This window comes from Bubalus bubalis, chromosome 12 (assembly GCF_019923935.1).
Source record: "Bubalus bubalis isolate 160015118507 breed Murrah chromosome 12, NDDB_SH_1, whole genome shotgun sequence".
NCBI classification, from domain to species: domain Eukaryota; kingdom Metazoa; phylum Chordata; class Mammalia; order Artiodactyla; family Bovidae; genus Bubalus; species Bubalus bubalis.
Genome location: NC_059168.1, coordinates 90,085,875 through 90,230,053, shown reverse-complemented (window position 1 = coordinate 90,230,053; position 144,179 = coordinate 90,085,875). Strand labels below are relative to the sequence as shown.

At 44.5% G+C, this 144,179-nt stretch overlaps 1 long non-coding RNA gene and 1 other non-coding gene across 4 annotated transcripts; one reads left to right on the top strand and one right to left on the bottom strand.

The window, feature by feature from the left end:
• Nucleotides 1-45,620: 45,620 nt before the first annotated feature.
• Nucleotides 45,621-129,633, top strand: LOC102408807. 3 transcript variants are annotated; one of them, XR_006543595.2, is made up of 6 exons: nt 45,621-46,138; nt 99,496-99,830; nt 101,733-101,818; nt 104,252-104,317; nt 122,263-122,388; nt 127,669-129,633. It is a non-coding gene; the product is annotated as an uncharacterized LOC102408807 (long non-coding RNA). The 3 variants fall into 3 exon arrangements; XR_006543596.2 differs by lacking the exons at nt 104,252-104,317; nt 127,669-129,633 and adding an exon at nt 125,334-125,620; XR_003102408.3 differs by lacking the exons at nt 99,496-99,830; nt 101,733-101,818; nt 104,252-104,317; nt 127,669-129,633 and adding an exon at nt 125,334-125,620 and having other exon boundaries at nt 45,625-46,138.
• Nucleotides 129,634-132,215: 2,582 nt separating this feature from the next.
• Nucleotides 132,216-132,287, bottom strand: TRNAY-GUA. Its single transcript has one exon. It is a non-coding gene; the product is annotated as a tRNA-Tyr (tRNA).
• Nucleotides 132,288-144,179: the final 11,892 nt, after the last annotated feature.

Sequence of the window (144,179 nt, the reverse complement as noted above, 5' to 3'; positions counted from 1 at the left end):
TGTGACCTCAATGGATTTAAATTTCTGGTTCATAGAGTAGTCTTTGCTTCTGTGATTTCTAACCTCAGGTCCGTTATCCTCACCTCTACCTGGAGGAGGTTGGACTACAGGCTCTAGAGGTCATTTGGGCTACAACATTTTATCATCCTTCAAATCCTTTTCCTGTCATTGGTCTGTTTGGAAGAAACATGTTGGGAGGAGTAGGATATTTAAGACATTCCCATCTGCTCAGCCTACACACTGAAGAGATTTACCTGTCATCCTTTAGGGTTGCTCTTTCTTAGATCTGCTGAAGAGTGAGCCATGGGACACAACACCCCCTCCGCCCCACAGTGCCCACGATCCCATGTGTAGCCACTGAACAGCTGTCAGAGTTCAGAGTGAGAGTTCCAGTACAGATTCTTTTTTTCCCTTTGGCCACATTCTGTGCTGCTTTTTGGATTAGTCTCTGGACCTGGCTGTTCCCATGAAAGCCAACTAGCTCACCCACATCTAAGAGGCAAGAATTCTCTCGCAGTAACATTTCTACAACTTGGGGTTGTACTGAAGTCAGTCGGAACCTTGTACCCATCTTACAAGTGGGAAGTTATGGTGTATCTCACTAAGTAGACTCAGTAATACTTAGGAATACATTTTATTAAAACTATTTAAGGCCTGTGCAAATATAAGCCCAAAATATTGTGGAGAGAAAACAGAAAATGTCTAAATATGTAGAGGTAGAAACATTAAAAGCTATAAATATGTCATAAATAAAATAAATAAAAAATAAAATAAAAGCTTATAAATATAAGGTAATAAATGAAATATTAAAAACTATTAAGACTACGGAGATCAAACCAGTCAATCCTAAAGGAAATCAGTCCTGAATATTCATTGGAAGGACTGATGCTAAAGCTGAAACTCCAATACTTTGGCCACCTGATGCTAAGAACTAGCTCATTGGAAAAGACGCTGATGCTGGGAAAGATTGAAGGCAGGAGGAGAAGGGGATGACAGAGGATGAGATGGTTGGATGGCATCACTGACTCTATGGACATAAGTTTGAGCAAGCTCCAGAAGTTAGTGATGGACAGGGAAGCCTGGCATGCTGCAGTCCATGGGATTGCAAAGAATCAGACATAACTGAGCGACTGAACTGAACTGGCTAAAGTATCTATTTTCTCCAAACTTTCTATAGCTTCAATATGATCCTATAAAATTCTATGCATGCTGTTTTTGAAGCAATTGTTGGGCTGTTTTAAAAACTGATATGGAAATTGAAAATCTGAAAAATATCCAAAATATTATGAGAGTTGAAAATATGATCTAAAGACTTGTGTCATGGGCATAAAATGGGGAGGCTAAAACTCTAAGAATTCTAGCAAAAACCATAGAAGAAAAATCCTGCAATTCTGAGGTAAGAAAAGAATTCTTAGAGAGGATCAACAAAGCACAAATCAGTAAAATATATGCATTTATGTTCCTCAAAGATAAAAACTTCTACTCTTTAAAAAGTTCACAATTAAGAAAAGAAAAAGTCATTGACTGTGAGAAAACATTCTCAGTCTCCATGACTGGAGGCTTCTTATCTAAATCATGTAAATAATTTGTACAACTCAATACTAAGGGGAAAAAACCTTGATTATACATACATTTATCTTATTAGTTTATCTTTTTGTTTTTATTTTCTACTTCTATATAACAAAGTACCACAAATTTAGCAGCTTAAAATTTACTATCTCACGATTTCCACAGATTAGGAATACAGGCAGTGCTTAGCTTGGGGCCACTGCTAATAAGGCTCTCATCACCGTGTCACCCAGGGCTGAGGTCTCACCTGAAGCTATGGCTCCACTTCCAAGTTCACCTGCTTGTTTCCAGGGATAGATTTCCTTGCAAGAGTGGCACTCAGAGCAACTTGTTTTTTGAGGCCAGCAATGTCTCATTCTAGAACCTTTTACAAAAGGTTCACCAGATTAGGTTAGACCCACCCAGGAAATCTCCCTGTTAATTAATTAAAGGCAACTGATGAGATGTTTTAATCACTGCTGCCAATTGCTGCACCTTGACGCTCTAGTCATGGGAATGACACCCATCACTCACAGGTCCTGACTGCACTCAGAGGAACGGATTACAAGAGCAGGTATGCTAAGGAGGCAGGGAATCTGGGGGGCAGACTTAAGAATCCTATACATCATACTTTGCATATAACCCAATAATTCCACTGTGAAGTGTTCCCCAGATCAGTAAAACATACGTTCACAAGAAGACTGTTAAGGATATGCTCATACCAACCTTATTCATAATAATTCAAAACTGAAATAAACCAGTCCACCAGCAGTTTAATAGACAATCTGTAGTTTAGTCACGACTCACTAATGTAAGGAGGAAAAAAAATGATACATGCTACAACCATTGATGGCTCAGTGGTTAAAAATATCTGCCTACCAAGCAGGAGACTCATGTTCAATCCCTGGGTTGGGAAGATCCCCTGGAAAAGGGAATGGCAACCCATTCCAGTATTCCTGCCAGGACAATCCCATGGACATAGGAGCCTGGCAGGCTACCGTCCATGGGGTTGCACAGAGTCAGACAGGACTGAATCGACTGAACAGCAGCAGCAACAACAACACAGATATGTCTCTAAAATCTATTGTGTGAAAAAAGTCAGGAATTAGAGTTCATATATTATGGTTCCATTAATATGAAATTCTAAAACAGGCAAAATCAAAATCTACTCTAATCAGGAGAGTGATAGAAATCTGATCCCTGCTTTTATAAGGAAAGGGAGGGCTGACTGCAAAGGAGCAAGATGGAACTTCCGGAGTGATGGAAATGTTTTATGTTTTGTTTTTTTTTTTGGAGAGATCACAAATGTACATGTATGCGTTTGTCAAAACTCGTCAAACTATACACTCAAACATGTGCCTACTATGTAAATTATGCAAACTATATCTCAATAAAGTTGATTTTTTAAAAAAGAATGTTTCTATCAAAACCAAGCAAAAACAAACTCCAGAGGCCAGATTATCTCAGAACACATTTGGAGATACTTCTCTGCTTGCATATAGTGTCACGTTCACGCTGAAATCCTGGCTGCCTAGTTTAGTTACTCAGTCATGCCTGACTGTTTTGTGACCTCATGGACTTTAGCCCCCCAGGCTCCTCTCCCATGTAATTTCCCAGGCAAGACTACTGGAGTGGGTCACCATTTCCTACTCCAGGACATTTTCGTGACCCAGGGATTGAACCTGCATCTTTTGCATTGGTGGGCGGATTCTTCACCACTGAGCCACCAGGGAAGCACCCTGTATGGAAATATCCCTGCCCTTAAACGCGCCTGCCAGCCAGTTAGGGGCCAGCATCTGGCATCTGTGATTGGCTTCATTTGTCTTGCAGTTTGTGGATCTTCTAGTATCTCCACAATTGGTTCATTTTCTGCCTGAAGCCTTTGTGCATCAATGTAGTCTTTTCTTTAGCAGAACAAAGAATAAGTTGAAAGAGAACATAGTTTCTAACATTTGCAGCAAAGTTGATCACGATGGTATTAGCAAAGGGTTTTTCTTACAGGACTTCTTATTTTATACACCCACAGAGCAACATATTTCACAACATTTATCTCCTTTACAAAAAGCAGTTCCAAAAATACACTATGTGAATAGTCAAAATTGTACTCTGCCACTTTGTCAAGGGAAAGGAGAGTTTGTCTTCACCAAGCATTGTTGATCCAGTTGACTAGCAACCAGGCATGGGGAAGAAGGACTGTGAGGTGATGGGCTGTATCCTGCTTGAATGATTGTAGATACTGGGGCTGCGGCAGGACCAGTGCACGGGGGAGGGGCTTGGGGGGTTCTCTGGTTCTTCTACAGGAAGCTTGGAGGCCCACGGGCATGTCATGTACTTCTTGGCACCTAGTGGAGATTCAGTAGATGAATGAATGTATATTGGATATATATTAATATTATATACAGTTATATATATAATACATATCCATTTTATGTGTGTTTGTGTGTGCTCAGTTGTGTCTGACTCTGTGACCCCATGGACTGTGGCCCACCAGGTTCCTCTGTCCATGAGATTTCCCAGGCAAGAATACTGGAATGGGTTACCATTTCCTACTCCAATATATAATATATACATGTATCAGTTCAGTTCAGTCAGTCAGTCGTGTCCGACTCTTTGCAGCCCCATGGATTGCAGAACGCCAGGCCTCCCTGTCCATCACTAACTCCTGGAGTTTACTCAAACTCATGTCCATTGAGCTGGTGGTGCCATCCAACCATCTCATCCTCTGTTGTCTCCTTCTCCATTCACCTTCAATCTTTCCCAGCATCAGGGTCTTTTCAAATGAGTCAGTTCTTCACATCAGGTGGCCAAAGTATTGGAGTTTCAGCTTCAACATCAGTCCTTCCAATGAATATTCAGGACTGAGTTCCTTTAAGATGGACTGGTTAAGTCCAGGTTCGATGCAGGATATAGGGAGCTTGGGGCTGGTGCACTAGGATGACCCAGAGGGATGGTACGGGGAGGGAGGTGGGAGAGGGGTTCAGGATTGGGAACACGTGTACACCTGTGGTGGATTCATGTTGATGTATGGCAAAACCAATACAATATTGTAAAGTAAAAACATAAATAAAAAAATAAAAATAAAGCTAAAAAAAAAGATGGACTGGTTAAATATATAATAACATATATGTCCATTTTTTTCAAACAAAAATGCCCAATATATAGTCAAGGCTAATTAAATAATACTTGAAAACATGTTATACTTATCTCAGATTTTAAATAATTGTGAATTATGAACTATAAGACATTATAAAGAAATGTCTTCAATTCATATAAAAGAGCTTGTGAAGATATCAAGACAGTTATTAAAAGCATGTTTAAATGAGATCTCAAAAAATGTCACCATTTCATTCTTATGACATCGTAGAATACTGGCCAAACTGGTAATTTTGCACAGGAGCAAATACGGCCAGAATGTTGCTAACTCTCTGTGTTTTGAAACAAAACCCCTAACTGTGTAGCTAGCAGTCCCTGGGGGTACTCAATGGACTTGCACCTGTTGTCCAGCTGCTCACAGACCAGAAGGGAGTGCCTAGTATTTGGTGATTTCAATGTGTCCTGTACAATAAGGTCATAGGATGCACAGAGCCTGTAGGAAGAGAGGCAGGACACCAGCAGAGGAAGCGGTGTGGTGTTAACAGAAGCTGGGTTCTGGGATTCCTGCAGACAGCTCTGTAACTGAGACATGAGAGAGGAGATACGTGATTCGGGGAATGAAAAGTGCAAGAAAAAGACAGAAGAGTGAGAAGGGGCAGATCAGCGAACAGGTGAGTGCAGCTGGAGGAGAAGAGCGAGAGAGATGACCTTGGCCAACTCACCAAGGGCCGCATTTGCAGACTTAACACCCCTGACCTCTGAGTTGCAGGCTTCAAATCAATGACATTGCGATAATGGCTTTATCACTGTGAATTTCAAACCTTACCATATGCTCAGGGATGTTTAAAAGTATGTCAGCAACGCACTAAGCTATGCACTTAGGATGCAAGTCATAAAGACAGTCATTGACAGAGGATCATGGATTAGCCAAAGGAAGTGACATGTGTGAAATGGATAAAGTACACTCTTTCAGAATTGTCAAAAAGTAAGCACCTTCCTGAAACACTTATATAGCAAATCCCAAAATATTTCATCCAGTGCTAAAAAATGGAACTCCAAACAACAAACAAAACCCTTGTCTTTTTTCACAATTCTGTAATGCAAAGTGTAAGTCATGTTTTACCCATAATTTCTTCTTGAATGCTCAATTTTCAAAAGCAATCAGAGTGAGTCAGATCCAAGGGTCTGTATTTCACCAACTTACAGAGTATTAAATTTACTGTTTGGTGGGGTAGAGCCATAAATTTGAGAGGATTGCATATGGAGCATGTAAAAGGTATTCTACTGTGTGGGCTTCAATACACTTACTTATTTTGTCCTAGCCAAAAAAAGAAAACCCTGCTGTGAATGTTAAATAGTGTTCTATTACTTAAAAAGCCTTTGGGTACAATTCAAGACCTTGACTTCACAAATATTAGGGATGGGACATTTTTAGTGCACATTCTTATTAAGGCTGTTTAGTTCTAATGAGTATGAAATGCAGTGGTAATCACACTCATTTCCAGTTCTTTGTTCTTTTTTTAATTGAAAAGAACAAAACTTTAACAACCATTTACACATGTCCTTTTAGGCACATGACAAATATTCATTCAAAACTGACAAAAATAAATCCAAAGGTCTCTACAACAAAGTGCTTGGCTGTTAATTATGAATGGTTAGAGTAAATTTAGGGGCTTCCCAGATGGCTCAGTGGTAAAGCATCCACCTGCCAATGCAGGAGAGACTGGAGATGCGGGTTCAATCCCTGTGTCAGGAAGATCCTCTGGAGGAGGAAATGGCAACCCGACCCATTATTCTTGCCTGGGAAATCCCATAGACAGAGGAGCTCCAAGGTCTAGTGTCCATGGGGTTGCGAAGAGTGGGACATGACTGAGCAACTGAGCATGCATGCAGAGTAAATTTTCCACAGAATATTTTGGGAGATTGAAAGCTAGACAATGTTTCCCTCTCTTCCATGTTACACAAGAAGAATTTAAAAGACTACAGCAAAATGCACAAGAACAAAACGTCCTTAACTCATGTGTCACTTGATAGGTGTTTGTGATAACCCCTGATGGAAGTTATCCCACTCCAAAACACAATTCCAAGTAGTTCTGACTTCTATTTTCATTCAAAAATGATCATGGAAGTTGAGACATTACCTGGAAACAGATTATCAAATGTAGAGCTTGAGTTCTTCAGAATAACTATAAAACTCTTTCTACATGTTTTAGTATTTCCTTCCTCAAGGTCCCTGCCCTGTGCACCACTCCTTTAAGAGACCTTCCCAAACATCTCCTAATTCCTTTCGAACACCTGTGGACAATACTTTTGTATAAGAGATTCACTTAGCTTCAGGACCTGTAGAATTGCCTTCTGCATGTAGCTGTAATAAAAGTGTATAGTAGGAATCTTAGACCTTAAAGGACCTTTTTGTGCATTAATTTCCAACTTCCAACTTAATGCCATTATCTCCTTCAATTTAAGTACTCTTGGACAATTCTCAGTGGCAGAAAACAACACACTGCTTCAAAAACAGTCATTGCTGGATAATCTCAACTACCAAAATTCTTCCTTAAAATAGGAAGCTATCAACATTATTGACCAAACATATCAAAATTAGCACAGGTTGTTACTATGTGTTTAGACTCATCTTTATTGACTGAATTTATTTCAATGGGTGTTTACTTGTTTCATAATTCAATTAACTGGAATAGCTGCAATAAGACTTCCTTATATTGCTTGAAAGATGAATATGCTAAGATGAGCTCTTTGGGGCTAGAGAACACAAGCTTCATGTGTCAACTTTGTCAATATGTAACAACTTTGGGATCTGGCTCCTGGCCAGTGCCCAGAATGACCTGCTCCTTTTAATGGAACCCAAGGTTGCTTTTGTGTCTGGGCAGCTGGGTTGTACCATTGACTTGTGTAGAGTTATTTGTAATGAAATATTGAGTTATTTATGCTCTGTCATCCTCTGTAACTTGGACAGTGCCAGTTTCACCAACTTTAGTTCATTGTTTCTAGCTCATCACAACATCAGTAGCAAAGTGATTATTATTAACTGTTTCTTGTGTGGTAAGAAGAGTTCTGAGACTTTGATTTGCACTATTTCAATTAATTCTCAGAGCAGCAGTGTCTGGCACACCAGTAGTAATTTGAAGCAAACTGCTTGAATCTTCGGAATACAAGAATTGTATCTGACTGTCTATGTTATCACCTTCTACTGGCAGTGGGTACTTAGAAAACTCACTTTCACTGGGTGGGTCTCACTTGCCTGAACAATAAAACGAGTACTGTAATGGCTCCCTGAAATTATAGATAATATTCTAGAGGGTTAGAAATGACTACCAGAAAATCAAGAATGAAGAGATGCTTAAATTTCTGAAAAGTTGCTTTAGGAAAGTACGTAGTACCTTGCTACTTAGAGTGTGGTTTGAGGCCAGCAGCACTACCTGGGAACTCAGTGGACATTCGAATTCTCAGGCCCTGACCCAGACCCAGACCCAGATCTACTGAATCAGAATCTGCAATGTCACAAGACTCTCAGGTCATTCCTAAGCACGAGCAGCTCTGCAAGTGGGGTGGATTGTGGGGGTAGAGCTGCATGGAGAGGGCAGGGCTGCTGTGTAAGCCCTGGCTTCATACACAGCAGCTGTTTGCACAAGTCATTTTGGCCTTTTCATGAGAAAAAAAAAGAAAGGAAAAGAAAAACACTACTACCTCAAGTTGCAGTTTAAAATAAACTAGATTAAATATACGTAGGTGATCAACGCTCTACCTAGAATTTCACTGATATCTTTTACATATTTGTTGAATCCAAACATGGGTATTTTAAAACCATGCTTTCTCTTCTCTGATTTTAAAAATAATACCTCTTCATTGCAGAAAACTGGCAAAATGCATTTTTATGTGCAGTTTTTATTTCCGTTTAAAGCTGTAAAAGACAACTAAAATGTTTATGGGTATTCTGTCAAATTAAGTAGCAGTTGTAACAACAAAAAAAAAACCCAAAACACTTGCACTGCACTTTAGGAAATCAGATTCTATTTTCTTAAAGCAATTCTATGATAACAAGAACAGTACATGCAGTGTGTTTTGCATAATAAGCTTCATAAGGGGTAGAGACAAGCTGAGCAAGCCTGGAGTTGCGGATCTGGGAGAGGCAAGTACGGATCCAGAGGTGTCATTGAATAGATGGGTGATGTCAGGCACGGCGCTCATGTCTCCTGAACTGCAGTTTCTTCACCTTGAAGTCTGTTGTGGAGAAGATTTAGTTGAGAGGAGAGGCTCAGCTCAGGGGCCAACATGGAGTATGCTCTTCATAAATGATGATGATCTCTGTGCTAGGGTGTGAAGACACTCCGTTTCTGACAGCCCATTCAAAGAGAAACTTGGAACAAGTTTTCATATCTATGTGGGATTCCAGATACACAACGTAACCAAGGCAGGAAGGATAGGAGAGAGGGCTGAGAATTCTCCTTGTGATGGAATTTGACATTGCAAAGGCGACACTTCTCCTGTCAAAGCAGTGTAAAGCGCAGCTCTATGATCGAAATGATTATATGAAATCACTTGACTATCTGCAAAATGCCCCTGCCTTTTCAGACTGGGACTGAGCAGAACACAGAGGACAGTCTAGGAGGACCAAGGTGTGTTTGTCAGGAGTTTATTAAAAGGATGGGTTGCCAATCACATTTCTAGTTGGTCTTTAAATCTCTTTTCATGTTTTCTGGTCACTGGGACCTTTTCAGGTGAGTCATTGGGTGAGTAATAGTTCATTATTTGTGACACAGTGAATAAGAATTTATAGAAGATGTGGGTTCAATCCCTGTGTCGGGAAGATCCCCTGGAGAAGGGAATGACTACCCACTCCAGTATTCTTGCCTGGGAGATCCCACGGACAGAAGAGCCTGGCGGGCTACAATCCATGAGGTTGCAAAGAATAGGGCATGATGGAGCACTCAGCACTCAAGATCATAATGGGGATGTAAGGTAGCATAACTGATAGAATCTGGTTGAGAACCCAGCAGGTAAGAATTGTGTGGAAGATGACAAGCTTTGCCGCAGAGAAAAAGTCTGAACTGAGCTCAAGAAGAATCATTCCAGAGGAGCTACAAGAAGCAGCTCACTTTCATTTTTGTCCTGCAATGTGTGGCTGCAAAATGCAGTTGGGGTGCAGGGAAGATGGACACTGTGCTGAGGTGTGACGATCCTGCCCAAGGAGCCCAGTGTCCGGAAGAGCATTTCTGAGCCCAGCCTGCTGACCGAGTTACCACACTTACATGTGTGGTGGGCTCAGTGTGTGTGATTGGTTCCAGCTTCCTGCCGATGTACAAGGATTAGAACCAGTTCCACTCAGATGTCTCCTTCATTCTTCTTCTCACTCTTGTCATAAGAGTTCTTCTGCTTTTAATGGAAAATGGAAAAAAATGCAGTGTAAAAAATGATTCACAGAGTAAAGGCTGAAGCAATTTTCTACCGAGTTTTGAAGAGAAATTTGCGGACATAGACCACTTCCTAAATGCACGTGTTGATATGGAATATGCTTTCTAACCATGCCGTCTTTGAATGGGTCAACATAGTTGTGACTCTATAATTGGTTCATATGCACTGAAATGGGCTTCCCTGGTGGCTCAGACTGTAAAGAATTCACCTCTAATTCAGAAGACTGGGGTTCAATCCCTGGGTGGGGAAGATCCCCTGGAGGAGGGCATGGCAGCCCTCCAGTATTTTGTCTGGAGAATCCCATGGACAGAGGAACCTGGTGGGTTACAGTCCATGGGGTCACAAAGAGTCGGACAAGACTGAGCAACTAACACTATGCATTGAGATGCTGTTTGGTTCGGGTCACTCTTGGGGAATCCCATGAGAAGGAGCATAGAGCAGCAGCAGCAGGGAACCTGCCCCGGGAACACTGGACACCAGGAGAGAACACCATGCAGACGTGTACACAGTTACATAAAATCAACATTTAACACGACAAGGGATGGGCCTCGAGGCAGCAGGGACTTCAGGCTGCTTGGATGGTTAGAGGGAGGTGGGGCTTCCGGGGGAGGAACATGGTACCCCAGAGGAATCCAGAGTCTCTGCAGGTCCTCTTCTGAAAGGTAGACAGATTCCAAGTGTGCAGAGAGGAGAAGGAAGGGGAGACCCATGAACCACAGCTGTAGAAACTGCTAGGTTTTGTCCTGGAAACATGTATTTTTAAATTATTTTTCTGTAAGTCTCTCTCTGTGTTACTATATATAAAGTGTAAAAAAAAAAAACAAACCTGTTAGAACTGAATTACAAAATAATTTTCTATAACTAATTTTAAGTTGGATACATGCACACCAATGTTCATTGCGGCACTGTTTACAATAGCCAAGACATGGAAGCAACTGAAATGTCCATTGGTCATACAATGGATGATTACTCAGCTATGAAAAAGAATGAAATAATGTCATTTGCAAAAACACGGATGGACCTGGAGATTATCATATTAAGTGGTAAGTCAGACAGAGAAAGACAAATATCATATGATATCGCTTATGCATAGAATCTTAAAAAAAAGACACAAATGAACTTATTTGCAAAAGAGAAACAAACTCACAGATTAAGAGAATGAATTCATGGTTACCAGTGAGGGGAGGGATAGAGTAAGAGCTTGAGATTGACAGTAACATGTGTACACAGTACTATATTTAAAATAAAATGCCTTTCCATGAAATAAAGAAAAAAAAAGTTTGGAGTAAATAGATTCGATCAGATCAGATCAGTCGCTCAGTCGTGTCCGACTCTTTGAGACCCCATGAATTGCAGCACGCCAGGCCTCCCTGTCCATCACCAACTCCTGGAGTTCACTCAGACTCACGTCCATCGAGTCAGTGATGCCATCCAGCCATCTCATCCTCTGTCGTCCCCTTCTCCTCCTGCCCCCAATCCCTCCCAGCATCAGAGTCTTTTCCAATGAGTCAACTCTTTGCATGAGGTGGCCAAAGTACTAAAGTTTCAGCTTTAGCATCATTCCTTCCAAAGAAATCCCAGGGCTGATCTCCTTCAGAATGGACTGGTTGGATCTCCTTGCAGTCCAAGGGACTCTCAAGAGTCTTCTCCAACACCACAGTTCAAAAGCATCAATTCTTCAGTGCTCAGCCTTCTTCACAGTCCAACTCTCACACACATACATGACCACAGGAAAAACCATAGCCTTGACTAGACAGACCTTTGTTGGCAAAGTAATGTCTCTGCTTTTGAATATGCTATCTAGGTTGGTCATAACTTTCCTTCCAAGGAGTAAGCGTCTTTTAATTTCATGGCTGCAGTCACCATCTGCAGTGATTTTGGAGCCCAGAAAAATAAGGTCTGACACTATTGCCACTGTTTCCCCATCTATTTCCCATGAAGTGAAGGGACCGGATGCCATGATCTTCGTTTTCTGAATGTTGAGCTTTAAGCCAACTTTTTCACTCTCCTGTTTCACTTTCATCAAGAGGCTTTTGAGTTCCTCTTCACTTTCTGCCATAAGGGTGATGTTATCTGCATATCTGAGGTTATTGATATTTCTCCCGGCAATCTTGATTCCAGCTTGTGTTTCTTCCAGTCCAGCATTTCTCATCATGTACTCTGCATATAAGTTAAATAAGCAGGGTGACAATATACAGCCTTGATGTACTCCTTTTCCTATTTGGAACCAGTCTGTTGTTTCATGTCCAGTTGTAACTGTTGCTTCCTGACCTGCATACAAATTTCTCAAGAGGCAGATCAGGTGGTCTGGTATTCCCATCTCTTTCAGAATTTTCCACAGTTTATTGTGATCCACACAGTCAAAGGCTTTGGCATAGTCAATAAAGCAGAAATAGATGCCTTTCTGGAATTCTTTTGCTTTTTCCATGATCCAGCGGATGTTGGCAATTTGATCTCTGGTTCCTCTGCCTTTTCTAAAACCAGCTTGAACATCAGGAAGTTCACGGTTCACATATTGCTGAAGCCTGGCTTGGAGAATTTTGAGCATTACTTTACTAGCGTGTGAGATGATAAATAGGAAATACAAAAAAATGACTTTTCTGGTTGATAGTGTGTGTGTGTGTGTGTTTGTGGCCAAAATAAATATTAGCTGACTCAAGTAGACATGTGAAAAATCCTTGGCCAGTCTTAACTCTTTAAAATCAAATATTTACCTCTCTAGAGTTCTCAAAATAAAAGCTTCTGCTTAAAAATTATTGCCAGAAAAACAAATGATTTTTTGCACGACACTGCAACTGGTCTGTGATACTGCCAAATAAATGATCACTAAACAATATTCTGTTTGGAAAATGACTACGGTTGGTCTTATAGCCCAAGAGTTAAAGTTAGTTTTTTTGTAGGTGAGTAATAGTGTGGGACACTCTACAAAAAGAGTGTCAGTAAATCAGGCAATGTTTACTCTGTGGATATGACACACTTCAAAACATTGGTGAAGTTCCTCCACAAAGGTACATACTCGCCTGTAAAATAAACACTCCTTGGAAGGTGCACACTGCACATCCCCTGGCTTGACCACGAGCAGCCCAGCTACCATCTCCAACCTTCACAAATGTTAGTAGAGATTTTGTTGTGGAAAACAAGCTCGATCAACCAGACTCCCCTAAGTTTGAATTTGTAAATTGCTTAAAGAAGTGAGCTTGAGATCATCCTTCTATGGTTAAAGAGTAAGAATGATTTCAGGGTCACTTTTTAAGGCAACTTAATAGACTGAGTTATTTTTATGTGATGTGGGAAACATTTATTTGCAGGTCACTCCAACCTATGGATTTAACCAAGTTCCCTCCAGATCCTCTTAGATACATGGACTTGCAGTCACTTTGAGGATTTTACTGCCAAAGTTTTGTTTTGTATGGTCTTAAAAGTTGCATGTATTTATATTGTTCTCAACTTAGTCTTCTGTGCCCAGTTTCTATGAATCTGGGACGTTTTCTTTGAAGAAAGTTACACTGAAACAGCAGAAATGGATTAGCTCACTCTTCTGGAGGCTACAAGCCTGAAATCATGGTGTTGGCCATGAGCGAAGAATGGTTCCAGGCCAGTTTGCGGACTTGCGGTGTTTGGCTGACAATCTCCTGTATTCCTTGGCTCAGAGATACATCACTCCCACATCTGCCTGCTTCTTCACCTGGTGTTCTCCCGGTGCCCAAAGTCCCCCTTTTTATAGCAACCCAGCCATATTAGATTAGAGCCCACCCTAAAGACCTGATGTTAATTTGATCATCTACAAAAACCTTACTTTCAAATTGGTCCCATCCACTCACTCGCACTGGAAGTTAAAACATCAACTTCTTTTTAGAGGCCACGATTTAACCCATAATACCATAAATCCTCTGGAGAAAGAAATGGCAACCCACTCCAGTATTCCTACCTGGGAAATCCCATGGACAGAGGAGCCTGGTGGGCCACAGTCCATGGAGTCCCAAAGAGTTGAACACAATCAAACAACAACAGAACAGAACCATAGGACCTAGTGATCCCACATCCAGCTATTTTTCCTCAAAAGGCTTTGTGAACATTGTTGTTGTTGTTATTTAGTCACTAAGTCATATCCAACTTTTTGCAACCCCATGAACTGTAGCCTTTCAGGTCCTCTGTCCATGGGATTTTACAGGCAAGAATACTGGCGTGGGTTGCCGTTTCCTACTCCTGGGGATCTTCCTGATCCAGGGATAAAATCCACGTCTCTTGCATCAGCAGGCTGGTTCTTTGCCACTGAGCAACCAGGGAAGCCCTTGTGAAGATTATATGAAATGTATTTATTTTTAATTTTTAAAAAAAATTTTAAGTGTAGTCAACATACGATGATATGTTTAATTTCTGTCAGAGGAGGTACCATGAAGAAAGTGACAACTGATGTCGTCTTAAAAGTTCTGGACAAGTAGATAGAGAGAAAGACAGTCCAGGTGGTGAAAGAGTAAAAGTCAGGTAAAGGAGATGGGGTGCATAGAAATATGTGGAAAACCTATATATCACTGATAGGAGGAGGGAAGCGTGGGCGAGGTGGGCTTTGGGGAAATATCACTGCATCAGGGGATGGTCCAGGAGGCCATCAGCACAGGAGCTCTGTGTTCTGAAGGCAATAAGGAAAGAAGGGATACAACTGGAACAGGAGAACTATGATACTAGTGCTTTTTCAGCAAGTTTATCTTGCATGGGGTGTTGTGCAGTGTGATCAAAAAGGGGAGTATGGCACGGAGGCCACTCAGTGGTTGAAAAAGGGAGAAGATGCCCCCTGACAGGAGCTCCATCTGCCTTCCCTTTGGGAAGGCTGTTTGCTCAACGGGCCTTGTACATATCAGCCCATTTTCCTTTAACACCAGTCCAGCAAAGGGTGTGTCTAAGTGGTCAGAGAGGCTGTTGGTCCCTCTAGTTAGGCTAAAAGAGCAACCATTACCTGATGCTGCCATTTCTTCCTTCTCCCATATGAGAAAACCTCCTGATCATGCAGTGATACTGGAATAATGCAACGATCAGCATTATCTTTGCAGAAAAAGCAGCAGCATTTTTTTCGGAATAAAATCTCTGGCTCACCAGCATTTAAGATAATTCCAATGCCACCATTCTTCCAAGGCTAAATCTTACACCACTGTTACTGCATCATTCTTCTAGGGGAAGGCACCCAAGCATTTAGGGCTATAGCTCAAATTGTGCAGATTCCCAAATAGCCCCTCACAGAAACATCTTTCAAGGTCAATGGCCAGACAAACAATCTCTGTGAGAAAAATCTGAGAATGGCTTGATTGCATAGTAAACTCATAAAATTGGTGATTTAGGGGGGCAAAGTTGAAGGACTTCTAATCCTTTAATTTTATGTCTCTCCTTGAATATGATCATAAAGGTAGACTTGGTATCCTCCTTTCACTAATATATCAGGAGACTAAGAGAGGAAATGGTGGTGGTTTAGTTGCTAAGTCATATCTGACTCATTGTGACCCCATGGACTATAGCCTGCAAGAGTCCTGGAGTGGGTTGCTATTTCCTTCTCCAGGGGATCTTCCCCACTAGAGATTGAAACTGGGTCTCCTGCATTGCAGGTGGACTCTTTACCAACTGAGCCACCAGGGAACCCAATCCCTCACCCAAATATCTCATTCAGTTCAGTTCAGTTCAGTCACTCAGTCGTGTCCGACTGTTTGTGACCCCATGAATTGCAGCACGCCAGGCCTCCCTGTCCATCACCAACTCCCGGAGTCTACCCAAACTCTTGTCCATCGAGTCGGTGATGCCATCCAGCCATCTCATCCTCTGTCGTCCCCTTCTCCTCCTACCCCCAATCCTTCCCAGCAGCAGGGTCTTTTCCAATGAGTCAGCTCTCTGCATGAGGTGGCCAAAGTATTGGATTTTCAGCTTCAACATCAGTCCCTCCAATAAACACCCAGGACTGATCTCCTTTAGGATGGACTAGTTTGGATCTTCTTTCACTCCAAGGGACTCTCAAGAGTCTTCTCCAACACTACAGTTCAAAAGCATCAATTCCTCGGTGCTCAGCTTTCTTCACCGTCCAACTCTCACATCCATACATGACTACTGGAAAAACCATACTTCTTCCCAATAAGTTGCTACCATTGCTTCCCTGTTTCTCCAGTGGAACTGTGTCCTTTAGGACAAGCTCAGTGACTGTGGGGTGAGAACCAGCCTGGAGAAAAGGCTTCAGGTCTCTCCAGATGGCTGGGAGATTGCAGTGTACCAGGCAGACTTCTCACGTATGTAGCTTCAGGAAAGTGGAGGCTCCCTCAGGAAGGCAGCTCCGGATGCCGATCTGTCTCTCATGCACAACAGATGAGTTTGAGAACAATTAAGTCGAATGCACTCACACACCATCTCTGTGAGTTCTCCAGGAAGCATTTTAAGCAGGAAGCAAAATGTTTATTACTATGTAAAGCTCTGAGTTTCCTGGATAAAAAATCTGTTCCCGTATTTATTTATGCCTTAGTTCATATATACCTACGGAGAAGAGCAAAATATTTTAGGCAGGAGCCTCTCTGCAAGGCAGGCTTGTATTTTTAAGGAAGATATTTGAAAGTGGTGATATTTGGTGATCTGAGAACCAAAGGAGTCTGTGGTGGTGGTTTTAGTCACTAAGTTGTGTCCGACACTTTCAGCCCCATGTACTGTACTGTAGTTGTTCTGTCCATGGGATTTCACAGGCAAGAATGCTGGAATGGTTTGCCATTTCCTTCTCCGTGGGATCTTCCTGATCCAGGGATTGAACCTATGTCTCATACACTGCAGTCTCTTCATTGCAGGCAGGTTCTTTACCAACTAAGCCACCAGAGAATCCCTTTTAAAGGAGTCTGTGGCTTAATGAAGAATTCAGCTGAAAGTTAAAGTAAGTAAATAATTCTCCAAGGTCCCAAGATGAATTGCTGGCTGATTTGAAATCTGGTCCTCATCTTTTGATTCCCTGCTTCTATTATCTCCCCAAATTCAGTGGCTCAAGACAATAGCAATTATTTGGGTTTTTTACATTAATTTTTATTGGAATAAAGTTGATTTGCAATGCTGTGTTAGTTTTAGGTATACAGAAAAGTGAATCAGTTAGACGTATACATATATCCACTTTTTTTAAGATTCTTTTCCTGCATAGGTCATTACAGAGCGCTGAGTAGAGCTCCCTGTGCTATATAGTAGCTCCTTGCACTATATGTGCTCAGTTGTATCCAACTCTTTGCAAACCCATGGCCTGCCAGGCTCCTCAGTCCATGGAATTTTCCAGTCCAGAATACTGGAGTGAGTTGCTGTCTCTACTCCAGGGGATCTTGCTGGCCCAGGGATTGAACCTGTGGCTCCTGCGTCTCCTGTGTTAGCAGGAGGGTTCTTTACCAGTAGCACCAAAGGGTTGTGCTGCTGCTGCTGCTAAGTCGCTTCAGTCGTGTCCGACTCTGTGCGACCCCACAGACGGCACCCCACCAGGCTCCCCCGTCCCTGGGGGAATGTAATTATTGTTTTAATTTGCATTTCCTGGTGAGAGATGATGTTGCCTTCTTTTCCTATGCTTGTTTGCAGTCTGTACATCTTCTCTGGTGATTTATCTGCTGAGGTCTTTGGCCCATTTTTCAGGTTGGTTTGTTCCTTTTCTGATGGTTGAGTTTTAAGAGCACTTTGTGCGCTTTAGATAACAGTCTTTTAGTGGATGTGCCTTTTGCAAATATCTGCTCCCAATTGGTGGCTTGTCTTGTAATTCTCTTGATATTGTGTTTTGCAGAACAGAAGCTTTGAATTTTAATGAAGTCCAGCTTATCAATTATTTATTTCAGGGATGGTGCCTTTGGTGTTGCATCTAAAAAAATAATTAACTAATGCCATCTAGGTTTTCTCCTGTGCTATCTTCTATGATTTTATAGTTTTGTGTTTTATATTTGGGTCTGAGATCTAGTTTGACATGATATTTGTGAAGAGTGTAAGGTCTGTGTCTATATTCTTTTTTTTCTTTTGCATTTGAGCACCTAGATGCTCCAGCACTGTGTTGAAAAAACTGTCTTTGCTCCTTTACGTTGCCTTTGTCCATGCATCAAAGATAGTTGACTGTATTAGTGTAAGTCTATTTTTGGACTCTCTATTCATCTCATTGATCTATTTTTTTTTTTGTATCCTTTCACCAATACCAGGCTCTCTTGATTACTATCGCTTTATAGTAAGTCTTGAAGCCAGATAATGTCAGTTTTCCAACTTTCTTCTTCTCCAATATTACCTTGGATATTCTTGGTCATACCTTTCTCTATGGATGAAAGAATATTGCCTCTGAAAACCCATGGGATCTCTCCCATCCCCTCAGTCTATGAGTTTTAAATCCCTTTTACATGATTTTAAAATTTATTTATTTATTTTGATGTGAACAGTTTATAAATTCTTTATTGAATTTATTACAATATTGCTTCTTTTTTTATGTTTTGGTTTTGTAGCATATCTGATCTTAGCTCCCCAACCAGGTATCAGATCTGTACCCTCTGCATTGGAAGACAAAGTCTTAACCACTGGACTGCCAGGGAATTCACCCCTTTTTAGGCTTCTAACAGTGAAAATTGTGTAAATTAGGTTTCTGTCTTAGCCATGCTGTTGTTTTGACCTACATCACTACTGTGAGCTGAGTTGTACAGTTGTTAACACACTCTTGTGCTTGGGCCATTGTTTATATTGCTGTGGTCACTTTACTTACATGTTGAGGCCACAGTACTATAGTGAAAAGTGGAAATGTTATTTGCTCAGTCGTGTCCGACTCTGTGCGACCCCATGAACTGCAGCCTGCCAGGCTCCTCTGTGCATGGAATTTTCCAGGCAAGAATACTGGAGTGGGTTTCCATTCCCTTCTCCAGGGAATCTTCCCAACCCAGGGATGGAACACAGGTCTCCCACATTGCAAGCAGATTCTTTACCATCTGAGCCACCAGGATATACTTATGTAATCCCAGGGATGTTGTTCTTAGTGTAGCTTCAGGAACAACCTCAGGACATACAATGCTTTCAGAGAAAGCCTGTTTCCTGCTGAACCCTGCATAAGAATAATACGTCTTTACCCATGGTGATTTTTGAAATGCGATTCTCTGGGTTAAATGTCCTTTCCGTACATTGTTGTAGTTTTAGGACAAACATAGCATTTAACTTTGATTACACAGGGAGTAGATGTGAATTTAAACTAGTGGAACTCAATTATCAGACTGATTAAACAAGAAATATATGTTGTCTATTTTAATCTGCTTAATTATTGAAACAAGCTTTTCTTTTAAAATTACTCCATTAGTCAAAAGAGCAAAATCAATGCATATTCAATATTAATTATACAATAGATTCAAAGTTGAGTCAGGTTTAGCACAGTCCAATAATGTGGTTTTTGTATTGGTAAATTGAAAGTTCATTTACTGAAAGAGAGTAAGGTGCTTTTGACTGTATTTAGAATCACTATGAAGGCCAAATTCTAAATGTCAAAGCCATCTCAGACTCCAAGGGGTTTGTTTAAGTGTATGCAAGTCTGGGTGGGGGGTGTAATATGACTCTGTTCCCTCTGCTTCTAGAAGAACAACTTTTAAGAGACCCAAAGAATAAATTTCCTAGACTCAATTTATAATTTTAAGATCTAGTCTAATTGGCCACAGCCATATAAATTGAGTCCAGGTAATTTATTCTTTGGGTCTTGACCAAAGAGAGGGCAACACAAGCATGATTTTTCAATGATTTCCATGCCATGAAGTCTGGAAGTAGAATAGAGTTTATATGGGCAAGAAACAATTTTCCATTCTGGATACAATAATTCTCAGTGCATTTGGATTTCACCCTTTCTAATTTGTCAGTTCTCTTATCTTGTGATGAATGGACAGAGAGAAAGAAGATGAAGGTAGTATGCCTTTTAGGATGCTTTGGGATTCTTATATATAAACAGACAGAGGGCTTCCCACCAATTTTTCCCTTTTCCTATCTTCCTCTCCAGGTCTCCTGGGCATATGTTTCTTAGGGTGTCTCTCTCAGATCTAAATCACCAAGTCGTGTATACCTTTCTCTTAAGAGACAGCATACATACTTTAAAAATAAACCCTTAGAAATAAGTAAGATAGACAGTGAACAGCCATTAATCATGTGGTTGGTATTTAGGTCCTTTTTGATGACTCACCGCTCATTTGCCAAACATTTGCTGCTTCCTGAAAACCCTTGTCTTCACACCTTGGTGTCTGCATTCCTTTCTGAGTGCTGCCTGCCTGGCAGACGGCTGTACACGCTTAGCTTCATTTCCTATCTTCAAGCTTCTACATCCAGCTCACATATCACTTATTCTTGCCACCCAATGTCCATTCAAATTTCTTCTGCTAAAACAATAGTCTTTTTTTTTTTTTTTTTTTTTTTTGAGAGAGGTTCTTTTTTCAAGGCTCTTAATCTATGAGGATTGGATGGATCTGAGTTCACCTCCAAGCACTGTGATGGGTGAACGCTGATTGGCCGAATCAAAATAAAACATTCACATTCACCTTAATTTGTTGTTGTTCAGTCACTAAGTCATGCCTGAGTCTTTGTGACCCATGGACTGCAGCACGCCAGGCTTCCCTGTCCTTTACCATCTAACGGAGTTTACACAAACTCATGTCCATTGAGTCGGTGATGCTTTCCAACCATCTCATCCTCTGCTGCCCCCTTTTCCTTTTGTCTTCAATCCTTCCCGGAATCAGGGTCTTATCCAATGAGTCGGCTCTTCGCAACAGGTGGCCAAAGTATTGGAGCTTCAGCTTCAACATCAGTCCTTCCAATGAATATTCGGGTTGATTTCCTTTAGGATTGACTGATCTGATCTCATTGGAGTCCAAGGGACTCTCAAGAGTCTTCTCTAGCACCACAGTTCAAAAGCATAAATTCTTTAGCGCTCAGCCTTCTTTATGGTCCAACTCACACATCCATAGATGACTACTGCAAAAACAAGAGCTTTGACCAATAAGATACAAAAGACTTATGCTGGATCTCCTGAAAACATGCAAGTTAACATTATGCCTGGTGTCCTTGAACCTGGAAAAATGTAGTACTGGAGTTGATGCAGACATCATGCCCTGATACGTGATTTGAAAATGTAGCCCCCTCCCACCTGCTGAATGGACCCAACAGAGAAAAATAAGAGTCTAGTAAAGCCAACTGATCTCCTCAACCCAATCCTCCCTGGAACAAGTATTAGCATCACTACTCCATAGATACTCTCTTATTTTTTTAAGGCAATTTGGGTTGTGTTTTTGGCTGTTTTCCATGGATAACACATTAACTGACATGCTTTGCCAACCATACCAGGCAGAATGGATGGCTCCCTTCTCTGCATCCTCAAAATGCTTTGTTTATAGCACTACTGGATCACTTGTCAAATGGTTTATCGTTAGTTATATGTGTCTCTAAGCCTCTGGAGGGCATTAACTGTGGTTAATTTCTCTTTCCAACTCCCAGCTGCAAGCACAGAGCCTGGCACATGGTGGGGGCTCCATCAGGGTTTGTTCAATTAAATAACAATTTTACTGCTCTTCCTCTGTCAGCTTCAAATTGGCTTCCCTCTCTGTGTTTACAAGCTTCAACTCCCACAGAATGGGAATGTATCAGCACAATGTTTTAATGATTAAAATAATTAAGAGACAATAGAGCTACATTATCTTGACAACCTCCTCAAAAGTTGAACCAAGTTAGACACTGTTAACTGATTACCATCAGAGGGAAACCAAATGTAGGATATTGTCAATTATCTGCCCAAAACTGTCACCATGGTTTTTAAGGCATATTTTTCTGGACTTAGGTTATTTTAATCCTTCCATAGGCATCAGAGATCTTTGAAAAAAATGAAGTATGAGTATCCTATTGATGAAAAGATAACCCTTCAGGGATTTTAGAGGAAAAGAAACAGCAATTCCTGAGAGTGCCTTCCAAAGCCTTATAAAAATGCTACCAGCTGAATTATTATGGTTTTTCTACTTCATTTCGGAAAATCCATGCCTGCCATGTTTGAAACATACCAGCAAATTAGCCATCCAGACAGCACGAGCGCTTCCATTAGACTTCAGATCCTTGCTGAATCTCTCCCTTGCTCCCACACACAGCAAACAGCTGGCTCATGCTTCCCATGTGCATGTAATCAATAGAGCAGACTCGTCATTTTTTCACTCTGGTTGCTCGGCAAAACTATGCAGAGTGAGTTCACTCCCACTGTCCATATATTTATGTTTTATCACAATTTTCACAATATCCTTTCCTCACCTTAAATGAATGGAAAGGTCATAGTAGACTTTTATCTGTTATTTCTTGCCCTGATCACTAAAGCAAACACATGCTGCTTCTGTTTTTCCATAAGATACTGGCACATTTATCATTAATTGGCCTTAAGAGTGTTTTTTTGTGCTGTGCTCAGTCGCTTCCCAACTCTTTGCAACTCTATGGACTGAAGCCCACCACGCTCCTCTGTCCATGAGATTCTCCAGGCAAGAATACTAGAGAGGGTTGCCATGTCCTCTTCCAGTGGATCTTCCTGACCCAGGGATCGAACCTAAGTCTCCTGTGTCTTCTGCATTTCAGGTGGATTCTTTACCGCTGAGCCACCAGGGAAGTCCAGTAGTGCTTTTACCATTAGGTAATGGTTTTTCCAGTGGTCGTGTATGGATGTGAAACTTGGACTGTAAAGAAAGCTGAGCCCCGAAGAATTGATGCTTTTGAACTGTGGTGTTGGAGAAGACTCTTGAGAGTCCCTTGCACTGCAAGGAGATCCAACCAGTCCTTTCTAAAGGAGATCAGTCCTGGGTGTTCTTTGGAAGGAATGATGCTAAAGCTGAAACTCCAATACTATGGCCACCTCATGCGAAGAGTTGACTCATTGGAAAAGACTCTGATGCTGGGAGGGATTGGGGGCAGGAGGAGAAGGGGATGACAGAGGATGAGATGGCTGGATGGCATCACCGACTAGATGGACAAGAGTTTAGGTGAACTCCGGGAGTTGGTGATGGACAGGGGGGCCTGGCGTGCTGCAATTCATGGGGTTGCAAAGAATCAGACACAATTGAGTGACTGAAGTGAACCGACTCAATAATGCTCTTGAATTTCACCTTCAAAGTGTGGTTCCAGGAAGAGGAATAAAGTAACATGGTGGATGCTAGGACAATTGGCTGTTTCTGACTCTGGGTTTATGGTTCTTGGTGATATATGAAAAATCACTTCTCTTTCCTTGACCTCACAGGCTTGTCAAAGAAAAGAAATTGGTATAGGTAGTCTATAAAGTGTTAGTCACTCAGTCTTGTCTGACTCTTTTGCAACCCCATGGACTGTAGCCCACCAGGTTCCTCTGTGCATGGGATTCTCTAGGCAAGAATACTGGAGTGGGTTGCCGTTTCCTTCTCTGGGGAATCTTCCTAACCCAGGGATCAGACCTGCATTTTTTGAGTCTTCAGCATTGACAGGTAGTCTCCTGCATTGAACCACCTGGGAAGACCACACAATAGTGTGTGTGTGTGTGTGTGTGTGTGTGTGTGTGTGAGTTGCTCAGTTGTGTCTGACTCTTTTGCAACCCCATGGACTGTAACCCATCAGATTCCTCTGTCCATGAGATTCTCCAGGCAAGAATACTGGAGTGGGTTGCCATTGCCTTCTCCAGGGGCTTTTTCTGACCCAGGGATGGAACCTGGGGGCTACTGTATTACAGGCCAATTTTTTACTGTCTGAGCCACCAGGGAAGCCCATAAGAATGGTAATAATATTAATATTTTTCTAATACTATATTGATTTTCCCTGAGAAGGTGACTTGCTGATCCATGTGCATGGAATGCAATGAAGGTTATTCACAGAACACTTAGAACATCTTGCTTACATTTGGCAATACACATTTTTTTTTTTCTTTCAAGTTACTCTGCTCAGTTGTTAACTGGGGAACATGGGCTTGCTTAAAGCTCTCTTTCTTGTTTTGGCAATAAAGAACTGCAGTCATGTGCTAGAAGAAACAGAGCTTTCTTTACCATTAAATCACATGGAAGTGTTCTAGTATTCTAATAAATTCTTGGAATGTTAATGAATTTTGAAATATATTAATTTAAGGGTTCTTCTTTCTGTTTGTTGATAATATAACTCAAACTGTCTGATCTAGAGAATTTCTGGTGGCTTGTAGAACTCTACTCAGGCCAGGCCTGCTCCAGAAGGCCTGCCTGGGAGTCCTGAGCCTTGGTTGGACACCTCTTCTCTGTACCTCCCTGGTGCACACCAGCCTTTACACCCCACACGCCATTGTGTTTAGGTCCTTTCAATTATATCCATTTTCTACACATTGAATTCCTTGAAGACAGTATTTTGTGTTCCTCTCTATATGCCTAGGACCCAGCCTAACAGAAAGCACGTTATAAAAATCACAGTCAGTGTATGGAAAGTAGATTTAGATAAAACTTATTAACAAAAATCTTAAATAATATTGATAGACTAACATGCAATGCAAAAAGATTCCCAGAAATGTGTATGGGAAGTAGGAAATGAATTAACCAGGGCTGGGAAGACATAGAAGAAAAGAAATAACATTAGAAAAAGAAAAGTATGAATAAATATGAAAGGAAAGTAATGTGCTTTTTATGATTAAGAACCATGATTAGTTCAATATGGCTCAGGAATGTTAGAAAGTCAGGTTGAGGGGAAATTAGAAGAAGCTTTGAAGATTAGGCTGAGACTTAATGGACACATCGATTGGCCAGGCGGAGATGTTTATGAATATATCCTGTGGGCAATTCAATCCTGCATGTGTGTTGTAAAGATAGAATCTCCCCCAGCCTCGGTTCCTCACATGTGAAGCCAAAAGGTTAGATTCCAAGGTGACCCCTAAGGTCTCTTTATGATCCTTTCTCTATGATCTAAGGCTGGACTGGCTTACTCCACACTGACAGCCCTTTGGAAAGTGTTCACCTCACTGGGTCAGCCTTCTCTAAGCCCAGGGTATCAAGTAAATGCAATTATCACCTTGGCCTGTTCATTTAGCTTTCTTTCCTAACTCTCTTTTTATTTGTTTTCTGTTTTTTCTTGATTTATAATTGACACATAACATGACATCAGTTTCAAGTGTCAACATCAGTTCAGTTCAGTTCAGTCGCTCAGTCGTGTCTGACTTTTTGCGACCCCATGAATCACAGCACGCCAGGCCTCCCTGTCCATCACCAACTCCCGGAGTTCACTCAGACTCACGTCCATCGAGTCAGTGATGCCATCCAGCCATCTCATCCTCTGTCGTCCCCTTCTCCTCCTGCCCCCAATCCCTCCCAGCATCAGAGTCTCTTCCAATGAGTCAACTCTTTGCATGAGGTGGCCAAAGTACTGGAGTTTCAGCTTTAACATCATTCCTTCCAAAGAAATCCCAGGGCTGATCTCCTACAGAATGGACTGGTTGGATCTCCTTGCAGTCCAAGGGACTCTCAAGAGTCTTCTCCAACAACACAGTTGAAAAGCATCAATTCTTCGGTGCTCAGCTTTCTTCACAGTCCAACTCTCACATCCATACATGATGTCAACATAATGTGTCAACATAATGATTTGCTATTTTTGTACACTAAGAAATGGTCACTGCAAAAAGTCTAGTTACTCTTCATCACCATCATATTTACAGATATTTTTTCTCATGAGGAAAACTTTTAAGATGTATTTTCTCAGCAACTTTCAAGTATGAAGTATAGTGTTACTATCTATAGTCAGCATGCTGTACATGACGTCTCCCAGGCTCATGAATTTTATAACTGGATGTTTATACCGTTTGACTCTCTTCAACCATTTTGCCCACCCTCTACCCTTTCCTAAACATCTTGAAGACCATTCGTTAAGTAGCTCATGCTCAGTTGTGTCCAACTCTTTGTGACCCCATGGACTGTAGTCCACCAGACTCTTCTGTCCATGGGATTTCCCAGGTAAGAGTACTGGAGTGAGTTGTCATTTCCTCCTCCAGGAAATCTGGAGAAGAAGATCCAGGGGATCTTCCCAATTCTTTAACTCAGCTCTTTAGAAACATAAGATAATTAGTTCAAGAGAACCAAACACACTTTACTGACCTCAGAGAAGTGCTTTTCTCTGGGCACAGCTCAGTCAGAAACCAGGACCTAGAACCAGAGCTGGGTTGACTTCATATTGAGGAGGATGGATAAATTCTGAAAAGGAGCTGGAAACTGAGGCCAGAACTCCAGAGTATGTGGTGTAGGTATGAGCAAGGAAAGATCTGGAACTCTGAAGTCATTGTGGCCAGGCCCAGAGAGGGTCAAAGTGTTCCGAGGAACCCCAGCAGACTACTGTGGCTGATTAGTTGTGTGTCCATGAGTTTGCATTCCTAACCACTTCCCATGGGTATCTCCACTTGTGTTTCAGAGAAACACAGAGGCCCCAAGTTACTTATAATGGTTTGGAGGCAAACTGACCACGCAGAAGCTCAGATTGGCCAATACAAAGGCACTTTGGCAAATAGTTCAGTGAAATGAATTTATTATTGTATATAGCAAGCAATTGGAGGAGGAAATGGTGACCCTATCCTGTATTCTTGCCTGGGAAATCCCACGGACAGAAGAGCTGGGTGGGCTACTGTCCATATGGTGGCAAAGAGTCAGACACAACTGGGCAACTAAACAACAACAATAGTAAGCAATTTGCATGGTTCTGTGGCAAAATAAAAATGGGACGTGGACCTTTGGATATAAAAAATTTTTGTCTACTATAATCTAGACTCAAAAAAAAAAAAAAAAAAGACTTTATATGTGAGGAGTTCCTCTGACTGCTTCTTTCACAAGATGCTTTGACTCGGTTGTTTATTCACACTTGTGGGATAAAACATGACCCAAAACACATGAAGTTAAGATTTTTGAGCTTACAGAGTTTTATAGGAACAACGAGGATCATAAAACACACCTCTATTTACAGAGCCAGGTTCACACGTTTGTAATCTGTATTGTCACATCAGGCCCATGCTCAGCAGGGTCCCACCATTGGTTCAATGCTCTGGGATCACCACCTTGAAAGTCTCATAATTTTTGAAAAAGGATTCAATATTTTTATTTTGTGCTGCGTTCCTACATATTGTGTAGTGATCCTGTTTGTGTGTGTAGATAAAAAGATGGATAGATAGATGACAGATGATTGACAGATGATGTATAGAAATAGATGATGATAATGATGATGATGATGGTGATACAGAGAAATCTGAGTGAAGAAAATGAATCTCGGGGATGGGGATCTATTTTCTACCATATGTTGAGTTGTTGGACCTTTATTTTTCTGCAGAGTTACTCTTATTCTGCTCATTCACATCCTGTCTAGAGAGAACATTTTCATCCTATTATTAAAAGAGAATTTAAATGCTGTAAAGCACCTAATTTTTATGAGCTGCCCTAAGATTAGTTTGCACGCTTCATTAAATGGAGTCAACATTATTTATGTGGGTATTTTAAAAGAGATTAGAAAGCCACTTTTTCCTGAAAAGGTAGTATATTTGTCAATAACCTTCTCTTGACTTCTGTTTATCATAACTTCATGCCTCAGAACCAGCTAATTCTCAGTGAGAAAGATGCCTCATGAGCTCAAGATCATCCTGGATAAGCAAACTCGGACTTTGGGCTTGAGTTGCAAAGTGACTAAGGGAGACGCATTCTGAAGGCCATTCTGTGACAGCTGAGGATCCTTATATGGAGAAAAAGGGTCACTATGACAAGATGAGTGTATTTTACAAAATAAGTTGCTTGAGATTCTCTAAACCTCAGTGTTAATCCACACCGCATTATTATTTTGATGATTACATATGAGTGGTTTCCTGCCTTCCCATCATTCAGTTATTCTACATTCGGGTTACATAAAAATATATATGGACTTCCCGGATGGCTCAGGGGTAAAGAATCTGCCTGCCAGTGCATAAGATGCAGGAGATGTGGATTTGACTCCTGGGTTGGGAAGATCCCCTGGAGAAGGAAAGAGCAAACCACTCCAGTATTCTTGCCTGGAAAATCCCATGGCCAGAAGAGCCTGGCAGGCTACGTAGTCTGTGGGGTCACAGCATTGGATATGACTGAGCATACATGCAAAAATATATATATGTTTTCTTTCTAGTGAAGGAAAAATCACTGATTCCTGAATTATTAGAGCTGGAAGGTTTATTTGGCATTACTCACTTCATTGTTTTATACTTTTTCAAGTATTTGGTATTAGCTTCAAATACCAAATATTTGAAACAACAATATCCATTAAATCTTGGCTTTAATAAACTAATTTTATGTTTTTCAAAGCAAACATACACACATATGCGTGTGTAACTACTTTTTCCTAAAGTTTATCTATGATGATCTAAAAAATGGTTCATGTTTTTCTCTAAAAATATACAACAAGTTGAACAGAGGTGTAATTCAAACTTCTCCTGGTACACATGAGCCAGCGAAAGCAGAATGAGCTTATTAAAATAAAAACACAGATTATCCCACAACCCAATTAAAAATCAGTCATAGAAATAAATTTCACAATCTTTATTCTGCAATTTCTTACTTCTACCTCTTTGGAAAAGTCACTTAAAATCCTTGAACCTCAGTTTTGTCATATGTGGAACCTGAGTTTAATCAGCATCCTAGCTCATAGGATATTCCAAAGCAGGGAGGAAAGTTCGAGGTGGGGGTGACAGTGACAGATGACATGTGACCTGATCATGACAGTGAATATAATTCTGAGTGACAGAAGAGACCACCACCCAAGGTCACAGAGTCATCATAACACAAGGGTAGTTGACAGAGCATGAACAAAACCCAACTTTCCTAACTCTCCATTCAATGACCTTGGTGCCGAATGAAATAAGCTAATTAGATGGTGAATAAACTTCCCTGAAATCATGCTTCTGTTTCCAAAGCATTGGGTTTTTATATGGCTGATGGTGTTCACAGATCACTGATAACACTTTTTGATGAAAATATATGAGTACAGTATTGTCTAACTGTCACTGGTTCCATAATTCTTTTCTGACATGGTGGCCTCCCTGCAATTTATCTCTGAAGCAAAAGGTAGGATGGTTGGTTCCTTTCTGATTTTTCCTTTCAATCTAACATATGGTTCTGTTTAAATGTGTCCATGTTTGCAACTTACAGTTGACGTTTTTGGCACTCGGAATAGTATCTTGCAATTATACTTAGTTTAGAAAGAAGGGTTTGCTTTAACAGCAGAATGCATGAAATAAAAAAAGTGCAAGTCAAATTTATTGGCTGCTGAGAGTGCTCGAGAATGTAGACGTCTGGTCTGGGGGAACTCAATGGATTTCTGTTCTTGGTACATGCACCCACTTACATGCTCGTGTCCACCCCCATCCTCACAGCCATTACATGAAAGCATCTGAGTGTTGTACAAGGCTAAAGCTTTTTGTGTTAATCTGTCCCATATGGAGTAGGCATTAAACAGACAGCGAATTCACTCAAGGCCTGGGGGTAAGCATGCATTTGTAACACGGGGACACTGTCAAGGGACTTGTGTAGCAAAGAATAAGGAAAAAAAAAATATAGAGAAATGAGCAATAGAGAAATGTGAAAAGTAGTACCTTCTAGGCTACATTCAGCCTGAAAATAATTGTTTTTGAAGACTATGGTGGTTGAGGACATGCACAAACAGCTGAGGGGGCTGTCCTTGGAGGAAGGCTACTCTCCTGCAATTCTGAGCCCAGGAGACACAGATTTTCCCTGTTTCTGGGTCTCCCTGCAGAAATTAGACACAGAAAGAGAATGATTCAGTGAAACCCAATCATATCCCAGCACCAGATGCTAGACATATGGAAATTAATGAAACACAGGAGTTCTGCAAATGTAACAGAAATGCACATGCAGACCCCTTTGTAATTTAAGCAGAACGATTTTATGTTTTAGGTGCTAGCTTTAAGCAAATGAGAGAGAGATTGAGAGATTTTAATGGCTAGAGTATCTGCACCCAAAGCAAGACATGGTCAGGCCAGTTGGTCATGTCTTCTCAGCCGACCCCAGAGATCTGGGATGGCTCCAGGGCAACAGAAGTTTCTGGAGCAAACTAGGAGAGAGAGGCATTTGTATACATGACCTTGGTTCAAAGACAGATTCGCCCCCTCCCCCCAGAAGGGAGGAATGGAAACTTAATACCAAAACACAGCAATTAGATTGGTTTATTTCTATAACGTCTTATGTACATTTTTGCTTGTTTATTAGATTTAAAATAGCTTATTCTAGAATGTGGATCCATTTCTTCTGGGCAATTTTACTCTTTATCTGTCCTCACACAGTTCTCAAAGGACTCTCTCAGGTGATGCAACCCTAACATCTATTAATGGAGACCTCTTACACAGAATGAAGCCATGCAAAGCCTGAAAAGTCATTTACCAAGCAGAATACATGCCCTAGTGAGTTTGTGAAGAGATGGAGTTTGGAGTTGGATGATGTCTAAATTTTCTTTTAGCTCTGAGACTATTATTCAGTGAAAGTTCCCTGGCTTCAAAAAGCCCAGCAAACATGACTCCCTGGACTGTACTTCTACCCTGCTTCCAGGGTACGGAACAGCTCTGTGAGTCATTCAGATCAACATTCTTCTAGTTAATGCAGTTCTGTTCAACAGATACTCAGAATGTGCTATGAGCCCAGTACCGAGGACACAAAGTGAGAAAAACAGGCATAATCTCAGTTCCCATGGAGGTGACAGTTTCGAGGAGCGAATGTCACTCAAAGAACCACAATCAAAAGGACACCCATGAGAGTGCATAGACACAGTTGGAAGGAAAAGAACATGATTTCAGGCACCTCATTACCAAAGAGTCTGAGTCAGACTGGACAATCAGGGAAGGATTCGTGGAGGAGGTGATATTTGAGCCAAAATCTGGAGTAAGAGAATTTAACATGGGAAAGGGGAACATGAGAGATGAAACAGCTAAGCCCAAGGGGAAATTGTGACATTAAAAAAAAAAAAAAAAGCCTAGATAGAGGCCAGTGGTCCAGAGTAGAAAGGTGGAGAGAAGTGATGGACCTTCCCTAGTGCAGGAGCTGCTCACAGACTCAGAGATCAGGTGTTGACCCTAAAGGGTGGAGGAAGACACTGGAGGTTTCTAAGCTGAAGGTTAACAAAATTGGAGTTGAATTTGAAAGCATCAATTTGGCATCCACTTACCCAGAAACAACCAAACCTAAATAGTCTTTGTATCAATAGCCAGGAGATCAAACCAGTCAACCCTAAAGGAAATCAACCCTGAATATTCATTGGAAGGACTGATGCTGAAGCTGAAACTCCAATACTTTGGCCACCTGATGCAAAGAACCAACTCACTGGAAAAGACCCTGATGCTGGGAAAGATTGAAGGCAAAAGGAGAAGAGGATGGCAGTGGGTGAGATACTTAGTATCACCAACTCAATGGATATGAATTTGAGCAGACTCTGGGAGATAGTCAAGGACAGGAAAGCCTGGCATGCTGCAGTCCATGGAGTCACAGAAAGTCAGACATGACTTAGCGACTGAACAACAACTCTCTTTTAAACTATCTTAGTAGATAATTCTCAGAAAATCTCCACTGCTAGGTGCCTGCTCCGTGTATCAGTGGCTGGGCTAATTAGCACATGATATCTTAGACCTAGTGGATACTACATACTGGGGTTTCCTGGCCATTTTGTGCAGAAGAGCCTCTTTGATTTCCTTGAAAAGTTAAAGTCACTGGGAAAAAGCCAGGAGACACAGAGAGGTGTCTGAACAGAGACTGTGTTTGGAGAAGAAATATAATTAACTAACAAGACTGAACAATGGAGTTTTGAGAGATGGGATGTGGGAAGAACAGCCCAGAAAGGAATCAGAAATCCAGTTTCCGATTAGATGGAACACAGAGCCACTTTGCACTTCTGTTTACTTGCTTATAAAATAGGATCTGTTCATTCACACTGCACCTATGCTCTTTCTTATTTTTAAACAATGCAGCCATGCACCAAATCCTGTGCTAAGCTCAAGGGATAAAAAAAAAAAAAAGTGTGAGGCTAGCCTTCAAGTCGGGTTTCCAGGTGGCTCAGTGGTAAAGAATCCACCTGCCAATGCAGGAGATGCTGGAGATTAGGTTCGATCCCTGGGTTGGGAAGATCCCTTGGAGTAGGAAATGGCAACTGGCTCCAGGATTTTATCTGGGAAATCCCAAGGACAGAGGAGCCCAGTGGGTTACCACAGGGGTCCCAAAAGGGTCAGACATGACTGATAGACTGAGCACACACACAGCCTTCAAGTCACTGGTATTCTCCCTGGGGAGGCAAAAATCCAGCATGTATCAAACCCTGACCCCCTTCTAGACCCTGGGCTTGGCGCTTTCACATGCGTTCCATTTTTTTGGTCCTGAGCACAACCAGGTGAGATCAGAGACCTCTTGGCTCCACTCTTACAAATGAGAAAACTGAGACTGAGAGAGAGGGGGGCCCTCGACCCAAGATCTGCAAGCGGCGGAGCCAAATGTCACATGCAGGTCGGTACAATTCCAAGCCCCTCATCCACCCCACCACAACACAGTGTGAGCAAGTCATGAGAGAGCAGACCGAGGAGTGTTTGTGCTGAGGTATGTGGCAGGAATGAGGGCAGCAGGGTGCGGAGATGCTAAGAATAGCCCCTCTGCCGCCGTGCAGGGCTGTCCCCAGGATCACAGGCGCTGATGGACTTGAAAGCGCCCTGGACACTAAAAAGTGCCGTGTAAATAGAACGGATTACTCTCACCCACACAACCGGATCTGCTAAGTGGAGGCTCTGAGTAACTCTCAGGGTGAGGTTGCAGGCTGGGACGGTGGCTATTTCATTCATTCTTTTCCAGGACTTTCTTGGCATTCGAGACACCACCGCAGGGGTGGGTCTGCCAGCCAGCAGTCCCACACTTTTTAAATGGAAGCCAAAACCTGACAGCTGTGTGGGGACATTCCTGGGCGCTGAGTGCTGGAATGACACTTAAGGTTTTTATCTCCAAGCCGAGAGGGAATGGGTTGATCTAGCCTGGAGCGGTCCCAAGGAGCACCCTCTTTCTCTCCCTCCCCTGGGCCTGAGACCCCAGAACTCAGAATCAGAGTCCTCCAGTGGTCAGCAATGCGTGCCCCCCACCCCCACCCCCAGGCCCTCAGCTGTTTCTGGTGGGATTGCCTGGGTTGGGCTGAGTCACGTCTCTACCTTGCTGCTGAGGCGGGGTGGCGGGGCATGCTCAGGAATGGCTTGGGGACAAAGCCTGTTTAAGATTACAGGGGTTTTCCAGGCTGCCCTGGATGGGGGCTGCGTGGATTATAAACAGCTGTGTTCAGTAGCCAGCGAGTGACACCAGGGCTTTGTGACCCGGCTGGAGTCCTTGAGGAGACATCTGTGGCCAGGCTCAGGGCGGAAATTCTCACACTGACAGTCCTGGTGTTGTGGTTAGTGTGGGCACTGCCCGTCTGAATGTGTATTAGTGTGTGTCCCGGGGGAGGGGGGAGGGAGACAGTGGGTGACAGTCTTGCTTTTCCCTTGTCAGGAGAATTACCCTCTCAAGGCAGACTCATATGCCAACTTCTGACATAAGGAATTTTATTTACTTATTTGCTTTTTTTTTTTTTTTTTTTGAGATTTTTGTGACAAGAAGTAGAAAAGCAGAGAGATGGGGACAACTGAAAAAGAGAAAAGGCGGAACCAGAGGGTCAGATGACGAGCATCTCGGTGCTGGGAAGGGAGGAGGAGGTGGAGGCCTTCCTGACTTCCAGCCACGCAGGAAGAGACGTTTCTGAAGAGTATCAGAAAGACTCTGTGGTTTACACAAACATTGTTGTTGTTCAGCTGCTAAGTTGTGTCCAGTTCTTTGCGACCCTGGCAGCACACCAGGCTTCCCTGTCCTTCACTGTCTCCCAGAGTTTGCTCAAGCTCATGTCCACTGTGTTGGTAATGCCATCCAGCCATCTCATCCTCAGTCATCCCCTTCTCCTCCTGCCTTCAATCTTTTCTGGCATCGGGGTCTTTCCAATGAATTGGTTCTTTGCATCAGGTGGTCAAAGTATTGGAGCTTCAGCTTTAGCATCAGTCCTTCCAATGAATATTCAGGGTTGATTTCCTTTAGGGTTGACTGGTTTGATTTCCTTGCTGTCCAAGGGAATCTCAAGAGTCTTCTTGCAGGTGGTGCTAGTGGTAAAGAACCCACCTGCCAATGTAGGAGATGCAAGATACGGGGATTCAATTCCTGGGTCAGGAAGATGCCCTGGAGGAGGTCATAGAAATGCACTCCAATATTCTTGCCTGGAAAATCACATGGACAGAGGAGCCTGGTGGGCTACAGTCCATCGGGTTGCAAAGAGTCGGACACGACTGAAGTAACTTAACATGCAATGAGAGTTTCAGGTTTTCAGGACTCCCATGTGGCACAATACCTACCAGGACTTGAAATACCTTTTCCAAAAAATGAGTCAGTCTAGATAAGCCACCTGAATATTAAATGCCAGATTTCTCTGAAAGAAAACTGCAGAAGTGTCATCCATGAAGGACCACAAATGTGCCTAACTTTGGGCCTGGTATCCACACACATCGTAGTTCCCGTCCACAGAAGCTCTGGCCTTGTGCTGATTTAAGAAAACCATGCAGCACTCTTTCATTCATATTTTTGTGAGGACCGTGGGGTCACAGACAAAAGGTTATTTTCATGTCTGTCTTCAGCACTATTATTTTAAGAAATTAATATCACCCACCTTATCTAGGAATGCTTTTAGGGTCATGACCTGACCCAAACCGTGAATGAACCCCAAACTGAATAGAACCATATTAATTTGCAAAACCAGCCACTGAAACTGAAACCGTGTAGTGATTTTTAGCTGAAATGTACACTGAAACGAAATCTTCTAAAAATGTGACTTGGCTTGATATATTTCGAAAGCTAATGAAGGGATGTAAAAACGTCTCTGACCGATGGGTCATCCAAGCCTTATTTGTAATATGAGTCAAAGCACATGCAGTGTGACTAAAATAATTAAAGAAGAGAAAAACCATGCAGGACCTTTGCCATGACCGAGCCATGGGCTTTCCAGACGGTTCTGCTGGGGAAAGTGAGGGTGGGAGGCAGCCAAGGCTGGGAGGGGAACAGGGACTGAGGGAGCAAGGCTGAGCCTGGGAGTCAGGCTGGGAGGAGAGAAAGTGAAATAGTGAGTGAGGGACCTCTTCCTGGGGAGTTCAATGAACAGACTGAAGCCTTCTCTTAACACTGATGAAAAAGGAACGTGCCAGATGGCAAGTGATCCTCACACTGATGACATAATTGAATTAGAAACTTGCCTTGGTCCATGCCACTTTGGGATACTGCTTTTAGTTTAAAGCACGGCTTTGTGGTGGTAGGTCCAGATTGGGGTTGCAGGGTCAGGGAGGATAAAGAAAGAAAGAAACTAGAAGGACTTCCCTTGTCTCTTGCACGAAGGACTCCCTGAGAAAGCAGCCCCTGAAGGCCCTGATTCCTCTGAGGTCCCTGCCTCCACTCCCAGGCTTCCAGATTCACCGTCATGTCCATCCTGTCTTAGCCTCGCCCATCTGTGGACAGACAAATGACTGTATGAATGACCCAAATACTCTCCTTGCTCTTCTATCCTCCTCTTCGCACCATGCCATGCCAGCCTGAAATGCATTCATTCAGGGTCCTTTTCCTCTGGGTCACAGGCCCTGACTCTCCATCTCCATCTCCATCTCATTCAAATTCCTCCATTCCCTTGCTTGGGTGTTTGTATACTTGGTCTCCCAGTTGTGTCTGACTCTTGAGACCCCATGGAGCCCTCTAGGCTCCTCTGTCCATGGGATTTCCCAGGCAAGAATACTGGAGTGGGTTGCCATTTCCTTCTCCAGGGGACCTTCCCAAACCAGGGATCGAACTCACACCTCTTGTGTCTCATGCCTTGGCAGGCAGATTCTTTACCACTGTGCCACCTGGGAAGCCCTCATTCCCTTGCTTAGCTGCTTTGAAATAATCCCTTTCCTTCAAATACCTTCTACTTGAATTATCATCTTATCTTTCCTTTTACTTTAATAGTTGTATTCACTTCCTAGGGTTGTCTTAACCATGGTTTACAAAGCATTCAGCCTAAAACAGCAGCAATTTATTTTCTTCCAGTTTTGGAAGCTAGAAGCCCCAAACTGAGATGCTTGTAAGGTTGTGCTCTCCTCTTAAATTTTAGAAAAATGGCATGTGTTGAATTCTGTTCCCCCAAATTCACATGCTGAAGTCCTAATGTCCAGTTCCTTGGAATGTGACTTTGTGACTTAATTTGGAAATAGGTTCATTGTAGAGGTAATTAGCTAAGATGAGGTCATACTAGAGTAGGTTGGCCCCACTCCAATCCAACTGGTCTCCTTGTGAAAGGGGGATGAGGGGACACAGCAGAAGCCCAGGGAGAATAGCAAGTGAGGATGAAGCCAGAGAGCAGAGTCATGCATCTAGAGGGAATATGAGACAGTGTCAGCAAATGACCAGTATTGGGAGAGAGGCAGGAACTGACCCTTCTCCTCCCTGAGAACCTTCAGAGGGACCATGGTCCCCCAACATCTTGATTTCAGACTTTCTCCTCCAGAATTGAGATAACAACTGCCCGTTACTGAAGCCATCAGCTGGTAGTACTTTGTCCTGGCTGCCTGAGCAGACAGGGGGAGACCCCTTCCCTGCCTCTCCCAGCTCTGCTGACTGCCAGCCATCCTGAGCACCCCGTGGTTTGCAGCCGCCCCCTCTGAGCCCTGCCTCATCATCACACAGGTTTCTCCTGTAGCTCTGGGTCTACATTTCCCTCCTTTTATGAGTCATCTCAGAGAAGGCAATGGCACCCCACTCTAGTACTCTTGCCTAGAAAATCCCATGGACAAAGGAGCCTGGTAGGCTACAGTCCATGGGATCGCTAAGAGTCGGACATGACTGAGCGACTTCACTTTCACTTTTCACTTCCATGCATTGGAGAAAGAAATGGCAACCCACTCCAGTGTTCTTGCCTGGAGATTCCCAGGGACAGGGGAGCCTGGTAGGCTACCGTCTATGGGGTCACACAGAGTCAGACACGACTGAAGTGACTTAGCATAGCATAGCATAGCATGAGTCATCTTGGCTGAGCGCCACCCTAATGGCTTTGTCTTAGCCTAATTCCATCTGCTAAGACTCTATTTTCAAATCAGATCACATTCACAGGTGCTGAGGGTGAGGACTCTTTCTGGGGGACACAATTCAACCCAGACTCCTTGAATGGGTTAAGCATGCTCCTAGTTCTTCCTCAGAACCTGGTTACTCTTCATCTTTTCAATGCAAAGTGCATCCTGCTGCAGACACCCCGAACTGGGATCGTACCACTTTCCTCTTCATCATCTTAATCTCCGACGTTCTATTTTCTTCGTTTCCCTGACCTTGATGAGATTGCCTCCCAACCACTTTGGGAGCAGACTTCCCACCTTTCTGATTTCCTGGGCCTCCTGTTGTGGGCCTACTCCCCAGGCCTGGCACTCAAAGCACTGGTGATTCAAGCGGTATCCGCCTGCCTCTCCTCCATCCTCCCCTCCTTTGTCCTCCTGCCCCTCCTCCTTCCTCCCTCTCCTCCTCCATCCTCCCTCCCTCTCCTCCATCCTCCCTCCCTCTCCTCCCTCCTCCCTTCTTCTCCTCCCTCCTCCCTCTTCTCCTCCCTCCTCCCTCCCTCTCCTCCGTCCTCCCTCCCCTCCTTCCTCCTTCCTCCCCTTCATTCTCTGTGCACGGAGACCATGTGATTTAGGCACCGACAGTCCTCACACAGAATAAACATGAAGCAGCTCTTGAAGGAAAGAACAAAGACTTGAATGAATGGGACCTTGTGAATTTTCAGAAAGGGAGAATGACACAGCCTCGACTTGTGGTCTCTTTATCCCACCTTGAGAGATGGGACCAGTGAGGCACTCATCATGTTCTGCTTGGTTGCACCCCAAGGTAAAGAAAGGAACAACCGTGGAGTGTTGTGGAGAAAGGAACTGGGGGCTGTGGACACAGGCTGATCACTGCCCCCTCTCCCCAGGACGCGTGGGTGATGTTTCGGGGGGGGCTGGGGTCCAAGAACCTGCCCACCAGTGGCGGCTCTCAGAGTCCTTGTCTGACTGTGAAATGAATGAACATCAAGGATAAATGTCCTCCTTCACAGGGACATGACAGGGACAAATAGAATATTCTTACTTCTCTAGTGGAGACATTTAACTCCTAGCATAAAAGACTAGAAATAAAAACATCATAATGTGGGCAATAAGAAAACATCTTGAATCTGGACAGGAACAAGGGTGAGCTGCACCCACCAGTCAGGAGGGGTTTTGCAACTGCCCTGGGCTCCCCATTCAGTAGACCCCCCCCTCCCAGTGCAGGTGTGAACAGGTATGCTGTCTACTCGGATGGAATTCAAAACCTTCACTTCACATGAAGGACCTTTGAGCCTGAGAGGATTCAAAACAATGTCTTTAAAGTTATATGGAGACAGTCTCATTGTGAGAGCCCTTCTCTGAAACAGGAAAGCGTGGGGACGGTTTTACACGAGGCACCATGCCACCCAGGTCCTTTTGACATTGGCTTGTGCAGTTAAAGAAATGACATGATTTGGGTAATTGAAAATTTGCAAAGACCATGATAGAATAGTAAAAATGAGTAATAATGGGTTGTTTCAATTTCTTCTCATTTCCAATTCAGAGCAGGAAATGAGACAGCACATTAGGTCAATGGTTATGAACTAATTAAGGGGCAAACTAAAAGCAATTTCATTTTTAAATAGCTTATGCATGGAATATGCAATACCTTACAAGTCTGTCCACTTACAGGCTTACAGCTTGGTTTCTAGGGCAGATAGCATGGGTTTCCATGGGTTCTTTCACTTATTAGCTGTGTAACATCGGGCAGTTTACCCCAACTCTTTGGATCTGGATTTGCTCATCTGCACTATATACACCTCACAGACTCTTGTGAAAATGTTACTGTATGGCTCATGTCAGCATCCTTTCTGCAGAGCTGGCTAGAGGATCTGTGTGTGATATTTTTAATCAGCATCTGACTTCAGACTGGGGGAAGCCAGAAAGGAAAACATCTCACTAAAAATTAAAATCAGCTGGTTGGGACCTCACTCCTAGATTCCAGCATTCCTTGCTTTGCCACGTTAAGCTGTTCATTAAACATTCATGGGCACTGTTCATCTCTGAATCTACCTGGTAACCCTGGAGGAAAAAGCACATCCTGTGTCCTTTGAAAGGTTACCCTGAGCTAACGGACATGCTTGGATGCTGGTGGTGGGCAATTGAAGAGCAGGCGATGACGGAATGAGGAATGAGGGAGGCTGGAAAAAAGGCAGGTCAATTCAAGGGCAGGACCTGCCTTCTGAGCCACATCAGCCAGAAGCCTGCCTTGGGCTACTTAGACCCAGAATCTTCTCTCTGTGTTGTCACGCGGGTGGGAAGTGCACCTTGCCCCAGGAGCCCCTGACTGAGATCACAGGAGGGGTGCCTAGAAAGCACACAGGACTTTTCCTGCAGCCTACTTGCAAACTCCACAGTTTCTCAAAAAGACTAGATCAGCAGATTCTATCTTCACAAAGATGACCTCATCAACACAGAAACCATTTGTATCTATAAAAGGCAGAGTAACTGGTAACTACCAAAGTGAAATATTTTTGCTGCCTGTTTGAGGTTTCTTTATGTCTTGTCTTAATGGATTCCAGTAAGAAATGATGGTGAAATAGGGTCCAGAGCGTGTGAGTGGTGACATGCTTTGTGCTCCAATTACTCAACTTAAGATCTTTACAGTTTGCATTGCACAGTGATTCGCACCTCAAAAAGGTCGTTTGCCAGGGCAGTTTCATCTCATTCATGTTAGAGGATCATTTTGCCTTTGAGAGAGAATTGGTGAGAGAGTGACCTGAAATAATATTTGCACCACAGGAGGAGAGTCCCTTTCCAATTTTCAGCAAGGAAACTGACTCAGATCAGGGAAGGAAGTGTGGGGCGGGTCCCAAAGCATGTGTTCTCTGCCATACCCTCCCTGAATGAGCGGCTTTGCATATGGATCCTGGGCGAACAGCCCTGAGAGGTGGTTTTTACAGTGTTTTATTTAATGGATGAGGAAACTGAGATTGACACAGGTTAAGCAATAGGGCAAAGGCTCTAGGATTAGTTGATAGAAGAACTGGCATTTAAACTTCAGTTTTCTAGCTATATATGTGGTTTTGCTTAAATGATACTGAGAGACATATCAATGTAGCCTATTTATAAAAAGTATTCTCATAGGCTAGGCATAATAGCATATCTGACCAAAAAGAGAAAATAATTTCTAAAAGCAGACTGAGGTTGATGACTCTTGTGTCTTGCTGTTACCTGGAGGATGAAAGCACAGATTTTGTATTATGCAGGACTAGGTGCCCTTCTTCATCCTTTGCTTCCATGGCAAAGTCACAGGAATAGAGAAGAGCAGGGGAAGCATGGACCAGGAGAAAGAAGATGGATGCTTTGACCCACTGACTGCGCAGCTTGGTGAAGGTGGCCTGGTTCTGGAGAAGGAGAAGGACCTGGAGAAATAACAACCTCAGATATGCAGTTACACCAGTCTAATGGCAGGAAGTGAAGAGAAACTAGAGTCTCTTGATGAGGGTGAAAGAGGCACCATCAACTGGTGGCAGGAGACTTTTCAGAGGCACACAGTTCACTGGAGCATTGCTTTCTAATACTCTAGAGATGCCACTTTGCTGACAAAGGTCCACATAGTCAAAGCTATGGTTTTACCAGTAGTCATGTATATGGATGCGAGAGTTGGACCATAAAGAAGGTTGAGAGCCAAAGAATTGATGTTTTTGAACTGTGGTTCTGAAGAAGATTCTTGAGAGTCCCTTGGACTGCAAAGAGATCAGACCAGCCCATTCTAAAGGAAATCAACCCTGAATATTCATTGGAAGGCCTAATGAAACTGAAACGCCAATATTTTGGACACCTGATGTGAAGAACTGACTCATGGAACAGATTCTGATGCTGAGAAAGGTTGAAGGCAAAAGGAGAAGTGGGAGTCAGAGGAGGGGCTGGTTAAATAGCATCACCAACTTAACGAACACAACTTTGAGCAAACTCTGGGAGAGAGTGGAAGCCTGGAGTGCTGCAGTGCATGGGACTGCAAAGAGTCAAATGTGACTTAGTGACTGAACACCACCACCACCAAAAGGTTTGTCATAGCTTTCCTTCCAAGGAGCAGCTGCTAAGTCGCTTCAGTCGTGTCCGACCCTGTGCGACCCCAGAGACGGCAGCCCACCCATCCCTGGGGTTCTCCAGGCAAGAACACTGGAGTGGGTTGCCATTTCCTTCTCCAATGCATGAAAATGAAAAGTGAAAGTGAAGTTGCTCAGTCGTGTCCGACTCTTAGTGACCCCAGGGACTGCAGCCTACCAGGCTCCTCCGTCCATGGGATTTTCCAGGCAGGAGCAAGTGTCTCTTAATTTCATGGCTGCAGTCACCATCTGTGGTGATTTTGGAGCCCCACAAAATAACATTTGCCACAGTTTCCATTTTTTTCCCTTCTATTTGCCGTGAAATGATGGGACCAAATGCCATGATCTTAGTTTTTTGAATGCTGAGTTTCACTCCAGCTTTTTCTCCCTCATCAAGAGACTCTTTAGTTCCTCTTCACTTCCTGCCATTAGACTGGTATCATTGCATATCTGAGGTTGTTGATATTTCTCATAGCCACTGTCAACATGCAGAAAGTTATCAAACCCATGTGATACGGCTCAGGTGACTCTGGCTGTGTGACAAATCAGCCCAGAGCTGTGTGTCTTGAAACAATGATCACATCCATTCCACTCACAGACCTGAAACTTGGGTGGGACTTGATGGAGGTAAGGCTCCTTTGCTGCTTGAAGGCTGGCATCATTGAGAAGCTCACCCACTCAGGTCTGGTGACCAATGTGGTCACTGGCTACAGTCTCAGCTAGGTCTTTCGACCAGGACCCCTGCATGGTACCTAGCCAGGTCACCTGAGCTTCACCACAATGTGGTGCCCAGGTTCCCAGGGCAGGGTCTCAAGGTTCAGAGGGCCAAGCAAAGCAGTCCTACTTTTTATGAGCTTGTCTCTTGAGTCACATGGTGTCACCTCTGTCACATTCAATTAGAAGTGAGTTGCTAACTCCAACATGTATTCAAAAGGAGATGAATTGGACTCCACATGTTAGGAGTGGAGTGCCAAAGGACTTAGAAGCATGTCTTTAAAATCATCACAAATATTCCCTCTGTATAAGAGAGGAACACCCACCCTGGAACCCCTTGGTCTTCCTCCTGCCACTAGGATATTCTTACTTTTCTCATTTTGTGTCCTATCTTTTCTAGAATGTTAGCTACATGAGATGATATCAATTTCGCTCAATATCAAATTATGAATATATAGCACACTGTCTAAATATTTTCTGCATAAATAGTATTTTACTGCACTCACTTGTTTACTACATTTTCTTATCCTACCATTGCCTGAAGCCTTGAGCTGTGTTTTATGTAGCTTCATAATCCATTCTCCAGGCATAATAGGGTATAATACAGAGCGAGAACAACAGCTACTTGTGACAGAAATTAATCAGTGCATGGTGACAATTGCCTTTGTTACCTGTGCATATATGTGATATTTGTGTGGAGGTGTTTTTGAAAGTCTTTTTATTTGTCTGCTAGCTTCCATGAGAACAGACATTTATTTTTCCTGCAACTCTTCATTCAAGTCTAGGACAGTATTTAGTACATAGATAACACATTGGCTTCCCTTGTGGCTCAGCTGGCAAAGAATCCCCCTGCAGTGTGGGAGACTGGGGTTCAGTCCCTGGGTTGGGAAGATCCCCTGGAGAATGGAAAGGCTATCGATTACAGTATTCTGGCCTGGAGAATTCCATGGACTGTAAAGTCCATGGGGGTCACAGACACAACTGACTGCCTTTCACTTCACTAACATATAAAGGAGAAAAGGAAAGACATACCCATCTGAATGCAGAGTTCCAAAGAAGAGCAGGAAGAGATAAGAAAGCCTTCCTCAGAGATCAATGCAAAGAAATAGAGGAAAACAATAGAATGGGGAATACCAGAGATCTCTTCAAGAAAATTAGAGATACCAAGGGAATATTTCATGCAAAGATGGGCTCAATAAAGGCCAGAAGTGGTATGGACATAACAGAAGCATAAGATAATAAGAAGAGGTGGCAAGAATACACAGAAGAACTACACAAAAAAGATCTACATGACCCAGATAATCATGATGGTGTGATCACTCACCTAGAGCCAGACATCCTTGAATGCGAAGTCAAGTGGACCTGAGGAAGCATCACTATGAACAAAGCTAGTGGAGGTGATGGAATTCTAGTTGAACTATTTCAAATCTTAAAAGATGATGCTGTGAAAGTGCTTCACTCAATATGCCAGCAAATCTGTAAAACTCAGCAGCGGCCACAGGACTGGAAAAGGTCAGTTTTCATTCCAACCCCAAAGAAAGGCAGTGCCAAAGAATGCTCAAACTACCACACAATTGCACTCATCTCGCACGCTAGCAAAGTCATGCTCAAAATTCTCCAAGCTAGGCTTCAACAGTATGTGAACCGTGAACTTCCAGATGTTCAAGCTTTTTTTTAGAAAAGGCAGAAGAACCAGAGATTAAATTGCCAACATCCACTGGATCATCAAAAAAGCAAGAGAGTTCCAGAAAAACGTCTACTTTTGCTTTATTAACTATGCCAAAGCCTTTGACTGTGTGAATCACAAAAAAAACTGTGGCAAATTCTGAAAGAGATGGGAATACCAGACCACCTGACCTGCCTCCTGATAAATCTGTATACAGGTCAAGAAGCAACAGTTAGAACTGGACATGGAACAACAGACTGGTTCCAAATTGGGAAAGGAGTATGTCAAGGCTGTGTATTGTCATCCTACTTATTTAACTTATATGCAGAGTACATCATGAGAAACGCTGGACTGGAAGAAGCACAAGCTGGACTCAAGATTGCCGGGAGAAATATCAATAATCTCAGGTACTCAGATGACACCACCCTTATGGCTGAAATTGAAGAAGAACTAAAGAGCCTCTTGATGGAAGTGAGAGAGGAGAGTGAAAAAGTTGGCTGAAGACTCAACATTCAGAAAACGAAGATCGTGGCATCTGTTCCCATCACTTCATGGCAAATAGATGGGGAAACAATGGAAACAGTGAGACACTTTATTTTTGGGGAGTTCCAAAATCACTGCAGATGGTGACTGCAGCCATGAAATTAAAAGATGCTTGCTCCCTGGAAGAAAAGCTATGACCAACCTAGACAGCATGTTAAAAAACAGAGACATTTCTTTACCAATAAAGGTCCATCTAGTTAAAGCTATGGTTTTTCCAGTAGTCATGTATGGCTGTGAGAGTTGGACCATAAAGAAAGCGGAGCTCTGAAGAATCGATGCCTTCAAATTGTGGTGCTGGAGAAGACTCTTGAGAGTCCACTGGATAGCAAGAAGATCAAATGACTCCATCCTAAAGGACATCAACCCTGAATATTCATTGGAAGGACAGATGCTGAAGCTCCAATACTTTGGCCACCTGATGCGAAGAGCTGACTCATTTGAAAAGACCCTGATGCTGGGAATGATTGAAGGTGAGAGGAGAAGGGGATGGCAGAGGATGAGATGGTTGGATGGCATCACTGACGGGAAGGACATGAGTTTGAACAGGCTCCGGGAGATGATGAAGGACAGGGAGGCCTGGTGTGCTGGAGTGCATGGGGTCACAAAGAGTAGGAAGTGACTTTATAACTGAATAACCATAAAGATAGCTGGGGAAGAGCCGGGTTGACTGTGGCGAAGAGTAATAAAGACAGGTCACAATGACATGGAGTGTGTCCTGTTCATGGTGGTTTTGCATGCGTCAGCTCATTCAGTTCATACAGCACCTGGATCAGCCCAGCGTCAGGCAGTGCTTTCCTGTCTTGTAGACGAGGACGCCGATGCATCTACGTCTTCCAAGATCTGGCGGAGTCACAGAGCTCAGAAGGGTGAGTGACTTGAAATCTGTAAGTCTTCAGTAACTCCAGTGATTGCCCATCTGTTGGCCATGCTGCCTTGAAAGCTACAAGAAGATGGCTTTTAAGGAAAGATATTATAAGGGTGACGCTGAAGGGACTTTGGCAACCCACTAGCCTAAGTGCTTGCAAGCCTGTGTGCACAGTGCCGCCCGAGAACCACGTCACCGGCATGAATCTGCACAGTTCAGGGACTATTAGAACTGGCAGTGGGACCCAGGTCCCCCTGGTCTCAGGTCTATGCCCCTCTTCTGTGTCTCTCACGTTCCTCCAATAACATAATCCCTATTCTAATGTGCATTATTAATTTCCTATGTGGTTTCACTTTAAAAAATACCATGTCTCCCCACTCAACCATATCCTCTCCATATGGAGTTTAAACTCACATAAATCAAATGAGAACATGACATGCAGGAACGAAGGAATGACTGCTGGATTTTTTTTTTTAAGATTAAAATGACTTCGATGAATAGGTATTTATGGGAAAACACTAGAATCTTGATACATACCTTAATGCTGAAAACATATTTTATTGGCTTCATAAATAAAGGGGAGGAACTTTAACAGAAGCCTTGGAATTAATCGTGGCTGAACACGATGATTTCTTGGCTGGCATCTTTTGCAGGGGATGGGTTGGGAACCCCTGCATGGCTGGAGCCCTGGCAGAGAGCAGACAGGGCGTCAGAGCAGTGGCATCACAGGAGCCTGCATCTTGGAGACACGTGAGGGCTCAGAGCTTGGGGACGAGACAGTTAATGCCTCCCCGTGCGAGCGAGTTATATCACACAGCGCCAGTGCGAGGTCAGCAGTCTGGCTGGAGCCCGAACGGGGCTGAGTGTGCCAAGCGATGCCAGGCACCCAGGCAGCCCTGGAGAGGGTTTCCACATCTAGGTTTTGTTCCGCAGCTTGGAAGAGGCTTTGACGATCGCTTGGAGAAGGGAAATATGAAGCTTCATCCGTGATTCCCAGACCAGCCACTTTGGAGCACGGACCTCTCCCAGCTGGAGCCCACTGCTGCTGGGACAAAGGGAGCCCTGGCTGAGACCCAGCTCAGGTGAGACTGGCCGCGGGCTTTGAGGTCCTGTCTCTGCCGTGTTAGGAGAGCGGAAGTCAGTCTGCTGGGACTGGATGCTGCCATCAGGCAGATTGATGGCTGAATGCTGTTGCCTTTTCTCTAATTCCTTTTTAAGAAGCGTGAGCTAGTCCGACGATGCATTTTGGTCAGAAAGCCACCTCTAAGATTGGGGAGCTGGTTTCCTAGAGAATCCAGCAGCTGGGGGATTCTGGCTCAGGCTCTCAGAGGCATCAGCAGCAGACCAGAGTTGGATTAGCTCGTCCCCAGAGGCGATTTCTCCACGGCGCCCCCAGATTAATACTGGGATGGTGGCGACGCAATATGCCAGGGGACCTGGGGTGCTGACTTCTAACTCAGAACCCGTCCTGGGGTTACCAGGGAGCTACGTGGTCTCGGGAAAGATCAGGTAACCACTTGGAATTTCAGTTCTTCACTGAAAAACGTGATTAAATATTTGCTGCGACAGGTTTGAGCTCCTTGGGGTCAGAATTGTGTCCTGCTTACCTTTGTGTCCTGAGTCCTTGGCACAGAATCTGGTGAGCAGAGTGTCTAAAAATTACACACCAGCTATCACAGTGGTTTAAAACAGAAAACAGCAACAAAATATGGGTGTGAACCTGGAAAGGCCATGGAGCCTAGGTTATCATCGCAGGGAATCCAGTTAGCCGTTCAGATCCTTTGCAGAACAAAGGAACAGAGCAAAATCATGTGTGGTGATGTTGCCATGAATTCAGATCTGATCAGCTATGGGGCTAGTGTGGGCGCCCGGTTGGTTCCCCGGCCCAGGTGGCCTGTGCTTTGGGTGAAGTGAGATCCCGGTGACAGATCTCAGGGACAGAAAGATGTAAGAGTGAGCCTGGGACTTTGGGGGCCAGTCTGCATGAAGCCTAACTACAAATGCCCAAAAAGTCCAATGACCTCGAGCCATACTCACGTTGGTGTCAGTCTCCAAGATGTCTGACCCACTGGGTGGGGCCTGTCATTGGGAAGCCCCGTGGCAAACCGGGTTCATAATTGGACAAATACCTGCTTTCGATCGCCAGAAAAGCCCTCCAAATGGCACCTCTAGCTGAACTCTTGAAAAGGCAGGTATGACTGTTCCTTTCTTGGTTGACACTGTCAAGCCTCCTCTCTGCCTTTAGGGCTGTGTTCAGTCTTCCTCTTGTGACCACCAGGCTGATTCCAGCCTCCGAGACCTGTCTCCTGCTCCCCTGTGCCCTCTGGTCTCGTTTCCGGACTCTCTGCTCCACGCGGAGCCTGCTGTGTGCTCATGTTTTCCTGCTGGCTCTCTGGTGCTCTTGTCATCACATCTGTTTCTGCGGGACCCTCTGTCTGTAGCTGGCAGCCTGTACCACTTGTATTCTTTGCTTAAGACCAAGCTTAGCTGCGGCTTCCTCCAACAAGCTCTCTGGGGCTCGTTCAGGATCTTCTCTTCCTGCCCTGAAAGCATCCTGTGTTGTTTCTATTCCATTGCATTGCATTCACCCTGCTGGGGGATGGGGGACGTGACTTGGGCATCCTGGTGCACTCAGAGCCGGACCTGCAGTAGGGAGAGCCCTGTCTGACCACATGTAGAAAGAAAGGCTGTCCACTTCTGGGAAAGGCTTCAGAGGCTTCCAGGATTTCTGTGGTTCTCCCCAGGATGGGAACCCAACAACAAGATCAGGGAACCAAAACACGAATGCAGAGTCCAGACACCAGGACTGAGGGCATCAGAGGGGCCCTGGCTCAGAAAGCTGAGCAGGAGGGTTCACCGGGGCCAGGGCACCAAGACCCTCCCACGGGGCTCCATGACTGCCAGCCTGGGTCCACCCTGGATGGGGACACTGAGGCACTGAGCTAAAGACCACAGCTAGGTTGGAATGCTGGGGCGGGCAGTAATGGTCAAGCTGCATTGTCCCAAGTGTTCATACTTGCATCACTTGGCTCTCACAGGACCATCCATTGCAGCGTGATGTGGGGGCATTTGCACAGAGAGACCTGTGAGACTCTGAGTTTGTCCCCAGATCAAAATCCATGGCCCCCTGGTGTGGAAGGGAATGGGGCCACTCCTGCCCTGGGAATCTGGGCGCACAGGCAGACCCCTGGCCCCAGGAGCCAGGCACATTGAGAAAAAGCCCCTGAGTACCACTTTGCACAGAACTCACTAGGGGAAGGTTAAATAAAAACACACAGGTCACAAGCAGTGTCTGTGAGTCAGAAACTGCCTTGTGACAGATACATCTCAGACAGGTTTAGATGTGAAGGGACATTTTGGGGGTCAGGTAACCACGGGGATCAAAACACGATTTTATTTCTGTTCCCAGCTGAATCTAGGGGTTCAATGAAGTCAACAGAAATCCACGGGTGTTTGTGTTTGTTTCGTTATTCCCTCCTCCCCCCCCCCCCCCCACCGCCCCAGGTCTGCTTTTTTAATGAGATGGTTTCATTCACAAGCAAACAATGCCCAGAGGGCAGGGCAGAGGCTACCTCTGATAGTTCTAATTAGTAAACTCCAAGACAGAAGACCTCTTTCCCCCAGAGTTCCAGAGAAATCCCAGTGCCCTTTGTGTGGCCTCATTTGGCTCCCAATTCCATTCTGCATTCGTGGCTCAGACAGTAAGGAATCTGCTCTAGGGCAGGAGATCTGGATTCAGTCCCTGGGTGGGGAAGATCCCCTGGCGAAGGAAATGGCTACCCACTCCAGTATTCTTGCCTGGAGAACTCCATGGACAGAGGAGAGAGCTAAGGGTTTTTGTTTTTGTTTTTGTTTTTTAATTGGAATATAGTTGCTTTACCATGTTGTGTTGGTTTCTGCTGCATAACAAAGTGAGTCAGCCGTATGTCTATTTACCCCCTCCCTCTTGGACATCCCTCCAACGCCCCGCGTCCTGATCATCTTTTTTGCATGGCTAAGAAAACCAAGAATGAGATGAAAAGACAGCCCTCAGAATGGGAGATAATATTTGCAAACAAAGCAACTGACAAGGGATTAATCTCCAAAATATACAAACAGCCCATGCAGCTCAATATCAGAAAAACAAACAACCCAATCAAAAATTGGGTGAAAGACCTCAACAGACATTTCTCCAAAGAAGACATACAGATGGCTAACACACACATGAAAAGATGCTCAACATCGCCCATTATTAGAGAAATGCAAATCAAAACTACTAGGAGATATCATCTCACACCACTCAGAATGGTCATCATGAAAAAATCTAGACGCAATAAACGCTGGAGAGGGTGTGGAGAAAAGGGAGCCCTCTTACATTGTTGGTGGGAACGTGAACTGGTGCAGCCACGATGGAGAATAATACGGAGATTCCTTAAAAAAAAAACTAGCAATAAAACTACAATGCTGCTGCTGCTGCTGCTAAGTCACTTCAGTCGTGTCCGACTCTGTGCGACCCCACAGACGGCAGCCCACCAGGCTCCGCCATTCCTGGGATTCTCCAGGCAAGAACACTGGAGTGGGTTGCCATTTCCTTCTCCAATGCATGGAAGTGAAAGTGAAGTCACTTAGTCGTGTCCGACTCTTTGCGACCAAATGGACTGCAGCCTACTAGGCTCCTCTGCCCATGGGATTTTCCAGGCAAGTGTACTAGAGTGGGGGTGCCATTGCCGTCTCCAAAAAGTACAATATGATCCGGCAATCCCAATATTGGGCATACACCTCATGAAACCTTAATTCAAAAAGACATATGCACCCCAATGCTCACTGCAGTACTATTTACAATAGTCAGTCCAGGACATTTACAACAAGGCTTTGAGATTCTGAGTAAATCAGTGCAAGAGGTTATTTTCTGTTTCTTTTGTGGACATTGGCCATTTTACTAATCGGTGAGATTGCTCAGAGGCTTCCCTGGTAGCTCAGCTGGTAAAGAATCTGCCTGTAACGCGGGAGGCCTGGGTTTGATCCCTGGGTTAGAAGATTGATTCCTGGATTGGGAAGATCCGTTGGAAATGGGATAGGCTACCCATTCCGGTATTCTTGGGCTTCCCTGGTGGTTCAGCTGGTAGAGAATCCGCTTGCAATGTGGGATACCTGGGTTCGATCCCTGGGTTAGGAAGATCCCCTGGAGAAAGGAAAGGCTACCCACTCCAGTACTCTGGCCTGGAGGATTCCATGGGCTGAGATTGCTCAGAGTCGAACTTCCATCTCCTATAAGTGCTTCAGTTGTGACATGAATTTTCCACTCTGTAAAATGGTGTGGAATGTCCAAATTCAATTTAATTGTTATCGATTAATCCCGACTGATCTACTAACAGGCATTAAACCCCTCGATGGGTCACTGAAGGGGCTCTGGGAAGGGCAGGTGTTCACAGCCCCCATCCTAGACAGCCTTGATTCCTTTGGCAGAGAGACAATCCAGGTCTTTTGATGGAAGTTTTCTGGATAGTTTAAGGTGAAAACCAGAATACTTACTCTTTATCTAAGTTCAGTTTAAATATGCAACATAAGGCACTCTTTAAAGAGGACCCTCAGTTACCAACCTATTTGCATGACATGTGTGTGTGGCTCAGTCATGTCTGGCTCTTTGTAACCCCATGGACTGTAGCCCGCCAGGCTCCTCTATCCATGGGATTTTCCCAGGCAAGCACACTGGAGAGGGCTGCCATTCCCTTCTCCAGGGGATCTTCCCAACCCAGGGGTCGAACCTCATCTCCTGCATTGGCAGGCAGATTCTTTACCACTGAGTCACCAGAGAAGCCCAAGTTTCAAGATATTTTCAGTATAAAATGTGCACATTCGTCCACATAAACACAGGACATGAGCGGGATCTTCTTGAACGCCCTGTAGCTGGATATCATTTTTTTTGTTGTTATCTTTGGCTTAGCATTTATGAGATGTGTGCTTGGATGCTCTTGAGCCTCTCAACACCTTCCTTACTGAGTTCAAGATTCTGTGGCCCTTGGTTTGTGAATTAGGTGTGCGGGCTATTCCTGTGACAGGAGGTGAAATTGAAGGCTCTTTTGCCCTGGACCTGACATAGAAAAGTTGTCCCTGGGAAGGTTGGTCCCTTCAGCTCAGAGCTGACAAACTCAAGTGGCCACACAGGTGAGGCTGACAGCAAGAAGGGGTGATGCCAGCCAGGTACAGGGGAGCAGGGATTGCCTGTCCTGCCTGGGGGCTGACTTGCTGAAGACCCTGGTCCAGCACTGCAGGGAAGTCAGAATCTGAACTTGGAGTCTCCTGGCCGTGAGAGCCCGTGTGCACCCAAACACCTTGGTGGGAGGGAGGGGTCTGAGGCCCCCAGCTTTGTTACATCTACTTGGTGCCCTCAACAGAACAGAGGCGTCTCCCGCGGGGAGGCCCAGTCCCCAAACCCAGACCCAGAATGTCTTAGAAGTGGTTAGTGGTTAGAAGATACATAAACAGAATCAATTTGAATGAAAGCATCTTTAAAAGAAGTTTCAGCTCTGGTTTGCCTCAGGCCTCACCACTCCCTGCTGTCTTACCCCAGCTCCCAGGCCTGCATCTGTGCTTCCCCTCTTTTCCCTATAGGCGTCTGCATGGTGAGCTGTGTGTAGAAACAGAGAGGGCTCCCGGGTGGCAATAGTGGTAAAGAACCTGCCTGCCAAGGCAGGAGATGCAAGAGACACAGATCCCTGGATCAGAAGATCCCCTGGAGGAGGGAATAGCAACCCACTCCAGTATTCTTGCCTGAAAAGTTGCATGGACCAGAGCCCAGCGGGTACAGTCCACAGGTCGCAGGGTTGCAAAGAGTCAGATACAATTGAGTACACATGCATAAACAGATGGGTGTTTTAGTTTCTTGTCTATTCGGGTGTGACTCACTGGAGATCTAGGGTTGAACCAAAAAACACAGGACCAAAAATTGTTATAAATGACATCCTGTGGCCCACAGAGTGGGCCTTGGCCTTGGGAAGGGGGAGGGAATTTCCTTTCCACCCGAACTTTCCCCTTCTGGTCTGTAACGCGCTAATTGTGATGCTGGAAACAAAACGCCTGAAGCGTGGATCACAGCACTCGATCCATAACAGGAACTCAATGTATGAAACCTAATTATTGCTGCCATGAGCATTTTATGAGGAATATTTTTATTAGAATAACCTACCTCACTGGACCCAAATACACAAATAGCCTTGGAGTCACTGCAGAAAGGCTTGTGTTCACAAGCTTACAGGGCTCCTCTGCCAGGGGTTTCTTAGGACAAACACAATAGAGGCGAAATTCTAAAGCCCCAATTAAGTGGAAAAGGTCGCTTTTACGGTAACAATAGGGCAGAGCTAAGCAACAACAAAAAAAAAGCTACTTAGTTTGGCAACCTTTGTTCCGAAGAATCTTCTGAAGAAGCCCCCCTGGAACCTTCTGAATGGGGCCTGAGCCAGGTTTCTTAATCCCCTGCCCGTCTCACATAGGGTTAATTGAAAGCTGGGGAGGAGGGGGCGTCCCCTTTTGTGGCAGACGCTGGTCACAGAACAAAAACCAATCTCCAGGTTCCAAAGGGCTGCTTCCTCCGTCTCTGCGCTAAAACCACCCGGTGACCCCTTTTCCTTCTCGGCCCGGAGGGGTGGAGAGAAAGGTCAATCTTGCCAACACACCAAATTTACTGGAAAAGGTGGGAAGCTCCACCTCAAGCTCCAAATTTGAACGCAGACCCCCCCACCACTGGTCAGACACTGTGGCCCTTCTTTGTCTGAGGGGGCCACAGACGTCCCTCTGGCTCGGGCCGCAGCTTGGGCTGGAGGCCTCCACTCCGCACCACCCCCAGCCCCACCCCCAAACAGCAGGTTGCACCCGGTAATTAAACCTCTGGGGCCCAGAGATTTTGGACTCCCGGTTTGGAGAAACACGACAGAAAACCCGCCCCCAGCTCCTCCTGCTAGCCTGTGGGAATTTTCTTTAGTTACACATGGCTTCCCAGGTAAACAAGCTTGGAAGTCACTGGCGGGAATTAAATTAGCACCTTAGCGTTGCTTGTAATGAAGCAGTCTGCTTAATGAGATGAGCATGAACTGATAAGGTTGAAAAACAGAAGAGTGTAACCAAAAGTGGAGGCTTTGCTCGCGCTTTCATAGGTCCTTTGCGGAACATCCTTACTAAATACGATGATTTCTTAAATACGAAGGTGCTTTGTTTACAGTCAACAGATTGGAGTCATGCGGATCCGGCCCTTGTTACCGAAGGACCATGCTACAGGGGTGCACGAGTCCTCATCTCTGGGCTCCCTTTCTGGAAATAATCATGGTTCCACCATCTGTCTGGGAGTCCGGTCTGAGGGTGAAGGAAGGCTCTGTAAGACCACGCCCTGAACATTTAGGATGCGGGCGGTGCTGCTGAGGTCCACTCATCTGGGACTCTGACACGGCCTTTGGCACACACAGGCCAAGAGCTGTTGGGCATGTGAGGGGTGCAGTAACTCGCCCGGGACCACAGACAGCACGTGACGGCGTCCAGGCTCAAGGGGATTCTGCTGATCAGAGCTGTGCTTCCAGCACAGACCGAGGCCCCCAGACTCCATGCCCACATGGCGCAGAAGTGTCCACGCAGTCGCCGGCATCTGTGTCCAAGGAAAGGGACCGTCTTGCCTGACCTGGGGTTTGAGGTCCACCTGTGAACGTGGAGTCTGCCCAGGCATCCCTGAGGCTACAGTTTACAGACGGGCACTTTGCCTCGGGAATAATCATGGGGCAAGTCTGCTGGTCGGGCTTCCCTGATAGCTCAGTTGGCAAAGAATCTGCCTCCAATGTAGGAGACCCCGGAGACCCCGGTTTGATTCCTGGGTCAGAAGATACGCTGGAGAAGGGATTGGCTACCCACTCCAGAATTCTTGGGCTTCCCTTGTGGCTCAGCTGGTAAAGAATACGCCTGCAATGCCGGAGACCTAGGTTCAATCGCTGGGTTGGGAAGATACCCTGGAGAAGGGAAAGGCGACCCACTTCAATATTCTGGCCTGGAAAATTCCATGAACTGTATAGTCCATGGGGTCGCAAAGAGTTGGACATGAATGAGCAACTTTCACTTAATGTCTACTGGTCAGGGGAAGAAGGAAGGACACCTTCAAACATGTGCCGGGGATGGACGTGCAGGCTGCTCTCGCGAGACGTGTGTGTGTCCAAGGTCACCCTGTGGTCTTTCATGGGGGAGGTTGGGTCCCCTGGTATTCTTTCAAGGGTGGACGTGAGTAGCCCCCAGCCTGAAATCTGTCCTTCCAGGGACACAGAGGGAAGAAGGTGGGTGTCTCCAGCACCCTCCAGCACGTTCTGTAGAGACTTCCACATCAGCGTCAGCGGACAAAGCTAGTTGTTCAGACAGAGATGGTGATGGGAGAGGGGCTGTTTAGATGCCAGGTTCTTGGCGTTTGGAACCAGCGGTCACTACAATGGCTGTGGTCGTAGAGGTTATTATAGCAGGATTAGAAGTAGGAGCTGACAGTCAGTGAATATTTATTCTATGTCCCAGAGTAAATGCTGGGATGCTCTTTATTTACCTGGATTTTCTATTTCTTACAAAAACCATAGAGGTCGTAGGGGTTTCATTTTCCCTGTGAACAGACGAGGGGTCTGTCAGTTAGAGAAATGAAACGCTTGGCCCAGGAACCACCCAGCCAGTGGCCAGGGCAGCTCTGGAGGATCCGTGCGTCCATGGCTCCCCATCCACCTTATCACAACACATCCTCTCCTCTGGGCTTATTTTCTTGGGAGCAGAGGTCTTGGGGGAGAAAACACTGGGTGCGTGTGTGTGAGGCCGAGAGCACGGTGGATTCTAATGAGCGCCTCATGAGTGATAGTTTCCCCAGCCTCCTTCATCCCAGGCACAATTCAAACCCCTGGTCCAGCCAAGGGATCCTTGGTTCCATTTGAAACGAGCTGTGGGCAGGGACTTTGACTGGTGCTCCCCCTAGTGGCAGTCAGCAGAACTGCCCTGTTCCCTCTGGGCAAGCCCCTCCTTGACTTCATGTCTCAATAGACTGAAAGCTTCTTGAAGGCAAGGCCTCTCCAGCAGTTTACTGTCCACCGATGCTGAAAGCTGGGGGCACAGGGCATCGAACAAGGCATGGTGACTTTCTGTGAGCAGTTATCGTCAAGGAGACAGAGGATAGGAACCCAGGCAGGACAAACACACAGACATCCGAGGACGGTTTTAGGAGCAGAGAAAGGAACGCCTGACTCTGCCCAGGAGAAGTGATCTGAAAAGGCGCTGAGGTGGGGAGCAACGTTGGGTCTCCACCTAATAAAGTCACCTGCTTCAGCAGGTGGGTTTCTGGGCAGTGGGGCAGGGCAGGGTGTGAAGCCATCAGAGCTAAAGAAACCCCAGGGACGATGGAGTTGGTCTCAAGCACTGGGGGAGAGGGTGTGAGGAGACGGCAGGTGATTTTCCTAGCTGATGGATACTCTTTACCATCTCCATTTGAAAAATTTTAATTTTTGCGGTTCTGGGTCTTCATTGCTGTGCTTTTCTCTAGCTGCAGCAAGCAGGTGAAGTAAAAGTTGCTTCAGATCAGATCAGATCAGTCGCTCAGTCGTGTCTGACTCTTTGCGACCCCATGAATCACAGCATGCCAGGCCTCCCTGTCCATCACCAACTCCTGGAGTTCACTCAGACTCACGTCCATCGAGTCAGTGATGCCATCCAGCCATCTCATCCTCTGTCGTCCCTTCTCCTCCTGCCCCCAATCCCTCCCAGCATCAGAGTCTTTTCCAATGAGTCAACTCTTCGCATGAGGTGGCCAAAGTACTGGAGTTTCAGCTTTAGCATCATTCCTTCCAAAGAAATCCCAGGGCTGATCTCCTTCAGAAAGGACTGGTTGGATCTCCTTGCAGTCCAAGGGACTCTCAAGAGTCTTCTCCAACACCACAGTTCAAAAGCATCAATTCTTCGGTGCTCACCTTCTTCACAGTCCAACTCTCACATCCATACACGACCACAGGAAAAACCATAGCCTTGACTAGACGGACCTTTGTTGGCAAAGTAATGTCTCTGCTTTTGAATATGCTATCTAGGTTGGTCATAACTTTCCTTCCAAGGAGTAAGCGTCTTTTAATTTCATGGCTGCAGTCACCATCTGCAGTGATTTTGGAGCCCAGAAAAATAAAGTCTGACACTGTTTCCACTGTTTCCCATGAAGTGGTGGGACCGGATGCCATGATCTTCGTTTTCTGAATGTTGAGCTTTAAGCCAACTTTTTCACTCTCCACTTTCACTTTCATCAAGAGGCTTTTGAGTTGCTCTTCACTTTCTGCCATAAGGGTGATGTCATCTGCATATCTGAGGTTATTGATATTTCTCCCGGCAATCTTGAGTCCAGCTTGTGTTTCTTCCAGTCCAGTGTTTCTCATGATGTACTCTGCATATAAGTTAAATAAACAGGGTGACAATACACAGCCTTGATGTACTCCTTTTCCTATTTGGAACCAATCTGTTGTTCCATGTCCAGTTCTAACTGTTGCTTCCTGACCTGCATACAAATTTCTCACGAGGCAGATCAGGTGGTCTGGTATTCCCATCTCTTGAAGAATTTTCCACAGTTTATTGTGATCCACACAGTCAAAGGCTTTGGCATAGTCAATAAAGCAGAAATAGATGTTTTTCTGGAACTCTCTTGCTTTTTCTATGATCCAGCGGATGTTGGCAACTTGATCTCTGGTTCCTCTGCCTTTTCTAAAACCAGCTTGAATATCAGGAAGTTCACGGTTCACATATTGCTGAAGCCTGGCTTGGAGAATTTTGAGCATTACTTTACTAGCTGTGAGATGAGTGCAATTGTGCGGTAGTTTGAGCATTCTTTGGCATTGCCTTTCTTTGGGACTGGAATGAAAACTGACCTTTTCCAGTCCTGTGGCCACTGCTGAGTTTTCCAAATTTGCTGGCATATTGAGTGAAGCACTTTCATAGCATCATCTTTCAGGATTTGGAATAGCTCAACTGGAATTCTATCACCTCCACTAGCTTTGTTTGTAGTGATACTTTCTAAGGCCCACTTGACTTCACATTCCAGGATGTCTGGCTCTAGGTGAGTGATCACACCATCGTGATTATCTGGGTCATGAAGATCTTTTTTGTACAGTTCTTCTGTGTATTCTTGCCATCTCTTCTTAATATCTTCTGCTTCTGTTAGGTCCATACCATTTCTGTCCTTTATCGAGCTCATCTTTGCATGAAATGTTCCTTTGGTATCTCTGATTTTCTTGAAGAGATCCCTAGTCTTTCCCATTCTGTTGGTTTCCTCTATTTCTTTGCACTGATCGCTGAGGAAGGCTTTCTTATCTCTTCTTGCTATTCTTTGGAACTCTGCATTCAGATGTTTATATCTTTCCTTTTCTCCTTTGCTTTTCGCTTCTCTTCTTTTCACAGCTATTTGTAAGGCCTCCCAAGACAGCCATTTTGCTTTTTTGCATTTCTTTTCCATGGGAACGGTCTTGATCCCTGTCTCCTGTACAATGTCACGAACCTCATTCCATAGTTCATCAGGCACTCTATATATCAGACCTAGGCCCTTAAATCTATTTCTCACTTCCACTGTATAATTGTAAGGGATTTGATTTAGGTCATACCTGAATGGTCTAGTGGTTTTCCCTACTTTCTTCAATTTCAGTCTGAATTTGGCAATAAGGAGTTCATGGTCTGAGCCACAGTCAGCTCCTGGTCTTGTTTTTGCTGACTGTACAGAGCTTCTCCATCTTTGGCTGCAAAGAATATAATCAATCTGATTTTGGTGTTGACCATCTGGTGATGTCCATGTATAGAGTCTTCTCTTGTGTTGTTGGAAGAGGGTGTTTGTTATGACCAGTGCATTTTCTTGGCAAAACTCTATTAGTCTTTGCCCTGCTTCATTCTGTATTCCAAGGCCAAATTTGCCTGTTGCTCCAGGTGTTTCTTGACTTCCTACTTTTGCATTCCAGTCCCCTATTACAAAAAGGACATCTTTTTTGGGTGTTAGTTCTAAAAGGTCTTGTAGGTCTTTATAGAACCGTTCAACTTCAGCTTCTTCAGCGTTACTGGTTGGTGCATAGACTTGGATTACTGTGATATTGAATGGTTTGCCTTGGAAACGAACAGAGATCATTCTGTTGTTTTTGAGATTGCATCCAAGTACTGCATTTTGGACTCTTTTGTTGACCATGATGGCCACTCTATTTCTTCTGAGGGATTCCTGCCCGCAGTAGTAGATATAATGGTCATCTGAGTTACATTCACCCATTCCGGTCCATTTCAGTTCGCTGATTCCTAGAATGTCGACATTCACTCGTGCCATCTCTTGTTTGACCACTTCCAATTTGCCTTGGTTCATGGACCTGACATTCCAGGTTCCTATGCAATATTGCTCTTTACAGCATCGGACCTTGCTTCTATCACCAGTCACATCCACAGCTGGGTATTGTTTTTGCTTTGGCTCCATCCCTTCATTCTTTCTGTAGTTATTTCTCCACTGATCTCCAGTAGCATATTGGGCACCTACTGACCTGGGGAGTTTCTCTTTCAGTATCCTATCATTTTGCCTTTTCATACTGTTCATGGGGTTCTCAAGGCAAGAATACTGAAGTGGTTTGCCATTCCCTTCTCCAGTGCACCACATTCTGTCAAATCTCTCCACCATGACCCGCCCGTCTTGGGTTGCCCCACAGGCATGGCTTAGTTTCACTGAGTTTGACAAGGCTGTGGTCCTAGTGTGATTAGATTGGCTAGTTTTCTGTGAGTATAGTTTCAGTGTGTTTGCCCTCTGATGCCCTCTTGCAACACCTACTGTCTTACTTGGGTTTCTCTTACCTTGGGCGTGGGGTATCTCTTCATGGCTGCTCCAGCAAAGTGCTTTATTGCTCCTTAGCTTGGATGAGGGGTATCTCCTCACCGCTGCCCTTCCTGACCTTCAAGGTGGGATAGCTCCTCTACGCCCTCCTGCGCCTCCACGGCTCTGGGTAACTCCTCTCCTCCCCGCCTCTGGCCTCCGGCGTGGGTTGCTCCTCCCGGCTGCCGCCCCTGGCCTCGGGCGTGGGGGCGTGGGGTAGCTCCTCCCGGCCGCCCCTGACCTCGGACGCGGGGTAATTCCTCTCGTCACCTACCCTGGCCTCCTGCGTGGGTTGCTCCTCCAGGCCGCCGCCCCTGGCCTCCGGCGTGGAGACTTGGCCGCTGCCCCTGACCTTGGACGCATGGTAACTCCTCTCGTCGCCGCCCCTGGCCTCGGGCGTGGGGGCGTGGGGGTAGCTCCTCCCGGCCGCCGCCCCTGACCTCGGACGCTGGGTATCTCTTCTCGGCCGCCCCCCTTGACCTCGGACGCGGGGTAGCTCCTCTCGGCCGTTCCTGCGCTGTCGCAGTCTGGTACTCTCCGCCGCTGCCCCTGACCTCGGATGTGGGGTGGCTCCTCTCGGCCGCGTGGCGCGCCCGTCGCAGCTGCCTGCGCTATGGCGTGCCCGTCACAGCCGGCAGCGCGAAAGTTGCTTAGTTGTGTCTAACTCGTTCACGGGATTCTTCAGGCCAGAATACTGGAGTGGGTAGCCTATCCCTTCTCCAGGGGATCTTCTCAACCCAGGGATCGAACCCATGTCTCCGGCATTGCAGGCGGATTCTTTACCAGCTGGGCCACCAGGAAAGCCCAAGAATTCTGGAGTGGGTAGCCTATCCCTTCTCCAGTGGATCTTCCCAACCTAGGAATTGAACTGGGGTCTCCTGCATTGCAGGCAGATTCTTTATCAACTGAGTTCTCAGGGAAGACTGTGGCAAGCAGGGATTACTCTCTAATTGTGGCCATGGGTTTCTCATTGCAGTGGCTTCTCTTGTTGCTGAGCACAGGCTCTAGGGCACTCGGGCAAATGGTCTCAGTAGTTGCCACTCCTGGGCTCTAGAGCTCAGGCTTAGTTGCTCTGCGGCATGTGAGATCTTCCAGTATCAGGGATCGAACCCATGTCTCCTGCATTGGCAGGCAGATTCTTTACCACTGAGCCACTAGGGAAGTCCCAGCATCTCTATCTTTGAAAAATCATCTTTAAGATGCTAAGCAACACCTGGATGGATACTTTACAGAAGCCAAGAATTTTAAAATATAAAAAAAAAATTAGAAAACTCAAACGGAGAATGAAATAGGAGTAAGACCCTCAGAGACTAACATTTATCCTCCCAAAGTTCCAGCTTATCATTTACCTCATTAGTTATCCCTCATGAGGACAGTGGCCAATAGTTGAATACATAAGTTATAAAATTCAAAGCCAAAGAGCAACACAGGCTTAGTCTACTGTGTAAATGATCCATGCCTAGTACGCGCTCATCGGCATGCACTTGGTAAGCATTTTTGGTCCAGACCGTGTGTACAGGGTCTCCACAGGGCTGGAGCACAGAGTCACAGGGTCCCCACAGGGTTGGAGCACAGAGTCAGTGGGGTTGTGAGAGGCTGAGCTCACAACACAGAACAGAAGAGACTCCCGTCCATGCTCAGGTATCTGAATACCCCTTTGGCATTTGCTGTGTGGCTCTCTGTGTGAGCTCCTGCACCCCTTTGCCTGGACACCTCCTGGAAGGAAGATGTGCACCTCAGTCAGGGTGGGCCTCACCCCAAAGCAAGAGCTGAGGACCGCTGCCTCCCTGGATGGCTTCTCAGTGGGTGGTCAGGTGAGACCCTGCCCAGAGATGTCACAAGGCGGGCTGGCAGGGGCCTGGCTGACCTGGAGCTGTAGAGAGCTCTTGGGCCCTGCACTCATGAAACCTCAGCTCAGAGTCAGGGGTGAAGCTCCATGGGGTTTTGCCCCGCGTGCCCGAGGCGGGGTCCCCCTGTGATGAGCCCCCAGGTTCCCCTCACCCTCAGTCCCCTCCGTGCGTACTTCTCGCCTTCTCAGTGGACTCGCTTTTAAAGCTGTTGGAGCCCACACTTGTGTTTCGCTTCTGCTGTCAAATACCCAAGGCAGCACCAGGTCCCCTGCCCTCAGAGCTCCTGTTCAGGGACCACAGACCAGGCAAGGAAGGACCACCTCCCCGTGGCTGAGGAAGTCCCCGTAGGCATGAAGGAAGTACTCAGTTGCCTAAGGTGCAAGCATGAACTTAACTACATCTCATCTCTCCAAGCTACTGTATTTTTTTTTTTTTTAAAGAAGGAGAAAGTACTGCTTTGATCTTAAACGAGACAAATGTTCTTCGGATGGGCCCACTGCGGGGCATCAGGAGCAGGACTTGGCAGGGCTCTGGAGCCAGCAGGCACCAGGCCAGGTGGTGATTTCTTCTGGGGCATTTCCCCTGGTGGCCGGGGGTGGGAAGGGGTGGTGTGAACAGACCGGGCCGGAGGCTGCTGTCACTGGGTGGGGGGTGGGTTTCACTCTGATTTTTTTGCAGGTGGCTTCCCGGGGAGGGGCTGTGTTTCAGCAGAGCCCTCATCCTGCCTCCCCTCCCCCACCCCAGGGGCACAAGTGTACAGTTAGGAGAACACAGCGGGTCTGGACCCTTTCCACCATACACCCCGCCCTGCGGGGTCTGCCGAGCCCCTTCTCAAATGTCCGGACTCCCTCTGCCGGGTTCCCCAGAACAGATGTCAGCCCGGCTCCTATGACATTCACTCATGAACTTCACATATGCCGAGTGACGGACCCCTGGCTGTTGTATGTACTTTACTGCACGTTCCGAACGCACGCTGGTGTGGTTTTGTAGAGACTCTGCTCCCGGTGAAATTCTGATTTCTGTTCTCATCAGCCTTGCCCTAGAACTTTGCCAGGGAAGAGGAACCCTAGCAGCCCCTAGCCTTCCTGCTGGAGGGAATGGCAAACTTAGGAAAAGGAGGTGTTCATCCAGCTTTGCCAAGTTCAGGGACCGGCTTGGGGCTCAAATCTCTGCTCTGAATTTCTCATCCATCTGGGCTCTTTATGTCTCAAAATCTAACTCCATATTATCAGAACTTTTATAGATGGCATATTTAAAAATAAATGGTTCTGTAATTTTAATTTTTTAAAGACTTTATTATTTTAGAGCAGCTTTAGGTTCACAGCAACATCAAGGGAACACACAGAGACTTCCCATGTGCCCCAAATCCCATAGACGAACAGCGCCCCCCCAAATCATCAACACCCCCACCAGAGCGGGACCTCAGTTACGCCTGATGAACCTGCCCTAACGTGTCACCATTACCCAGAGTCCACAGTTTACATGAGGGTCTCCTCTGGGTGTTGTGCGTTCTGTGGGTTTGGACAGTGTGTGATGACACGAACCCACCTTTATGGGTCTCATCGAATGGTTTCACTGCCCTAAACTGCCCTGTGCCCTGTCCATTCATTCTGACTTCCAGTCCCTGGAAACCACTCACCGCTTTACTGTGTTCATAGATTTTCCTTCTTTGATGTTTTTTGAGGTTTCATTGCTAGCCCGAGTGATTATATGAGTAAAGAGTTCCACCCACCACAGCCTAGGGGTCAGATCAGCCAGGTGTCCACCTTCAGGACAGAAGCATTTCAGGAAAGCCCTGACAATAGCTTCCTTGTCTCCATGGCGACATGGCGACATGGTTCCACCCCTGCTCTGAAGACTGACGTCCCTTCTGGATTCTGGGATTCTGAGTCCCTTCTCTTATACCCTCCACCTTCACCCCTCGGTACACCCCCCCTCCCTGGCACCCATATCCTGGGTGCCTGCCCAGCTTTCTGGGCTCTTCCAAGCCTGTTTGGACCTAGCTCCTCAGGGGGGACCCAGTGGTTGTGCTGACCACTGCTCCCATCCCTGGAGATGCCGGCTGGGTTTCAGAGGGATCTCCAAGGATAAATCTCCAAGGAAAGAACAGATGCCGTGTTTAAGCCGGTCTTTCTGACGTGGTACACTACCTATCCCAGAGTCTGAGGTCTTGTCTCAGGGTTTCTAGGACTTTGGGTACAAAGCCATCACTCTCTGAGCCAGGCTCCCTGGCTTCAACCACAGGCCCTGAGTCAATGTGTAGGGTGAGTCCGCCTCCAACACAGGGGGCCCCAGGCTTCTGGGGGAGGCACTGTGGTGTGGAAGAGCCCGTGAGGCTGAGTGCTCCGGGACGGGGGACATGGTCTCCTCATCTGCCGGTGCACCTTTCTGTCCTTACGAGGCCACGAGACTAGGGATCCAGCAGACGTCTGGGCTGCTGGCTGCAGCTATGTGTCCCCCCACCCACCACTGCCCGGAAGCCATGGATGAGGTGCTGGTGGCCACGCCCTGCGAGGGAACACCTGCACCACGTTGCAGATGCTGCCACATTTCCACATGACCATTCACCCATGGAGGGGGGCCCTCCCATTGTGGAGAACCACAGCCCACCCCCTCCCTGTCTGCTCCCACCTGGGCTATCACCCTGCACTCTCTGGCTAGTCCAGAGCAGCTGGGGTCATGGAAACTACTCAAGACCAGAGGTCACAAGGCTCAGATTCCAGGCTGCCTCGGCCACCATGGACTGGGACCATGAACTGGTCACTTTCGCTGACTTTGGTTTCCAGTGGACACAGTGGGGGTGTCTCTATGCATTCCTGGTTCTCTACGCAGAGCCTCTGTCTGGTTTCTCTGTGCCAAAAAAATACTCTTAACTAGGTTCTAACCTCAGATGCTTGGGCTCGGGAAGTTGGAACAGGGTTCAGACAGAAGAAACTTGGGGCACAAAACAGCTGCAGAGTGCTGTGGATGCTGATGGGCTCTGCTGGGTCTCAGTTACAGTGTTCCCCTAACTAGTCCTTGCTGGATCTGTGATCACACCCTCCAACATCAAACTAGCAGCCTGGCCCCGTCAGGACAGCATCCCCAGGCTGTGATGCTGTGCGTGAGATGCAGCCTGTGATTGTACGTCTTCTGCTGCTCTGTCAGCTCCAAATGCACTGGGATCCCCGGGTCATAAGTTGGGTTGTCGTTGTTTAGTTGCTCAGTTGTGTGTGACTCTTTGCAACCCCAAGAACTGCAGCACACCAGGCTTTCCTATCCTTCACTGTCTCCTCAAGTTTGCTCAGAGTCATGTCCATTGAATTGATGATACCATCCAACTATCTCATCCTCTGTCGTCCCTTTCTCCCACCTTCAATCTTTTCCAGCATCAGTGTCTTTTCCAATGAGTCAGCTCTTCGCATCAGGTGGCCAAAGTATTGGAACTTCAGCATCAGTCCTTCCAATGAATATTCAGGGTGGATTTCCTTTAGGGTGGACTGGAAATCAGCAGGGACCACCAGTCATAAGTGAGATTGAATCAATCCTAAGATGCCGTCTGGGAGCAGCACAAGAGCAGCCCCCGCATGCCCAGCATTCACAAAGCCATGATCAGGTGTTCGGGGTGGAGCCCTGAGTCCCCAAGGACTTTCCTTGAACTCAGAAGAACAGCCCTGGAGTTGTAGCCCTGCAGAGTCTGGCCTCATTCATCTAGGTGCTCACCCCTCACGGGGCAGCTCCACCTGCTGAGGTCACCCTCACTGACAGGCACTCACTCCCATCAGTGGAAAGATGAGACGTGGCCTCTGCTCCTGTCCTGGCCCCTTTGCCTACGGATTAAATATGTGAATAGAAACGGTGCTAATAATGAGTTTGTCGGGAAAAGTTACTGAGGTTTCCTTGGTATTTCCCTCCCCTTCTGTGGACAAGTTTTCTTTCTGAGAAAATAGGCAAGACCATGTGCTCTCCTGCCTCTGGGATTACCAATATTCCACACCACAGGCCCTGGGGGCAGAGGAGTTGAGGCAGCTAGATGGCATTCAAGGCCTTGTATGTGAAAGCCTGGGCTTCCCAAGAGGAATCGTACTGGACAGGCCAGTGGAGGAAGCCACAGGGATGTGGGGGTTTCAGGGATGAGAGGCCAAGAAAGGGCACCAGACGGCTTGGGTGGAGCTTTGGGATAACTTCCTGTTGCTGACATCATTGAGACTGTGGTCCAGGGAGTCCCCAGGACTCTGCTCACATCCAAGATGCTGGGGGATATGAGGATAATGGACACAGGCCTTGGGGACAGGGACAAAGAATCCCTGTGTTCACACTCAGCTCAGATGCAACCCACCTTGAAGGGAGCACAGGAACTGAACGGGAGTTTATCCATGGGGCACTCAGGGCTGAAGAACAGAGAAGGCTTCCTTGAATGGTTGGACTATACAGATCTTCTGGAATTTTGTTCAAGTCTGGGAGGGAGGGCTAAAGACATGACTCATTTGCAGTGAGAAGGTTGAAGAAGCATTAGGATCAGATTTTATTTAACTTGGAGGAGTAACGGCACGTGGTAGTTCTGCTGGGGCCCAATGGGCTTGCGGGCCCTCACGGAGGGAAAGGGGTAGAAGGTGATGTGATGGGCTGTCTCCTGGTGTTCATCTCCAGGGAAACGGGAGCTGTCTTCAGGAGCGGGAGAGGTATAGGGCCCACACCGCCACAATGCTGAGAGCGGAGCAGGGAGTGCCCTCCGCCCAGCCCCAGCACAGCTGGGCTCAAACTGCGCCAACGTCTTCAGTGGAGATAGGGAGGGAGGGGAGGAGAAAGTGGAGTAAGACAGGAGGGTGTGTGTGTTTGTGTGTGTGTGTGTGTGTGGTGTGCATGTGTGGTGTGTGTGTGGTATGTGTATATGTGTGTGGTATGTGGGGTGTGTGTGTGTAGTGTGTGTGGTGTGTGTATGTGTGTGTGTATATGTGCATGTGGTGTGCATGCGTGCATGCAGTACGTGTATGTGTGGTATGTGTATGTGTGGTGTGTGTGTGTGTGTGGTGTGTGTGTATGGTATGTGAATGTGTGTGTGGTATGTGTGTGGTGTGGTGTGTGTGTGTGTGTGGTGTGATGTGTGTGTGGTATGTGTATGTGTGGTGGTGTGTGTGTATGCATGGTGTGTGGTGTGGTGTGTGCAAGTGTGTATGTGTGCGTGGTGTGTGGTGTGGTGTGTGCATGTGTGTGTGTGTATGGTGTGTATATGTGTATGTGTGGTGATGTGTGTGTGTGTATATGTGTGCAGTATGTGTGATGTGGTATGTGCGTGTGTGTGTATATGTGTGGTGTGTATGTGTGTGTGCGGTATGTGTGGTGTGGTGTGTGTGTGTGTGTGTGTGTGTGGTATGTATGTGTGTGTCCAGTGTGTGTGAGTGTGGTGTGTGGTATGTGTGTGTGTGTGGTGTGTGTGGTATGGAGTGTGTGTATGTGGTGTGTGTGTGTGTGGTGTGTGTGTGGTATGTGAATGTGTGTGGTGTGTGTGTGTGTGTGGTGTGTGTGGTGTGGTGTGGTGTGTGCATTTATGTGTGTGTGTGGTGTGTGTGCATTTATGTGTGTGTGTGGTGTGGTGTGTGCATGTGTGTGTGTGTGTGGTGTATATATGAGTGGTGTGTGTATATATGTGGTGTTTGTGTGGTGTGTATGTGTGTGTGTGGTGGTGTGTGTGTGTATGTATGTAGTATGTGCGATGTGGTGTGTGCGTGTGCGTGTGTATATGAGTGGTGTGTGTATGTGTGTGATGTGTATGTGTGTGTGTGGTGTGTGTATGTGTGGTATGTGTGTGTGTGCAGTATGTGTGGTGTGGTGTGTGTGTGTGGTGTGTATGTGTGTTTCCAGTGTGTGTGTGTGTGTGGTGTGTGTGTGTGTGGTGTATGTGGTATGGTGTGTGTGTGGTGTGTGTGTGCAGTGTGTGTGGTGTGTGTGTGCAGTGTGTGTGGTGTGGTGTGTGTGTGTGTGTGTGTGTGTGGTGTGTGTATGAATGGTGTGTGTATATAAGTGGTGTGTGTGTGTGGTGTGTGTGTGGTGTGTGTGTGTGTGGTGGTGTGTGTGTGCAGTATGTGTGGTGTGGTATATGCATGTGTGTGTGTGCAGTGTGTGTGTGTGGTGTGTGTGTGTGTGTATATATGTGGTGTGCGTGTGTGCGGTGTGTGTGTGTGGTGTGTGTGTGTGGTACAAGAGTAGACCCAGCTACACAAATATTTCATTGATGCCCAAGTTGGGGCTAGTTAGAAATAAACACTTTCTGGCTGGTAAACGTTCCATAGGATTTCAGTGTAAATTGCTGCTGCTGCTGCTAAGTCGTTTCAGTCATGTCCGACTCTGTGCGACCCCATAGACGGCAGCCCACCAGGCTCCCCTGTCCCTGGGATTCTCCAGGCAGGAACACTGGAGTGGGTTGCCATTTCTTTCTCCAATGCATGAAAGTGAAAAGTGAAAGTGAAGTCGCTCTGTCGTGCCCAACTCTTAGCAACCCCATGGAGTGCAGCCTACCAGGCTCCTCCGTCCATGGGATTTTCCAGTCAAGAGTACTGGAGTGGGTTGCCATTGCCTTCTCCCAGTGTAAATTAGTGTTCGTTTTTTTGAGGAGTTTTAAATTTTCTTTCGTATTGGAGTATGGTTGATTTCTGCTGCTGTGCTCATTTTGGGTGCATAGCAATGTGACTCAGTTATCCGCATGCATGCACCTGTTCCTTTTCAAATCCTTTTCCCATTTAGGTTGCTAGAGAATATTGAGTAGAGTTCCCTGTGCGATAGAGCAGGTCCTCGTTGATTATCTATTTTATATACAGTAATGCATATATGTTAATCCCAAATGACTAATTTATTCATCCTCACCCTCACCTCTTCCCTTTGGTAACCAAAAGGTTGTTTTCTATGTATGTGAGTCTATTTCTGTTTAGTAAATGAAAAGTTCATTTGTATCTCTGTTTTAGATTCTACACATAAGTGATAAAAATGTATGAGCTTTAAACACACACACACACACACATGCCTCTGTTGCCTGCCCCCCGCCCCCGGCCCCTGCCCCCGGAACAGACAGACCTTAGGCCCAACCAGCATCTGGAAGGTCAGAGCATGGAGGTGTCAGTCCTGGGCAGCTATCAACCCTAGTGCCCCAGGGGAGCAGGGTGGCCTGCATCGCTGCTCAGAATCTTCCCAACTAAGCCTCCCCAGCCAGCCAGAGGGCAAACCTTTCTGTTAGGGATCGGAGGGCAAACCTTTCTGTTAGGGATCCAGAGGGCAAACCTTTCTGTGAGAAGTCAAAGGGCAGTTGTGTTCGTGGTGGCGGCTGCATGGGGGAGTCACCTGTCTGCAGCCCTTAACTCATGGGCTGGCATCAGCCTGTGGGCCCATGGCTCACAGAGGCCGCTGCCTGTAGTGCCTGGTGCCCCACAGATTTCTCACAAGTATCACAGATCTGGAGAGAGACCTGGGAAAAGGCAGCTGGCTTGGGAGTTCATCACCCCCACATGGAGAGCATATATATTCAAAAAGAACCTTCTAGGTAACAAAGTAGTCATGTATGGATGTGAGAGTTGGACCATAAAGAAAGCTGAGCTCCAAAGAATTGATGCTTTTGAACTGTGGTGTTGGATAAGACTCTTGAGAGTCCCTTGGACAGCAAGAAGATTCAACCAGTCCATCCTAAGGGAAATCAGTCCTGACTACGGAGAAGGCAATGGCACCCCACTCCAGTACTCTTGCCTGGAAAATCCCATGGACGGAGGAGCCTGGTAGGCTGCAGTCCATGGGGTCGCTAAGAGTCAGAGGACTGAGCGACTTCACTTACACTTTTCACTTTCATGCATTGGAGAAGGAAATGGCAACCCACTGCAGTGTTCTTGCCTGGAGAATCCCAGGGACGGGGGAGCCTGGTGGGCTGCCGTCTATGGGGTCGCACAGAGTCGGACACGACTGAAGCGACTTAGCAGCAGCAGCACTCATTGGAAGGACTGATGCTAAAGCTGAAGCTCCAATACTTTGGCCACTGGATGTGAAGAACTGCCTCATTGGGAAAGACACTGATGCTGGGCAAGATTAAAGGCAGGAGGAGAAGGGGACGGCAGAGGATGAGATGGTTGGATGGCATCACTGACTCAGTGGACATGAGTTTGGGTAAACTCTGGGAGTTGGTGATGGACAAGGAAGCCTGGTGTGCTGCAGTCCATGGGGTCGCAAAGAGTCAGACACAACTGAGTGACTGAACTGAACTGAACTGAACCAAGGTAACAAAGGGGTCATTAAAAGCTCCAAATGGGAGCTTCCTTTCCCAGCAACATCCTAGCTGCTTGTCAAACAGGCTCTGTGGTCTTGCGTGCTCTGCGTACACTCCTGTCCTCTCGTCCTAAGTCAGCTGAAGGAGGGTGGAGGATTATCTTTCCTCGAGGGAGAGCAATGCAAAGGGCAGCCTCCTGTCTGCAGAGACAACGCTGAACAGGGAGGCATTTTCCAGGCACCTCTGCAAGGCAGGACGCTGTCTGGGTGAGAAGCCTCTCTTATACTCTGAGACCCTTTCAGCACATGTCCCCCTGTCTGGTGATGTCTCCAAGTGTCTGGGATGATGACTCCAAGGGCTTTTATTTCAGATACAGTCACCTGCACAGCTTCACCCTGACTGTCTTGGGAAAAGTCCTTTGGGACTGCTTTGCTTTTTGAAAGGAACCATGATGACTTGGCCTTTTGACTCAGCTGGATGTGAATGTGGTGGCTTGCTCTCTCTGTTCCAAAGCTGTACAGAAACATGTGGAAATGTTCTGTTCTCAGATCAAAAACCATGTGCGCCACATTTTCCCATACCTGATCTTAATGTAGATAAAAGTGAGAAACCCAGAGGGGAGCCTGCTGTCGAAGGCCTGCATTGTATGCTCTAATTTAATCATCGTGTGCCTTGGGATTTCTTTGCATAAATTATAACCACGGCATCACTTTCACAAAAGGTGGCCTCTAATCAGTTCAGATCTCCGAGAGATGGCCGGCAAGTCCAAAGCAGAGAAGGGCTGCCCTCCGCCCTACAGAGCTGGAGGCGGCACCTGGGGCTCGTGGCGGACGCCCATCCACCAGCACCTCCCGGTTCTTCGCCTACTCAGTTCATTTTCTTTTTCACTTGACATCTGCTAGCTGCTTGGTTCTTGTTTTCTGGGAACAAAGGGTCATTGGCAGTGGGTGCCAGCCTGGTGTCTGGAGGAGAGGGCTTCCAAGATGCCCTCCAGAGTAGAGAAGTAGTGGAGGGAACCGTCCTCTTCGGGTACCTCCCATGGCCTCCTGTTTCTTGTCCTCTCCTTTTTCCCTTCCATTGGACAAACACCGTTGTTAAATTGTCTGCATTTTCAACGCTCTTGGGTCTTCATCAGGGAATGCACTGTCTCTCATGCTTCTCTGAGCAGACCTGGGCCCGTGGCCTCCCTCTCTCCAGGCCTAGGAGTGTCTGTCTCCCTAGGAGTCCCGGGAGAGGTTTTATAAGCCCCTGCATTGAAGGCAGGCCACCAGCCAGCTGTGCGTGTCCATGTTGTGCTGATCCCAGAGCGTATGGACAATCCCTCTGGAAGAATGGGGTTGAGAAGATTCTCAGGGTAGAGGCAGCTCATTTCCATCTTTGGAGCTTCCCCTCACAAAGGACATTTACTGTAAAGACAGAATTGAGTCTGTGAAAACTTTACTCTTTATTTCCCATTGGGTTAACCCTAGAGGAAATGGAATTTTTTTTTTTTCACATTTTCCCAGTAGAGTGATGCTTTTAGTGCCAAAATCCTCAAAACAGAACAAAGATCGCATATCACACCTGTATGGGCAACAGCAGGAATGTGTGATGAAAATTCAGGGACTACAAGGGGAGAGCTGCTCTTTGATAAAGGTTAAATGAATGAGTGAAAAATTCAATAGTGTCCGTGCTGCTGAATGAAGTAGTGGTTATCAACATATGCAGGTGTACACCGCCTTTTATGACCACAGCAATGCAAAGCCTTATCTCCTGTCAAATCACCATGAGAACCACTGATATTTATTCCTGAGGGCAAAATAGGAGACCAGCCATCCTGTGGGTGCATGTGGGTGTGTGGGTACATGTGTGTGTGAGGGGGTACATGTATGTGTGTGTGCATGGACACACACACACCAACCCACCTGGACAGCCCCATTCTGCAAGAACTCCTCTTGTTTTGTGTGTTTTCAGTGGGGTGAGGGGTCATAAGTCAAAATGCTTCCTTGGAATGATGTAAGGAATGTCAGACCATATAGCCTGAGCCAAAAGTCTTCCTCTGACCCAGTTTACATGTATAAATATGAAGTTCTGAGTGTTAGAGAATAGTGAAAACAGAGATGGCTATGAAAGGTAGGAAGTACACAACAGATGCCTTTTTCTTTCTGCAAATCAGATTGTTCTGTCTTATGAATGCTCCTTTAATGCTCCTATGAGGTCAGACTTGGGAGATGTTTGGATTAGTAGCCTAACAAATCTCTGGTGTAAGACTGTGTGTGTGTGTGTGCATGCTCGTGTGTATATGTGTGTGCACATCTACACACGCACACGAGTGCATGTGTTCCCATCCGTGCTGTGTAACTGGAGTCAGTCTGGACCCTGTGTTGTGCACATTTACCTAGCAAACAGCCCTCCTTTTCCATTTCAGTGGGGCCTGCCGACATGGGAACCCAGTTGTGGGATTTGTGTTGGGGCTGAAAGAAAAATTTGGCTTCATAACACTCCCCAGTTTTGTTTCTATGTGTTCCTTGTTTCATATTTCCCCCTCTTGTTTCCTTAGATTAAAAAGAGAAAAAAGCTATTGGAATGATCCTGTGGGGTTTCTATTCGTTTAAAAATAAGCCTCCTCACTCAGTGAGACCTCGGCTATTTGGGAAGCTATTAACACTGGCTCGGGAGTCGGGCAGAGATGGTGTGCATCCTGGTTTCCCTGTCTGCTTTGCGGAATCTTTCCGTCTACTCTGCCACTCCAGCCCTCTTACTGAGGGTTTTCTTACCTGCAGAACAGAGGAAGCTATTCTTCCCTTGCTGGGTCATAGTATTGAGTATAGTTTACATAGGAAAAACACACAGTGCACAGCAGGCACTTAATACATAAATAGGAATTATTACTTGGTTTGTGGGTGTGTATCCAAGTGCACAATGCCCTTGAAAAGTGAAAGTGAAAGTCGCTCAGTCGCGTCAGACTCTTTGCGACCCCATGGACTATACAGTCCATGGAATTCTCCAGGCCAGAATACGGGGATGGGTCGCCTTTCCCTTCTCCAGGGGATCTTCCCAACCCAGGGATGGAACCTAGGTCTTCCACATCGCAGGTGGATTCTTTACCAGCTGAGCAACAATGCCTTTTTATGTATTTAAAGCAAGTACATTACAGGTTAAAGACAGAGGTTTACAAAATGCCAGAAATGGGCAAATTTGAAATATTTGCAAAGCTTTCAGTAAGGAGATAATACAAGAGGGTCTTAGATCTGCCATGAGTTAGTTTATGTAGCCTTAGACAGGTCACGTCACCTCCCTGGATTTTAGCTGTGTCACGGATAACCATAAAGAGTCAGTGCCTCCTGCAGGGGCCTCTGGTGTGTCTCCCGGAGGGAAGTGTGGGTTTGCACCTCCACCTCCCCAGCTGGACCCCTGCAGATCCACTTTTGGGTTCTCCACCCGGGAGACCGTGGCCCTTCTTTTCATGTCTCACTTTCCGGAGGTTGTGAGGGGTAGTAGTCTTTCTGGTCCTCAGAGGCAGGGAGGCTGAGCCTCTGCCCCACCCCACGGCCGCTCTGACGTCAGGCCTCCTCCCGTTGGCCACCCTGCTCCTCCAGGGCTCTGCTCTGCTGAGTGGGAGGCTGGAGGCCCCATCTCTCTGGAGCCTCAGGGGCAGCTCTCTCATTTCCTGCCACCAGGAATCAGCCACTCCTCAGCGCTGGTTCTGGCTGGGGCCTCAAATTCGCTCACCTCCTCGAGTTCCACTCCCCCTAAGAGGTGGAGGGCAGACCCAGGGCTCCTCCAGCATGGGGGTATCAGGATTTCCCACGAGAACCCAGAAGGCTGCTGGAACTGGCAGGGACTTGTCATCCAGGTGGCGTGCCCCAGAGCAGACCCCCAGAAGCAAAAGGGACAGCCCCCTCCACCATCTGTGGGGACACAGAAGGAGGGTCCCTAGCGAAACAAAAGACATTCCCATCAGCGGGGGCCGGGTGGGAAAGCAGCCGGTGGAGACGCCGGGGACGGAAGGTGACCAGAAGGCTGAGTCCCCGGAGACAATTAGAGACAGGCCAGCAGGCAGCAGCTGAGGCCTGGGCACCGAGAGCCATTTCCTTTGCAGGGCTGCTGCGGAAGGGCCTGCACTCTGTCTCTGCCCGGCAATTTGTCCACAAGGGAAATAAGAGCCCGGGTCTCATTGCTCTGGATGGCAGAGAGGACAATGACCCGCCGTGAAAAGAAAGATTCTGAGGATGGGAGAAGCAGGCCCACACGGTAGCAATTCAGGCGCCTTTGGATGCCACGAGCATGCTGTTTAATGAAGCCCCTCTTCTTCAGCACATCCTGCAGAAACGCACCTGCCTTCCATCTGCCCGCTGGAGCAGCCCAAGCGTGACTTCACGCCGTCCTTCCTGAGTTCTGCCCGGGACTGTTCACGTGAGGCGGCCACGGGCTCACTTGCTCTTTCTCTCTTTTTCCTTTTTCTTGCTCTGAAAAATTCTATGAAAATCATGTTAAAAGTGTGTGAGCCAAGTGATTCCATTTATCAAAGGGAGAAAGCTGTAAATAGCATTCATTCCGAGAATAGCAAACAGTACTACCAGATTTGTAGGCAAGGGAGGAAGGCCAGAGTCCCCTTAATTGACCTAATCTCCATTTCATGCCCAACGCTGCATCTGCGCCTGCAAGCTGGAACACAAAATATCTTCCTCTCACAGAATTATCTTCTGCAGCAGCAGTAAACAACCAGGGCCTGAGACATGGGTGTGTGCGCTGTTTGCTGAACGACTCTGTCTTGTTTCGTGTGGCGGTGGTGGTGGCTTGTTACGGGTGGTTTGGTGCTGACTCCGTTCGACAAATGGGTTCCACTCACGTGGGCCGGGCAGTGGGCAGGGACCCATGTCTGGCGAGGAGGCAGCGGGGTGCGCCTGTCTGCCCTCCTGGAAATCTTGCTGTTGCCAGGATGGTGCTGGGTCATCGCTCGGGGCCCCTCCCCTCCCCTCTCACAGATGTTCTTGCATTTTCAGGAGAGGCCCTGCGTGAGCTGCTTCCCTGTGCATATGTGCCTGCTGGCTCCAGCAGCAGGGGAGGCTGGTGCGAGCCCAGCCCAGGCCTGGCACCACCCTGGCCCCCATTGCAGCTCAAGCTGCCTGGCTACAGCGCTGGCTTCAGCAAAACCACACCCTTTATACCTCCTGGGAGAACGGCTGTCCCAGGAATAGGGAAGAGAGGGCCCCTATTGATTTGTGCAGGACGCAAAGTAACTGCAGGAGATGCCTGTGTCCTAGAAGCTGTGAGCGGAGCCTCAGAAGTGGTCGCCCTGGGATCTGAGATCCTCCTGGGTCCTCCTGGCCCTGAGGGCTAACCCATCAGACACCGGCTCCTGCTGGCTGATCCTCTGCGCCTATGCACTCTCCAGGCTTCCCTGACCACCACCCCCATCCCCAACGTGGTTTCTGGACACACCCCCTTTCCCTGCCTCCTTCCATCCTCCTTGACTTCTTGCTTCTCTGTGCATTGCCCTGCAGGCTCAGGACCTCTGGGAACACCCTTGTTTCCCCATTGTCCCATTCTTCGGTGATCAGCCCAGAACTTACTGGGTCTGTGGAGCTGAGAGGGCTCTTTCTTTCTTTCTTTCTTTCTTTTTTTTTAATATGTTTGTAATTATTCAGATAAAAGATTGCTAGGCTCTGATTTATCTCCGCTGCCTAAAGAAAAATGGAGAATTAAACACAATTCCGCTTTGAGAAAAACCCAACCGTAAAAACAAAATGATGATTCAATGGAAGGTATTCAGGAAAATCTGCAGTTTGAATAAGCTTGATGATTTTTAGCACTTGCAATAGATTGCAAGCCCTTAGCATCATTTATTAACTATTTGGAGACTGTGGATTGATGATTATTCTGTCTCCTTTACAGACTAACAGAGGTGTCCACTGTCTCCCAGAGTGGCTGGGGAAAGGAAAGAAAGAGAAACCTGCCAGAAAAACAGTCTGGCTTCTCAAATGGCTCATAATGGCTCGTGAAATTGAGGACAGGAGTAGAGACAGAGAGGGAGCTACTATTCGGGTGGAGTCTGTTTGCAGCTAAGGCCTGGGCAGTTCTATGTGGGACATAGTTTGAAGTCAGGGATTCGGTTTCACAGTTTGCACAGGAGAATGCACATGCTTTCCCAGGTTAGGGGGGTTGGGGCAGAGTGTTCTCTGGCGAAAGGGCTGCATCTTGCTCAGGGGTGCCTCTAGCATCCGGCAGCCTGGGCCACTGTCCTATAAGATCTTGAGCGTGCCAGCCCTGCCCACCTCCACAGGTGTGGGTGATGTGCCCAGGACACACCTCCATGATTCCACGGGTCCTCCTCCCCTGTGGGTGCCCCTTCCTGGAACAGCTTTTCAATCTTTCTCATTGTCTGTCTGCTTCCAAGGTACACCACTCTTCACAAAGCTTTCTCTTGCCTCCCCCCACCTTCACTTGATGCTATACCTTTCCCTTCAACGTTCCCGCTGACAACGGAGACTTTGACTTCCAAGTTTATGCTCATAATGCTTTCTATCCAGCTCACATCTCTCTGATGAATCCTAGACAGATAGCTTCAAAGCCTGCTGGGCTCCTCAACGCCCCCCAAATGTCCAAACGACCCAGGGGTCTTTGCTGTCTCTGCCCTGACCTCGTCCTTCACCGTCTGCTTCTTCTCCATGGAGTCCACCTCCGTAGAATCAGTGGCATTCGTGTAATTAACCTAGACTGGAGATGCACCCTTTCCTTCACACCTTCACACCCCTTTTTAATTGATTTACTGAGTCTTGCTTCCTCTGATGCGGGAAGATTTCTGGACCCCCTTTCCTCCCATGACCCCTGCTGGTGCCTGAATTCAGTCTCTGCCCACAGGGATCCAAGGGCACCTGATGGGTTCCTGTCTCTGGTTTGCTCCTCACCCTCCAATAGGTCTTCCACCTGCTGTGGCTTGTTTTTGCATAGAAAACTTTTATTTTCCAGCACTTAGACAATAAGCTCTTTAGCCTGACACTCGAGTCTTTTCAACAGAGCCCCCAGCCACTCTGTGCTCCCGGGCAGGCTCCTGGCTACCCTCTTCCTGAGAGGCTGTGTGCAGGGCCTGGCAGCTCTGCTTGTGCCCCTCCACACATGACACCATCCCTCCCTTTGCATGATAAATCATGTTTTAAGATGCCTTTAAAAGTTATCTGTGCTATATAATAATAATACTACAGTGTATGGTATTTGCTCTCCGGTGTATGCCATGTGGTATATAACATACAATATATGTCATGTGATATAAGTTATCTGGTATGCATTATGTGGTATATGCTATCTGGTATGTCATATGATATACACGATGCAGTATATGTCATGTGGCATATGCTATCTAGTAAATGTCATACTGTATATACCATGTGGTATATTCCACATGGCATATGTCATGTAGTATATGCTTATATAGTATACTGTATCTAGTATATGCCATATAGTATTAATGTATACCATGTGGTATATGCTACATGATATATGCCTGTGGTATATACTATCTAGTATATATCATATAGTATATACCATGTGGTATATGCCATTTGGTACATGCTATAGAGTTTATGCTCTCTCGTATATGCCATATAGCATATATCATGCGGTTTAAGCTGTGTGGCATATGTCATGTAGTACATGCTATTGGGCATACATCATATGATATATCAGTGTTATTCTCTCAGTCATGTCTGACTCTTTGTGACCCCATGGACTGTTGCCTGCCAGGCTCCTCTGACCATTGGACTTTCCAGGCAAGAATACCAGACTGGGATGCCATTTTCATATGCTATACAGTATATTCCATATGATATATGCCATGAATTGTATGACATATGCTGTATGCGTCATATGATGTAATATGGTGGAAAATGCAACCAGACCTTATGAATCAAAGTATAATTTCATCTCGAGCCCACCCATCTGCCTCCCACTCTGGATGCTCTGCCCGCTCTCATGTGCAGCCTCGTATTGGCTCCAGGTGATGCGAGGTGGACGCTGACCCTGGAATGGTTCTGGGAGCCTCTCTGCTGTTTCAGGGGCTGAGAATAAGCCCCTGACTAGCTTCTTCATCCCAGGTTGCGGTGAATGTCTGCCTGTAAGGTGGCATCCTTGCTGAGTCATTAGCAAGCTGTGTGCTTACTGTCTATAATGACTCAGCACCTGTGTTGTTGTTCTGTTGCTAAGTCACATCTGACTCTTTGTGACCCCGTGGACTGCAGTGCGCCAGGCTTCTCTGTCCTTCACTATCTTCTGGAACTTGCTCAAACTCATGTCATTTGAGTCAGTGACGCCATCCAACCATCTCATCCTCTGTCACCCTTTACTTTGCTCTTTTCAAAGTACTTTCCATTCATTTCTTACTCAGGGCAGGGGATTTCCATCCTATCATACAAAGAGGTGATAAAGATTCAGAAAGGGTAGCTCATTTTTCAAGGCAGTGGTTAAACCCTGGTTTCTCCTGACTTGGACCACTCTGTGGGAGGCCCACCTCCCTTTCTCTTTCTCTGTCTCTCTCCTCTCCCAGCCCCCTCTCCTCTCTGGTCTTCCCCCTATCTCATTTTCTGGCTACTCAGAAGTCTTGCCCTTTGCCTCAGCCCCACACCATAACCTGGTCTTCCTCTGAAGTGCACCAGGGTTCCCTGATCTTGTAAAGTCCAGAAGTACGAGGGGGTGACAGGTATGTAAGCGATGCTTTGATAGAGGTGGATGGACCACCAGAAGGGAGCCCTGCTTCCAAGGATTCCCCTGGTGGGCTCTCAGTTTTTATGCCAGAAGATAGACCCAGCTTCATCTGACTCACTGTGTCTTTTATGTAATATTGAATTTACATTGGTTTTTTGCATCTTGACCAAAAGAATGTGTGATAGTCAGAGTTGAGTTTCCCAGAGGTTTTGCCCACGCTCATTTGAAGTCCTTCATTAAGAGGTCCCATTAAGTCTCAGGTATCAGTGCAGCACTATATTGTACAAAGTTCATCAAACTGCAGTGGGAAAGGGACCCTGGAGGCTTTCAAAACCTGCACTTGGCCTCATCGCTAGAGACTGTGACTGAGTCACAGGATTCCTTGCATGCCAGATGATTCTTTACCTTTTCCAGATTTCCTGAGATATAATTAGCTAATAAAAATTATACATACCTAAGATATATAACTTGATATAAATAGATAAGAATCCCACTCAGAGAGTTTCTGGTAGAAGGAGAATTGACTTTACATTTAGACAGACTTGAGTTCAGAGCTGATCTTTGCTATTCATTAACTTTCTAATTTTGAAACAAGTGTTCATTTTTTGACCTTCACTTTATCACTTAGAAAAAAAAAATCTATGTCAAAGGATTGTCCTTAGGGTTAAAATAAAATCAATTAATTATATCATTAATATAAATACCCCCATGTTCCTCATGAAAATGGAAGATTGCTTTTTTATGTGAGTGACTAGTTTATTAAACTATAATGATATGTAAATAAAAATACTACAATCCATTGGGAAATATATTGGCTGCTTTATTTAGTTTGAGAAATGCATACAATTAATGTATTTCTATCTCTGGAAAGTGTGCAGGAATTACAATAGAAAATGATTATAATAATATATCTTGAAATTTCAACTTCCACAGTGTGTTAGGCCAAGTACCAAAAACCTGTACCTCTAAAACCGAGCAGTAATTCTGATTACTCAGTTACAAGCAGGGTTTATGTGTATGGCTGAGTTTACAAAGAAGGATGGAAGGTCAGGAGCTGCCAAAATAAGGAACAAAGTATTAGTGCCCTTGGGCTGGCACAGGAGGCGGGCAGGAGGCAGGGAGGTCGCTCCACTTTGTATATCAAGGGGCTTCTGTGTAACCATCAGAGGAGACACTGAGGGAAGCCTTGGAGCAGAACTCAGTCTCCTCTCCTGCCCTACCTACAGGATAAAAATCAGGTACTAGTGATTACATCTTAGCGGAAATCACACAAGAAAAACTCTGTTCACCAGCTCAGTGAATTGACAAGTTTTCTGGGCTAATTCCACCTGGGATAAGGTTTAAGTAAAAGGCGGGGGTGGGGGCAAATACCCCCGAACATGTGTGGCTGTGACCTACCTCATACGGAATTGGCAATCAAATGGAGGATATCAGAGCCATGAAGTCTGGGCAACCTGGCAAAAGCAAACCCAAAGCCATTCTAGAAAACTCAGGTCCACCAGAGAGAAGCCTAGCATCACCAAGTGCAGACTCCCTGTGACATGGTTCTGGAAGGATTTAAAGACATCAGAGGAGGAGGTGAAGTCATTGAGAAGACATTGACTACTGCAAAGATGTCAGGTAGATTTTGGAGAAAAAAGATAAAATGAAACGCTTAGAAATGAAAACTGTCACCACTGAAGTGAAGATAAGTCAGTTCAGTTCAGTTGCTCAGTCGTCTCTGACTCTTTGTGACCCCATGGACGGCAGCACACCAGGCCTCCCTCTCCATCACCAACTCCTGGAGTTTACTCAAACGCATGTCCATTGAGTCAGTGACGCCATCCAACCATCTCATCCTCTGCCATCCCCTTCTCCTCCTGCCTTCAATCTTGCCCAGCATCAGGGTCTTTTCCAAGAAGTCAGTTCTTCGCATCAGGTGGCGAAAGTATTCAGCATCAGTCCTTCCGATGAATATTCAGGACTGATTTCCTTTAGGATGGACTGGTTGGATCTCCTTGCAGATAATTAGAATGAGATAAGTAGTATGTATGTCTGGACGCAGGAGAAATCTTAACATAAAAGAGCCCTCACGCCTTCCTTTCTTCTTGGTTATCTCCCAGAGAGAGGCTGGACACATGTCTCCTCAGGTTCATGCAGTCAGTGAGTGAGGGAAAGCTACAATTCAAAGGTGCTTTGCTCTGCCTGTGGCCCATGGCAGGAGTACGCCTTACAGAGTGCTTTGCGCACCAACGTAGGCAAACCACATCACAGCCAAAAAAAGTGTCATTGGCCAGAAGAAAGACTGACTTCTGTGGACCTCCCTGAAGGAAGGCGGCCTCCGTGGGCCTCCTTGAAGGAAGACGATAATGTGAAGGTCGTAAAGTATAAGAAAAACAGAGAACAAATCTGCATGGACTGGGCCTACCAAGGATTATCTGTGTACTCTCGAGGCCGTGGGAACCTAAACCAGAACTCAGGGAGTTTCAGTTTTTCTGTGATATCGTGAGAACTATCATAATGAGAAACATAATTATATGGAGACAAACCCCCAGTGGTTTCTAAGCATCCTTCTCAGCCTTTAGCAAATAAAGACATATGCATTTTGCATTCATGCTAAGGAATAAATAATAAATTATAAACAGAATAGAAACTATAATACAGTGGTGTGGTGTCTGTAGATTTTTATGGTCCCTGGAGTGTGCTGCTGTGGTAATGCATGCTCTTTCCTGATTTGGAAATATTCACAGTTCTTTGTGAATCCAGTTCACCATATCAGTACAGGAACATTGGAATGGAAAATGTATTTAGAATTCTATGGGCTCCGTTCCTCCATTGCATTTCAATTAGAGACACCATTTGTCTCGGGCCTTTTATCTCTTGGAACATTCTCCCATGTGCTGCCGGAAGATAACGTGGTTTTCAGGTCTTTGAGGTTGTGGGGTTTTACTCTGTGTCTCCACACGCCCCATAGGTGTATGTAATCTGGCTGTAACAGAGTGTTGTCATGTCTTGTTGACTAATTAAGCCCCTTCCCTTGAAATCCCAGCAGCTGAAAGTTCAAGTGTTAAACGGTGGGACGGTGAATCCAAAAGGGAGCGGACACCGAGCCACCCCAGCCCCAGCTGGGTTTCATGTTTCTGCCTTTCTTTGCTCTATTTCCTGTCTGTCTGGCCAGGGGCTGCCTGATTAGAGATGCTAGTGTGTTCAATCTAGAGCCAGAGACACTATCCAAACGTGAGACTCAGAACCAGCTGATACGTGATGAGAGACAGCAAATTCTCACAGCGTGGTATTGCAGTGGCAGAGTGAAAATTGTCATCATCAACTGATCTGTTTATTCACAGGGCAAACATTGAGTGTCTGCTGTGTGCTGGACACTGGGAAAAAGACTGGAGCTACAAAGATTTGTAAGATGAGATTTTTGCCCTCAAAGTACATGATCTGGTGGGAAAGAAAGAAACAGACAATTGCGGGACATTGCGGTGGGGGTTGAGACAGGGTGTCTCAGGAGTCCTGAGAGCTTGGAAGAGAGGGGAAGACCGTTATCTTTGTCATAAACAGGGGTCAAATCAGACAAGGTGACTTTGAACTGTGTGAAAATCAGTTCAAAGAAGGATGTGAATTGAAGGAGAGGAAGCAGGGTCTAGCCCATCATAAAGGGCCACACACTTCACAGTCCAGGCTTTTGGTAAAAGATTTGAGGGTTGGTTGAAAGATTTTAAGTGGGAAGTTCCAAGGGAAACCTTGAGGTTGAATCCATACATTGACAGCAGTGTTCAAGGATGGACTTACTGGGGAAGAAAATGGGATCAGACAAACTGGGGGACTCTTTCAAAGAAAGGGAGACACTGGGGCTTGGGGCTGAGACAGTGACCAGTTCTAGAATTACGAAGGAGCTCTTTGGCAGATGCAGCATGCAGCTGGGGTGAGAAGGGCTGGAGTCCCGCCTGGCTGCCTTGAGTGGAGAGGATGCTGCTTGTTAAAGCAGGGACTGCGGAGAGAAGACAGCACGCTTCCAGGGCTGGTCAGTTGTGGTTTGATGTACCAAGGAGGCATCCAGGAGGAAATGTGATGACCAGATGGCCAGGAGTGGCCAGAGCTCCAGAGAAAGATCTGGGCTGGTATATAGATAGGTTCCTAACTCAGAAGCTTTCCAGAGCAGCTATAAACCAGGTGTGTAAACCATAAAACTACAGGTAGCAACAAGATAACTATAAAATTCTGGAGAATGATTCAATGTAAAGAAAATGGAAAGAAAGAAACCTGAGAGGCAGAGAGGGAGCCAGGGCCTCAAGAGGAAAGAGGAGACCCAGAGAAGGGAAGAATCATCAAAGCTAAGAGGAGAGATGCCATGGAGAGCTTGGGTCAGCGTAGAAGGGACCCCTACCCACTGCACTTGGAAATCCGAAGGCTCAGGTAAACATGAGATGAGTGATGTCAGTGGATTAAAGGGTGAATTAAACACTAAGCAAAGCACAGAGCGTGTAATGCAGGTGAATGAGGAGCTGAGAGTTACCCTGGCTCATTTGCCTCTGTCTGTAGATGAAGAGATTGAAGTCCAGTAAGGGTGTTTACCCAGCACACTTACAGACTTGAAAACTGGGCTCATATAAGGGACTGGAAGAAGCATGCTTAGAAAGATGGCAGCCGGCTCTTGCGGATCGTCCTGAATTCCAGGGCAGGAATACAAGCTTTGCTTTATTACTGTCATCAGTTTCAACACGGAAGCACTGAAGTTTTTGTGCTGAGTGCCCGCATGTTCATAAGAACATTTAAGAAGATCCATCTAAGGTAAATGAGCATGAGGGTGCAAGAAGATAAAGGATGATAAGACAGGAAGTAGAGACTGGAGACAATAGCAAATTCAGGTGAAAAGGGCTGGGCTTACAGGATGCGAGAAAATTAGAGAATCATGAAGACTCTGTCAACATATGAGCAGAGGAAATGAAATTGAGATGTAGGTTCTCTCCATTCTTGTCTTGAAGGAAGAGAGATTCACTGGTAGGAATAGGAAAATCCAGAAGTATTGTTTTTGACATATATCTAATGACTTTTTTTTTTTTTTTTTTGGCCATGCTGCCCAGTTTGCGAAATCTTAGTTCCCCAACCAGGGATTGAACCTGGGCCCTTGGCAGTGAAACCACGAGTTCTAACCACTGGACTACCTGGGAACTTCCAAAATGCTTTATTTTTCAATGGTGCTTCTGATTTCCTGGAGAAGAACCTAGATTGTACCAGGAGGAGGCTAAACACGTCACCTAATATATATCTTTTAAGGTGTATGTGCTCACTGATGGGAGAACACTGAGCAACCTTCACTTTATCCCTGAGTAAATTCTTTCTGACTCTCATGCTGCTGTATTCCCCAGCCCAGCCATTGGAATGCAAGCCCCTGGTGGTCTGCCTCACCTGTCAGGAGCGATTGAATAACAGAGAACAGCGGTGAGGGCTCATGTTACTAATATTCCATTACTTTTGCAAAGGAGACAAGAGTACATTCATTAGTACACTATGAAATATTACCCTAAATAAGTAAAATTAAATTATGCTTGTCAAAATAAATGAACACTGCACATGCCACAATTCCGTGTCTCTAATTCTTTTAATTATGTTTTTTTTCCTTACTTGCTAATTTGTGAAATTTGCTAACTCACAATGGGCTCCCCTGTCATTAGTGAGAATGAGCTGACTTCTGCCTAGCAGTTTGCACACCCTGCTACCCGTGGCTTCTGGCGTGTTCTACCTTGGCCCCATACAGACTAATTGATTGGTTCTTTTCCTCTCTTCAAGCTTGCTGCAAGCTACATATTAATTTTCACCTTTTGAAATTGGTGATTAGGAGACAAACATTCTCTCTGCAGATGGAAGGACACCATTTCGCTCTGAAATTGGAAATTCCAGTCTACACAGTGACTATCCTTGCCTTCTTTTAAGTGTGGTGTGTGTGTTGTGTTTTCTTCTCAATGAAGAGAAACGATTGTGTTAATTTCCAGCGTGTGACTCTGCTGATCCATCACCCGGAGGGATGCAAAAGTCGCTTTGGCCCAGGTGTTCCTTGGGAGGGCTTCAAATCCAGGCAGTGTTCCCTGAGTGCCTTCTTGTAGTGTGATGCATTCTGAAAGAGTTTTGCAAATATCATCCGATCCATCCTCCCAGTATTTCTATAAGTGAGGCATTTTGAACACCTTTTAATGAATCTGTAGCTCAAAGCTGCTGCTGCTGCTGCTGCTGCTGCGTCACTCCAGTCGTGTCCGACTCTGTGCGACCCCACAGACGGCAGCCCACCAGGCTCCCCCATCCCTGGGATTCTCCAGGCAAGAACACTGGAGTGGGTTGCCATTTCCCTCTCCAATGCATGAAAGTGAAAAGTGAAAGTGAAGTCGCTTAGTCGTGTCCAACTCTTAGCGACCCCATGGACTGCAGCCTACCAGGCTCCTCTGTCCATGGGATTTCCCAGGCAAGAGTCCTGGAGTGGGGTGCCATTAAAGCAGTTAGAGGGATTCCCCAAGTTCATGTATTCGTGAGAGACAGGGTGGGAACACATCTCCCCATCACATGTTTTTTCCTGACCCTGGTGTGTTATAGGCTCACATCAAACTGCCCGGAGATTGCCTAGTATTAAGAAACCATAAAGAAATAGAACCTGTGAAGAGCAAGAGAGAGAGATGATGGTGGGGAAGTGTTAGAGGCAGGAATTGAAGAAAGGCTTACATAGTTATCTCATTCCTAATTTTAACTATTTTTTTGAAGGATATGTTTATTGAAGAACATTGAGAAAAGAACAATGAAAGAATGGGCTTCCCAGGTGGTTCAGTGATAAAAAATCTGCCTGCCAATGCAGGAGACATGGGTGTGATCCCCGGCTCAGAAGATACCCTTGAAGGAGGAAAAGGCAACCCACTCCAGTATTCTTGCCTGGGAAATCCCATGGACAGAGGAGCCTGACGGATTAGAGTCCATGGGATCACAAGAATCGGACATGGCTAAGCGACTGAACAACCACAACAGTAACGACAGAATTGATGCCTAGCAGTGCTGTATTTGCATATTTTATCTTTTAATATTCTCAAGCTGGGATTACACAGCCTCCCCTTGACCATGCACTGGATCTCTGGGCTCACAGAGCAGGAAGAAGACGTAGGATGCTACCTGACCTTCTCTCAGGCTGGGCTCTGTGGGGCTTCCCGCTGGCTCTGTTCTTCCCTGGGGATATGACCCGGGGAACCCGGCACGGCCATGCTGTGTGCTTGTTCACCCTGAGGTCACCAGGCTGGAGACACAGATTAGATGCAGGGAAACCCCAGGAGCTCAGTGTGGTCCCGGCACCCACGGGTGAGGGAGCGCACCTGCCAGCCTCAAGCCACATCGGCTCTCCCAGGTAGAGATGCTGTCCTCATGGAGACCTGCCCCGTAGGCTGAGTTGTGAGGGAAATTAAAAGAAGTGGATTCTGTTTTAAACCACTAAGTTTGGGGTGGTTTGTCACATAGCCATCATCACAGGAACACAGGCATAGTTTTCCTTCCCTGCTTGTGATCATACTGTACCAGGCTCCTCTGTCCATGGGATTCTCCAGGCAAGAATACTGGAGTGGGTTGTCATCCCCTTCTCCAGGAGATCTTTCTTATCCAGGGATTGAACCGGGGTCTCCCATATTGTGTGCAGATTCTTTACCATCTGAGCCACCAGGGAAGCAATTAAGTATATGTAATGTCTAAAAGAAAAGCTCTTGCAGATACATTTCTTTCGTCTAATTATGAGAATGTCCATATAGTAAGGGGAAACATTTTTTGCTGAAACTTTGCTGATACTTTGGCCACCAGATGTGAAGAGCCAACTCATTAGGAAAAAACCCTGATGCTGGGAAAGATTGAGAGCAGGAGGAGAAGGGGGTGACAGAGGATGAGATGGTTGGATGGCATCACCGACTCAGAGGACATGAGTTTGAACAAACTCTGGGAGTTGGTGATGGACAGAGAAGCCTGCTGTGCAGGTGTCCTTGGGATTGCAAAGAGTCCGACACAACTTAGCGACTGAACGATAGGTTACTTTTAAACGTCTAATGTAATCATGAACCAAATCCGTTGTGTAGATGTTTTACTGTGGCCAATTCAATAAGATAGGTTTGGCTCAGATGATTTTTAATTCTCCTTCGAAAACATTTGGATTGGGTCTTGGTTAGTCAGAAGGTGATCACCAGATCCAATGCCATAAAATAATGTGTGCTTAGTCACTCAGTCATGTCTGACTCTTTGCCACCCCATAGACTGTAACCCTCCAGGCTCCTCTGTCCATGGGGATTCTCCAGGCAAGAATACTGGAGTGGGTTGCCATGCCCTCCTCCATGGGATCTTCTCAACTGAGGGATAAAACCCAGTTCTGCTGGGTTATTACAAAATAATGGTAACATGAAATACCTTACATTCTCTTAATACTGAAGCAACACTAGTTGCCTTATTCGTTTAACTTAAAGACTGTCAGCATCAGTGTGGGTGTCAATCTAATATGCACGTGGGGGCTCACCTTATGTTTTGGGGTGTTTCTAAAATCATGGATGTCCCATATGGCATAGCATCTCACACTGTTCACTGCATCCCTAGCCCGGGAACTCTGTATGAATTTTGCCCTTCTGGGGAACTTTGCTCCCATTAGTCCATCTTCCCATGGCTCCTTCTCCATCTCAACATTCAGGCCTTGCCTCCTCCTCAGATCCTGATCATGTGAACTAAAGAGTTTCCCATATCTCTCTTAAGCCCATCACCCTATTTCATATTTTAAAAGTATGTATCATTATCTGAAAACACTCTACCACCCTGCTGGTTTGCTTGTTCTGGCCTCTCCTATTTTCTCTGGAACTGAAACTGCAGAGAGCAGGACCCTTCCCTGTTATTCACTGAGTTATCCCCCACTGCCTGACACATGCCTGGAAATTAGCAACTGTGCCATAAATACTTGTCAAGTGAATACAGGAAGCAAGGATGGATAAGGACTTGATTTCCTTAACAGAAAATCCTTAAAAAAAAGGTTATTTTTGATGTGCTGACCACACCTGTCCCCATCTTCTCTTATTCTGGCTCCTGATTCTTTCCCACCCTGTTTTGAATTCTGCTTTTGGCTCCCTTTGCAGACATGGCAAGCATGTTGCATTCAGATCTTCTGCTATCTTTCTGCATCCATTTCTTTTATTTACCCTGCTTATAGCATCACACCAGTCAATCAATCCCAAAGGAAATCAACCCTGAATATTCACTGGAAGGACTAGTCACTGCTGAAGCTGAAGCTCTGTTACTTTGGCCACCTGATGAGAAGCGTCAGTTCATTGGAAAAGATCCTGATGCTGGCCAAGATTGAGGGCAGGAGGAGAAGGGGGTGACAGAGGATGAGATGGCTGGATGGCATCACTGACTCAATGGACGTGAGTTTGAGCAAACTCCGGGAGATGGTAAAGGACACGGAAGCCTAACATGCTGCAGTCTATGGGGTAGCAGAGAGCTGGACACAACTTAAGTACTGAACAACAGCAAAATGTAGCACAAAAGCCCTTCACATACACACACCTGAAAGTTGCTGGATGTAACTGGTTATATAAACAGAAATATTTGGTTGGGAGAATGTGACAGGGACAAGCTCACGGAGCAGCACTTAGGAAGCCAGGCGGTAGCCTGAGTGTTCCAGTTTGGAATTTCCCTATTATGGAGAAAATGAGAAGCAGGGAAGAGGACTCTTTTCATCTGTCTTCAGACAGGCTTGGCACAAGTACATGAAAAAATATTATCCACTTAGTTCCACTGGCCTGGCAGTTGTCGTAAATGTATCTTAAATTCCTAAATGTATCTTAAATTGCATTCTATCCTCCCATGGTATAGTCAGAGGTTTGATTTCTGAGGCTACTAGCCAGACACACATTTTAACAAAAACTGGGGTCCATTTGTCTTTACTGGAAATATATATATATTTCCAGTAAAGATATATATATATATATATATATATATGTATATATGTGTGTGTGTTTATATATATATATCTATATATAGAGATATATATGAACAGATCCAAGTGGGGAAGTATTCACAGAGGAGAACTGGTTTTCATTCAGTCTTCACATTGGTGCTATTTTTGATGGAAGTGTAATTTACGCAGAGTAGCAAGAGATGCTTTGAATACTCTGAGATCTGACTCTGAGAACCAAAGGTGGTTTTCACAGAAACAGCTTTGCAACCATCAAATCTATATCCATTGGTGGAATAAAGGTTTCAGCCCCATTGCATTCCAATCAGAACTTAATGCTTTCAATGCAGATTAACTGTGGGTTACTCACTCTATCTGATTTTTAAATGTATCCCTGGAAACTAAGCTTGATGCTTTGCCAAAGAGCAGGCCTTTGCCCTTGGCCTTGACATAGCTATTCTTCCTCCAGCAAGCCCCTAGATAGTTACTCTCCAGAAGGACCAAGAATCCCACTCTGATGTGTCTGGGTGCAGCGAGGGAAGGGGGCTCAGGAATCACGGAAGAACTGCAGTGCTGGGGGGAGAAGAGCCACTCATCCGGGTGTCAGCACATGTGAGACCTCAGCCTGGACGCCCATGTGCAGGACCGCTGTGTTCATTCCCAACAGTCAGCACATGGAGATGCAAGGTAGACTCTGCATGGTCTCCTTCTGTCTTTTTAGATGGCATTTCACTTGCAGTTGTAATACTTTGAAGATGATTTAATCTTTCATTGAGTCATGTGAATCAAAGCAAGCAGTGGTGACCATGCAGGCGGTACTCAGCAGGAGTGAAGGAAGGACAGGAACCAGATTTGAGAGGATGACAGATTTTAAGAGCTTTGGAAACTGCTTAGCTGTGGCAGAGGGGGAGAAGGGGCAGGTGAGTGAGGCTTGCAGGACCACTCCAGAGCAGATGCCCTCAAATGCCCTGGGTCAGGATCCGACAAGCCAGTCGGTAAAATTAGGTTAAAAACCACAGTTTAGTTTACTTCTCTCTGGCTCTGTCGATGCTCCTATTAAGAACAGCAGCTCTTCAGATTCCCTGACTTCCACTTTCCCATTTTGTGAATGCAGCCATGGCATCTCTGAAGTGTCCTCCTTTGTCATGATGCAGCCTTGTGCCTGCCTGCCACTTTCCTCTGGCCCCACTTTGTCTACTAGAGGCCTGGCCCTTTCCCCATCTGTGTTAGTTTTCTCTGGCCCCTATGACAAAACACAATAGATCAGGTGGCCTAAAGACAGCAAATAGAGAAATGCATCATGTCACAGTTCTGGAAGCCAGAGGTCCAAGATGGAGGTGATTCAGAAGGCTGTGGGGGGAGTCTGCTTCTGGCCCCTCTCCTAGCTGCTGCTGGTTTGCTGGCATCTTTGGCCTCCCTTGGTTTATCGATGAACCTCCCCCGTCTGAGCTTCATCTTCACCTGGTGTTGTATATGCGTGCAAGGCTGTGTCCAAGCATCCCCCTTTTATAAGAACTGCATTAGGGCCCACCCTGCTCCTGCCTGGCCTCATCTTAACTAATCACATCCACAACAGCACTGTCCACACATCAGGCCACAGCCCAGGTGCTGGGGATTAGGACCTTGACATGTGCCTTCCCAAGGAACACGTTTCAGCCCATGACACCATCTGGTGCTAGGACCCACAGATATACTCACCAGGATGGGGAAGACACTGCCTCCAGCGGCCCATGTTGGAGGCCCCACCATTACTGTTGATGAACCCCGAAGCTTCCACGCTGGGTATTCTCTCCAAGGGTAACATTACCTGTGCACGCAATGAGTGGTGTGGTGCTGCTGTGATTTCAGATGTTCCACCCTCCCAGGAGACCACAAGGAAATGTTGTCCACTTGAGATTTTTCTTTAATACATCCCCCTAGCTGGGCAGTTGAGCATGACCCACAGACCTGGACTATTGGATGACTGAAGAAGAGACCCTTGTTTTGTCTAATGATCCCTGTGATGGCTTTCCATAGAACATGCACAGGTGATGAAAAGGCTGATACTGAAAACCACTGTTCATCACATCACTTCACAAAGTCATATGGCGACATTCTGAAAACCACACTCTTTTCATTGTCTCTCTTAGCCTTGCAAGGCCTTCTGTTTTTATAAAACCTGAATGAAGTTAGGAGGAGATAACAATGAAGAATGGGTCTCATTCATATATCAAGGAAAAGTACCAAATGATTTTTTCAATTCTATGTAAAGCTACTGAGGCCATTGTAGAACTCACTGGGTACATAATACTGGATTTGAGTTGGGAAGTTGTGCATTAAAAAGATGTCAAGATTCAAGTTACTCCGTGGAGGATGGCATGGATATAGAGTGTCGACCATAGTGAATTCCCTGTTAGTGAATGTGGTCAAGTCCAAGGTAAATGATGAAAGGCCAAAGAGATGGGCAGAGAGCCAGGTGGTGACTAACTCATCATGGGGGCTCAATGTCTGTTGGAGGGATGAATGAATGAATGGAAGCATCATATGCGTCACCCAAATTCATGGACTTTAAAGTGTCTCTTAACTCTGAGAATCTATGAGTCTATAATTATCTTGTCCCATATCAACCTGTGAAAAACTAGCAGTATTCTTTCTAAAATGTGTGTGCAATGTAAATTACTTTATTGATAGCTAAGCCATAGATTCATATTTTGGCATTCTGAGAGAGGAAATTCTCTCTGAATGCTCAATGCTGATACGTGTATTGGCTGTCTGGCATGCCATCATTCATGCCATCTGTTCTGGTGGCATTATGCCTAATTGCAAGGTGGCCTGACAGTTTTAAGGGGCTTTGCATGCCAATCACATTTGAGCTTAGCTAGCTAACCTGCAGAACTCAGAACATAACAAGCTGAAAAAAGTTGCCCTGCTGGTAGATCACAACTTCAAATGAAAAGATCATGCCTCATTAAAAATGGCCATGTTTTTTGAGTGTGGCAGGTACCCTTCAAAGAGTCTCTGTTGCATTTACCTTTCCTTCAGTGACCACTGCTGTGGGCAGGTCATGTGTGAAGAGGATATAATTGACAAAGATTCCGTCTTATCCAGCCTGAATCACTGACACGTTATAAATGTTCCGGATCCCTAAAACTCTCATGCTTGAGAATAAATGCAGCGACCTGCCAGAATTTCACAGCATTGTCTTCCTATAATGAGCAAACATCTGTTCACTCAAATCCAGTTTATCTTTTGGAAACGATGCAGTTGGAGACTGGATGTGGGTGCATTTGCTTACCTCCTGGAATTGTCATGGAAAAGACCCAACATAAGCATTAAAATATGTAGATTGCAAAACAGGAAATTAAACTGCTTTCTTGACATTGAAAATCTGGGAATGTACACTTAGGCTTACAGCTGCTGGTTACAGATGAGATAGTAGTAGGCTCAGAGATGTTAAAAGACTTACTCAAAATCAAATAGGTAGCTTCTGCAGAACTGGGATTATATCAGCCAATATACTCTCCTTTCTTCCAACATTACTGGAATAATGATATTTGTTACTCTGGTTAAAATGGTCATCATGGCTCTACTCAAGTCTGGATTGACCATGATGTGTTTTTCCTTTTTACTTTCTCTCCCTTTAGTAGCTTTTTATTTTATTTTATTTTTCAGTATCAACTCAACTGTCCATGCATTTAAACATATGTCTTAAGTATTGTTGTCATTGTTCAGTCACTAAGTAACATCAACTCTGCAACCCATAGGCTGTCTCCTCTGTCCCTGAATTTCCCAGGCAAGAATACTGGAGTGGGTTTCCATTTCCTTCTCCAGGGGATCTTCCTGGCCCAGGGTTCAAATCTGCATCTCCTACTTGGCAGGCAGATTCTTTACCATTGAGCCACTAGGGAAGCCCTTCTTGAGTATAATTTGAAGATCTGATGTTTTTCATCTTATAAATAAACTCTTTGAGATATTTAATAAGAGTTAATATAAGTCATATTTTTATGAAGTGATCTCTGTTTGGAGCCGAGCTCTCACTGTACCTGCTGCAGACAGGTGCTTTTGTGTTTTCATATATTCCATAGTATGGTACTCAGTACATAGCAGAAGCACAATACTATTCTGTACTGAATAGAGAAGAGTGACGTGAATAAGACCAGAGAAGGTGGGAATGGAAGGAAAGGGAAGTAACATTGCCCATGACTGTGTGCATGAATGATGGTGGCCTCCGAGGGCAGTGCTCCTCACACACTATTTTTAGGCGTCATTCTCTATTTAAACACATTTGCACGCATGCGTGACTTCAATACTGCATACACTGAACTTGACAGAGCCTAGTTAAGACTATATTTTTATCCCATTTTAAACCCACCTTATTGGTCTCCTTTACTTCATTTCTGAGTGGTTAGCTCTCATCCCTATTTTCATCATAATAATGTATTATAGTACACTCATTTGTAGTCATTAAAACCTCCAAGATGGTCTAAGTCCACATTTTTATCTCACTTCTATATTTCCATTGATCCCTACCCCAGGATTCAGGTCTGAGTAAGGCTCTGCAGCCTTCCACGGAAAAGCAGGGTGTCATCTGCTCTGATTCTTCATCTCATGTTATACTTTCTAGTTTCTTACATATGCTTCCTCTAAAGGAAGGAGCAGGATAAGGTCTTCTGTGATTAAGGACCTCTGTGAAGATTCCACAACATTGGTTAGTCACGCTGGCGCAAATGCTGTGGGTTTAACTGAAGCATAATTGGCTCCATGTCCTCCTTGTTCTCCCTGCTGATGTCAGATAATGCATTGATTGTGTCAGTAATGCATTGATTTTGTCAAATAATGCATTGATTATGTCAATTCAGATCAGTTCGGTCACTCAGTCATGTCCAACTCTGCAACACCATGGACTGTAGCATGCCAGGCTTCCCTGTCCATCACCAACTCCTGCAGCTTGCTCAAACTCCTGTCCATCGAGTGGGTGATGCCATCCAACCATCCCATCCTCTGTCATCCCCTTCTCCTCCCACCTTCAATCTTTCCCAGCATCAGGGTCTTTTCCGAAGATTCAGTTCTTCACATCAGGTGGCCAAAGTATTGGAGTTTCAGCTTCAGCATCAGTCCTTCCAATGATTATTCAAGACTGATTTCCTTTAGGATGGACTGGTTTGATGTCCTTACAATCCAAGGGATGCTCAAGAGTCTTCTCCAGCACCACAGTTCAAAAGCATCAATTCTTTGGCTCTCAGCTTTCTTTATGGTCCAACTCTCACATCCATATGTGACTATTGGAAAAACGATAGCTTTGACTAGACAGATCTTTGTCGGCAAAGTAATGTGTCTGCTTTTTAATATGCTGTCTATGTTAGTCATAGCTTTTCTTCCAAGGAGCAAGTGTCTTTTAATTTCATGGCTGCAGTCACCATCTGCAGTGATTTTGGAGCCTAAGAAAAGAAAGTCTGTCACTGTTTCTATTGTTTTCCCATCTATTTGCCATGAAGTGATGGGACTGGATGACTGACAGAGGATGAGAAGGTTGGATAGCATCACCGATTCAATGGACATGAACTTGGGTGAACTCCAGGAGATGAAAAGGAACAGGGTAGCCTGTTGCGCTGCAGTCCATGGGGTCCCAGAGAGTCAGACACGACTGAGTGACTGAACTGAACTGATGGGACCAGATGCCATGATCTTCATTTTCTGAATGTTGAGTTTTAAACCAGCTTTTTCACTCTCCTCTGATAATGATTTCACTCTTATCTGATTATGTCAGATAATGCATTGATTGCATCAGATAATGCATGGATTGTGTCAGATAATGCATTATCTGATGTCAGACTCTGTATTACACATGACCCAAAGTACCTTTAGTTCAAAATGAGTTCTCTAGATGAAGGATGTGTACTAGTACAATGTTTTAAAGTTTTTTTTTGACAAAACGTGGTATTATCAATGTTTATGGGAAAGCAGTGAGATAATGCATCGGTATGGATGACGTTCAGTTGCTTTCCTGGGAGTCTTCTCTTGCCTATAGGAAACCCCCAGAATTCTTGCTCTCCAAAGTCTGCAAATATACACACCTGCCAGGGGGAATACAGACCTCTCCCGAGGGAAATGAAGACACTTGACAAGAGACATAGGGCTACCTGAAAGGAAAATGCCAGCACCTGCCAGTGTTAGAGCATCCCTCTCCAGTGGAAAAGCAGACACATCCCTATAGCAACACAGACCTTCCCAAGAGCAGAGGTGTCTGCTGCTGGAGTTACATTCACCTTTGGAGGTGATGCTGTGTCCACCACTCACCCAAGTGGAATCTAGGCCCCTCCTGAGAGCCCCTCCTGTTCCCTTGGGGAGATGCTGGTGTCCCCAGCCTCTCCCAGGTTTGTTCCTGACTGTGGGAGCGGTGCAGTTATTCCCAAGATGGGATGGGGGAACTGGCTGGCTCTTGGTCTTTTCTTGGGGTGGCACCCATTCTCTTCCTGAGGCACCTCACCTGCACCAGCCTGGTGGTGATCCTGGGGGCCTCTGCCCTGTCGTCCCTTTTCTCTCTCCAGCTAGGGTTCATTTCTAGTATCTCCTTATTTGAAGTCCAAATAAGAATGATAGATTATCTCAGAACCACCTTTGACTACTTCTTAGCAATTTCTGAAAAGGATGGGTCTAGCTACCATTTTTAGAAAGCGACAGACTTGTCCATCTTGGTCCTCAGCTTAATGGCTCTAAAAATGAGGAAAAATGTATATCCAGTTACATTTATTTATATCCAATCTTGATCTGAAAACTCTCCGAGGTAGTTCTTAGAAAAAATAATATTTAATTACTGGTGCACAATAACACAGTTGAATAATTTTTCTAGGAATTCACTCAATCCCTGCGTTTAGGACTCTTTATTATATGATGACCCAAAGCAACCTTCAGTTCAAAATGAGTTCTCTAGACAAAGGATGTATAATAATAGTACAATGTTTTAAAGTTTCTTTGATAAAATGCAGCATTTATCTTAACAATGTTTATGAGAAAGCAGTGAGTCATTTTCTCAAAGGGCAGCAGAGATCAAAATGCTATAGATGGTCCAGGTGCCATACATGCAAATTGAAAGCCTGGGATTCATTTAGTTCTTAGTGCACATAAGTAGCAACACCATTTTGATAGCATCCGTTTTCTGATCCGTAAAGGAATGGAAATTAAATGTATCTCAATGAGTTAATCTAGGGTTTGCACAATGTAACATAATGTCTCCTAACTGACACATAGAAACATTTCTTTAAATTTGTGAAAGAAAAATGTGATTTATTAAAATCAGAGTCTTACCTAAGTAAACACATTTTGAGCCATTCAGAGGATGAGATGGCTGGATGGCATCGCTGACTTGATGGACGTGAGTCTGAGTGAACTCCGGGAGTTGGTGATGGACAGGGAGGCTTGGCGTGCTCTGATTCATGGGGTCGCAAAGAGTTGGACATGACTGAGCGACTGAACTGAACTGAACCATTCACATCTCTCAACATTTTGTTTCAAGAAACCCGGATAAATATTATATCCCCATATGATGGATGGGAAAATTGAGCCCAAGGACATATTTGCTAAATAAGTAAGAACCTTTCTTGAAAGACAAATCATAGCATCATAGTTTTTATCATGACTAGGGAGTGAAATCACTTTGCAAAGCAAGAATGTTCTGCGTGTGCTGTCTGGGTCAATTATCATCATTTGGCCGGTCCTTCTGCCTCTCACAGGGAGGCCATGTCAATAAGCCAAGCCCTCCAAGGCTTCATGTGGCTGCAATTAAGGTTCAGCCCTCCCCTGGGATTTTCAGAATCTGGGCATATTGTGGATAAATCCACACCATCTGAAAAGGTGGAGAGGAGAGAAATAAACAGGACAGGAGATTGCCAGCTTTCCATGAGACATGCTTGCTTTTCTGCAGCCTTCTTCGCTTCAGTGATGACTTTTATGTTCTATTGATTTTCATGTTATTTCCCATTTTTTTAGCAGAATGGCTTGAAGCAATAGCAGCAGTAAAGCAATGTTTCTGTCAGTCATCTCTGTCTTTCTCACTCACACACATGTTCTCTCCATCACGTACATACAAACACACATAACTCTTGCGAGTGTTGAGTTTCCAAATAGAGGAAATAAGGCTGAGATTTCTAGGACAATCTAGGACCACCCCTCAAAGCTTTTAGAATTTAGAACTGTTCTTAGAACACATCTGAAAAGGGATGAGCACATTGAACTCCAGCACCTCTGATCTTGAGGGCTGGCATCATGGACCCATCAACTTTTTCAACTTTGGCATTTTACCCAGAAATGCTCCCCCCCCCCCCCCCCCCAGTTTCTGCCCTGTGTTAGGCCATGTGATAGTATTCAAGAGTATCTGGAGAATAATCCTGAAGAGGACAGCAGGGCAGAGTCAGCATAAAGCCAGGAGGAGTTAAAGACCAAGGGCCATGGTTGACAAGATTATAAGAAGCCCACCAGGTTTACACACCTGGTGTAATCCTTAGGACAGTGTATAGAATGGATATCATTCCCAGGATAAGATTAGATTACAAAGCAGAGCTGGCCCTAAGGTAGAATGTCCTGGGAAACACTGAGCTAAAGATGAGCCCTTATAGGTGATAAGCCTAATCCTGAATGTATGCGTGCTCAGTTGTGTCCAATTGTTTGTGACCTCATGGACTGTAGCCCACCAGGCTCCTCTGTCCTTGGAATTCTCCAGGCGAGAATACTGGAGCATGTTGCCATTTCATTCTCCAGAGGATCTTCCCAGCTTGGGGATCAAATCCCCGTCTCCTTCAAGTCTCCTGTATTGGCAGACAGATTCTTTACCACTGAGCCACCTGGGAAGCCCCTCATCCTGAATAAAGATGAGCAAACCAAATACATAAATAAGAACAAAGTATGAACAGGGAGGTTTTACGTGAGGAGGATACTTTATTTCTGGCTTTGAGATGGGGGGGACCACCTGGCAGGGAAGATAGGAGGCCTCTAGGAATGAGTGGTACCAGCTGTGAGTCCTTTAACTTTGTTCTTCTTTTTAAAGATTATTTGGCTGTTCCGTCTGCGCTGCATCTCCCTGTGAATCTTAGGTTTGGAATGCATTTGTTTTTCCTTAAGATTATTTATTCTACAAAAAAAATAAATAAATAATTTTCTTAGGTACAGGCAGCAATTCCATCACCATTTATGGAAAATCAAAAAGGTTTTGATGCTGAAACACTGAATCTTGAGTCCTGTGTCTCAATCACTTTACATTTATCGTCTCATGTACTTTCTTAGGGAGGCAGTGGGCTGGTTGAGAATAACTGGCTTAAGGGAAACACTGGGGCTGTAGCTGAGAAGGAAAGAACAACCTGAAGGCCAGGGGTGAGAAACAGATAGAAATTTCAGGCCCGAGCGAAGCCACAGCCGCAAGCATAAGTGATGTGGTCAAGGTGCCTGGCACACATCACACTACTTCATAGGCATACACTGAATTAATTACTAGGTCAAGGTCAAGAATCTGAGTAATGGTGTGGGATTCACATGGAGGCTCTCTGAGCCATGTGGAGGGCCAGAAGGTCATTTCTGTGTGGGTGTAGCTTCTGCCTGGGTCCCAGAGCAGCTGAGTAATGAAATTATACAATCTACATTGTACAATTGTGTCCTCCTTTTTTATTTCCCTCTAAGTCCAGTTCTTTTGAGCCTAACCGCGACACACTCTTATGACATTTGATTACTGGCTTTTCAAGCACAACGTAACACAGTCTGTTTTCATCTGCTGTTTGCTTAGCGCTCATCAGATGCTGGCCACCCCCAGCAGCCTCTCAGTGGAAGGGCACTGCCTAGAGATCAGCTCGGGTCTGCATGCCAGTGTCTTAGCTTGTTCCGATGCCGCCAGAAAATCCCACAGACTGGGTGGATGGTAAACAGCAGAGGTTTATCCTTCACAGTTCTGATGGCCACAAGTCTAAGATGCAGGCACCAGCAGGGTCTCCTTCAGGTGAGGGTCCTCCTGGTTCACAGTTCACACCCCGTTTATGGAGGAAGGGGCAATGGAGCTCTCTGTGTCCTGTTTATAAGGATCTCCTAGAACTAATGCCAAAAAAAGATGTCCTTTTCATCATAGGGGACTGGAATGCAAAAGTAGGAAGTCAAGAGATACCTGGAGTGACAGGCAAGTTTGGCCTTGGAGTACAAAATGAAGCAAGGCAAAGGCTAAGAGAGTTTTGCCAAAAGAATGCATTGGACATAGCAAACACTCTCTTCCAACAATGCAAGGGACGACTCTAAACATGAACATCACCAGGTGGTCAATACCGAAATCAGATTATATTCTTTGCAGCCGAAGATGGAAAAGCTCTATACAGTCAGCAAAAACAAGGCTGGGAGCTGACTCTGGCTCAGATCATCATTTCCTTATTGAAAAATTCAGGCTCAAATTGAAGAAAGTAAGGAAAACCACTAGGCCATTCAGGTTTATAAGAACATGAGTCCTATTTATGAGGGTTCCTCCCTCGTGACCCTCCCAGCTCCCAAAGGCCCTATCTCCTAACACCATCACATGTGGGGTTGAGGCTTCAATATATGAATTTGGGGAGGACACAAGCATTCAGTTTCAAGCACAGGTCAAACGACATAATCTTTCCATGACTCAACCTCTTTGTCATTAAAAAACGTGAATAATCGTCACACCTACCTCATAGTTTGTTTTGAGGATTAGATGAGTTCGTATATGGAAACTACTTAGAATAACCTCTGTCATGCTGCTGCTAAGTCACTTCAGTCATGTCCAACTCTGTGCGACCCCATAGACGGCAGCCCACCAGGCTCCCCCATCCCTGGGATTCTGCAGGCAAGAACACTGGAGTGGGTTGCCATTTCCTTCTCCAACATCTGTCATAGATAGTATTAATCTAAATACATATTAATATATTCCACTGTTCTGAAAGGTATCTGAAAAATTATACTTCTCACTTCTCCAGGGATTTAAAAAGTACTTAGGTAGATATAATGCAGACATGAAATAACTGGAGCATAACTAAGGAATAAATCTCGTTTAATTGCCTGTAAGTACAATGGGTATCGGGGCTTCCCAGGTGTGCTAGTGGTAAAGAACCCACCTGACAATGCAGGAGCTGCAGGAGACGCAGGTTTGATCCCTGGGTCGGAAGATCCCCTGGAGGAGGGCACAGCAACCCACTCCAGTATTCTTGCCTGGAGAATCCCATGGACAGAGGAGCCTGGCAGGCTAGAGTCCACGTGGTTGCTAAGAGTCAGACACGACTGAAGAGACTGAGCATGCAATGGTTATTCAGAGGTCGAGAGGGCATCTGAAATTGGCACAAGCAGAGAAGATTCCTAAAGAGGATCAGGAGTCATCCTCAAAATACAAGATGCGCTTGTTTCTGCTACACTGTTTCTCCTCAAGTCCAACCTTTTTGGCAAGAGCAGCTATTGCTCTAACTTCCCCCTCCTGTCACATTATGCAAAATATTGCCATGTTTAAACCTTGGTCATGAGCATTTGTGCAGTTATATGAGGAATGGAATGTGTATTCCAGAGGGATCTAATTCCATATATCACTCAGCATCTAAATAGCATTTTTGAGTAGGTTTTAGGGTTCTTCGATTAATCCTCTCCCCCTGACAGGTTTTAAATAATCTATTCAGGACGTTTAGAGCTTAGCAGAACCTAAGCACCACCGTCCTATTCTGGAATTTCTCTCCATGGTCACTGCTACACATTATTCTCCACGGTCAGGGTGGGGAATGGTCTTCCCTGGTGGCTCAGATGGTAAAGAATCCGCCTGCAAGGCAGGAGACCTGGGTTCAGTTGCTGGGTTGGGAAGATCCCCTGGAGAAGGGAACGGCTACCCACTCCAGTATTCTGGCCTGGAGAATTCCGTGGACTGTATAGTTCACGGGGTCACAAAGAGTCAGACACAACTGAGCGACTTTCACTTTCAGTTTCAGGGTGGAGCGCATCCAGCACTCGGTCAGGAAGACTCACTCCAGCCAGCGCTGAGGGTGCTGACCTGCTGGGCTCCACCAGCATCTGCATCAGGCGGTGTGCCTTCTCTCTGGCTGGTCCTGCTTCCTGGACACACTGTCTTCTTGAGAGGATTTCTTCTGACTTAGGATGGCTCACCTTATTTTCTGACGTTATGACATGCATGCAGTATAAACGGCACATGAAGTTTGAATTTTGATTTTTTTCCACGGTGAGCGACATGCTGTGAGAAACCCTCTGGTGATGCTGGGCAGGGACAGTCCCAGCTCCTGTGAGCCATGTGATCCAAAGGGTAAGTGGCTTCCACCCTGACAACTGTTCTGCACCCAGATGACATTTCCAGCACAGTATTCAATAAATCACAGGAGATTTTCAGCACTCTATTACAAAACAGGTTTTGTTCTAGACAATTTTACCCAACTGTGGGCTAATGTCAGTGTTCTGAGTATGTTTATGGTAGTCAATGACAACTGACTCCGGTACTCATGCCTGGAAAATCCCATGGACAGAGGAGCCTGGTGGGCTGCAGTCCATGGGGTCGCTAGGAGTCGGACACGACTGAGCGACTTCACTTTCACTTTTTACTTTCATGCATTGGAGAAGGAAATGGCAACCCACTCCAGTGTTCTTGCCTGGAGAATCCCAGGGACGGGGGAGCCTGGTGGGCTGCCATCTATGGGGTCACACAGAGTCAGACACGACTGAAGCGACTTAGCAGGAGCAGCAGCAGCAGCAGACTACATTAAGGTATTAGGTAAATTAAATGCATTTTTTACTTACAATGTTTTCAACTTCTGATGTATTTATCAGTCTCTACTTACATAAGTCTGATAAGTAGAGAAAGATCTGTACATAAAATAATACATATATATAGAATACATTTATACTTATACATTAAATAGAGTATAGGAATATATGTTATATATCATCTATTTTTACATTGTTTTAATATGTACAATATATAAATTGTTATGATTTATCAGGTTTATATAATGCCATAATAATTAGAGAAAGATCTGTACATAAAATAATATAATATATAATACGTTTGAGATTATTATATATAATACAGGAATATATGTCACATATAATATATTTATATAATCTATAATATGCACAATATAAATATACAACATATTTATATATTATATATCATGTTTTATATATATGTATTAAAAATCAAGAGTCTTCCATTCCAGAGACAGTAAGAACATTATTTCTCTTTGGAGCCAGCATGGTAAATAATTGGCACGTGTATGTTGAGTGGAGGACAGAAGATATTGTAGAAAAGGAGAGGTCAGGCAGCGAGCAACAGCTAGGAGCAGGAATCTACCACTGGCCACTGGAGAGACTCCCTGTGGATAGGATAACACGGTGAGGAAGGGTCTGCCTTTTGGAAAGAAGCTGAGATTTCTTGGCCTGCATTTGCCACATCTGAACTATCTAGTATTGGGCAAGCCTCTTTTCATTCTTATCTGCAAAATGAGATTAGTAACACCACTTATTCCATAGCATTGGTGAGAAGAAAAAAATTGAAAGTAAAAGAAATTGAATAGTTGTGTTAGGACATTGCATAACACAAGATAACTTTGTCATAAATATCAGCTTTAATCATTATTATTTTATCCACTTTTAAATGAAATGTTTGAGAAAACAGCTGTACCAGACTTTGATAGATAACATAGCATTTGAATCATCCAACTGACTCCACATGTTTGGTTCCCGTTCTTACTAAAACAATTTCTGATTTTGCTTCTTTCATAGCTCAGTTGGCAGAAAATGAATTCACATTCACACTGAAATGAACTTTCCAGCCTGTGTGACACAGCTTTCCCATTAGAAAGGAACACCCTGACATTATGGTTCTGGCATTAAGAACTGAGTCAGTATCATTTAATCCCCCTGAGACAAATCTCTCCTGGGTATAAACAAGAGTGGATTTCTGGTCAACCTCCCACCCCCAGGCATTTTGAGTTCATTTGAGCAACATCAATAAATGGGACCTTTAGTGGTCACCTGTGGTGCTAGTTCCCATATCTACTTAGAACCCACTGGAGTGTCCCCAGGACACCCAGGGGAGTCCTATGCACACTGAAGTAAGTGGGAAAGGTTGGTTCCATTGGCCTTGCTTCCCTGGGGTTTGTTAATCATAATATGATCTGATACGAACATCTTTGTTCCTTATTCTTTCCAGCAAAACACCTACAAAGATACCCATCTGATTGTTATATCCTGTATTTGAGCTCTTGCAGCTGGACAGGCTGCAAAATCAACTGGGAGGTATGCAATCTGTTATAGGTTGAATTGTGTCACCCAGAAAGATATGTGAAAGTCCCAACTCCGAGTGTCTCCAGATATGACCCTATGTGAAAATAGGGCTATTGAGGATAAAATTCGTTAGCATGAGGTTATGATGGACTGCAGTGGGCCCCAAACCCAATATGATTGGTGTCCTTAAAAGAAGAGGAGAGACACAAATAGGAGAATGACATGTGAAGACAGATACATGCTAACAAAGGAAGGCCAAGGATTGGTATTAAGTCTAGAGCTGGAAGTGGCAAGAAAGACTCGCTATAGACTTCAAGGGGAGGATGGTCCTGCCAACACTGTGATTTTGGAGTTCTCCTCTCCAAAACTGTAAAACAATAACTGTCTCTTGTGCTAAGTCTCCCAGTATGTGGTGTTTTGTTCCAACAGCCATGCCCCCCACCAGCAGCCATTAGAACCCTTGGCCTCACTGACCCTGGATTTGCTTAAGGCACCATCCTATGCTGAGCATGTGTTTGACATGAGGTTGGAAAAAGGCAGCACTTCATCTTAGGCATCAAATACAAACAAATAAGAATATTTGGGATCCTAATGTGAAAATGCCTGTTTCTATTAGTTGGCTCTGATTAGCTATCTGCCTTTTCCTACTAAAAGGAAAATCCATGGCGTAATTGAATTAGTCAGTCTCTTGTAAATGAATGGTTTAGAACAGAATGGCTTTATCAAGATATCCTTGTAGGATTTTTATCCCTCATTGATTCCATCCCAGTAAGTGCATACAATTCAACATCAAGAAAAAGAAGAATATGCTGAAGACGCATTATTTTATAATGCAGGAAAGCAGACCTATAGAGATTCTTATAGACTTTGACTGTCAGCCAGATTTTTAAAAGGGCTAAATTCTTCCAAGTTATTTCTTATTTTGGGGAACTGGATCCATACAATAGTGAAAAATTTATCATATCAATTAATATGATAGAAAAATGTGATGTATTGATTATCCTCTGATCAAATACTCCGTCTCATAGAACTCTTGATTCAGACATTCTGACTTGACTGGATGGGTTATTAGCCAAGGAATAAACTGGCTGATCTCATGAAAGCATTATAGTGAGGGAGGTGCAGTTGTTAAAAGAAAAAAAAAAAAGAGTGCCATAAATTTTGTGCCCGGTAGCTCTTCATGCAGACTCACATTCTACACAGATGGTAGCACATTTCAGTTGCATAAGCAGCCCCTTATCACCATATCTCTCTTTTGTGTACGTTACCGTGGCAAGCAGAGCCCAAGGCTATTGGCAGAGCTGAAAAAAAAAATTTTTTTTAAATGATTGCCACTGCTTTGGGATTAGGTAAACTGCGAGGAACCAGAAGCAGGGCTTTCCAGTTTGAGAGCTTGTGCATTTGCCAAATGAGTGGTTTTGAAAATTAGCCTTCCTTTGCTGAAACATGTTTTTCTACACTCTAAGAAACCTCCGCATAAAAGGGAAATGTTGTGTCAGGACACAGGAGGCAAATTGAACACTGTGTCTCCTACTTTTTCTTTATTTTCATTTTCTCTTGTGGAATGAAGACAGGCAAAATACAAGCCACATTTATATTCCACCACTCTTTTTGGTGGCTTCCAGGAGACAGTCTGGAGGCGGTTGACAGAGTGACCCCACTTGCAGGAGCACCTACTATGCCTAAGAGACAGCTATGAATAACAGGTTGACCAGAAGTCCAGGTGAGCGGGGAAGCCTCCAGGAAGCATTTGAGATAGATGTTCAGTGACCTCAAGTCTATAGAAAAGACTTTGACAAAGGCACAAGGGAATATTGTCCAAATGCCCTTCTTCCAGTCTCACGATTTTTGGCAGAATATATTGTCAACTAAGAGCCAGGGTAGTATGGAGGACCCCCAAAATAAAAATCTTGAAATCCTGGAGGTTTAAGTAAGGACACCCTCCTTCCCAACTTGCTGCCAGAGGCAAAAACTAGTTGAGTTGGAAGACTAGTTGCAGAGAGAGGGTGGGCAGTGGGGAGGTTGGTTCAGAACCAGTATCTACAGCTCACAAGTGGTAAAGGAGAGGAAGGCACACATTTCACCATCCTAAGAATCTAGATATGTGGCCACAGAGCCTGTCTCCTCAGAATAAGACTTTTGGACTAAAATCTAGAGCTTCTTCCATGACATCAACTTGCCTTCTCTTTTTATTAACCTTGATAATGGAGACCAGAGATCTCAGATGTTTCATCTTTAAATGCTCTGCAACAGTTACTACTTGAAGGTAACTAATGGTTACCCTCCCCAGCCTGAGGGTAGGGGAGGGATGATAAGCTCATGCTGTCTTGGCTCAGCATCCAGATCCCAGAAATTTGAATGAGGTATAGGAATTTATTTGGGAGCCAGGAGACCGCACATGGTTATTTATTTGTTATCCTACCGTGTATGTTGCATGTCCATCAGCTGTTCTAGGCCCAAGGGAGCAGAACCAATATGCTGCTGCAGATGTAGAGGGCAGCCCTGGAAGGGGTGAGTCTGGCGTGGGGGCATTGGGGGAGGGGATGAACACAGCTCAGCTGCACGTGGCTGTTCTGGGGAAAGCCCACTTAGCACCTGTCATTTAATGAGAACTGAGAGGGAAAAACCTGAATCATTTTCTTACTATCTGATGATTGAGTCTGGTATGGAGACAATTGAGGGGAGGAAACAATGAAAACTCAGGAACCTGAAATATCACTGAATCTTCAAGGCAGAAAGCACTTGGTTATTGGCCCACATGCCTTGGGAAGTCCTGTTGGCCTGGAGCTGCCCTTGCTTTCCCATGGACAGGAGCCATGAAGCCTGAGAAGACATCACACTGTGTGTCCATGGACTTCTACACCTGCCCTGGTCTAGGTGCCCACGAAGTCCAGGACTCCAGTATCCTCTGTCTTCTCTTCAAGAGGAGAGCTTAACAGCATTCCCCTTGAGTGTAGGCTAGACTTGCTTCTAAGACACAGAATAAGGAGGAAATGATGGTGTCTGACTAGGTCATAAAATCTATAGCAGCTTGAGTGGCCTTCTCCTCTATCTTTCTCTTTGTCTCTCTTTCTCTCTGTCTCACATACTCTCCTCTCTGTCCCATCACTTGATTTGAGGGAATCTGATTGATTTGTAGATGGGCTCACATGCCAAGAACTGATGCCTCCAGATTCCAGGCACATGAGGTAGCACTTTGGAAGCTCACAGTCAAGCCTTCAGAGGTTGTCACTCCTAGCCAACAGCTAGACCATCACCTTTCAGGATACCCTGAGCCAGAGCACTGTGCTAAGCTGAACCATTGTTTGTTCCTGACCCTAAGACACTGTGTGTTGTGCTAAACTTCCAAGTTTTGGTGGTAATTTGTCACAGGCCAGAGATAACTGATATACCCTGGACTCATTCTTTCACACAGCTTCTCTAGTCCTCTGGCAGTACTGCTCTTACCTGGGTTATTAGTAGATCCAACCTGCCCTCTGAATTCCTAAACCAATATACAAGCTCTTGAACCCAGAATCCAGCGTTCTTGTTGGCATCTAAGGGATTAGCTCAGAAACCTTGAATGGACCTTATTATATTTGTTACACTTCCTGGAAACAGCTTCATCCTGGTTGTTTGTTTAGGGAAAGTACAGGAAATGTAAGAGGTTTCATGAGAAGGTGAATGGCACTGAAGCTGAGCTCTGTTGTTCTTGAGTGGGAGTGAAGGGGTGGAGGTAATTTTAATTTGACAAACAGTGGGCATGGGAGTGAAGCAACCATGTAGTATCATTTATTCTGTGACAATCATTATTTCTTGACATTAAATTAGTATCATTTCCCATCGCAATTACAAAGGTGCTTTTTTTCTCCAGTCTTCAAAATAAAATTTCACCAACACATATTGAGTAATTACATGCCTGAACTCTGGCATTTTAAGTATGATTAAAACATTGAAATTCAATTCTATAAGGGACACAGACATTTCTAAATCCCTGGGTAACTAGATTAAGAGCTACTCTGGATATATAAAAGATATGTTAATTGAAATGCTTTATGGGAGAGAGACTGCATGAGGACGAGAAGACTTTATGGAAGAAGGGGGAACAGAGTTGAAATATGAAACATGTCTAGAATTCCAACAGGGTAGGAGTGGGGAAAAAAATATTCCAGGTGAAGGAAACACCCTAATCAGAGGCTTGAAGATGGAGGAAATACAATTTTAATGCAGACTGAATTATCTGAGTTATTCAGGAGATAAGACTGGAAGAATCCACATGGCCAATGTTGAAATATTCATAGGGGTCTGGCTCTTTCTTGCATTTTAAAACTTATTCCTATCAAATATCTCAACTTTGTTAATGCTGTCATCATGGTATTCTATAGTTTTCCACGGTCTTTGAAACTTGCAAAACATTTGAGTTTCATTAGCTCATAGAAATTTACCAGAATGAATCAAATTTAGCAAACGGTTACAGCTTCTTCCAGTGGCAACAGGAGTGGAGAACAAGCTCAGAAACACAGAAGGGACTCATAAGACATTAATCATCGTGTTTCTTGGCACCGGTGCTGGTCACACCAAGAAGCATTGGCAAAAGCCCAAGAGACAATGAATATGCAACATTTAACCTTTTTCCTTCAAATGACAGGTACTCCTTTAGATGTGTTATCTGACACTCAGTATAACAGATACCCTAGAAAGCATGACTCTCTCTCTCTCTGCAATCCCCAAATTTGAAGTCAGTGGATCTGTTTACAATTCTGTGAAAGTGTTCATATCTGATATCCCAGATATATTAAAAAATTCTGAAGTTTTTTTTTTTTAATTTAAATAGTACAGTTCTTTCTGTACTGTTTCATACAGGCCTGTATGATTTTCTTGATTCTTTTTTTTAAGCCATATATATGAAATTTAGAAAGATGGTGACTGGCTTTCTTATTTGTATTTTCTGGATTTGGCTGAAATTTGATGTTAATTCTTTTAAATGAATAATCTTAATGGGATACAGAATTTTCCTTCATTAATTACTAAACTGCTAACTTTGTATCTGGATAATTGCTGCTGCTGCTAAGTTGCTTCAGTCATGTCCGACTCGGTGCGACCCCATAGACGACAGCCCACCAGGCTCCGCCATCCCTGGGATTCTCCAGGCAAGAACACTGGATTGGGTTGCCATTCCTTCTCCAATGCATGAAAGTGAAAAGGGAAAGTGAAATCGCTCTGTCGTGCCCGACTCTTAGCGACCCCATGAACTTTAGCCTACCAGGTTCCTCCGTTCACAATTAAAAGTTGAAGTAAATCCTTTGAGAAGTCCACACCTAAACCTAAGTCATTCAAATTCAGGGCCTCTCCATAATTATACTATGAAGTAAACATAGAATATGTTACTTTCTAATCGTGACATTTCCTAAGCATCCCATGAGAGCATCATTGGGGAGAAAATAAAAGAAATATTTAGTACCAAAATAGGCCAAGAGGGCAAAAAATGTTTCATATCTCATATCTGAGTGTCTTACTCTTGGAACTCTTGGTCTAAAAATGATATTTGTGGAGTGTTTTAGAGTTTAAAAAGAATATTCATCCCCTTTTTCATGTTATTCTTTCAGTATACTCTGAGTCATCATCAGCCTTATTTTTCTAATGGAGAAACTCAAGATCATAGAAGTTAAATAATTTATTTTGCTGGATTACGTTTTGCCTTAATATCTTTGAAGTAAGGATCCATCTCACAATTAATGCATTAGCAATTATGCCTTTGTGGCAGTATTTTCTTTCATATCAGTGTTACATATACATCTTCAAGTCAATAAAATATGCAAATTCTAAATTTCACGTGGCTTATGAGTAGTGTTTAAAATCAACTCTGATTCCAAATTATTAATATAGTCTCTTCCCATGAAACTGCTACCTCACTCAAGATCATCTGTGAAAAATAAATCAACCAACAGAAAGAGATTTGAACACAGTGGATTTTGAGCTGCAAATACATCCATATTCAAAATATGCAAATATTATGTGCTGCATTGCTTTTTAATAACAAAATATCAGTGCATTCCTATCAAATCTGAATTATCTATATCTTTTTATTGTTGTTCAGTTGCTCAGTTGTGCCTACTCTTTGTGACTCCCTGGACTGCAGCATGCCAGGCTTCCCTGTACTTTCTCCCAGAGCTTGCTCAAACTCATGTCCATTGAGTCGGTGATGCCATCCAACTATCTCGTCCTCTGTTGTCTCCTTTTCTTGCCTTCTATATCTTTTAAATCCAGTGTAATTATGTAAACACTTACCAAGAGTGTCTTTTGTGCAGGAGACATTGCCCTTCCTTGTGAAACTTCTACATAGCTTCTTAAAATTCAGATTACACACTTATGAGAGAAGATGATGGGGAATATAAATTGATAAGCAATCCTACTATGTAAGGGGTTTGTGTTCAGAACTTTTACAGACTTTGCCTCATTAAAATTCCCTTTTTGTAGACAAGTAGACTGAGGCTTATGAAATGATGCTTTCCACATGATATCAGAAATAAAATTGTTGAACTGAAAGTAAAATCAAATCTTATCACTCACCAAACCAATTTTCTTCCTTTATTTCATGTAAGTAGGTAGCTCTTATATAAGATATGAAAAGAGACACACAATTATTTTGGGGTTTTATAAGAAGAGAGTTTTGTAGTATATGGAGAAAGCCAGTACAAAATAATCTCTCCTCTAATCAAACAAACTTTCCTTTACTTTGTGAGCAAACCTCCTGCTGGGGGTATTTCCCAAGAGACATTCTCATCACAAATGGAGTATAAAATCAATAAAATGATCAAAGTGTTGGCACAGGAGAAAAGAGAAGGCCTGGAGACTTTATTTGTTAATAAAAGTGCTAGATAGCTGGAAACTTTAAATTTGCTTGTGAGTTCTTTTCATTTCATAAAGATACTTCTATCCAAAGAGAAGGAGAAAAGGCATATATTTTTAAACTCTAACCCTGAGCTGGGCACTGTATGTTTACCATCAATTTTTATTCCTGAGACAACTCTGTGAGTTATTATAACTCTTGTAAGTGTAAATATGTTGCAATGCAAATAGCTTGCCCAGGGTCACATAATTGTGTTTCATTCCAGAACCACATGACCTTTCCACTATATAACACTCATGGGTTTGGAGAGCCTACCACATATGCACATTGGCCAATAAATGAACAGCCAGAGTCTAGAGACTGCCACCCAGCTGCCTGGGATACTGACTCATCTGAACTATTGGAGCTGCTGTTTGAGTTCTGATAGAGTGGAACTAAATGAATCTGAATTAATACTAATCATATATTTCATTGATCACTATTAATCTTAAAACCTGTTTTCCACTCGCGTTTATCTTCATAACACTCCATTGCAGATTACCATGTTTGTTGTAGCTGTTCCTACATCATAAAACTAATATTATTTTTCAGATGAGGAAGAGTACATGTGTAGAACTGACAAGGTCACACAGATATTATGGGATAGACCTCAAATTTTTAGCTCTTTCTCAACATTGCTCTCCATTTGAAAATGTGTTTTTGGGGGGAGTCCAGGCATGGATAGGTGACGGACTTACTTCCTTGGTGTATTTAAAAAGGTTGAAGATAATTCAGTCAGAGATGTTGGTGTTTTGAAAACCAAAGAGTGACAGATAGACCTATGTTTCCTATGCGGAATACACAAAGCAAACCCTGGGGGTGATGATGGAGAAAGAGTTAGTGTGAGTGAAATGGATGTTAGTAAGAGTTCTCAAAGATGGAGATGCTGAGGTTGGAGAGAAGGAGACAGTCTCAACAGCACAGACTTCATCCTTCACAGGAAGAGTGATGTGTTTCCTTGGCTATCTCCATGCCCTTGGAGAAGGGCACGGCAACCCACTCCAGTATTCTTGGCTAGAGAATCCCATGGACAGAGGAACCTGGGAGACTATGATCCATAGGGTCACAAAGAGTCAGACAAAATTGAAGCAACTTAGCACACATGCCCTTGACCTGTCTTTAAAGAAAGGTGAACTGGTGGGTGGTTAAGAAATTGAGCTGGAGGTGGGAAGGAGATTCAAGAAGGGGGGACATATGTATACCTATGGCTGACTCATGTTGATATAAGGCAGTCAGTCAGTTCAGTTCACTCAGTCGTGTCCTACTCTTTGCGACCCCATGGCCTGCAGCACTCCAGGCTTCCCTGTCTATCACCAACTCCTGGAGCTTGCTCAAACTCATGTCCACTGAGTCCGTGATACCATGATGCATGTATGGCAGAAGATAACACAATATTCCTCCAATTGAAAAAAAAATATAAAATATAAGACAATTTTCCTCCAATTGAAAAAAAAAGAAATTGACCACTAACCATTCTTGACCCCTGCTTCTCCACTGAATATCTCTGAGACCTCAGGTGGTTTACCTCTGTTCTCTGTGCTTCAGTTTCCTCCCAGGAAGTCATGGTGATCTTACTTTCATCTGTCTCAGACTTTTCATGAGAACCTATAAAGTGCTTGGAGCCATCTTGGACACAGATTCAGGAAGGAGGTGTTAGGGACTGTTCTACCTGCCATGGCCTCCATGTTCCTATCTGTAGAATGGGGATTGATGTGACATTCTGACAAGAATCACATGAGAATTACAGATTTATCAAAATACATAAAAGCAGAAAGTGAAGAGGAACTAAAGAGACTCTGATGAAGGTGAAAGAAGAGAATGAAAAAGCTGACTTAAAACAGCATTCAAAAAACTAAGATTATGGAATCCAGTTGCATCACTTCATGGTGAATAGATGGGGAAAAAGTGGAAGCAGTAACAGATTTTATTTTCTTGGGCTCTAAAAATCACTGCAGACAGTGACTGAAGCCATAAAATCAAAAGATGCTTGCTTCTTGGAAGAAAAGCTGTGACCAACCTAGACAGCATATTAAAAAACCAGAGACATCACTTTGCTGGCAAACGTGCATATAGTCAAAGCTATGGTTTTTTCAAGTAGTCATGTATGGATGTGAGAGTTGGACCATAAAGAAAGCTGAGCATCGAAGTTGATGCTTTTGAACTGTGTTTCTGTAGTGTCCCTTGGACTGCAAGGAGATCAAACCAGTCAATCCTAAAGGAAATCAGTCCTGAATATTAATTGGGAGAACTGATGCTAAAGCTCTAATTCTTTGGCCACCTGTTGCAAAGAGCTGACTCATCGGAAAAGACTCTGTTGCTGGGAAAGATTGAGAGCAGGAGAAGGGAGCAACAGAGGATGATATGGTTAGATGGCATCACTGACTCAATGGAAAAACATGAGTTTGAGCAAACTCCGGGAGATAGTGAAGGACAGAGAAGCCTGGTGTGATGCACTCCATGGAGTCGCAAAGAGTTGGACACGACTTACTGACTGAACAGCAAAGTAATAAAAAGAGACAACAGCAGTGGGAGAAACCTCTCAAAGAACAAGTACCAGATGCCTTTCACTCATCAGGAACTGTTTTGTACAAGAGATACTAAAACAAATAAGACACAGATTCTGGTCCTCAGGGGCTCACAAGAGAGTAAAGAGTCCAGACATACAAAGAAACATTTCTCATATGCTGTCATGATTTTCCTGGAATCCTGAAGAGAAGGGAGGAGATGTGTCTGGAAGCCTGTGAGTGTCCATGGACTCATCTAAACACAAGGAAAGATTAGCTTCCTCTTACTGAGTTTTACACCAGGTGGTATCCTGGAGCCAGGGCATTGCACCAGCGCCCAGGTGGCCTCATCTTAGCCTTCGATGCTGTGTAACTTGGGGATATTGCTCATTTCTTTATGTTTCAAACTACTCATCTGTCTTTGACTGAGTGTTTGCTGACTGGAAACACCTCCAGTGCTACAGGCAGTCAGAAGACAGAGGGAAGTCTTTGAGAAGTTGGCTATTTTGTTGGTGAGAAAAGACTTAAACATGAAAACCCAGCCATTCATGGGTTAGGATTGAGCAACATACATCTGCTCCCGTACAGCGTGGATCAGTGTCACTTCCTGGAGGAGGTCAGAGTACAAGCCCAAATCTGGGACAGAATTATTCCAGGAGTCTAGGAAGGTGATTCTAGGGATTAAGTTGAACCTTAAGTTTCTGACTCAAAGATTAAAACTAATCTTCCCTCCTCTCAACAGTTAATACTTGTGATCTATCCCCCCCACATGGGTTTTGTCACTTTCCAAAAGTGCATTTAAGTTGCTTGTAGGAATTTTTAAAATTCTCTTAGCAACCTGAGCATTCTTTAATGACAGAGCAGGTTTTAATTATCTTTATTGCTCCAGCATGCAGTAACTTAATGCAAGCTCATGACATGTGCTTATTAATGGTGGTAACAAATGCATGAAATAAAGCAGAAATGGAGTGGTCCCTGAGTGTGGGGCAACCTCTGAATGTCCCTCAGCAAGAGTTCTAATTAAAGGGAATAAAATCTGATGGCCAAAGCCATGAATAAATGGGTCAGGATTTCAGCCAAGTGACCCATCGCCAATGAGGTGAAGAGGGTGACGCCCAGGCCGGGGACCCTAGGAAGGAGGTCAGCTCACAGTCTAGCCTTCTTCCACCTGCACTGTTTATAAGCTTTCCTCTAGCTTCACCACCCCTGTGTTTGGCCCCAGAAATGAAGATACCTTCTTTGTCATCATTGTGGGTCATCCACATCCCTCTAAGGGAGTCCAAAATGGAGAAGCAGACACCAGGCAACAGACAGGTGCAGAAAGGAGAAGCAGGGTCACGGATGGGAAGTGAGAATGGAGCTTGCACCCTGGATCTCCCCTCTCCCTCCAGGACCTCTCCCTCCCCTTTGTCCTCTTCCCCTGGCAGGACTGCTATACCCCCTGGACTCCAGGAGGGCTTCTCCTGCAGGGGCGTGAAGCAGGAGAAGGAGATCTCAGCTCTGTCCCTGCAGGGTGGCCTCCGGCTGTTTCCCCAAGTGAGGGTCGTCAGAGACCCTCTCCTTGCACCTGGTTGCATGTACACCATCATCTTTGTTTCCTGGCAGCCTCTCAGAGCTCTTCCCTCCCCTCACCCCAGTACTGGTGCTGGGGGCTATAATAGCTCAATTGATGGCAGCCTCCAAAGTCCTACAACCCACCCCAAGCTCTGTCATTAGCATCTTTGCAAATAAAACTTTATAAATCCTCCTATTCAGGGTCTATTTCCTGTTAGAACCCTAACAGATGTGGACCCATAGATCAGAACTTAATTGCCCAGCACAGAGTGGTTTTATGTTTTGCTTCCTGCTCCCCATCTACTCTGTAAGTTTTGAGATACTTTCTTTACTCTGTGACCTGAACAAGATATTTAGTTTGCATAGCATTTCAGTTTCCTCTTCTCCAAAGTACAAATAATACTTGGGTTGTTCTAGGCCTCAGACAAAATAATGCATGGGAGATGCAGGTACGGGGCTTGGAAAACAGTAGATATTGGATATATTTCAGCTTTGAGAAGTCCTGAATATTCATTGGAAGGACTGATGCTGAAACTGAAACTCTGATACTTCGGCCACCTGATGTGAAGAGCTAACTCATTGGAAAAGACCCTGATGCTGGGAAAGATTGAAGGCAGGAGGAGAAGGGGACAGTAGAGGATGAGATGGTTGGATGGCGTCACCATCTCACTGAACATGAGTCTGAGTAAACTCCAGGAGTTGGTGATGGACAGGGAGGCCTGGTGTGCTGCAGTCCATGGGGTTGCAAAGTGTCAGACACAACTGAGCGACTGAACTGAACTGAGTCTTGAAGCACCTTATTCTTTCCACTTTAGTAATAAATGAAAAATACACATCATTGTGTGTCCTGAGTGGGGTTTTATAGCAAAACAGTAAAAGTCAAAGATGAGGGGAAGTTGTTAATTAAAAAAAAAACAACAAACACAGAAACTAAGAATCACTCTATGTGAGTGATATTAGCCTCAAAAACATCACTGCCTTACCCCCTCTATGCTCATGGATTCTAGAAAAAAAGAGAAAAATAGGTCTGCTCAACGGGTCCTCTGAACGGTACAATTCAGAGAGGTTTTATGAGAGATTATATAGCTCTGGAAAGAACTTGATCAAACATGACAACAGGCTCACTGATAACATTGTTGTCAATTTACTTGATTGAGTTATCTGAAAAGTACGGGATTTAATTAGAATCTCTTCTCTGTTCTCTACCAACATGAGCAGACAGAGGTGCATGCCAGCCAACCCAGAACAAAGACGCCGAGCTCCGAGCAGAGCCGCCCACTCCTCATCCTTCCCAAGGCCAAGTAATTAGAAATTATTAGGACGCTCATAGCTGAGGCAGAGAAGAAAAAGCAGGAGCTTCTCAAAAATGTGAATTATCTTCTTGCCTGAAAGGAGCACAGAGAGAAATTCCACACGTATTTCTCTGAAAGGCAGGGCTGGGCTGTAAGATTACCCCCAAATTATTCAGGATAAAGTAAAAGACGGTTGTGGTTTTGAAAACATGAGGCCCAGGAGGCGTCTATGTGAACAGTGATAGAGAGATCCTTCGTTTGGAAAGAACACCATTTATCGGAAATTCCTCGTCTCCTTTTTGCCTTCAGTCTTGGTGACTGGATGGCAGAAGTTAAACTTGGCAATGCATATTTCCCGCCCTTATGATGTAGGAGAGGGTCTGTTGATTTTCAAGAAAAAATGAGTGAAAACTTTATTTTCTGCATTAAAGTCAGAATAGTACATTTTCTTTATTCTTCAAAAGTTTCCTGCCAGGGTTAGGCCATAGAGTAGAACCTAAATAATTTGGTGTAATACTAACATTAGGCTCTTTCATGAGATCAGCTCTTACAGACTTTGATCAATAGCTATTCCATTCTTTCTGGCTGATTTGAAATCCTTGCTCTCACTAAGAAGACAGAATAAAAGTATCTTGTGGTGGCAGGGGAAGGGTGGGAGCATTCAAAAGTGTGGCTCTTTATGTGCAACCTTCTTCAGGGCCCAAGGAGGCACCAGCATCTTCTCATAGTTCATCTGGTCCTCAGATCTGTCTGGGACAAATGCTCAGACCTCAGTTCTCATCCCTTTCCTTTCACAGCAGCATCCACCATGGGGGTGTGGGGCTTTCCTAAATGAGCATGTTTCAGAGGCATAAACTGGTGTTAGACCCAAGAAGGGCCAGTCTACGCATTAGTAGCAAGGTGCCCATTAGTTTTTAAATCTAGATCTGGTTTTCTCTGTATTCCATACTATTTTGTAGATATTTGGTCTTCTTCTCTTTGTTAAGCTAAAGGGCTTTCTGCTTCCCAAGTTCACCCAGCTCATCCCCAGACACTTCTTCTAAACAAACCAATAGAGCATTTCTTCCTGAAATAGCAGCTCTTTAAAGCAAGGCACTGGCCTTCCTGTGGCAGATGTGCAAGTTACAGCATCCTACCTGAGTGGGGGGAGCAGATGGTTTGTGCAGGAGTGTCATGCTTTTGCTGACAGTCTTGCTTCCACTTTGCAGTTGCCTTTCCAGATCTCGATGGGAAAATGCCATCCTGAGAGGACCGTGAAGGGCAACTGGGCCCAGGTGGCTGCAGAGTGGGAATCGTCAGTGTCATTGGCAAGAGCTATGGTGTCCAGTTACGGTGTGGCTTGAGGTACTCCTGGCAAAGGTTCCAGGGTTATCTGTAAACAATAGCTTTCTGTGACATGAACAAATCCCAAGAACAGATTCCATTTCTTAAAGCATCAGTTAGGCTTTTTCTTTTCAAATGACAGGGGGGTGTGGATGCCCCTGGCACTGAGTGAATGAGTGTGGCAGGGTGCTGGGTGCTCCATGCACGTGGCTGGAGTCTCAGCTTGGGTGAGAGTCATGGTCGACCGGGGCCTGTGTGGTCACCCTACGTGGTAGCAGGGGATGACCTGGGGACACGCTCCATACTGACTATTTGCTCAAGTGTCAGCTTTCCTTCAACATCGCCTGTTCCCCTCCAGCCACCTGCGCCCGCAGGGAATCCCTTGTGTACTCACTCAGGTTGTGTAGCTGTCATGTGTAACAGGCTGCTTTTTTCATAGCTGCCCTCTTCCACACTGGTGCTAGAAACCACATGATCATGAAAAGACAAACAACTGATGCTAATGCAGCCCTTTCCAAAATAATCAGAGACATAGATGGCATTCATCAGAGCCGCCGTCCTCAGTTATTTATGTCTCTGAGTACAAACATCTCCACATTGTAAGGCTTCCTCTTTTTTTTTTCAGGTGCCCCAGCAATCCTGGTGGGGCAGCTTCCTTCTCAGGCCTGAACATGTGGGCACAAGTGAAACTGCTACTCTAGAGTTGCCACTGGGCAGTCAATCTGTGCTTCTACATCTAAGGTTGCAAACACTGCACTGCGGAAGGTGGTCACCCCGCCTTTTCATGAGTGGAACCCACAATGGAGAAAGGGAAGAGAAAGGTCACAGGGGATTTCACATCCAGGAAGGAGAGGCTCTGGGGCACTGTGAGGGGCACCAGTCAGTGGGAGGGGTGAGGGGGGAAGGGGGGTCTGGGGAAATGTGGCTGAAGTCTCAGCTCCATCATGGAGCTCTTTGGTACCATGGATACATTGTTTACTGAATCCAGCTCCTGCTTTCCCTCCTATGAAATAAATGATGTTCTCAAACTCTCCAGAAGCATCTGGAAAAACTTACAAATTCATAAAAATGTTGCAAGAATAAAAAATAAGAGTATAAAGAACACCTATATACTCTTGATCCATTAATAGATTTGTTTTGAATTTTTTTACTGTATTTGTATTTTCTCTATCTCCAGATATGATATAGATAAAGACAGACATAGAGATAGAGATTGAGATCAATATTGAGATATATAGATATAGATATGTGGAGCTTCCCTGATGGTTCAGCAGTTAGAGAATCCACCTGCAATGCAGGACACACAGGAAATGCAAGTTCAATTCCTGGGTCAAGAAGATCCCCTGGGGGAGGAAATGGCAACTCACTCCAGTATTCTTGCCTGGGAAATCCCATGGACAGAGGAGCCAGGTGGGCTACAGTCCATGGGGTCACAAAGAGTCAGATACGACTGAGAAAATAAACACATAGATACACACACATATATATACACATTCGATTGTTTCTGGATCGTATGAGAATAAGTCCTATGCATTATAACCCTCTATCCTAAATACTTCAATGCACATTATATACACTAATATGTACATACATACATGTAGCACAGTTATAAGCTGTAGTGAAATTAGTATTGGTATAACACTTCTATCTAACCTATCATTTTATTGCAGTTTTTGTCTCTCTCATCTCTTTTAGTCTGGATCATTTCTATAACCTTTCCTTGTCTTTTACGACATGGACATTTTTGAAGAATACACTGCCTTTCCATTTTAACACCATGTTTCTGAGCTGGGGTTTGCCTGCTGTTGCTCCATGGTTACACCAGCTCATGTTTTGGCTGTAACATGGCTTAGGAGATGCTGTGTCCTCCTCCAGGAACTTGATCTAGAAGCCCATGATATCCACGGCTGTAATTACCCCATCAAAAGATTTTATGATTTCTCTGGCACTGTAGTTTATAATTTTATTTTGCAGCTGATAAGCTATGCAAATAAATACTGCTCTGTTCTTCATCAGAATGTCCCTCTTGGTTTAGGATAAATGGATGATTTTTTTCATGAATCAGTATTTACTGTGAGGTTTGAGAAATGATGGATTTCACTCTGCTACATTCTTTTCACATTTACTAGCTTGCCTTAGAAGTTCTACTAGAAATAAGAGCCCCCTCTCAGTCCCCAGTTTCTTATGTATTATTGGTATGAACTCTGGACTCAAGGTTATTACAGTTTAATTATCTTGATATCCCCCAGCCTGGCTGCAGAGTCTCCGTGACTTATCCTTGTCTTGGTTTTGAGCACTTTACTACTTTCTGGTATAAAACAATGTTCCAGGCTCAAAATGTACCTGGAATCACCATGACATGAAAAATTTTTGAAAACATGAGTTCCATTGTTTATCCTGGAACACTGCTAGCAAAGCAGCCTGCATTGTGTGAGAATGAAGCTCTTTAGAGGAGAGTAAAGTAAGTCCCTTCAGTCATGTCTGACTCTTTGCAATCCTTTGGATCTGTAACTGCCATGCTTCTCTGTCCGTGGGATTCTTATGCAAGAATACTGGAGTGGGTTGCGATACCCTCTACTAAGGGATCTTCCCAAACCAGGGATCAAACTTGGGTGTCCCACATTGCGAGCAGATTCTTTACCATCTGAGCCACCTGGGGAGCCCTTTAGACATAAGAGCATGTTTGTAGGGTTTGTTTCATTTCGAGCTTTAGGAAAATTCAATTATCTAACCTTTCTCTGACTAATTCCTATACCTGAAACATAGCTTAAAAAAAAATCCATTAAGAACATGATCAAGTGCTTTAAATTTCCAAAGTTCCTGTCCATGGCATCGTGTACAATTTAAGGAAATAAGAAAAAAGACTCTATCCCCAACATTTGAAGGATACGATAATTAATCAGAAACAGTTACTAGAAGGTTAATTCGGACAAACAATCTTTGCAAGTCTGAGGGTGGGCAGACATGGGCCAGGTAGAGGATCTCCCTGGACAGGACAGAGCATCCTTACTGGGCAGCCTCAGGCATGTTTGACTGGTTCTTACACTTACCTGCGTGTAGAATTCAAAGGCATCTGGAAAGCAATAAGAGCTTAGGTGCCTGATCTTCATTATCTGAGGCTTCTCTCTTGGTAAAACCAACAGATGTTTCTCATAGATTTCTGGCAAAGGAAAGGGGAATGCCACATGCCATTGGGCTGCAGCTTGGCTCATGGTTTCACCAGGAGAGGAGGTGATGGGGTGTGGGGACCAAGGAGTGAATGCTGAATTTCAGGTCCCCAAAGTGCCCAGAGCAGGATTCTAGCACAGGCCAGTCACTGAATTCAGTTAAGCTTTCTCTACATAAAATATTGTATTTGCTTTGTAATTATTTTAACGCATCCTTTAGACATGTTAAGGATATGTATGTTTTAGCCAAATAAATGTTGGTTGTTAAAATAAAAGCAGAGTCATTTCCCAGACAATATATAGATAGACTAAAATTGTCATAAACAATTAGAAAATTTTAAAAGGTGAATATAAAATAAAAATTAAAAAAGCAAAAAAAAAAATTGAAACAAGAAAGGATTCTGCCTTGAAATCTTAAGCAAATTCTATTTTCTCAATGATATTCCATGTTTTCTTTTTCCAATTGTGTCAATCAACTTGTAAGGGACTTTTAACTTCCATTGTAAAGTAATAACATACACTATTTTTTTGTTCACAGATAGTCAATTATACCAGTAATATTTATTAAAAAGCCATATTTTCAGTAGAAGTCTAAAAAAAAGAAAATTTTAAAAGATATATATATTTTTTCAGAGCACCACTTTATGTCTAAAGGTGAAATATCTGCTTATTTCTTTTGGCAAGTTCTCACATGCCCATCTATGCCCCTGTGGGTTTATCCAAGTCACAGGACTCTCTGCTATTGCCCAGTGAAAATCAAAGGCAGTTCTCCACAGCCTGCTGGAGCTGCTGAACAAGAGTCTACACGTGGTGATGTGGGCAGAATTCTGCTCTACTCCACACAGGGTGAGGACGTCCACCAGAAGCTGTGACGTGAATTTACTGCTGGCTCTCATCCCACAAGGGCAATAATATAATACAGAGGCTCTCCCATAGGCTTGATTTTTTTTTTTTTTTGGTACTGGGTGTTTTTTTTTTGTTGTTGTTGTTTTTGCTTTTAAGAAATAGTTTTATTGAGAAATAATTCACATACAATTTACCCATTTAAACTATAAAATTTAGTGAGTTTTAATGTATAATGTATAACTTTCAGTTTTAATGTATAAATTAACTATATACATATATACTAAATATATACATATATCCATAGCTGTGCAATCATTACCACTGTCTAATTTCAAACAATTTCATTTTAAAGTGAAACCCAGTACTCATTAACTGTCATCCCCCTTATAATTGAGTTGTGATAATTCCTTATATATTTCATATCGAAGTTCTTTATCAGACACATTATTTATGAGTATTTTCAATCAATGATCTGTGACTGATGTTTTCATTCTCATCACAGTGTCTTTCAAAGAGCAGAAGCTCTTAATTTTAACAAAGTTCAATTTGTCAATTATTTTTCTTTTCTAGATTGAGCTTTTGCTGGTATTTCTAAAAAATTTTTGCTTAGTCTCAAGATATTTTCCTGGGTATTTTTAATGCGCTTGTGTAACCAGGCACTAATTATAACCTATCTCACCAAGGTCAGGAAATGCCCAGACCTGGGCTTTCAACTCCAGCCTTTTTTTCAGGCAAAATGGACTCCACAGGCCTGCTCCTACGTTTCTTCTGTCTTGCCTCCCAGAGATGATCCCAGAACAAAGTATTAAACCCACTCAGTGGCTTTCTTTCTCCCTCTCCTCCCTTTTTCATTAATATTTCATCTCTAAGCCCGAACTGCCAGGAACCATGGTCAAAGAACGGTGTGGTTTTGATGAAACAGACCCTCAGTGTCTGACTCACTTGAGAGGCCAGCCTTGATGGAAGCCTTGAGGATGGAGCGAAGTGGCCGCCAGGCTGGGGAAGGAGGGCTGATGACTCTGAGATCAGGCTGTCGCCCACCCCCAACCCCCACCTCACCCCCGCCCGTGTGAATCCATCTACCTGTAGCTCCTGGTTTTGTGAGCTTTTGTTCTTTTCCAGTTTTTTAAGCAACTGATTTTTGTTGCTATTGTTGTTGTTTGTTTAACATATGCATGGTGGGGTTGGGCACACTGGTTAATGAACAAGAAGCTGCTTTCTGATTCTCCCCGCCCCCTCCATCCCCTTGTTTCCACCTGCTCAGATCTGCGGGGGCCCCATGGAATAGGACTGCACTTTACACCTCGCCCCTGCCTGGCAGGAGGCAATTAGGTTGTGTTTGAAGACTGAAGAAGGTGAGCATCTTGCAAATAACGTGAGAAAAGGCTCTGCAGCAACTGGCGCTCCAAAGTGGAGGCCCGGGGGTCCGAGATGCTGGATCTTTGGGGCTCACTGCTCGGAGGCTGAGGGGATGTTTGTGTTGTTTGGGAAGGCACGAGGCCCCGAGCCAACCGGGCTTGGCGTGCCCCAGCATCTGTCGGAGAACGCGCGTCTGTCTGAATTTTGCCTGGGTGAGCTCCTGCTCAGGGGACCTCGAGGAGCCGGGAAGCCTGGCTGTGTGCCTCCGTTGGGGAGGGGGAGGGATGGGGCAGGGGTTGCCTAGACGGTGGTACCTGGCTGGTACCCTAGGGGTTCCCAAGAGAGTAGCGACCAATATGAGCATCAATATGGAAGCAGAGATGCTCTGGGAGCCTGACTAGAGCGAGGTCTTGATTTTTCTTCTCTGTTTCTCCACCCCCAGCTCTGTCCTCCTCTCAGAAGCCCCTCCCCGGGGGAATTGCATCTACTTGGGGAGAGAGAAGACGGCAGGCTATTGGTCTCCTTTCATAGAGCGTATGTGTAGCAGGGGCGTTTGCCAGCTTTATTAAGGAAGCTTTAGATTCACGTTTTGGTAGGTGAGAGGGAGGGGGAGTCAGACAGGAAACAGTGGCCGCAGAGGTCAGTCCGTGACGGATGCCCCCAGCGCCCCCCCACACATGTGAATTACCTGCTGACCTTCTCCTGGAGACAGAGGGAGGTTACAGTCCAGTGTGGGGGGAGGCAGCAACTAATGTGTGTAATAATATGAGTTAAAAAAAAAATCCCTGTGGATGAGGAAACCGCAGATAATGGGTGGCTACAGTTATTTAATAACTTTTCTATCTTCACACTGTCTTATCTTGATCAGGAGACCCATCCCATCAAGCCTGCTGAGTAGCTCTAGCTACATGTGGTTGTTATATGCATTCGGGGATGTTTTCATAGATACCTAGATGCCAGAACTGCAGTCACCCATTATCTGTGGTTTCCTCATCCACAGGGATATTTTTGAACTCATATTATTACACATATTAGTTGCTGCCTCCCTGTACACTGGATTGTAAACCCTCTTCTGTGAGAGTGTAATTCCATAAGGCAAAATGGATCTGTCTCTCAACTGAAATGGGTAAATAAGAAGCATCAACACAGTGAACTGGGTGTCCCCTCTTGTAAGACCCCAAAGATCTTGCATATTATATAACAAAGTGGCTTTTGTCAATTTCTGAACGGTCCTGGTGAATATCAGATTGTACAATACAAGCTGTACTCATATGTTAAAAAGGAAAGGGAAGTAGAATATGGTTTTACACACTTCACATTCAGCTGTGGAAACACACACACATGCACTAGGATGGACAGGGAAGCCTGGCGTGCTGCAGTCCACGGGTCACAAAAAGTCAGACACAACCGAGTGGACAGCCACAAAGGATGGATAATGAAGCAAAGGAATGAAAAGGAGAAAAGAAACGAAGGATTTCTTTACTAGGAGAAAACAGCTGTTCTAAGAGCGCCTAGAAAACTAATGCTTCTTTCTGTTGATCAGGAACTATCATGAGTTTGAACAAACTTTGGAAGACGGTGAAGGGCAGGCAAGTCTGGCATGCTGCAGGCCATGAAGTCACAGTCAGACATGATTGAATAACAACACCATGCTGGGAAATGGAGGAAGGTAAGTGTGTGCAGGTGTAGATGTGCACACACGGCTGCAGGGCCTTGGTTCATCAGGACGTTGACAACACGCTCTTATCTTGCGCACAAGCTGAAAAATAGTGTTAAAGGAAGAGTCATTTGGATTTGTGTCTGATGATAAAACCTTTCTCTCGATATTTTGATGAATGAATTTCTGTCCACCAGATGATGAGGAGATCTAGACCTGTGGCAAGGATCCTACCTAGTCCTTGTTTGTCCAGTTCAGAACTTGTATTGGATAAAGTTGACTGTGTGTGTTTCAGATTTTTTTTTTATTAAATAAGGGGAAAATGAACATACATTTTCTGATGTCTTGAAAGCTTATCATTGTCATATGATAAATCTTATACACCCGCGGAGTTGGTGTTTCTTGCTTTCCCTGACTGCCTGGGTTGGGTGTCAGCTCTGGTGCTGATTCTTGCTGATGTACTGACCTGGGGGCCATCGGGAGCCCCCACTCCATCTGCTCCATTTGCCTGAACACTGTTATCTTTATCCTTCATCACATATTTAGTGGGCGCTCCTAAGCTTTCTTATACAGAAGAAAGAAGATCAACCTTTAGGCTTTGAAGCTTGTATCACAGTGTAGCCTCAGCCTCACAAACAAGGCTCCTTCAGGAAACCTGTTCAGCTGCATTCAAGGTTTCAGTGGGACCCCAGGATCCTAAGAAGACCTGGACTGGGAGTGGCTCTTCTGCCCCACACAGCTCCTCCATTTCTCCAGTTGCCTCCACCCATCCTGCGATCTGGGACCCCTATCCCTAGTCCCTCCTCTGCCTCCAATCTGCTGAGGTCTGGCCCCCACACTTAGCTGTGCATCTTCCTCCTGCTTGCTCTTCCCGGCTCCTCCTCTCTAGAACTCTTCATATGCCTCTTGAGTCATGGAGGTCATGCCCTTGCAGGATGGGACTGACCTTCAGCTAGTGGGCTTTGGATGTGGGCATGAAGGAGAATATTCTCCCAGCGCTCTTCCTAAACCAGGGACAGTGGTTCTGTTGTCATGTGAGAGAGTGAACATTTAGCATCTAGGCCAATTTTTATATGCTCTCTAATTTTTTTTTTCTTTTGCCATGCTGTATGGCATATGGGATCTTAGATCCCTGATCAGGGATTAAACTGGTGCCCTCTGCAGCAAAATCTTGGAGTCTTAACCACTGGCCCACCAGGGAAGTTCAAAATATGTATTGATTTTTGACAGCTCCAGCATATCCAGATTTACACACACGCACACATTTTTACAGACAAATCCATCTGTCTAGGTTATAAGAGGCAAAATTGTGTAGTAGCTAAACTAGAGTCAGACCGTCAGTATTTGAATCCCTTCCCTCATCTCACCAGTTGTATATTCTTGAGCAGGTTATTTAACATTTCCCTGCATCAGTTTAAGCATCTGTAAAATGAGGATGACAATGGTATTATTCTCTTGCCTTTGTTACTGAATTTGCATCAGTTTATTTCATATGATCCACTTAGGACAGTATCACCTTTACAATTCCATCCTCAACATATCCATGAAAAGAGAGTAAACTTAGCAATTCCCAGGGCTACAGACACTTCGCTGACCTTAGTTGATTATTGACTATATTTCAGGAGCTGTGCTGAGCACTTGCTGTCAGTTGAATTACACAAGTTTACTGATAACCTCTGTAATTAGGAAAATCAGGCCGCTCCAATGAACAGTTTTCTCATCCACAAAATGGGCACAGAATCTCTCTTTTGAATTGTGATAACAATTTAAGTGAGGTTAGGTGAAGGACTGGTCAAAGTCTTTACCACACGGTGACTGCAGTTATTGTTGTGATGGTTGTTATTGTTACTGTCCTTGTTATTATTAATCACAGCCGCTTGTTTTCTTAAAGAGTTAAAACAGATTGTGCTCATCCACAGACCCCACTCGCCAGCAGAAGTATACCATGATGCATATGTGTTCTTCTCAGGCCCTCAAGGTCTGGGGAAACATTTATTTCTTTTCTCCTTCTAAAAGCATATTTAGTCAGTATATGGGTGAAACAGGGCTTCCCGGGTGGTTCAGTGGGTAAAGAATCTGCCTGAAATTCAGGAGACGTGGGTTCAATCCCTGGGTCAGGAAGATGCCCTGGAGGAGGAAATGACAACCCACTCCACTATTCTTACCTGGCAAATCCTATGGACAGAGGATCCTGGTTGGTTACAGTCCATGGGGTTGCAAAGAATCAGACATGACAACCTTGACTGAACACATGCACACACCCCATAAGTGAAACAAGAGCAGGAGCAAAGGTAAGAGAACTCAGTCTTTGTTTTAAAATAACACCATTATTTTGATATGGGATGGGATGTTCTAATTTTTCCAAACCTGTGTAGTCTTATGTATTTTGCTTGCATAATTGAAGAAATTAAGTGTAAGTACTGCTCGTTCTCATTAACAGTAGGAAGAGAAAAAAAAAATGGTAAAAAAAAAAAAAGGATCAAATATTGTCCTGCAAACCTCACTGGTCCTGGACGGTTTAAAATTGCTTCTCCACCAATGCAGCTGTGACACAGAGAGTGTTTCCTGGGCTCCTGGAAGCTTTGTCTATAAACGACTCCATTTTGAGAGTGGCCCCTTGTTCTTTGGTGGTGGTTGTTGTTGTTACTTATTTATTTCTTCCAGGAACAATATAAGGGTCTCCAATTAGTTGCAGGTGCAAATATTATGCATGCAATTAATTGTCTTCAAATGGTTAATTATGGGCAGAATTGGCTAATTCGGGGTGCAATTAACTGCTTGCCACTTCTTCGGAGAATGCCCGTAGACAATTGTGTCTGCAATTAATTTACAAGAGCCATTCCAGTGAAAACCTTGAGCTATAAATCCAAGAATAGAGTGGGAGGATTTTTTTTTTCGAAGCAGGATTTCATTCTGGGTTAATTGCATTGACTCTTTCCTTTGGCTTTTCTATGCAGGTTGACTGTAAATGGGGTTTTCTATGAGCTTCAGATGTGATTGGAGCAGGCCTGCTCCCTTGGAGAATGCTGAAAAGGAGCAGAGAATCAGGGAACCTTCATGGAAGCTGAGGGACCCTTGAGCAGCCAGGATCCAAATGGCCTTTCAGAGAGCCCTATTGTCCATGTGGTGGTGGTTTAGTTGCTCAGTCATGTCCGTCCGACTCTTCTGTGACCCCATGTACTATAACCTGCCAGACTTCTGTCCATGGGATTTCTCAGGCAAGAATACTGGAGTGGGATGCCATGCCCTCCTCCAGGGGATCTTCTTGACCCAGGGATTGAACTTGGTCTCCTGCATTGACAGGTGGGTTCTTTACTGCTAATCTGCAGGGAAGCCCCTGTTGTCCATCAGTTCAGTTCAGTAGCTCAGTTGTGTCTGACTCTTTGCAACCCCATGGACTGCAGCATGTCAGGCTTCCCTGTCCATCACCAACTCCCAGAGCTTGCTTAAACGCATGTCCATCAAGTCTGTAATGCCATCCAACCATCTCATCCTCTGTCGTCCCCTTCCCCTCCTGCCTTCAATCTTTCCTAGCATCAGGGTCTTTTCCAACGAGTCAGCTCTTCACATCAGGTGGCCAAAGTATTGCAGCTTCAGTTTCAGCATCAGTCCTTCCAATGAGTATTCAGGACTGATTCCCTTTAGGATGGATTGGTTGGATCTCCTTGCAGCCCAAGGGACTTTCAAGAGTCTTCTCCAACACCATAGTTCAAAAGCATCAATTCTTCAGTGCTCAGCTTTCTCTCGGAGAAGGCAATGGCACCCCACTCCGGTACTCTTGCCTGGAAAATCCCATGGATGGAGGAGCCTGGTAGGCTGCAGTCCATGGGGTCGCTAAGAGTCAGACATGACTAAGCGACTTAACTTTCACTTTTCATTTTCATGCATTGGAGAAGGAAATGGCAACCCACTCCAGTGTTCTTGCCTGGAGAAACCCAGGGATGGGGGAGCCTGGTGGGCTGCTGTCTATGGGGTCGCACAGAGTCAGACACGACTGAAGTGACTTAGCAGCAGCAGCAGCAGCTTTCCCTATGATCTAACTCTCACATCCATACATGACTACTGGAAAAACCATACCCTTGATTAGACGGACCTTTGTCGGCAGAATAATGTCTCTGATTTTTAATATGCTGTCTAGGTTGGTCATAGCTTTTCTTCCAAGGAGCAATTGTCTTTTAATTTCATGACTACAGTCTCCATCAGCACTGATTTTAGAGCCCCCCAAAATAAAGTCTCTCACTATTTCCATTGTTTCCCCATCTATTTGCCATGAAGTGATGGGACTAGTTGCCATGATTTTAGTTTCCTGAATGTTGAGTTCTAAGCCAACTTTTTTCACTCTCCTCTTTCACTTTCATCAAGAGGCTCTTTAGTTCTTCACTTTCTGCCATAAGGATGGTATAATCTGCATATCTGAGGTTATTGGTATTTTCCCTGCAGTCTTGATTCCAGCTTGCGCTTTACCCAGATCAGAATTTTGCATGATGTACTCTGCATACAAGTTAAATAATCAGGGAGACAATATGCAGCCTTGATGTACTCCTTTCCCAATTTGGAACCAGTCTTTGGTTCCGTGTCTGGTTCTAACTATTGTTTCCTGACCTGCACACAGGTTTCTCAGGGGACGGGTAAGGTGGTCTGGTATTTCCATCTCTTTAATAATCTTCCACAGTTTGTTGTGATCCGCACAGTCAAAGGCTTTGGTGTAGTCGATAAAGCAGAAGTAGATATTTTTCTGGAACTCTCTTGCATTTTTGATGACCCAGTGGATGTTGGCAACTTGATCTCTGGTTCCTCTGCCTTTTCTAAATCCAGCCTGAACATCTGGAGGTTCTTAGTTCATGTACTGTTGAAGCCTTACTTGCAGAATTTTGAGCCTTACTTTGCTAGCATGTGAGATGTGTGCACTTGTGCCTGTTGTCCATGGTTCCTGCTTATTTGTTTTCTCTGCATGTTCATCCATCTCTGTACCTTTTCCGGAGCTGCATTTCAGTGCATTTGCAGAAATGGGTGTCCTCATGTCTTCCCCGTCATGTTCAATGTCTCCACTCAACAATCGATTTTCACAGCAACTTTTTAATTTACTTAGCAGAGATCAACACTTAGACATATCCTTTCCACAATCATTTAAGTATAGTTTTAAAATTTGCTATGTTCTTTCTATGGGCCAACCACTAAGCTAAATACTATGATTACGTTATCATATTTAATCCTTACAATAATCCCATGTACTAGGCCCTCTTTTTATCCCCATTTTGCTTATAAAATTAAAAGAGTTTTGGTGTCTTGCAGGTAAATGGTGGAGCTGAGATTAAACCATGCCTGTGTGAATCCAAGCCTTAGATCTTGGCGACTCTGCGATATTGGGGATTTCAGACCTGAAAGAGCGCTTCCATGCCACCCTCTCTAACTTCTTCTTGGACAGATGGAGGAACCCAAGACACACAGCTAGGGACAAAGCCAAGCTTAGGAACCAGGTTTCCAGCCACCCAGACTAATGTTCTAACTACAAGGAGTTGCCAAATGCAAATTCCATGCACACAGCTTGGTCCGTTTTCTGTTCTTTCTTCATAAAGGATCATCTTCCTGTGGAGTCTGAGTTGTCTGTGTGTCCACAGTGACCACTGATGGGGAATGCCATTCCACTGAAAGTGCCTCTCAGGACTGTCCAGGGACCACCAGCAGAGAAGAGCTCAGGTTGCAGCCACTCTCCAGGCTGGAACAATTGTGCTACCCAGCCGTTCCTCACATCTTGTTTCTTTAGCACCGGGATAGGATGGGTAATCAAAGGTGACAAGCTTCCTCTGCTCCTCTGGTGCCTCTCGCTATGCAGGCCGGCCACATGCACATGAATCTGCAGAGGCAGCTGCTGCGAGTCTCAGATGCAGAAGCTCTGAGCCACGTGGGGCTTCATCACGTTGCTGCGAGGAAGGAAGGAACGGCATCGGTTATCACATTATTGGAAGGAAGGAACATGTTTGCAGCTAGCAGAGAAGAAAGAAAGTTCTGCCAACATGAGATTAAATCACTTTGAGTTTGTGTAACTGATTTGGTCTGCATCTCTTTTAAGGATGCTTCTCTGGTACTCAGATACGGGAATGGCAGAGCAAGCCCATCCCATGGAGGCTGGCCCACTTGAAATTTTTTGTTCCCTGCCATTGGCGGAGGCTCTGAGAAGCTAAAGGGGTTCAAGTACAAGTGACAATAACCTAAATGCTGTGTGATGAAGGAGGTCAGCACAGAAAGGATGGATGCCCTTCTCTTTGTTTCTGGTGAATTGTAAACTACTTTTTGGAATAAAAGTCAACAAAGGGAGCGAAAGAAATCTATCCAGATATATGCATCTGCCATGTGTCAGGGTCTTCATACACCTTGTCTTTAAACCCATCCATCTGCCTTGCATGAGGGATGTTTGTTACCATTTAAATAAGGAGTAGATAAATCTGGGAGAGACGAGCCAGCTTGCCAAAGCTCACACGCCCCATCAAGCAGAGAGAGCCCGAAGGGAGGTGTCATGGGGTTGACGATAATGATAGTCATGACTCGTTTCCTTGTGTCGTGTTTCCCAAAACTTCCTGTAAGATGACTTTGAGTAAGGTTGGGTTCTCACCACTTTTTAGGATGATTGGTAACTCTAAACTTTTTTCTCCTGTAAAATATGATTTTGTTTTGCTCCTAAACAGGTGTGGCTTGGGGAAACATCTTCTGTTTCCATCAGGGCGTATGTGATCATTTGATGGGTGTGCAGGATGATCCGTGGAGCCCCTTGAGTCTGATCTCCTACTCTGCATCCAAGACCTGGTTTCTTATTTATGTCTTAGGTCTTGGCCACACTCTTGGATTTAGGATTTCTGATTTGCACTTCTAACAGAGATTAGGATGTTCAGTACTACATCTGTCAATTTGTCATTGTCTTCAAAATCTCAGGCCCAGCATGACAGCTCATAGTGAGCTCTTGTTTTGAACATAGACCCTCCCCTGCCCATTAAGTCCTTCTCCCCACTCCCACCCGCTGATGTGACATATACCTCATGATCAAAGTGTGGATTCCAGAGCATGCACCTGTAATAAGAATAACATTGTTCATTCCTTGTCCTAGAAGATACAAAAGGTACCAGAAGGCTAAAAATTTGGTTTTCAGAAAGAAACAAGAAAAAAAAATAATCAATTTCAGAAAGAAAAGACTTGTCAAGGCAATTTCTTGCAAGAGCAAACCTTTCATTAGAAATCAAGTTAGGTCTAGTTTTGAAGGCGTGGCGAGATGTCGCCTGGTGTTTCCTATTGTCATTTCTTACATGACACAGACAGAGGAGAGTGATTGTTTTCAGTCCCACTTATATTAAAAGAGAACTAACCAAATGAGTAAAATCAAATATAATTAGTTTTACCTAAATTGTAGGTTTTCAGAGCAATTAATAAAACTGAGAGTTGAAAGCCGCTTGTTAAGCAAATCAAAGATCAAGGAATATATTTCCTTTACTGAATGTCATTCCTATGTAAACCAACCTACACAAATCATCTTCATGTTTGAAATATAGCAAGTGGGTAATTGGAATATTCAGCCGCGGCAGTAACTTAAGCACTGCAGCCATCTCCCTGGATCCTGACTATAACATGATATCTCCACCCCTAACTCCAGTTCTCATCCCTGAGGAGCTGAAGGCATAGTCGTCAAATACCAGAATGCTGGAATCAGGAAGGACTCCAGTTTGAGTCTCAGCTTGGTTCCCCCACTGACTCTGGGAGCAGGAACACTCCCTTTACCAACAAAGCCCCACATTCCCATCGGTAAAGCTGGTCTACCCAAGTGGTGTAGATCCTGATGCCGGGAAAGACTGTGAGCAGGAAGAGAAGGGGACGACAGAGGACGAGATGGTTGGATGGCATTACCCACTCAATGGACATGAGTTTGAGCAAACTCAGGGAGATGATGAAGGACAGGGAAGTCTGGTGTGCTGCAGTCCATGGGGTTGCAGAGTCAGACACAACTGAGTTACTGAGCAAGAACAACCCAAGTCATATTGGGTTGGAATTCTTCAGATGCCTTATGCAAAGTATTAATATTTAGCAAACTGCTTTTCATATGGCTTAAGCCAATAAGTGCTTTTTACTCCTATTATTCTTATTTTCCAAATGATATGTGAAATAATTCTGGGGAGCCAGTTATGGTCACATTATCTTTTCCAGAACTTACCGACCCATTATAGTGTGCCATGATTGTGCGTCTCTCTCTCTCTAGTTGATGGCAGGAAACTCACTTTCCTGTCTTGACCCTTGATCTCATCAGTACAATGGACACTCCCTTCAGCCTTCATAGGAAGGTCCTTGGAATAGAGGTCCTTATGGCAAAGTTGTGCCACATGCAAGAGCTGTATCCTTGGGTGCCCTTAAAAATTTTGGGAAAATATTTCTCCCTCTAAAAATTCATACAGCTTAGGACCCCTGGGTGACTTTCCACAGACACCTCATTATAGAACCACAAGCCCAGGGGATACTAAGAATTCCAAGGCAGCATCTGAAACTCCATTCCCATGTGCTTCATTCTATCAACCATTGAAGCATTTGCATTTGTTCTACCTGAGCTGATCTCGCATTTTCCATGGAAAATAAGGCACATGTGATACTGTGGTTTTATATTATATATATATAACATATAGTCTTTGTTTCTGCACAGAGTTCTGAAAACCCTTGAGGTTTCTTGAGTGAAGAGAGTGACAGAGCTGTCTTTTGTTATGTTAACGAGGGGATGTTTGGAAAGCACCTCAGGTCAGGGCGGAGCAGGGTGTGGGGGTGGGGGTTGCTGATTGCCTAGAGAACCAACCATGTGTTTGAAGGGCTGGCACTTTAATGCCCTCCTCCTGGCAGCTGAAAAGGGAAGAGGAGTTGGAGTATGCACCAGTGCCCAATGGCCAATGATTTCATTAATTATACCTATGTAATGAAGTCTTCATAAAGACACCAAAGTGGAAGGCTTGGAGAGCTTCTGCATCCATAAATGAAGGAAGACTTGGGGAGAGCGGCATGATCAGAGAGCCTGGAAGCACCACACCCTGTCCCCACAGCTTGCCATCTACATCATATCCACCTGGCTGTTCCTTATCATAAGTGGTTAATCTAGTGAGTGAAAGGTTCCTCTGAGTTCTGTTAGCAGTTAATGGAACCGAAAGAGGAGTTGTTGGAACCTTCTGTTTCTAGCCAGTTGGTTGGAAGGGTGGGTAGTTATTTGGACTTGCAACTGGCATCTGAGAGGAGGTTGGATGGGTGGTGGGCAGGCTTGTAGGAAGGAGCCCTTAACCTGTGGTGTTGGACACTATCTCCATTGTCAAGACACCCAGCTCATATCCAAGATTTGCCAGGTGGTGTGGAAATATCTGCCATACACTGGAATCGGGGACTGGAATCCTTATCATGTATCATTATGCCTGTTTAGCAGATAAACACACTGAGACAACAGAGCACAGAACCTGTCCACAGAGTGTGGGATAAAGTGTAAAACGTGCCTTCTCTTAATGTTTATGACAATGACTCTATAACCTCATACTTTAGCATCTTGTTAATATTACTCCTGCTTTTAGGTTTCTGTTGTTTGGTTGGTTGATTTTTTTTTTTTTTAACAGATGGCAGAACAATTGCAGGAAAGATGAGGACCTAATTTGTATGCCTAGTTTCCTGCAGTTCCAAGGGGGTCTCCAGGATTCCACTGAAAGTGAAAGTGAAGTCGCTCAGTCGTGTCTGACTCTTTGTGACCCCATGGACTGTAGCCTACCAGACTCCTCCGTCCATGAAATTTTCCAGGCAAGAGTACTAGAGTGGGTTGCCATTTCCTTCTCCAGGGGATTGTCCCAACCCAGGGATTGAACCTGGGTCTCCTGCATTACAGGCAGATGCTTTTCCATCTGAGCCACCAGGGAAGCCACTGAACCAGGCATCAAATGATGGGTGGTCCTTTGTTGAGGACCTGAGAGTCCCCTGAGAAAAAGGACCAAGGAGATGCTGGAACTGACTTTCCAACCAGGGTATTGAAAAATAGAGGTTTCCATAAAGGAGCAAAGATTTTTCCTGGAATCTTCTCAAAAAGAAAATGTAGCACATTTTATTTGGACTGTAAAGAAACTTACATTAAAAAATGCTTGCCTTACTTCTAAATTAGATGTGGTACCAGGTAATGGGGTAAATGGGCAGCCTGCAGGTTTGGGAGGCAGAGTAGTCTAAATCGTCAATCCTCCTGTGAATGGCCTCATGCCCCAGGTAAGCTCTGTTCTGTGGGTTCACCTGAGAGTGAGGGCAGCGACCTTTTTCACAGCTCTCTGGGAGGACCCAATGAGATGCTGCATATCACCTGCCCTGTTGACCTTAATATCGTGAGTCAATTGTAAATGGAGAGATGTTCAAACCCATTAATACATCACCATTTTCCATCACATCTAAGTAAGTAAGGTTTCCTTTTTGGAAACAAACAAGGGTGTACAGACTTTAATATAAAACCCCATTCCCAAATAAGCATACAAACCTTAATAGAAACTTAAGGAAAAAAATATTGAATAATTGAATAATAAATAGAACAGCATATAGATGAATTAAGAGCCCAGGAATGAGCACCATATGGGTGAGAATTTGCTTAAAATACACACAGGGCTTGGAGGGAGGGGGGCAGAAATAGAAGATTGTTGGCAAAAAAAAATATGCTTTGGGATGATGCCAAATTTGAAAACATTTGAATAAATAATTTAAGCTTAGGGAAAGTATAGAAAGATTTCTCTCATCATCCTAGATAAATGAGAGAGAAGAAATGTAGGTGTAGATCCAGAAAACTCACAGTGAACATGCAGGCGTTTTGGCAGAAACTAGTTTGGTGTTGGCTTGGCCAGATTCAGAAACAAGACCCTTCCTCTAGGATGTTGCTGTTTAGCACACAGCACTCCGTTGAATGCTTGCATGTAGAGGCATCTTTCACTTTAGTTTCAGCATAAGCTCCTCCAGGATTCAAGTAAGGGGTGTGCCTGGCACATAGGACACCTCATACCTGTGTAATAAGAGCCTGCACCTGTCTTTTCTGCAAAAAGGACATGAGATCCTCCTAGAATGTCGGTTCACAATCACATTCTTTTTGTTCAGTCCACTGTCTCACTTTTCATTTTCATATTCTCTGCTGTTGTGCGTGAATATGGAAATGTGCCTTACTTTCACTCGTTTTAACCAGGACAATGACTTCATTTAAATAGGCATCATTCTCCCAAATATTTTGGTCCTGGGCTCAAGAATCTATTATATTTCAAATAAAACATGTACAGGGAGATATAATTTTGTGTTAACTGTGCACTGACTTTCAGGTTAGAACTCATTGACATCCATTCTTTGGTACTGTGTGGTCAAGTTCAGTTCAGTTGCTCAGTTGTGTCTGACTCTTTGTGACCCTGTAGACTGCAGCACGCCAGGCCTCCCTATCCATCACCAATTCCTGGAGCTTGCTCAAACTCATGTCCATCAAGTTGGTGATGCCATCCAACTATCTCATCCTCTGCCATCCCCTTCTCCTCCTGCCTTCAATCTTTCCTGGCATCAGAGTCTTTTCCAATAAGTCAGCTCTTCGCATCAGGTGGCCAAAGTATTGGAGCTTCAGCTTCAGCATCAGTCCTTCCAATGAATATTCAGGACTGATTTCCTTTAGGATGAACTGATTGGGTCTCCTTGCAGTCCAAGGGACTCTCAAGAGTCTTCTCCAGCACCACAGCTCAAAAGCATTGATTCTTCAGTGCTCAGCTCAAAGAAAGCACAACCTTGTGGTCAAAGATAAACACCATTTTGGGTTGGAAAGAAGTCAGTTGTGTCCTCACTGTCCAGGGAGAGATGATCCTTCATTTCTTCACCCTCGCTGCCCTCAGAGCACTGACCTAAGGTTTCCAAGGCTGAAGTCCCATTTCTGAAATCAGAGGAAGTCTGTTTGTGTCCCCAGCACTCTGCGCCTGCTCCAATTTCCCAAATTCTCAGTTACTCACTCATGGTGCTCTGCACTGAGCACCTACTGTGTGGCTTGGCACGCATCATGGGGGGTCTCAGTTTACAGAGCCTCTGCCTTGAGAAGCCCCCGCCTGCCCCTGGAGCATGCACGGTGCGTACTCAAGAGGCTTTAGAAACACAAGAACAGCAGACAGGTGGACTGTGATTTAGCACCTCACGTGGCCCTTTGCTGCTCACTGGATGTCAAGACAAATAGAACATACAACAAAAGTACAAGCTATCCAAACTGCTCTCCCCGTTATGCCTTTCTTGCGGATCATTCTATAAGCCATGTGCTCTGTCGCCTTGAGGAAAGTAATTTGTTTTTATCAGTGCAAGTTATAATACTTCTTCCAGGGATTTCTGTTTCTAAGAGATTCTAATGACTCACCAGTCTTTGGTGAGTAGATTCTGTGACCTGGTCGCTGGGGCCTTCATGATCTGGGGTTAAATCTCTCCTTTTTTTTTTTTAACGATTCAACCAAAGTGATGGAGTCCACACTGTGCTTTTCCCAACTCTGCGTCTCTGTTCACTCTTCTTTTTTCTTGCACAGAATGTCCTCTGTCTTCCTTTGTGTCTTTGCTCCTCCTCTCTGGACCCACCCAGTTCTTAAAGTGCTGAGTCATCCTTCATCTGCACACCTGGACCAGCTAACAGCCTGGTAGTGAGATGCTGATTTCAGGAAGCCTTGGCTGTGGATCTTGGAGCCTCCAAATTTTGGGTGGATTATTTTCTCTCACTGATCCTCAAATTTCTTCACCTGTAAAATGGGACCAGCAGTGCTTATTTCTGAGTTACTGCAGGCGAGATTAAATAAGATGAAAGTTGCTCAGTGGTGTTCAACTCTTTGCAACCCCATGGACTGTAGCCCACCAGACTCCTCTGTCTCTGGGATTCTGCAGGCAAGAATACTGGCATGGGTTGCCACTTCCTCCTTCAATGGATCTTCCAAACCCAGGGATTGAACCCAGGTCTCCTGCATTGCAGGCAGATTCTTTACCATCTGAGCTACCAGGGAAGCTATCTACATGCATTCAGTGCTACTCAAAGTCTTTGTTTTAGTTATTTTTATATTTTTTAACTCAACGAAAAGCAGGTTCTTGTAATTCAAGACACTGCTCTTCTTTTATACCACCATGATCTTAAAATGATGCCTTAATAGGCAGAGTAAACAGGACACATGCCAGTATTAGTATTGTTTCTTAGTAGTTTTCAGGCACATAAAGTAATACCTATATGACAAGAACAGTTCAGAATTTTGCCTTAAAAAAAAAATCTACAAAACATAATTTTGTTTTACTTTATTTGTTGATTTTTGCACTACTCAGATGTGTTCTCATGCTGTATTCTACACATAAATTTTAAAATTTTGTTTTTCAGATGTGAGAAAAAAATGTTTCCATATGATAGGATGTATTAGTCATCTAAAGTTATCATGGTGAAACATCACAGACTGGATTAAACAGCAGAAATGTATTTTCTCAGAATTCTGGTGGCTGGAAGTCCAAGATGAAGATCCAGCAGGTGTGAGTCCTGCTTGCAGATGGATGCCTTCTGGGCTTGTGCTTGCCTACGTGCATGTGGAGAGAGAGGGAGTGAGGTCCCAGATGTTCCTCCTTATAAGGGCACTAATCCTGTCAGATCAGGGCCCCATACTAAGGCCACACTTAGCTGTCTTTATTTTCTTAGAGTCTCCATCTCTGAATAAACCACACTAGAGGTTGGACTTCAACATCTGAGTGGGTGGGAGACAGAATCATTCAGTTGGTAACAAAGGATAATGGTCATCATCTGAAAATAACCTCCCAGGACCTTATGTGGGTAGGGTTTCAAGCAACACTTTCACCACTTCTTGGGTTGATGCACACTCCTGTGCATCTTTTTGTTCCTTTGAACATCCGCAGGATCTTAACTTTCCATTCGGCCCTCTTTCCAAGCTCCGATAGTGTTTGTTTGTTAAAGAAAAGCCACCAAATTGTGGTTGACACTATGACTCAAATCTTGATGCAAAGATCTCTCCAAAACTAAGGAATATTTTTAAATAGATCTGATGTCAATGTGTTGAGTGGAAACTGCTTATGTGCTGGTTTCCCCAGAGTCAGTGGAATGGCTATATTTTGTGTGACTGGTTTGTATTTAATTTTAAAAAAGAAAGATGAAATCATAGGCCTTGAAAATAAATTTAGAAGCAATTGAAAATAATTGCATCATGACAAAGTAGTACAAATTTTTATTCCAAAGCTAATATTCATTATTTTACCTCTTTGTATTTCTCTCTGCATCTATATCTAAACACATACAGGTATCTCCAATATGTGTGAAATATGTCAAAATAAGTATGTAATCTTTTTGCTTGATTCACAAGTACACAGACTAATCCAAACCCCAACATGTGCACAAACCAATCCAAACCAGCTATTGTGATTCAACTCAACAACAGGGGATTCTCTAGAAATATGTGTGCAGGTAGAAATTATACAAATCCTCCATATGTGATAAAATTCTAATTCTGCAAGGTGCTCTGCACACCCCCTGCCGCACCCCCAGCCTCACTGTGTACAATCTTTTATCTTTAATATTTCCGCATATTTTATTCTAGTGGATCTTGATGAATTTAAGCCTGGGCACTGCACGGATTCCAGATTTCAAATGAATAACTCTTTCATTTAGTTAATAGCTGCAGCAGAGCCATAAAATGGTAATAGTTTATGACTTTCAGGATATAACCTGCAACCACAGACAATATAAATTATATTACATCGCACTTTATGGCCGTATGAAGCATAGCCAGGAGCTCACCACTGGTGTAAAGTCTGAGGAGGAGGGGGTGGGTGAGGGAAAGAACTGTTTATTTTTTTGCTTGTTGGCTAAAAAACGCTTTCCTCCCATGACCCATTGAGCCATAATTCTGATCGGAGGCGTCCACACCACTGTGCTGAAGACAATTGTGGCCACAAAAGAAAACTATTCATAAGGAATGGAGGTGGATATTTTCATTCCATCCTCAACTTACGGGGCTTCATCCAGCACAAATGGAAAAGCAACCTCCATTTCTGCTATAGGCATCGGTAATTATTTTCAAGGAGACATGTGTCATTAGAAAAGTGAGGTATGGGGGAGCATATAGAAATGTGCTGTGTCTGGACTCGCCAGGGTTTTTGTTTTGTTCTCTTATCTGTGAAGAGGAGCCTGGGTGATGTTATCCTTCCTTCAATTGTTCCTGTGGCTTCTAAATCCTGTTTCATGTCTGGGCTTAAGGTTAGGCCTCTGAACTGAGAGGGGAGGATGAACCCTGATTCTGTAAATGGACCGTCTAAATAAAAAATGAAGATAATAGAGCTTCAGAAATTGTTAAGGGCCAGAGGGAGAGAGTGAGGCAGCCCAGCTTTTGAAACAACGGAAGGCCACTCACTCCTTCGCTGCACCTGCTGCCTGAGAAGGGCTGTGTTTTTGAAGAGGCCTGTGGTCCGATCTGCATATCAAATAGCTGATTTGTAGATGAGGTCATTCATTTTGTGGTCTGTCTGTTTGCTGGGCTGAGGATGGGCTGTTGCCTAGCAGTGGCCCCCAGGGTCCCTGCAGCCCCTTGAGTCAGCAGCCCTCCTTGTCCATTCTGAACTCAAATCCAGGATTGCCTTTCATGAATAAATCTCTGAAATATCTAAGGGATTGGTAAGTTCAAAGCATGGGCAATACGTGACCAGCAAAACTTTTCCTTGATGGCGTTGGTTCATCAACTTAGGTATTGTTTAGGTAGAAGAGTGAGCTTGTCAACATTTCTGTCTCCTGCTCACTATCACAGGGATGGGTAAGTCTTTAACACAGAAACATGGTACCTGCTTTGGGCGTGTTTAGGAAAAGCTTACTGCTTGAACACAGGGTGAAAGGAGAAATTAAAATATGCTGCCCTCTCTGTGGAAATACATAAATACGGTAGAATTCAATGTGGAAGACTGATTCCAACTTCCAAGCAAGTTTTCTTGCTCTAGAATTCTGTTAACCTGCTGGCTCTTACTGTGTGCATGTATGTGTATGTGTGTGCATATACACACCTGCTTATTCCTGTACACACACACACACAAACACACACACACACGTTTTAACTGCAGGCTCTTTCCAAAAGAAATCTGCAAAAGAATAAAATCATGACTTCAAGTCAGCCAGCGCCTTTGTAATGTAGTCTTTGTATGCTTTTCAAAAGAGAATAGTCATTTCACCTGGTCTAATTCTTTAGACTGCATTTTTCATGGCTTCATGGCTTTGTCTAGTAGAAAATGTTCCAGAGCAGAACTTTCTTCTAAAACTTAGGAATTAGAACCAGGAACAAAATTTGATTTAAATACATAAAGATGACACTCATGTTGTGGAGGTGTGCATCTTATCACAGATCCTTTTCTGGAATAACTATCTTCCTTTGTTATGGGTCTCTGGTTCATTACATTTTTCAGTCTCCAACTGCTATTTCAGGCTGAAGGAATAGCTTTGCAGATTGGGAATATCCTATAAGATTACAAAATTTTGTCAAAATAATCACACACATCTATAAAAACCATAGCAAGAGGGGGGAAAAAGCTAGAGTTCCATAAGTCAGGTGGTGAAATATAAAGAGTATGTTTAGATCTTAAGGTGTCACTCCCGGAATAATCTGTTTCCTTCCTTAGACAAGGGAAATCATCTGACATATAGAACAAAGTAACCAGAAGTAAACTGGTCAACAGTGAAACCAACTAAATAGTGCTATTTGTGCATTTTGAAGATTGGCAATTCTACTGATTAATATCAATATATATATATCTTTTAGTATCTTGTAAAGCTGACATAAAATTATGGAAATAATGACCTATGTTTGCATGAGTGTGAAGCTCATAAGTACTTGGGCCTCCCTTTCTTGATCTGCAGGGACTGAGGCTTCAGAAGCTGTGACTTAGTCAAGGTCATTTAGCAAATATGGAACCAGGACAAAAATGTGGTCTTCTCACTTCTGGACCGATGCTTTGCAATGGCATTCCCCAACAGATAACTGAATGGATATCTGATAAGAACTGTAGGCTAAGCACATAAATAAGTTCTATGATAGGATAATTGTATATATGTATTACATATATATAAGAGGATGAGATGGTTGGATGGCATCACTGACTCAATGGATATGAGTTTGAGCAAGGTCCGGGAGTTGGTGATGGACAGGGAAGCCTGGCATGTTGCAGTCCATGGGGTCACAGAGAGTTGGACACGACTGAGTGACTGAACTGAATGAATGTATAGTTAGAAAGCAAATCATGTTTTTTCAAAGTGGCATTTTTAATAGCAATGTACAGGAAAAAGAATGCGTTTCTGAAATCCAATTCTGGAAATACAATCTGGTTGTGTATGTTGTGGAAGTGAGCTGACATCAGTTTCTTCAATAAGACTGGAGAGTAAAGAGCTATCCAATCCTAACCGTTGTTAAAGATACGTTCTTGTATATGCAACATTGAGTAATAAAAACGTAGTGACACAAGGTACCCAGAAAGCCCAGGAGGAGTGGAATTTACATCTAGATCTAGCCTGATCTTTGACCCTTTTTACAGACCAAAAGCCTTTTGGAAACTGAAGCTCTCAGCCACAGATTAATGAACTGCAGGCGGGCCGTGGGCCCTGCAATGCTGCTCAGAGAATGTGTTCAGTTCCTACAGCAGCGAAGAGGTTAACATCAGTCATCTCCTAGGGAACCAATTGACGGTTCACTGCAGAGTGCCGGGCGATGACTGGTTTTCTGTTTAATAAAGTAAAGGTTGATGGCTATGGATGATTCTTTTTTTGAGTCCATTTTTTTTTTTTTTTTTGTCACTGTAAGCAAGTTAATGCCACCTACCATGGTACAAGCCCAGAGATATTCTTCTCACTGGAAAAAACTTGGGATTTAAAAGCAACATCAACAACAGGAATATTTGTAAAAATGCTCTGATAGTGTGTATATTTACAATGTCTTATTTTAAATATTTTTATGTGAAATTACAAGGAAAATAATGCAAGGTGTTCCCACCTTGTAAAACCATTTACGAAGCTGTATCACTTTCTTCTTCGAGAATGAGAAAAGGTTAATTTCTGTAAATTACACAAAACAATTTTTAAGGTATTGAATATTTTGTGATATATTTGCCAGCTTTTTAAAAAAAACTGGAATCTTGCTTCTGAAAATAAACCAAAGCAGAATTGTGTAGATACCCCACCTTCAGACACACACACAAAAAGATTCAAAGTTCCTTATGCCTTTCTCCTTTCTTTTTCAAAAACAGCTTTTCTGCGTGTTGTGGTGTTGACAAGAGGTAACAGGAAAACCAGTGCATTTGAGCTTAATGAGCAATTCATCTGCACACTGAGAAGTAGGAGGGAAATAAATCCAGGCCAGCACTGTTCAGGTGGTGGTGGTGGGGGAGAGACATTTCTTATTTATCATGCTGCATAATAGAGAACCGATCTCCTTGTCCATAAACTCCCAGCCACCAACAGAACATCTATTTGGCATCCTTCTGCTCCAGCACTGACTTGCCCCACGAAGCAACTTTGTTCCTCCACCTAAGAAGCCTCGGTACCCAGCTGGACATGGATTTTGTTTGTTTCTTGGCTGTCTGATTACTGTCCCCAAATATACCCTTAATAATTTAAATATACACACACAAAGATACTGGCCTCATTGATCAAGGGCAGAGCATATGCAGGTGTGGATATAAAATGCACAGACTCTGGCCCCATAAACGAGGCCACCATCTCACAACAGCAGGGGCAGGATTGATTCGGGGGAGCCACAGAGAAGACGGCCCTGTGAGGAGCTTTCTGAACACATGGCTAGGGCTCCTGGTTTGCACCGGGAGCCTAGGAGGCTGCAATCCTACAAAAGAGCTTTGTTCAACCAAATCTTTAATTCCAAGAGGAGTGCCTAATTTACACCCTGCCTCAGGCTGGACATTTTGCATCTGCTATTTTTACAACATTTCTGAGGTAGCCCTTTGTTGCAGTTACCAATGGAAAATCAAAGGCTGGCTTTCTCCCCTCTCCCTAGTAATCTCCTCGTGTTTTGTCATCCTCACTCTGCTCGAGATTAGAAAAATCAACAACATGATTCCCAAACCTAAAGAATAGACAACGCTAAGGAATGTATGCGATTTTTTTTTTTTTTTTTTTTGCACCAAGTATATATTCTGGTAGTAAATTCTGTGATGTTCACTGCATCAATGGTGCGTAACCCTGTGCTTTTCTTAATAGGATTTATGCTTGTCGGCTTTCTATATGCCCTGCCATGCTGGATAAAGGCAGGCAGAGTTCCCCTGGTAACCACGGCCACTCCAACACTCCCAACTCTTGGCAAATTCCTCCTAAAGCGTAAAACAGACAGCGCCGGGAGACAATGTCCGCTGATACATAAACATGACAGACCCATATCTGGAAGCCCAAGGTGTCCAGCCTCCGACCGCATCGTGATTTTCCTGATTGTTGGGCCAGATACTTCTATTCAGTCTTCCCTTTGAAACATCTGCAACTGGCAAAACAAGAAAATCTTAATTCTTTCCAGATTCAAATCTATTTCTAGTCAAATGTCACCCAGATTCCACGGAGGATGGAGGACACAGAAGTCTTCCTGCCTCTGCTCAAATTGCAAAGGTTATTTCACTGTCTTCAAGATGGCTCGAGCTGCCGGGGGAGGGGGGGATGGAGGGGTGGGGTGGCTGAGGGGCTGAGCCCTGAATGCAGGGGTTGCTAGGAGATAAGTCCAGCTCGCCGACCACATTGGTTGGCGTTATCTCTAATTGACAGCTCCTTACCCTCAGGGTCTCATTCTAACCTTGAGACCGAGACTATAATGAGAGGGCAGCTTGCCGTCACCCCTGTTTTGGGCTTAGGCAGCGAGATTCCTGGCAGCCTGTTTTTCTGGGGTTTTGTTGGGCCTCTTTAGGATGGAGGCCCCGAGAGGGAGAGAGACTGTCTGCAGCCCCCCTCCCCCTGGGCATCACTGGGGGCTTGTTCGGTTCCTGCCACCTGAATAAACTTTCTCTTTCACTTAAGATGGTCTCCCTTTGAAATCAGAAGTGTGTGCTGGGAGAAGCCTTCACTGAACTTTAAAAGGATTTGGAATTTGAGCAGGGAAGGTGAATTTTTAAAAAAAAAGGGGGGGGGTTAGGGGAGAGGGGGAGGGGAGTTGGGCGAGGAGGAGGGGGAGGGACAGAGAAAGGAAAGAAAAAAAAAACAACCCACTCTTTCTCCATGTTCAGTTGTCAGCGCCACCCCCCAGCTGTCCTTAAAGGGGTTTGCTGTGGCCTGTGCTGCTCACGAGACACGATTTAGTTCTTGAGGATAAACAATAAATAGAGACGCAGCACCAGGAAGAGGCTGCCAGGCCTGGAGAAGGCGGTTTGGTCCGACAGTCTGAGGAGGGTGCTGACTTATTATTCTGACAAAAATAACATAGATCATGAGATTCTTCCAAAGCCTGAGGCTAATCCACCGAATGGGCTGAGGGATCCTTTGCTTTGCAGAGGTGTCTGTGAAGCAGCTCAGATTGCTGTGAGCAGGAAGGTGAAGCCAAGGAGGGAAGCTGAAGTGATCCGAGGCGGAACCATCCCCTCTACAGGATTCAGCCCTTTCTTCTCTTCCAAGGCCTCTCCCCACCCCTAACTGCCAAGGACCCATTTAAAAATGACACCAATTTTGCATTTTTGAATCTGATTGTTGTCATTTCACAGATAGCAAACCCTGATCCCTGCTTTTCCTACAGGAGGAAAATTGTTACGTCGGGTGCTTTCCTGCTTAATAAACATATTTTGAACATGCAACATACAGTTTTATTAGAGGTTGTAGTAATTGTGACAAGGTAATATTTCTTTTTCACCAGGGGAGGATGGCTAAAGGTTCATTTAATTGTGAGTGGGTTTATGGATGACTTAAAATAGGGAAACATCTGAGGAGTCAAGACGCAGAGATTAGAGACTCTGTTTATCCTTTGTGATCGTGAACAGCCTAGATACCAAAGTCATGTGTTTTCAAGCCAACAGAGCGGGAGTGGGATGGATACAAAAGGCCAAAATCAAAGCATATTCTTGAACAAAATAGTATGTTAGTTTTCTCCTATTTTCTAAATATTTTTGTTGAAATTTCTGCAAAGCAGGACTGTTTCTAAAAAGAATATTATTTCTAAATGCAACCTTTGATGGAGTTAAAAGAAAAAACTACAAAAGCATCATCTTTACAGTTTTAATTACATTTTTATTCAATTTAGAAATGTAATTAAAAAAAGAAAGAGTACATATCCAAAAAAAAAAAAAAAAAAAAAAAAGACTGGTAATGATCAAAATAGTCAATAAATAACAATATTTTCTTCTTATATTTTTAAGAATATTCTGGATGCAATTTTAGTTTACAGAAGAGTTGTAATAGGTTGGAGACAACATGTCTCTACCTCTAAATGCTTCAGTGTGTTTCTCCTAAGAATGTTTCCTTCCACAACCACTGTGCAATTACCCAAATCACAAAATTTAACACCACTGAGAAATTACTATCTAATTCACAATCTAAAATCAAATGCTGCCGTTTGTCCTTTATTGCAATGTTTTCCTAGTTTCAGATAAATTCTAGAGCTCATGTTGAATTTAATTATCTATAGGAGACTTGTCATCCTCTCACCTGGAAGGGTGTAGAATGTTTACGATGGAACACTGTAAGACACATCAATTTTTGGTTGTTTTTAATATGCAAAATTGGGAGCAAGGAGAAACTCCAAGGTGAGTCTGACACGGGTTCTATGAGATAAGTCTTGACCTCTTTTAAGGAA